The 113,912-nt window shown below is 39.7% G+C and overlaps 2 protein-coding genes across 7 annotated transcripts; one reads left to right on the top strand and one right to left on the bottom strand.

Annotated features, from left to right (window-relative positions):
• The first annotated feature begins 3,312 nt into the window (after nucleotides 1-3,312).
• On the top strand, nucleotides 3,313-10,200 carry MAP6D1 (MAP6 domain containing 1). Its single transcript, XM_063075603.1, has 3 exons — nucleotides 3,313-3,701; nucleotides 8,934-9,051; nucleotides 9,611-10,200. The coding sequence occupies exons 1-3, from the start codon at nucleotides 3,313-3,315 to the stop codon at nucleotides 9,689-9,691; spliced, it is 588 nt and encodes a 195-aa protein (XP_062931673.1). The 3' UTR covers nucleotides 9,692-10,200.
• A 3,287-nt stretch (nucleotides 10,201-13,487) lies between these two features.
• YEATS2 (YEATS domain containing 2) lies at nucleotides 13,488-110,826 on the bottom strand. Of its 6 annotated transcripts, none has more exons than XM_063101453.1 (31): nucleotides 110,679-110,826; nucleotides 98,067-98,185; nucleotides 92,841-92,938; nucleotides 92,257-92,349; nucleotides 88,799-89,044; nucleotides 87,199-87,314; nucleotides 79,149-79,310; nucleotides 71,394-71,505; nucleotides 67,794-67,838; nucleotides 65,240-65,420; nucleotides 63,928-64,170; nucleotides 62,248-62,406; nucleotides 60,807-60,910; nucleotides 59,182-59,289; nucleotides 58,504-58,686; nucleotides 49,230-49,488; nucleotides 47,658-47,819; nucleotides 45,879-46,078; nucleotides 44,743-44,901; nucleotides 37,174-37,350; nucleotides 34,766-34,949; nucleotides 29,241-29,369; nucleotides 28,609-28,707; nucleotides 24,078-24,180; nucleotides 22,850-22,923; nucleotides 21,215-21,294; nucleotides 20,318-20,519; nucleotides 18,518-18,744; nucleotides 17,368-17,442; nucleotides 16,559-16,632; nucleotides 13,488-15,203 (listed from the first exon to the last, which is right to left on the bottom strand). In XM_063101453.1, the coding sequence occupies exons 2-31, from the start codon at nucleotides 98,164-98,166 to the stop codon at nucleotides 15,095-15,097; spliced, it is 4,263 nt and encodes a 1,420-aa protein (XP_062957523.1). In that variant the 5' UTR covers nucleotides 98,167-98,185; nucleotides 110,679-110,826; the 3' UTR covers nucleotides 13,488-15,094. The 6 variants fall into 6 exon arrangements, with proteins under 6 accessions (XP_062957523.1, XP_062957525.1, XP_062957524.1 ...); XM_063101455.1 differs by having other exon boundaries at nucleotides 63,928-64,167; XM_063101454.1 differs by lacking the exon at nucleotides 110,679-110,826 and adding an exon at nucleotides 110,430-110,496.
• Between the last annotated feature and the right edge of the window lie 3,086 nt (nucleotides 110,827-113,912).

Here is a 113,912-nt window from a genome sequence, read left to right as displayed (position 1 = left end):
TTTCTTGAAAGGATTTACAGAAGAGTTTTTAGTCTTTTGGTGGCCTCAAAATATTGTACCAAATCTTGAGCCTTTGCACCGGGGAGGAGTGAAGGCCAGGATGTCAGCCTTGTCCAGGTCCTTTGCCTCAGGTCACGCACTGCGGACAACCTGAGTGGCAGGCTTTATGAGGAGTGGGAGTCGTGCCTAGCTCACAGGGTGGCTGAGAACTGATTGTGCCCATGTGCCCAGCACATTAGAACTTGTCCAGTATTTGGCAGTTCTTCATATCCTTTTTGCACCAAGGTGGACCTGACTCTTCTGTGAAGTACCAGTTATTCTTACCAGGCAAAGGAGTCCATTCTGATCAGTATCCCTACCAGGAGAGGGAATTTTCTTGATCCCACCCTCATTTTGCCAGTAAGGAAACAGGGCCAGTGGGGGGCACTGGCCAAGGTCACACAGCTTTGCTCTGACATTTCTATTTAGATACCAATAGCCCTCTGACAGTGAATGAGGCAAGAAGTGTTTTCCAGAGATGTGGACTTTCCAGAATGTGGACATTCCATATAGAGTCTGGAATTAAACATGTCTTGCCATGGGCAGACCAGGGAAAGAAACAGTGAAGACATATCTCTTTTGTCCCTGCTTTGTGACAGTTAGGGAAGGAGTGTTTAGAAGTCCTTGAAGCACTTCCCGGTTCATAAAATCCCTAGGTGCTCGAGCCTTTGGATAGCCACGTACTGTTTTCCCTGCCAGTCGCCTTGGGAGGTCAGAGCCTAGCCCTGGCTGCACAAGCCTTGCTGTCCACAGCTTTGCAAGTGGCCTCACTCTCCTAATTGCCCACTAGGGTATTTTACTTTCCCCATCTTGGCTTCACTGACACTTGATCACTGCCTCCCAGGCCACGTTCTCCCTGGCCTGGGCCTCTCAGGCTGTGCCGCCTCCTCCATTGGCTTAAGTGTGGAATCCTCAGAAATGTACTCTTGACTGCTGTCTCACCTCACCCCCTACACAATTCTTGAATGGGTGTACTTCCTGTGGCTTCAGTTATCACTTAGTATGCTTTCTGAGCTCTAGACCCACTGAGTATCTCCCTACTCGAATTCAGTGAATGTGTCTACTCTGACACATTTATGGTTCCAGGTGCTGGTACCCTACTGTGCAGGTGCTTCCAATACCACTCCTGGCTTAGAGCAATGTCACCAACCACTGAAGCCAGGAACCTAGGAGCCATTGTACATTTCCCTTTCACCTCTTATTTCTAGAATCCAACTGCTTCTCTACACTTCCACTGCCTGTGCCCTAATGTAGGCCCTCATCACTCCAGTCCCTGGACTGTTGAGACTTCTTCCAGCTGGTCTCTAAAGTGTCCTTGTCCTTCTCCAGATGGCTGCCATAATGCTAAAAACAGTTCAGTCATTTCCTGTTGTCACCTATGACAAACTCCTAAACTCAGTGTGGCTACCAGGGTCCTTCACGGTCTGGTCTCTTACCTCTGGCTGGGCCCTTAGCCTCTGTCCTGCATTCTCAGATGGCCCCACCTCCCTCCCTCTTCCACCCCTCTTACACTGTCCTGGCTTTATACAGTTCTAGTACACTTATTTCCAAGTCTGTCACCTGCCACACTAAGCCTCCTGAAGACACCCAGCATTATTCCTAGTGCATAGGAAGTGCTCTTTAACTGCTGTCTGATGAGTGATGAAATGAAGAGACCTGCTGTTTTGTTTCTGCAAGACAGTATATTAGTCACCAAGTTTCATCTGTCAGGGGCTGACCAGGGCCCTCGTGCGCACAGTTCAGACAAAGGTGGCTTGCTCTGTGCCTGGAGAGCTGGTGTGCAACCTTCCGGGTCTTCACAGTACACACAGCTCCTCTCTTGCTGCCTATTTGGCCATGGCCCAGCCTGCTCAGCTGAACTGTCACTTCAGGGCAGCTGCTATGTCACTTTGCTAGGACTTCAAGGTAAGACAGGCAACGTTTTGGGAGATGAATCTGTATTGTGACTGGCCAGGGCTGTACTGCAGTCCTTTCTGAGATGCAGACTGGATGCCTTCCAAGTATAGTCTTGCCAAGGAGCTCTGGGTAATTAATGCTGTTTCAATAGTGTTATTAGTCACTGATCTGCAATGGTTACTGAGGGCATGGGTGAAATATTCAGAAAGCCTTTTGAGGTTGGTCAGGGAGTTGTTTTTGATACCCTGTCCTGCATTAAACAGACTGACTTCTAGCCTGGAAAGTTACCCAAACTTAGCTCTGCATTAAAACCATAATGCACAGGAGGAAAAGGAACCTTGTAGCATAGTGGCAAAGATTTTGTGGAAGCTTTGTAAAGTAAAACCTTATGGCCATACTTTATAATTAGGGATTTAAAAAAAAAAAAAACTGGCTGGTTAGCTCAGAGTGCAGCCTTATAACACCAAGGTCATGGGTTCAGCTCCCCAGACTGGCCAGCTGCCAAAAAATAAAATTAGGGATTTTAGAACCTAGGAAATGGTCAATTGGAGGCTAATGCCAATTCTTAATGAAAACTGGATTAGTTGTCACAAATTTAGACTGGCATCATAAAGGCAAATAGTCGGTGACTCATAGGCTGATTCAAACACGTGTTCTCTGGGCCAGCCCGTGGCTCACTCGGGAGAGTGTGGTGCTGATAATACCAAGGCCACAGGTTCGGATCCTTACATAGGGATGGCCGGTTAGCTCACTTGGGCGAGCGTGGTGCTGACACCACCAGGTCAAGGGTTAAGATCCCCTTACCGGTCATCTTTAAAAAAAAACAACAACAAAAAATCAAACACATGTTCTCTGGGAAGCATGGCCCCAAGTCTCCACTATGATCCCCACATTGCTGCACCTCCCCTATGGATGCCTGCTGAGTCCCCGCGGTGCAGCCCAGCACCAGTGCAGCAGCCGCCAGGACCAAACATCCTCCCCGCCGGCTGACTAACCCTGACTGCTGTCTGAGGGCGATCAGCGAGCAATTGTCGCTTTCCAGCCATCCGGCCCTCGGCCTCTGCGATTTATTAAGATACCATTTAAGGAACTTTGCATTCAATTATGAAACATTTTTCAAGTTGGACACTTGTACATGACTGCAGGCGGCTCCAGGTTCCCCTGGCGACTGTGTAGTCTTCCCCGGTCCCTCCCTGCTGTTTGCCAGCCGGCGCCCCGCTCCAGCATTGCGCACCGAGGTCGGGTTACGCCGGGCTTCATCGAGTCCCCCCACCTCCCGGGATGCCCACCCCCGGGCCGGGGGGCGGCGCTGCGGCGGCGCGGGGCGGGCGGGGCGCGGGCGGCGCGGGCAGCGCGGCGGCGGGCGCCGGGGCCGGCATGGCGTGGCCCTGCATCAGCCGCCTGTGCTGCCTGGCGCGGCGCTGGAATCAGCTGGACCGCTCCGACGTGGCGGTGCCGCTGACCCTGCACAGCTACTCGGACCTCGAGAGTGAGGAGCCGGGCCCGGGCGGCGCCGCCTCGCGCAGGGGCGCGACCTCCTCGGGCGCCCGGGACCCGGGTCGGGACGTGCCGCTCACTCAGTACCAGCGAGACTTCGGCGTGTGGACCGCACCTGCCGGGCCCCGAGATGCGCCGCAGGGGCGCGGGCGAGGGGCGGCCGGCCGCAGGGGTAAGCTCTCCGCGCCCTCTGCGCCCGGCGCCCAGGGGGTCTACGTGCTCCCCATCGGCGACGCGGACGCGGCTGTAGCAGCGACCACCTCGTACAGGTACGGGCTGGGGCCGCGGGGGAGGAAGCAGAGGCCCCGAGCCAGGAGGTGAGGGCGGGTGGGAGAGAGCTGCAGGCGGCCTCAGAGGTCACGCCCTGGTCCCCTGGCGCTGGGGCGTCGCCTTCGTTGCTCCCCTCCTGACGAGGCGCTGGCCCCTCACTCCCAGCCTGCGCCTTCCTCGGGCAGCCTTGTGGGAAAGGCCTGCCCCCCACGGAGTTGAAAGCGGCTCCTCTTTAACTTCCGACGGGGGGGGGGGGCCCAGCCGGACTCCCCGAGCTCCCTCTGGTCAGTGCCCTCTGAGGGGGCTTTGCTGGTGAGGCCCGCGCTCATGGTTCCGAGTGGGTGGTCCCCTCAGGATACCACTGAGTGACAGGGCTGTTGACTTGGCTTCACTGTGAGGACAGGTCTGCAGGCCCTCCGCACCCCTACCCCAACTCTGCTCCTGGACAACTGAGGGCTTTCTTCCTCTTTTCTCTTATTACAAAAGTAATTCATACTGTAGAAAAATAGAAAATTACAGAAATTAAACAAATAATATAAATATCCCCCTAATCGCTCCCCGAACTGGTTGTTTTTTACCCTTAACGGACATATGCATATACATTTATATATTCATACACGGTTACATTCTCACTGCACACATTGTTTTCACCTGTTGTGTATGTCTGTCCATGTCACTAGAAGTTCTGCTACAACATGAATTGTAATAAATGTGCAGTATTTTATCCTATGGATATACATCTGTATCTCCAAATATTATTTATCTACTCCCTTATCATTGCATATTTAGGGTGTTTCTAATTTGGGGCTATTAAAAACACTACTGTTCCTTTGATTCAGCTCTTTCACTTGCAGGTATCCTTGAAGGTGGGGTGGGAGCTCAGGAGTATAAGGTACACGGAAACATGGTACAGCAGGAGAGGGGAGCAACCCCATTGTCCTGCTGATGGAGGGGACTGGTTCATTATAGCACTGCATAGCATGAGATACTGTGAGGCCCTGCTGTACTGACAACGGAAGATCTTATATACACGTCAAAAAAGCAAGGCGCAGAACAGCATGTATGCTACTATTTGTGATTTTAAAGGGGTATTAATATACACACATATGCTCATAAGCACAGGATACCTCTGCTGGAGGTATGAGAAAATGGTACCTTTGGGGAAAGGAACTTGTGGAGGAATGGATGTTGCCCAGGGTGGAAGACTTTTCACTCTATTCTTTTGAATCAATGTGTTTTTTTGTGTGTGTGGGTTTTTTTTTTTTTATTAACATGTTCATGTATTACCTATTTTTTTGTTAAGAAAAAAAGAGCTTTTGTGACAAACATCCTTGTAGCTACAACCTTTGCTTACATCATAATTTATTTGGGATAAATTCCTACCTGCAGAATGAAAAGGCTAAAAGGTGTGAACTTTTCCTCCCAATTATATTATTATTATTATTATTATTATTATTATTATTATTTTTTTTTTTTTTTGTCTTTTTCGTGACTGGCACTCAGCCAGTGAGTGCACCGGCCATTCCTATATAGGATCCGAATCCGCGGCGGGAGCGTCGCTGACGCTCCCAGCACCGCACTCTCCCAAGTGCGCCACGGGCTCAGCCCCAATTATATTATTTTTTAAAGCCAACTGTATCGAGGCATAATTTTCATATAGTAAAATTCATCCATTGTAAGTGTTCAGCTGGATGAGTTTTGACAAGTGTATCCACCTGGGTAACACCACCATTATCAAGACAACATAGAACATTCCCTCTCCCCAGAAGGCTCCTTTACAGGTCTGCACTTTTTAAGGAACTTGAGGGCAGATGGAGGTTGTGGGGTGGGTCTTGTATTCATTGACACGTGCTCAAGCTGAGCTGCTAAAACTTGAGTGGGACTGTTGGTGGCAGGACAGACATGAAACACAGAGCTCAGGCCCTAGCTGGGGCTGTGGACTGGCCTGACTGCCATCCGATGGGGACTTGAACCAGCTGGAAGGCCTGAATAATGAGAGGCCTGGAAGGCCAGAAGTCCTGGGTGTGCAGCGTTCCAATGGCTGATGTCCCAGGTGCCAGAACCAGGACAAGGGGTGGAGCTTGCCGGGAGATAGCTTCAGCTGTGATAAGGAAACACTTTCTCAGAACTGTCCCACTGTGGAGCGATCTGCCTTGTGTGGTGCTGAGCTCCAGCTCACAGGGGCTGTTCTGGCAAAGGCTGAGCTGTTAGAAGTGGTCCCTCAGCCATGTAGCACGTGGGGAGTTTGAATGTCCTGCTGGGTCCTCCCCACTCTGGTGACAGTGAAGGTACTAGTGATTACTTTCCTGCTTTAGCACATGCCAGACACTAGGCTCAGCACTTCCTGTGGACTAGCTCCCCAAGGCCTCTGTTCAGTGACTGCTGTCCCCACTCTACAGATGAGGAAGCTAAGTGGCTGGCAAAGGTCACAAAGCTCCGAATGGCAGAGAAGGGGGTGGAATTCGAGTCTGTCTTGCCTCAGAGACCAAATCTGTAGCCCCCACAGATTGTCATCCCCTAAGATGCTGCCTCACTTCCTGGTGTGTATGCCCGGGCAGGTCACTAGGCCTCACTGACCTTTCCCTCATCTGTAAAGCAGGGATAGCAAGAGCTTGGCTGCCCAGACCCCTACTCCCTTCCCCCACAACCCCTGCCCAACTTGGGCAGAAACACAGGATCACCGTTGAACTTGACTCCCTGAGTGCTGCACCAGTTGGCCTCTGGGACCTCCCACCTGCTAGCTCTAGGAACTGACGTGAACAACCTCATCCTGTCTTCTGTCTTGCAGGATGTACTTCATCTAATCAAAATGTTTAAAGAAATCCAGAAGGCAAAGAAAACGAACAGATCCAGGGACCCCAAAGATATTAGAGTAGATGCGTGGCCACTCCTGACCCAGGGCCCTTGAGTGAGTGCCCAGAGATCCCTAGGCCTCAACCTCTCCACCCCAGCAGGTCCTGCCTCGCCTGGCTTCTGGCCTCTATGTGAGAACTGACCTGCCTTGCTTGCCTGACCAGAAGGGCACAGCAGGTCCTGCCCACGGCCAGCCTGGGTGCCTCCAGCTGATGGGCTCCTCCCGATGCCTTCCCTCCAGGATTCTCTTTGAGCTGCTCAGCGCCTTGGGCCCAGGTTCTAGCTCCACCCACTTGTGGAAGACAAGTCCCTAGCTCCTTGGTCATTTCCCTCCTTCCTTCCTGGGTAGGTCAGTTAAAGGGCTACTATTAAAGCCCTACAAGACTTGACTCCCACGTTTCCAAATGCCCAACGAGAAGGCTCATAATAACCCTGCACATGGATCAGTAGCACCTTCACTTTTTAGCAGAAGAAACTGAGGCTCAGAGAAGTTAAGGAACTTGCCTGAAGGCACATTGGGCTCAGAATCCAGGCCTCCTGATCCTCAGTTTAGGGCTCTCTGCATTGCCCCAGGCAGCCCCTGCCCCTTGGTGAGAGGGATTGCAGCCCTTAGGGTCCGGCTGAGGCCCACAAGACACGCATGATACTGGAACATGCTTGCAACACTGCACGGGGTGCACAGTGGACACAGCTAGCCTGTGTTTTTTATTAGTCTTCTTAGCCTGAGCCATTAGTCAGCCTCCTTCCTCTCTTGCACAATCACCAGGTCATGCTGATGCCATCTTTGGTGTCCCTCCTTATGCCCGCGCTAGCCCCCTCTCTGACCTGGGCTCCTCTTCCAGCAGCCACTGGGATTGCTCTAGCCCATGGCTCTGGTCGCTTCCTGCTCTGGGACCCCCTGCAGCCACCTCAGGATAGAGGGTCAGACTGCCAGATCCAGGGCTCAGCTCAGGCATGAGAGGTAGTTTAGGGACAGAAGGGCACGCCCAGGGGAGGACCTGCCTCCCCAGGAGAAACAGAGCAGCAGATGGTTCAGACAGCTGGTCTTCAGAACCTCGTGGCTTCAGAAGCAAGAATGACCTGACAGGGCCCTGGCTCAGCTCTCCTCCCAGCACCCCTGAGCATCCCCGAGTGCTGAGTACGGACAGATACGGCTGCTCCCTGCCACGCGGCACCACGTGGCCTGCCCAGGGCCCCAGCTGTGCTGCTGCCAAGGAGAAAAGGCAGCTTTGTTGACCTCAGGGACTGAAGCCCAGCCAGAGCAGTGTCCAGCTGGGCTGCCATGGGACCAGGCAAAAGCAAGCTGGTGCATGTGTGTGTTGGCCCTGTCCAGCTGGACGCTTTCCCATAGAGCATCACCTCTGCCAGGTGCTCTTGTGGACATAGGACCTCTACCTGCCTGAGCTCACTGTCTAGCAGGGGAGCTGGCAGAATTTAAAGAAGTCTCTTTTGTTCAGAGAATGGAAGAATTGAGTCTTTTCATCAGGAGAAAGCTATTCCAAGGACATGGAGCTAGGCCACGCCAGCTATGTCACTTCCCTCCTGGGAGCAATGTCCCCCATGCGGACTACCCTACCTCTCTGCATGCTCACCAGAGCTCACAAATCTGCTCCCTCAATACGCAGGCTGTGCAAAAGCCAGGCTGTCCTGTAGTTTTCTGAGATGGTCACTCAATTCATTCTCTTTTGTATGAGTTACTAAGAGAAATGAAAAACTAAACGGAATACTGAGTCTTCATGTTTTCTTCTCAGTCACAGCCAGGTATGGAGGGCCTTTGCTGTGCTGGGTGCTGTCCAGACTGGCACCTCCTCTGGATATAAGTGGCCACCAGTGAGCTGGACTGGAGGCAACCAAACTTCATTGGGCCTCTGGGGCCCCTCAAAGTGGCCTGGCTTCTGGATGGGCAACTGTGGGAGAATTTCGGGGGGGCTTGGAGACAATGTAGGGAGCACTGGGGCTTGTCTGTCTCCAAGGCCCAGCATGTACCAGGAGCTGGCAGCTTTTGGATGAATGAGACCAGGTGCTGATGAGCCCTGCTCTGAGTCCGTTGCTCACCTGCACTGTGAGAATATTTCCGCTCCTACTTTGTTAGGTGATAGGGCGAGCCCAGTTGCCCTGGCGGAGCACTCAGAGGTGAGGGGCAAGGCAGCCCCAGGCCTGGTTTCTCCCGAGCTGGGCCTGTCCATCTGGAGAGAGAACTTGCTCTGCCAGTTCTTCTCAAGGGATATAAAGGACCACCTGGAGCTGAAGCAGTATCTCTGCAGTGGGCAGGGCTGTGACATTACAAGAAGCACAGGGCACAGAGCAGTGTCCTTTAAGGGGTCAGGGGAAGGGATGGCTGAAACAGTGCCAGGTTGTAACTGTGTTCTGTATTTCAGACAGGAATTCCAGGCTTGGACTGGAGTGAAGCCCTCAAGATCCACAAAGGCAAAACCAGCCAGAGTCATCACAACCCACACCTCTGAGTGGGACAGCAGCCCTGGGGCCAGCTTCCAGGTTAGCCTGCAGTGGGTGTTGCAGGGCCAGGGGGTGTGGTTACAGAAAGGCCTTTTTTCCAGGGTGGGGGTTAGGAATCAGATTTTGATGGTGTAAAATGGCATTATGGCCAGGGACAGCAGCACCCAACCAATCCTCCCGAACAAACAGAAAACCAAGTACTTTTTTGTCATTAGCCAGGCGGGTGCCCCTCTAGAGTTGGCTTCTCTGGTGAGCAGGGTGTCTCTGCCTCCTAAATCTCAACCTTACCGTTGACCACTGAGCACTAGTGACCAGCCCTTCCTAATACTCAAGCACTTGTGTGAGAGGGAAGGGAGGTGGGGACTGTTCAGCTTCCTGATTCCACCTAAAGGCAGCTTCAGGGAGCAGAACGGACAGTCCATGTGACACTGCTCACTGGGGTAAGTTTCCCCATCGGCCCCTCAGGTTAGTAGTCTCAACTCCTGGAGGATGAAAAGGATGGGGGGGGCATTTTTTTCCCAGGAGCTGGAGGTTGGGGGCAGGGGGTGGGGAGCTGAGGAAAAGGCCCACTGACGTGTGGCCACATTTCATTTACCAGGTCCCCGAGGTGAGGCAGAAGTTCACTCCGAACCCCTCAGCCATCTTTCAGGCATCGGCTACCCGGATTCTGAACGTGTGACTGTCTGTGCTGTGGAAATTGTGGCTGCTGAGAGGAGCACTGAATAGGCTCAGGACCACCACCGCCAGGGCCTGGGCGTGGGCGCAGCAGGGCCCTCTGCCGTCAGAAGGGCACAGCCACCTCAAAGCTGCCACTGGGGCTGCAGGCCTGGCGTGGAGCAGAGGCACAGGGACTCGGCACCACCCAGCTCAGCTCGGCCTCAGCCATCCTCTTCTTCCTCTAGAAGTTGTGGAAGGCCTCACGTGTTTTCAAGTGCCATTTGGCCTTCCTTCAGTTTTTATATCTGAAGAACTTGAGGCTCAATTCAGTTGTGAACTGAATAGGTCCATGGGGCTGAGGAGTATGGACATTGTCAGCTCCTTGAGTGAACCAATAATGTCCATTTGGGTGGTTTTCCCAGGATGCATGATAATTTATTCATTTTATAGTCGATGATACTCCAAAGTGATGTCCTTGGAACTTCTGCAAGTGGCCCCACGTTTAAATTGTAGAAATCCTAGGTTATTACCTGCACGTGACTCCTGGTGATGCTGAGTACCCAGGAAGAAGTTTCCAAAAGAAATGGAATATCAACCATAGGGCTTCAGTTTCAAAGACAGTTTCTTTATAGCCAAGGTGATCCTAATGCATTAACAAAACATTTCTTGGGATGGGTGAAGTATTGAATGAAGAATAACACTGACCCTTGTGGGAGGTTTCTAAAGACTGAACCCCACATTTTATTACTAATTTCAGTTTTTCCCCCTAACATGGGTGAATAGAAGGGCATTACCATATACACTGGCTAAGAATTTTGAGCATCTTAGGGAAAGTGGCATTTGCCTCATTCCTTGAAAGACCTTAAAATGTCTACACCAACCCTTACCCTCTCACATGTACAGTGACTGGGAGCTCACCGCCTGTTGAGGAGGGAGCTCATTGTCTTTGGAAAGCTTTCTCCTTTCTCTGTTAAGTTCTGGTCAGCATGGCTGTGTGGAGCAAACCTGGTCCTTTCTTTGCACAGCAGCCCTCTGAACATTTGCAGGGGTTTGCGTCCCTTCGTAAAGATTAGAGGCACAAGCATGGAGTTTTTTGTAAGGAAACCTAAGGATTTCCCCTTGATCTTTCTTCCTCTCCAGCCACAAGTGGCTCATATTCTGAGGAGCATCTAAGCCACAGGCGGTGGCACTCAGGTTTCAGAGCCACTGCGGACACAGGTGGGGCTGTGCTTCCAACTCAGGCTGCCCTGGCAGCGTCCCTCAGCGGTGCTGGCTCTGGCAGGCACAGCCCTCCCCCTCATGCCAGCAAAGGCAAGGCTCTGATGAATCACTAAAGGGAAGGACCAAAACCATATGCTTACACAAACGGTTCTATTATTTCATTGGTTTGCATGTGAGGTGTTTCTAAGAGACTGCCTGCTGGGCATTCTGTGGGAAATGAACAGATGAACTGTACAATCTCAGATTTTACTCAAATGCAAAAATGTACTGTTTCAATTTCTTAATATCTTTCTTAAATTATAAACATGAAAGCCTTCTCACACTTTTCCTTTTATCCTGTCTCTCGGTAATAAGGACTTTGATGTAGCATGCCTGTGCTAGCATGCTTTGGAGGCTTGTCAACCCTAAGCACTTCTCATTGTGGGCTGTAGTCTACACTGGTGTTATATGTAGCATTTCACAGAACGCATCGACCTTCCCTCTTTCACTTTACCCATCTCTCCAACCCTCACCCAGGAGCCTAGGATAAATGGCCTGCCTTTGAAGCTTGTCTTGGGCTCAGATACCATCAGTGTGAGCAATTTGAACTTCCGTTTTTTCATCTGTAGAGTGAGAACACTACCACCAACACCTTGCTGGTTTGCTAAGAGCATTTGTGTTTATGTGCAGAGTGCTTAGTACAGTAAATAGCCAACAAAGCACAGCTGTTAGAATTATTTTTTCCTGCCTAAACACCCCCTTCCCACCTCCCCAAGGAGCCAGCTCTGTTCCCATCTGTTGCCACTAACATTCTCCAACTTGCTGCCTGCCCTGTACTCACCGCCAGTCACCACCCCCTGCCCTCCGTCACACTGCATGGCTGGCAGTGCTCTTCCCTCCCCAGAGCCTGCCTGGGAAGCCCATTCATTCTTTTGCCATGAGGGACTGATCAGCTCTGCTGCTTCTGCCAGGACACACCTGACCTGCGCCTTCCTGGCAATGTGTTGCTGTGGTAACAGTTGAAGTCCCCACACCCTCCCTACCCCCTGCCTTCAGACAGGCCTGGCTTCTGGAAGGCAAACTGCATGGCCTGGGAACCTTTCTGCAGTGTACAATAGACAGCTTTTCACAAAAACCCTAACTCAACAGCCTTCCTTGTTAGGCTTCACTAATGATTACATCTGGGTTCAGAAGAAACTCGCACCCACTCACTCTAGGTCTGAGTTAGCCTAACATCATCTCAGGTAGTGACCCAAGAAGCAGCTAAGACCACAGTCTCAGCCATGTGGTCCCATCCCTTAGCTATCTTACACATGTGTATAATACACACAGATGAAGACAGGACATGCACTGGAATATTAACAGTGATTATCTTTGAGAATGGGGTCATGGGTAATTTTTACTTTTTTACATATTGGCAAAATTTCTAGAAAATAAGCATTTTTGTATTAATTCTGTAAAAGTTTTTGAAAATAAAAAGCAGTTCAATCTGCTAGCTACTTTCAGCCAAAAGCAAGTGTTTTACATTAATTATTCCAGAACCACAGTTACCACTGCAGTAGTTGCCTCAATGGGCTGGGGGGTGCACTGAGGCCCTTTAAACAAGTTGGGGGGCTCACAGCCATTCAGGCCAAGATCCCACCTCTCTCGTGCTCCATGCTGCAGAACCCCGGGACATTAGACCAAACTCTAAAAAGCAGCTTCAGAGAAAAGGTACCCCAGGGAGACAGAAGAACTTCCCCTTTGAACAGGGTCAAGACAAGGCCCGGAAGCTGACTCTGTTGGCCCCATTCACACAGGGCTCCTTCAGTCACTAACATGAAGCCCCCATTTAAGGCACTGCCTATGACATTGCTCTTTGCTCTGTGGCCCCTGTCAAACCCTGGCTCAGATAATTAACATTCAGGAAGATGAGCCTAAGCATGCCCCAATCCTCACTCCTCCAGACTATTCAACTCTCTCGATTTTGACCCTAAGTGAGGACTGGTCCCCAGAGAGCTACATACTTAGACTGTATCACAATGCCTCCCTATAGAAATTCCTGCCTTTACAGAACCAAAGCTTTCAAAGCCTTTTAGCTCTTATGTTTCTGCACTATTTGTTATTTTTTAGCCATGATAACAGATGGTCACAGCATAAGGACTGTCATAGGAAGAACTTCTTTCCTCCTCAGCACAGACCAGTTTTATCTTGCCAGATAAACCAGTATGTTTCTCTGTTAGATAACAGGAGCTGTTTCCCTCTTTGCCTTGGCTTTGAGGAAACTCCGAGCTCATTTGTGCAGTTTTCCTTTGTCCCAAGCTGTCAGAAATAATTATGTCCAGGGTCAACATGTACCTTCCAACATTTTTTATAAGGTTTTATGTAACTGTAATCCTTCATCTTGCATAGTTGCAAATTCTTTTTGGAAAGAAGTAGAAGAATACATTTAAACACACAAATAAAAATCTATACCTTTGCCCTCTTCTAGTGCTTTCTGACCTGATGCAAAAAGAACCCTCAGTGCTTCCAACTCAGAAAAACCCATCACAAATACTAAAAGATTTATTGTGGCATTTCTGTTACAATTATGTTACATATTATGATACAAATACATTTGAAACATTAACACACACACAGACTGTTAAATCATTTAATATTTCTTTTGCAAAGATCATTGTTAGGCTTTCCTACCTGTAATAAATGAATTTGTTTTCATTTGGATCAAATCATTCATCTGTAGATCTCACTCATAGTCCACTTGCTGAACGAGTCTATACACTTGCTTATCAACCTTACTTATATGTAGGTCATATAGAGTATTTGAGCCTTGGGTACTAAACTATTTCATTAAGCCAGAGCATACGCTATGCCTGACAGAACAGATTCCTTCTGCATTTGCAACCCTCAAATGCTGAATTAAAAAGACAGATTTTATCCAGTCACCTCCCTGCCCTGCCTTATTTTCCCGACTCAAGCATTTATGAGACCCATAAAAACATGAATTATGTTGCTTGGATAAGTTTGACTCAATTTTCAAATTTTTTTGAGCAGAGTAAAAGCAGGTTTCAAACTGAGAATAAGTCTTTCCTTGGCCTTCCACACCGGCCAGGTAGGAAGACTGGGTAGAGTACTGTCAGTGGAACTGGACGTCACGCGGTGGCCCTGCCAGCCTCCCTCCTTCTGCCTGCTCCTCCCTCCCACTGAGGGGCTTTGTTTGGGCACAATCTATTCTCACTGCTTCTGAGCACTGGCTTCCCTGTCTCTGGGTTGGGCAGTTATTTTTCCAACTTTAAGGCACTCATAGGTGTTTCTTTTAAAGACTTTTCTTCTTGAGGGGAAAAGCTCAACAGAGAAGAGCAGGATATTAAATCCATGGGTAGGACCAACAATCCCAGCACAGCCTGTCCAGGGGGCTGCGCCCGACTGGCCACCACCATGGATTCAGCAGCAGAAGCTCCTGCAGACCATGCAGCAGCTACCTGCTCGGCACACGGGTGTACAGCTGGTACGATTCTGCCAAGTGCCTGGGGTTTGTGGATGTTGTCTCTTACTAACATATTAAGTTTCCTGGGCCACAGTGAAACCTCCTCCTATGCTGAGATCTGTCCATCCCTGGACATTGCTTTGACACTGGTTGTAGTAATGCTCCTGTGCTCCGTGAAGAGAGAATCCTGCTCCGTCTGCAGCCTTGCAGGCCTTTGTGGTTTCACATGCATTACCTCTGCCTGCAGCTGACCCCTGGGCTAAGAGCACAGAGGCCAGGCAGGAGCAGAGAACCACTCGCTGAGTGCTGCCGCCCAATCCCTTGTCAGGGTGGCTGCTGGAGCTGCCTGGAACCCCAGCCCACGGGGCAGGTGGGATTGCTAGCCTGCCAGACTCATTTTCCATTTCCTGGGGAATCAGGCCCAAAGTGCCCCCCGAGTATACCCAGAAGAGAGAAGGTCCTGGCCCAACTCTGAGACCCCTTCATGGAGGCTTTATACAGAGTGGAGAAATGGCAGCTGACAAAGCATGCGTCCACCCTCAGCTTCACTCCAGAAACAGACTTCTGTCCTGAAAGGATTTCATCTGGAACTGAACACTCTGGCATTACACTGGTTTAGGCAGAGGCAATGGTTCAGCAGCCACGATACTCTGAGGCCCACAGAAAACCACCTCCTTCCCCAAACACGAGAGTCACCGCGGTTCCCATGCTCCGGATGCGCCTTCAAATCCCGCTTTTCTAGGGGCAGCTGCATTCTGTTCACTGATCCTCGTTCAGTACCCCCATGTGCTTGTTTGTGAGGAAGTCCAGGAAGGGAATGTTGCAAATGGCCTGATGAATATTACTCACAGAAATTTCTTTGGGAATCCTGGTCCAAAAAACAAAGGGTATTAGGTGTAATTCTCTTAAGTATATCTAATAATTTATTTACCCAAGGGACTATCCCCTGCACAGGCCTTATGGAAGGGGACAATGATGAGTGACAAGGCCTGGCTTAGGGCGACTGTGGGTTAGGGAGAGCAAGGTGCATACTCTCTATCTTCCCATTAATTCCTTGCAATTTTGGCAAGACATCTGGTCTACCCTCAGTCACAGACCTATTCAGGGATCAAATATGACTTCCCAGTCACAGGCATGAGAAAGATTTCAAGTTGGTTGAATGATTAAGAAAAAAGACTGAGAACTGAGGAAAGAGAAAAGCAGTAAAGTGGACAGAAGAACAGAATGATATGTTTGTAATTCAGTCATAGCAGACTGAAAACTGAGTCAAAGCACCACAGAACTCTGGCACCATACTTCCTGTCTCTGGAAAGATAGGAGATGGAGTCATGCCAGGCCAAGTGTGATGTTAAACGTTCTCATCCAAAGCACCCAAGTCGCATCATCTCCAGAATTCGGGCCACGGAGGTGAGCAGGGCCATGGAAGGCACTCGGCTCATCCTGGATCTCAAGCAGGAGAGTAAGTGGCATGACTGGAACTCACTGTCCCCTTCCTTTTTTCTAAAGACTTCTACGTTATCTGATGTAGTATATTCCTGTGAAATCTGACCTAATCTCTGACTTAGGCCTCTTCATGTCCTCAGGTACTTTTTTACAATTTTATAAATTTACGACAGCCTTTAGCATAATGGGATAAAATAACATTCGTTTCCTTTGAAGGAAAAGCAGGATGTGGCCTGACTACCATTTTATCTATCATTCTTTCAGGGCTGGGAAAAGAGTGAAATTCAGTGTCCCAATCAAAGATAATCAGAGCCAGCCAAGAGTGGTGGTGAGCCCATGGGCTTCAGAGCCACTGAGACCCGAGTCTGAATCCAGGTTCCATCACACACTTGCTGGGAAAGCCAGGAAAGATTATCCTTCAAAGGCTAGCTTCTGATTTCTAAAAAGAGAATAAAAGTTTTGCAATAAAAAATAGACTAGGTAATATATGTAATGCTTGCTATGTCTGACACGTAATGGACACTGTTTTTATCTTTAATTGTTATAAAGTGTAATGAAGCAGAGTCCTAGGTGTCTCTGACTGGGAAGACATAGACCTCTGGACAAGGCTGAGCTTTCACAACCAGGAGGTTCTCTCAAGATGACAGAGCAGACCCTTGAGTTTGTCTGGCTCTGAGGATGTCCCAAGCACTGACAACTCCATCGACTACCGGATTGCCCTTCATGGGCAATTAAACTGTTAGAAAACACCTACACCACCAACTTCAGAGACAACAGTACCTGTTGTGAGATGCTGTCTGGTATCCAATTGCCAAAGCCTGTCTCATGATATCACTCACGAGCTGTTCTGTAGCCTACAATGGAAGATGCTGTTATTCTCAAAAATGGTAGGAAAGGGTGCGTCTTCCCCATGATCTACTCCAAACTTTTGAAACAACTGCAACTAGGGATTAAAAAGTCCTTAAGGAAAAATGAAAGGTCTGAATACTAAACCACAAAAGATAGAGGACATGACTCTGAGAAATTATGAACTGGGGTAATTTTCATTAATCAGACAGTGTTTTAAGGAAAACAGGTGAGGGTCGCTGCTGAGGTATCCTCGTTACTAGAGGAGATCCACCAGGAAGGAACTGGTGAGCTAGGATCAGGCTGGGTAAAGGAGCTGTGGCTTTTTCATCCCCTTGCCCAGGGATGGGACAGCTGCAGCTGCTTCTCTGTTCTGACAGGCAGAGAAAACCCCAGGCTTAGTCCTTCCCATCTCCTAATGCAATGAGAGCACTGACTCTCACCCCAGAATACTTCTTAAAAACCACTTGAAATGGCACCAAAAAATCTGTTTAGAGTAACATTAGCACAAAAACTCTTATAGATGCTTCAAGACTCTGAGTTTAGTTCATTTAAAAATCAGAAGGAAAAAAACCACTTAAAGCTTAAGATGAGAAATTTTAAAATCTGTCATCCCTATTCCTTTTCTATCCATGTCCCTTGCTCAAAACAGCCTGGGATCCGCCCGTCCCGCCTGGCTGGCCCCTCAGTGCTGCAGGCCAGGGCAGCAGCTCGTGGCCCCTCTGCTGCTAGCAGGCACCCACCTTTAGGATCATGTCCTCTACCACCGATGCATACACGTTCCTGTGCAGCACCACAGGCTGCAGGGAGATCCCAATCTGCAAAAGCAGAAGAAAGCCATTAGTTCCTACTTCTACATTAAAAACAGCCTCTCTTGGGGCCAGCCAATGGCTCACTTGGGAGAGTGTGGTGTTGGTAACACCAAGGCCACGGGTTTGGATCCTATATAGGGATGGCCGGTTAGCTCACTTGGGAGAGCGTGGTGCTGACAACACCAAGGGTTAAGAACCCCTTACCGGTCATCTTTCAAAAAAAAAAAATAAATAAAAATAAAAATAAAAACAAAAACGGCCTCTCTCCAAACAAGCATACTTCCCTGACACCCAAAGAGATGCCTGGTCGGAAGAAAGGCTCTACAAGCATTCTGGACAAAACTCATAGGAAGAAATACAGAACAACTGGAAGAATATGTTGTCCTATTTTTTCATGTTTCTGACTGACTGTTTATAATGCTATTATTCTGGGGTTTTTTTAAACCAAAATCTGCATGGGAGAACATGGTTGGGACTGGACATGAATTCTGATAGTGAGATCGGCACTTAGGAAGGTCTGGAATCTGTCTGCAAGAGGTGGAGAAGCTGTACTGAGAAATTGCATCCTGCCCCATTTTCCATTTCATCCTGTGAGTGAAATCAAACACTGTCTATCACTTTGGCTCTTGAGCAGCTAGCAGATGTTAAAGAGCTGTGGCTTTACATCAGGGGTGGATAATTCTCTCCTGTACAACGTGGGTGGAGCGCACCACATCTACACCACAGGCAGGGCATGTGGGAGTTATAAAAACGTCAGGGAAAGATTACCTGCTGAAGTAGAACTTGGAAATGTCATGACTTGCCTTGTGAAGGAAAGGGTCTTCTCCTTAGAAAAGGAGATGAAAATTAACAAGCTGTCTATTTCTAGCCAGCTTTGCTTCAAGTCCTGCTCAACAGGCAACCTTTCCACATGCAATTAATTTTCTTGCCCGAGGGCTTTGATGTGAGAAGGTGGGAGCCCAGAGAGCACATCAGAGTCTATCAGGCAGAAAGGTCTGGAGTTTGAGTGTGTGAGACTGAACACCTGAGAATCTCACACCTGGTCTGTGACCTGTCACCGCCATAGGCCATAGCCCCCTACCTTCTGTGTGATGTCACCAATAAATGCAGACCCTGGTGTTGGTGGCAGGTAGACTTTTAGTTCTTCTTGTTTCTCTTCCTGCTCTTTTTTGATGTTTATCTTTAATGGCTCTGAGAGGTTGAGGACGTCCACCTCCTCCTCATTCTCTGGCTCTCTCTTCTGAAACTGCTGCAGCTCCTCCAGTTTTCGGCAGAGGTTGTCAGCAGAGGAGAATGACGACAAGCACTCTAAATGAGAGGCAATCAGTCTTACAACAGCCGTGGGGACAACAGGAGAGGACTTCCAATCCCGAGTAGTCCAATGGTCTGAGGAAGGGGGTAAGTATCAAGGGAGCTGACCTTCTTTCCCACTCTAGAATTCCATGGGTCTAGAATGGTGAGAACTAGTAAATCTTGAGGTAGAAAAGCACAAAGATGGGCATCTTGTATTATGTTATATGATGTTACTGCCATATAAGACAAAACAGTGCATAATTCTGACTTCTGCCACCAAAAACCAGGCAATCTCCCTACCCCCTCAGTATTAATGTCTACACTGATTTCTCTTTATCTTTTAACTCTGGAAAATTTGGAAATGCATAGTGAAGAAAATAAAAATCCCACATATTCTCACTGCTCAGAGAGAAGTACTGTTAACATTTAATGTATATGGTGCACCCAGTCTTTAATAAGGTGATTTATGCAAAGCCTAACAAAGAGTGTTTAGGACTTAAAGCCAGTTCTAGCACACCCCTTCCACTTCACGGATGAGCATGTGAGGTCCAGACCAGGTATGTGACGGGCTTACAGGCAGCCAGCAAGACAGTGGCAGAGCATCTAGCTCCTGGCCCTTTCACTTTTACTGACTGGACTCTAACAAATTAATCAGGCACATTAACAGAAAACCGAGTATATGTAAAGTACTATGGTTTGGATATAGCAGCAGTGAAGCACGGGGATAATCAATATAGTCTCTGCTCTCTGAAGGGCTCAGATATGCAAGTCAGGCAATCCCTCATGGTACTGATGTTCAGTACTGCAGGAGATCAGAGAAAGGAGAGGTCATCCTGCATCAGGCCTCTCAGGAAGCTTCACGGAGAAAATGGGACTTACGCCAAGTCTTAAAAAGACCCCACCTCTGTGTGCCAGGTTCCCTCAGACTGGGAGGTGAAGGTTCTGTTTTTCCACATAAATGGGGCTGGGGGGAGAAAATAACCCTTCTTATTCTTTAAGGTGAAACTCAAAATGCTTCTTTTCTCCAAATACCTTTTATGTCCTGTCTCCTAACCCTGCCACCACCCAGCAGCTCTCTGTTTCATTATCATTAAACACTCAGTTCATTTCATCTGCACATTATTAGCTGTTCACACATGCCTCTAACACCAGGTAGCATACTTTCTAGCTTGGTTTGGTGACAGCGTAACAGATAAGACAAAGGCCCCATCTTCATGGAAACAGGACAGACTTGTCTATAGGGAGTACCTAAGGTCACAAAGGAATAGGAAATCACTTCCATCTGGAGGAAAGGATATGGATTAGGAGTCTTCAAAGAAGAAACAATGCTGGGGAGGGACTCCTAAACAAACTGTGTGCCTGCTGGATGGCATGGGCCAGCACACTCCTGGCTGGGGTACGACACTTGCAATACTTGGGTATGTACAGTTCTGTAAGGATGGTACAGTCCTGGGAGGACATGGCATGAGGTAAACAAAGGCTCTTGCTCTCCACAGCAACTCTTCAAGTCCTCAGGTCCTTGACCTCTGCTGAAGGAAAGCACTGCAGACTGCTGGGGCTGAGGTGGTCAGGGCCACAGAAGGCTTACCTGGCTCACTGTCGATCTGGGTCAGCACATCCTCAATGGAGTCCCCATCATTTCTCAGGCTCTCAGGATCTGGTGGGGTGTAGCCATGGCAGCGACACCAGTGAGCAATGTGCTTGGTTTTGAGGGGAGTCAGGTGGTGAAATCTTGGATTCTTCTCCAGTATTTCTTGTAAGACCTTGCGCATCGTCATTGCTCTTTGCCACTTAAAAAAAACCAAAAAAACTTTTTTGAACCATAATCAAATACTTGAACTTAAAAGCTGCGTATTAAAACAAATCGTGCAGCTGTAAATCACCATGATAACTTGTTAGAAACATTTTTTTCCTAAGAAAAAAAATCTGTGTTACTCCCAGTTTAAAAAAAAAGAAAAAAAGTAATAGAACTTCCACTGCCTCTCATAGAGAAACTCCTAGGTTTGGCCTTTAAATCTCTTCACCCAATATCAACCTGTGATCTCCTACTTCCCTTCTTCCTCATCTTCCCCCAAACCAGCCGCTTTTGTTCCTAACATGCCTTTGCACATGCTACTTCCTGTTCTCCTATCCCCACTATATCTAATACAGCAGGTGCCACACTGTAAGCACTCAATAAATACTTGGATTCATTTTAATTTTAATATTTTGAAATTCATAAAAAATATTGAGAAAACATGAGGGATGTTTCTATCAATGCAGGGAAAAAAAGGCTTTTCAAAGGCCAGTTACAGGTCTTTGAAAAATGAGTCTATTTTAACTGAGGAAGATATTCCACCCCCAAATATTTTAACAAAATATGCTGCAAATGTTCTCACTACTCCATAGGACAAGGTTTATGGAGGTGGCCAGACTGCACAGGTGCTTCAGTTCTTTTCTCCCCACAGGCTCTCAGTGCACATCAAACAGGCAGACATGGGATTACCTCAGCGGCTCTCCTTTTTCCAATGTTCCAGCCATAATACTGCTCCACAGACTTTGCAGAAAAACAACTGGCATCTTCACCTAGAACGCACATACTCAGCAAACTCTGAATGGAGTGGTTATGATTCAAACCCAACCTTATTTGCTGGAGGCATGTCCGATTCCGACAGTTTCTCCAGCCCTCTCTATTGCATACACGCTCCTTACAGGCAAGTCCAGATAAGCATAATACAGAAGGGCTTCTCCTTAAAAGAGAAGGCCTCTCGTTGGTGTACACTCAAAACAACACTCGTCCTGGGGAAATTGACTTCTTTGGCAGAGAGAAGTAATCTACTGCTATGAAGCTATTATAAGTGGAAATGACACTCCACTAGGAGCCCTGGCCTTGCCATGAACTCTCTAAGTGGCCTTGAGCAACCTAAAGCACTTCTCTGGGCTTCAGTTTTTCTCATCTGTAAACAAGAAAGTTGGGAAAGATGGTTTCTGAACTGCCTTCTAGCTCTAATAGTCTATATTTGTATCTAAATTTAAAAAAGAGAGAGAAATTTTTGAGTCTTTTTCTGCTGTGCTGGGAAACTATCATGGAAAGTTTACTTTGAGCTCTTTCAAAATGATCACCTGAACTTCCACTGAGGAAAAAAAGAGATCATTTCTTTGATATTAAAGTTGGAAAAAATAAGCAGGGTGGTGTGTAAGGGCCTACCGTTTACATTTGCCCATGACTGCAAGGGACATGATAGCTGTGTCTGTGTCACGCCTTCCCTCTAAACGTTCATAGAGATCTCGCCCATGAGGATACACCTAGGTATCCACAGCTTGTCTGCCCCTCAGCAAGGGCTGTTGATTCTGTCAGAACGACTGGGGCCGAGAGCAAACAATTCCATCTTGCTAACAATGGGCAGTAACACAGCATTCACTTTTGGAAGTCCTGAAAATCGTGCACTTCCACAGAGTGAGTGATACTGAGTTTTAGAGGAAAGATTAATGGTCTTGGAGTCAAACAGAACTGGCTTTGTATCCTGCCTCACCACCACACATATCTTTTTGTTTTTTGGCAGCTGGCCAGTACGGGGATCCAAACCCCTGACCTTGGTGTTGTCAGCCCCACGCTCTCCCAAGTGAGCTAACCGGCCAGCCCACCCATAGCTATCTTGAGCAAGTTACTTAACCTTGCTTATTCTCAGCTTTCCCATCTGTAAAATGAAGACGGAACCACCTATCACATGAGAGGATGTGATTATGTAAGAGAGTAAAGGCAACAAGCCTGCACATGGTCCAGCGCACTGTAGGCAAATGCTACTTTCTTTCCTTACAAATAAACATTAATAGCTAAAAACCAATGCAGAGTTTTAATTATATACACCAACAACTTGTGATTTACATACAAAAATAAATATAAAAAATTCCTTCTACAGATCAAGCACAGTGAAAACAGTAAAAGTCTATCTGGATGACCAAGATATTGTGAATTCTAAAACACCTGCAAATGAGCTATTTCTCTAGCTAAAGCCTCATAAAATAATAACCGCCACATCAGTATTAACATATTAACATTATTAAATCACTAAGTGATTTAAATTACCTCAATATCCCTAGTTCACAGCTTAAAAAAAATGCTTCAGTAAAATTGTCTTACTTTTTGCAGTGATTAATGGAATCCTCTTTACTACTGCTGTTAAGAGTTGCTGGATAGTCTCTAAATGGTCTATCCTGAGAAGGATAAAAGAAAATTAGGGCAATAAATTAAATACATGTAGCAACTTCTACACACACACACACACACACACACACACACACACACACACACTCTCTCTCGCACGCGCGCGCTCCTTGACTTACAACGGGGTTACATCTGGATAAACCCATTGTGAGCTGAAAGTATTGCAAGTCAAAAGTGTGATTTGGCTTACTATATTTTCAATTTAAGATGGGTTTATCTGGACATAACCCTACCATAAGTCAAGGAGTGCAGTAAATGTGTACTGCTTTCACACCATTGTGAAGTCAAAAAATCCTAAGTCAAGGACTGTCTGTACACGTGTATTTACGTATACATTCCTCCTTTCCAAGGGAATATTAATTTAAAACCATTGTATAGGCATGTCTTTCTTTTCATAGACAGCCTTCTTTTTAAAGAAAGCATGTTCTACACTTAAAAAGAAAATGCTAAGACTAAATAAACAGGTGAGACCCCAGGAATGGCAAATTACGCAAATGTCATTTTATTTTATCTATAGTTTAAAATTAAATAGCAACATAATCTTTTTGCTCTGTCACTGCTGCTAGAGCAGAAAAGTTCTATCATACAAATGCCTATCTTAGGGTTATTACAGTTCATGCTTCCATCTATCATGTTAAAGTGGCTGAGTTTCTACTGTCTCCAGAAGTTTGAGCTACTTCAAAGTATGTGGTCAGCTGTGGGTTCCCGATTTAGAAATTAGAAAACCTCAGGAAGCATTTTTAGGAGAAGCAATGAGTGTGTATGGTCCACAAAGAGGCAGCTGTGTGAAGGTAGGCAGGTATGTGGATACCCAAGTCACAAAATGGTTACACCCCAGAGTGATTGCATCATAGCATTTTCACCCCCAAGGACTCAGTGGAGAAAGTATATGCTGGCAAGCTCAACTCAAGGGAAGTCTGTCATCCCATCGGAGCTTCTAAGGCTACAAATCAAGTGCCACCCTGAGTCCTGTCACTGTATAAAATGACGGCTCTTCAGCTGTGCGTAAAGGTTGTTCACTGCATGGGGACAATGTACACACACAACTCTATACACTCTCAGCTGTCACAGGCATGGTTTTGAAAAAGCAGCATCGTAAAAACACCCAAAGCAGAATTCCTTTAGAAAAGACTGGAATAATTACTTAATGACATAGTTCCCCAGTTCAGAACTTTCTTCTGTTTTCACCACTGTCTGACCCTCCTGAGAGAGGCAGCTTGGCCCGGCTGTTTCTGGTTCAGTCTTCACTGCAAGGGAAGAGCAACAAAGAGAGCTGTCAGGGGCCAGTGGTGGAGGGACACGTGCAGTCAGAAACAAAGCTCTTCCTGTGAAGCTCAGTGAGGAAACTGCCGCTCCAGCTGCTGCAAGAACCCAGCCAAGAGGCTGAGATGGCTCCTGTCATCACACGGCCTCAGACAAGGGAAGAACTGTTAGCTTGGGTCTCAGGGGGAGCAACTCCAGGCTCATGACAAGGTAGGGGCAGTAAAATGGCTTTTTAGATATTTCTCAAAGGGCCATCCTCTCTGCTATGTGAGATCCCTTGCACACTACCCCCTCCCAGCCCCCACTGAACAATGCCACTTTAAAATACAATGCTGGCTTTTTCTAATATTATGACCTTTTTGATATCATCTCTCCAGCTAAGTTGATCAACTTTCAACATTATCTTAGTGTTCTGAAATGCAAGGCAGAAAGCAAAAACTAGATCCACCGTGTTTGGAAATTTCCAAGCTGATAACAACAGGCTTTTAATATTACTAAATCAATTGATGGAAGATGGTCATTTCTCAGGTGCATGTGCCTTCCTTTCCTTTGACTGTCTCCGTCTATCAAAAAACCATGACCACACACTGACTGATTCTGCACCAGCTTCCCTGCCTCCACTCTTCTCCTGACAACTCATCTTGTACATCAGCCCCAAATCATTTTCCTGAAAGACCTTACTGTCATTCCCTGTTCAATAGTCTTCCCGTGTACCCGCCACTCAAATCAAACCGTATGTTTTTGACAGTTCCCCCTGACAAAGATATCCACCCTTTGCCCATTATGAACTTCAAATAACTGGAATCACACAATGCATACTCTTGTGTGTCAGCATCATTTTAGCTATTAAATGACAATGTAATGAGCACTCCTTTATGTCTTTTGGTAGACATATGCGCTCATTTCCAAAAAATGGATTTGCTGGAACATAGGGCAGAGGTTAACTGTGTTAGAAACTGCCAAACTGGTTTCCAAAGTGATTACATCAGTGTATAGTCCCACCAGCAGTGTGTGCAAATTCCATTCACATTCTTGTCAGCACTTGGTACTGTTAGTCCTTTCGGTTTGGTGATGCTGGTAAATCACTATGGTTTTAATCTGCATTTCCTTGATGACTAATGAGGCTGAACATTTTCCATAGCCTTATGAACTATTCTGATATCCTCTTCTGTGAAGTGCCTGTTCATGGTTTTCGCCCATTAAAAAAAATTAGTGTCAGTGTTATTCATATTAATTTTTAGGAGGTCTGTGTATTCTGGATATGTCTCCTTTGTTAGATATACATATTGCAAATGTGTGGGTCTGTGACTTGACTTCTTGCTCTTTTAATGTCCTCTGATGAAGTGAGGTTCCCGATGTTAATAAAGTCCAATTTATCACTTTTTTTCTTTTATGGTTAGTTTTCTTGTGTGTCCTGTATAAAACATCTTTTCTCAAGGTCATGAAGATACTCCTCATATTTTTTTTCTAGAAGCTTTTTTACTTTTTACATTTAGGTCTATGATCCAACCCAAATTAGCTTTTGTTGAAGGTATAAGGTAGGGGCCAAGATTCACTGTTTTCCCAAATGGGTATATCCAACGTACTCAGTGCTCTTTACTGAAAAGACCATCCTTTCCCTACTGGATTTGTCATAAATCAGGTTAGCATATATGGGTAGGTCTATTTCTGAGCTCTCTTTGCATTAGCCTATTCTGGAGCCAGTACCACATTATCTCAATTACTGTAGCTTTATAGTACAGTGATGTGCCACATATGATGTCTTGGTCAATGACATGCCTTATATATGACAGTCATCCCATGAGATTATAATGGACCTGAAAAATTCCTGTCTCCTAGAGACATCATAGCCCTTGTGTTAGAACTGCCTACACTACTCAGTACAATAGCATGCTGTACAGGTTTGTAGCCTAGGAGCAAAAGGCTATACCATTTAACCTAGGTGTGTGGTAGGCTATACCATCTAGGTTTGTGTGAGTACATTCTATAATGCTAACACAAACGATGAACTTGCCTAATGACACATGTCTCAGAACATATCCCTGTTGTTTTGCATGACTGTATATATATATCTGGTAGCCTAAGCCTTCCAGCTTTTTTGTTGTTTAAGACTGTCTCAACTCTTTTAGGCCTTTGCATTTCCATATACGTTTTAGACTTAGCCTGTCAATTTCTACACACACACACACACACACACACACACACACACACACACACACACACACACACACACACACACACACACACCACCCCTCTGCAGGTATTGTAACTGGAACTATATTGAATCTATGTCATTTTTGCTGTAGAACTGATAACACATCGAGTCTTTCAATAAATTAGTATTGGTATATCTTTCTATTTATTTAGGTGTTTTTAATTTCTCTCAGAAATGTTTAGTATATTGTTAGTATGTAAGATTTATCCATCTTTCCTTAGGTTTATTAACTGACATTTGGTAGTTTTAGTACAACTATACATGTTTTCTTTAAATTTCATTTTCTAATTGTTGTGGCTAGTATATAGAAATTCAAATAATTTTTCTATGTATATTGACTTGTATTGAGTGACCTTGCTAATTTCACAGTCAGCAATGCATATTCCTCCAATTCCTAGTAACTCCAAGACTAAGAAACAGAAGGAAGTCCTCGGAAAAAGCTCATATACTCCAGTTCTATAGGTTCAAGTATACTCACTTTAATCTGGTATTCAAGCAATTATGGAATTACATAATCATAGCCTTTTCAGGTTGGGACAGCTCTTCTACAAGAGAAGTAAGATTCCTACATCATAGCCCCAAACTAGAAACAACCCTAATGTCCATCAACAGGAGAAATGATAAACAAATTATGGTATATTCCCACGATGTAAAATGCTTCTCAGCAACAACATGGATGAATCTTGAAAACATTATGTTGAATGAATAAAACTAGACATAAAAAAAGGTATGTGTTTCTATTTATATAAAGTTCAAAAACAGAAACAATTAATCTATGGTAATAGAAATTGGAATAGTGGTTGCCTGCAGGGGTTGGGAATTGAATGGAAGGCCATGGGGTGATGGAAATTTCTATATCTTGAATGGGGTACTGGTTACATGGGTACATTTATCAGCTCATCAAATGGTATGCTCAGTACCTTTGCATTTACTGTACAACATTTTAGTTCAATTAAAATCAAAACAGAGATGCAACAGTCCAAGATTAACTGAATCACAATCTGTGTGAGGCAGGTCTATGACAGGTTCTTCCTACTGAGAAGTACTGGTCTGGACTGACACCGATTTTTAGATCAGACAGTGGCAAACTTTCCTATAAAGGGCTAATCAGTAAACATTTTAGGCTTTGTGGGTCATATAATCTCTGTAGGAACTACTGAACTCTGTGGTTGAGGGAGAAAGCCTGGGGAGATAATATGTAAACAAACAGACATTCCTATGAGCCAATAAAGCTTTACTCACAAAAACAGGCAGCGGGCAGCAGGCTGTAGTCTGCCAAACCCTGCTTTAGATGGTCATTTAGTAAGTTACAAATCCACTTCTTCCCAAGACTATTGTAAGAGATCTTGGCATGCCTGAAGAGCAGCCTGACTTGGTATCAAACAGATGTATTTCAAATTCCAATTTCACTGCTTTCTAGTTTTCTATCTAGACTTAATACCTCCAAACTTGTTTCTTCATCCACAAAATGGGCATAATAGCTACGGCAAAGTACTAGAATAAGAATCAGTGATATACATTCTTATTCTAGTACCTGGAATGGCGCTGGTACATCGTAGGCTCTTAACACATGGTAACTATTATTATCATTGGAGATATTATAGATGTCAAATGTGTGCTCTAATTCACTGCCATATCTGGATCTATTCTTGTGGTCAGGAGTGTCCCCCACTGCCAGCTTGCTAAAGTCTGGCTCCTACCTAAAGCTCTTTGACCTTAGCTATTCTCCCCAAATGAGTCCCTCTAATTGGTCTACTTCCCCAAACAAGCCTTCTGAGTCTGTCTCTACTGGCATACCCCTTGCCCTTTCCTCAGCTAAAAAAGCTCCACTCTTTTAAGTCCAGGTTATAATCCGTGCCCCATACAAAGTCCTGCCCCCTTGATTCCACACCCCCTAACAACCCTGATCAGACATCCTAGACTGCAATACTTTAGCAATCATTTCCACTTATTTTGCATTTATCAATCACTGCTTGCTGTCCACTCCAACTCTCTTCAACCTGATTATGAATTCCTGAACGGCAGAAATGATGCTTTATGTGTCTCTGTATTTCCCACAATGTCAAGTCTACTATATGAGCATTCAGTACATATTTGCCAACTGACTGATCCACACATACTAAAAATTCACAGGACTCAGATTAGAGTAATGTCCTGTGCACAACTCTGGGCAAAAATAGTGTGAGATCCTACATACCTTTTGCAACAGCTGCTGGAGCAGAGCTGGGGACAACTGGAGTTGGGGCAGCTATAGGCAGAATGGTAGGTGATTTGTTGGCAGAAAATGACTGAACCACTGAAGGGCAAGAAAGGAGGTGGGGGGATATAACAAATACAGAAATTATTTTTAATGAGGATGATCTAACTCCCAGGTGATAGCCCCATATTAGACTAACAGCACAAAGACGAATTCAGGACAACAGAAATGGTATGGTCCTTTTTTAATTCAGTGATCTTAGAGGCTGGACTGTTTGTTGTTAGTGCCACGTTAAGTGAGCTATATCCTCAACTGTGGAAATGGGGGCTTGTCACTAGACTAAGAAAATAAAAATCCAATTAACCTAAACCCTCATAAATGCTTAAAATGTTCCTCCTCCTTGACTCAACCTTAGAAATGGGCAACTACTTAGAAGCCAATGGCTCAGTTCAGTTTTACTTTCAGTCCCAGAGTTGGTGCCCTAGAGTTCATGGTGCCAGGGAGTTCCATGATAGCTAAAGGGCAGGCTGTACACGGGAAGAGCAGTTGCCTACTGATAGAAATTAAACTTCCCCCTCAACGTAGACCTGGAGACAACCACCATATGTCAGGCCCATGGGTGAAGGACTTACCTTTATTCACAGGCATCAGTATGGTCTGCATACCTCCTGATGTGTTTACACTGAGTGGTTTGAGCTGGCTGGGAATCGTCAGGACAGCCTGCTGGGGATTGGACTGACTGGAGTGAATCTTTAACAACCCTAAAATAAATCAGAAGATAAGGCCAAACTGAAGATCAGATGCCTCCTTAAAGCTTCCTGCCCTCTTTGCCACTCATATTTCCTCACAGGAGAAAGTTCCTAGGAAATTTACCCTGTCGGTAAATCAAGGGCTGTGAGCACGAGGCAGTGGGCGCTGCAGATTTCACAATGAAATACCGATGGAACAATGATGACTTATTTTTAAAGTGTCCTTGCCCCACAATCAGAAAGTAATACAGAAATTTTTTACAAAAACAGGACTAACAGAAAGCAGAAAAAGTCACCCCACACCCTACTGCAGATAGTTGGTATTAACGTTTTGAGATAGTTTTTTTCCATGTTTGTTTTCTATGACAATTTGTTTTTTACATAGCTGTGATGTGTACTAGATAAAATTGTGTATTTTAAGGTAGAAAATTGTCACTTTCCTACCTAAAAACCTATCCTGGGCCTGACTGCCCCAAGAATATTTCCAAAATTAGCTTCAAAGTGTTCAGGATCGATTTTAATCTGGTCCCAATTTATCTCCATCTCTTTCACACCATCCCTACATATCTAATACTTCAATCTGTCTAAGCACTATTCCTATCTCTGTGCAGCCCTTAGTTTTCAAACATCAGAAGTTCTCTCTCATTTTATTTTAAAGGTAATTTCCATACTCCTATTTCCATTACAAAACTACTCTAGGCATTCTGCAGGCCAGCAAAAAAATCACAAAGGGCCTTTATTGTGAAAGAGCACACAAGAGGGCCCACCCCGTGGCTCCCTCGGGAGAGTGCGGTGCTCCCGCCGTGGGTTCGGATCCTATATAGGGATGGCCGGTGCGCTCACTGGCTGAGCGCGGTGCGGACGACACCAAGCCAAGGGTTGCAATCCCCTTACTGGTCACAAAAAAAAAAAAAAAAAAAAAAAAAAGAGCACACAAGATGCAAATAATATAAACATATGTTATAACATAACTACTACTTAAAAAACAGCATCAGAGGCTAAAGATACTTTAAGGCACTGGAAAGAATTTGGTTTGAGCTAAGGAAAGGCATCACCTTAAAGACTTCATAGAACAAGGCCTTAAACAAGAAAATCTTTCTTGGGCTATTCCCAAGAAAGAGTTAAATCAGTCAAGTATTAAGTCAAGTACAATAATGACCTGGTGTTAATAGTTTTACAATTCTTATTTTTATCAAAATATTATATGCTGATCAGTTGAGAAGTAAAAAAGTACTAAAAGGCTCGTAACTAAAACCAGCCACCCTTTGCTTTACCTCCCTGTCCTCATCTAGTTCCCTAGTAGCTCACTTTTAACCCTTTTGCTTTTTTCTTTTAATATTTACCTCAGTATTTATTTATTTATTTATTTTTGGTTAACAGAACAGCAGTTTTGGTCTTTTACTTTTTTTATACCACTATGCGATGAATTCACAGGGCACGGGTTGCAGCAGCTCAGCTCCTTGCCACTGGTTCGTTCTCACAGTGTGCTCTCTGGGTGGAGCACACTGGCGCTTCAGGTGAACCCAGGTTCCTCTCTCTTCCTTCTCCTCCTCCTCATTGTTTTCCTTCACGTGTTTCAGGGAGCTGTCTCAGCTCTTACAGTGCTTCATATGCTCAATGTGCACGTTAATTCTCTCAGCAAGAACATCGCTCTTATTAACGTCTTTCTTTACAACAGTGCCAACAGCACGCTGGGCAACACTGTAGACTCTTCCAGTTTTGTCATGGCAACATCTGTGGGGAGTTCCTTTTTGAACGGTACCCATTCCCTTGATGTCTACAATATCACCTTTCTTGCAGATTCACATGTATGTGGTCAAAGGAACAACTCCGTGTTTTCAAAAAGCCCTCGAGAACATGTATTGGGTGCCTCTTCTCTTTCCCCTTGTGTTCGTCATTTTGGTGAATTGCCCCAGTGACTCATCCTCCTCAAGTCTGTCCCCCAACAGGGCCATGGCATCGCAGTCTGGCTCTCAGCCCCTGGGCCAGGCCTGACCCGGCGCAAGCTGCTCCCGGTCTACTACCTCAGTAGTCTTAAAAGAATGTATATATTGCAGGCCTTCATTCATCAATTTTTCATGTTACCTACTGACTTACTATTAGGGTAGATAAGCCTCTTTTAAGGCACTTACACTTTCTCTTCCCTATGCTCCAGTATACCCTGTTGATCCAAAGAAGTATACCAAGGGCTGACTAGTTAGCTCAGGTGGTTAGAGTGCAGTGTTACAACACCAAGGTTAAGGGTTCAGATCTTCATACCGGCCAGCTGCCAAAAAACCCAAAAACGAAAAACAAAGAAGTATACCATGATTACATTTTATTTTCTGGAGTTAACAACTTCCTCCTCTTTCATTTGCTTAGTTTTCTTTCAACATCTTACTAAGTCTTGCCACCTCCTTCAAGAACTCTGTAAAGCATCCCTTAATGCAAATCTCCCCAGTCAAATCTCCTACACAATTTACAGTCCCATTTTTAATAAGAGATATCCTTCTGCGAACTCTCTGATCTGCTCCAATTTGGACTGCTGCTTTCTAGGCCTGCCACAAACTTCTCATCTTGGGAATGTTCTTTTACTGTTACCCTGGGAATTCCCTTTACATTCCTTTTATGTTGAATCTTCTGTTTTCTTCTTCTTTCTTGGTTTATACCTCTTCACTCTGGTAAAACACATTTTAGTAATGTTGTTGGACAGAAGATTCAGACAAACAGAAATGCTTTTGGATAGAAAATACATTTGAAACTTTGTCAGAAAATATTTCTACCCTTACTCAGTAATGATCTAGACAGAAAGTAATTTTACCCTAGAATTTTGAAAAGCAGTATGCTGGCTTCTAACATCGCTATTGAGAAGCTCAAAGATAATGCAATTTCAGGAATGTTTTCTTTTTCTCCCTGCAACTTTTATGATCTTCTCTTTATCTGGGGTGTCTGGGTTTGGGCCATCTCTCATTCATTCAACTGGACACTGCACCTTTCAAACCTGGAAGTTCACGACCTTCATTTCTGGGAAAAATTCTTGTTTGATTTCCTGGATCATTTCCTTCCTGTTATTTTCTGTTTTCTTTCTGAAACTCCTTTTAGGCTGGATGTAGTTTCCTGACACATCATCAAATTTTCTTTCTTACTTCTTGGTCCATTCCCTGCTTCTATCTTGGGCTCCACAGTTTACTCTTAATGCTGCACCAAAGGTCTTTTTACAAAGGTAAAGCAGAGGATGGCACTCCTTAGCTTAAAACCGTTCAGTGGCTTCCCCTGGAGTAAGAGCTGGGAGTTCCTACCATGACCTGCAAAGGCCCTACATGCTCTGACCTCTTCTCCTAGTACACATTCCCTGGTTCACTCTGTTTTAATCCCAAAGGTAACCCTGTTTAAAATAGCTTATAATAAATTTAATTAAAAAATTGCTGGTTGCCAGTAGGAAATAGTTTGACCCTTTTATGAAAATGTTATACAGAAAGTTTCATCAGCAGCATCTCAGGAACCTAGAACTTAAAGCTGAGAGACTTCATTTACTGTATGCTAAGAACTTGATCAGAAAATGGGAGAGGGGAGGGCACTGATAATAATAATTCCTTCTATTTCCACAATTTCTACTCCAGTACCTAACGAAGAGTGTGAAATAAAATATTCAATTAGTGGAGTTAATAAGCACTCCTTAAAATAGAACACGGTCAATTTTAACTGGGAGGTGGGAATCAAGGGAAAAACATAGCAGACTTAATCTTCTGCTCTCTATCCAAAAAGCGAACAAGATTTGGTTTGAAGCCATGTATGAAATGTAGTAATAATAGTGAACGACAACATCATTTGCCATAGTCTCTTATGCAAAGGTAGTAAAGTGTGTGTGTGTGTATGTGTGTGTGTGTATGTGTATCTTAGTGACACTCAGTTTTGTTCTGTAGACCACGGCCAGCTGGTAAACTAGTTATCAATCTGTAACAAGATAATATAGAGATTAAGGGTGTTCAGAATTTAAGAGTTTGACATTGCTGTGACATTTTTATTATATTTTACGGAAGTATCAATTTATACATAATTGCAGAAAAACGAAAACAAAACTGGTACCAGTCCCCTGGCATCTGGGACATCATAATGTATAATCAAATACATGAATACTTCTGTGCCCAAACACATGAAGATTCACATTAAGTAGCAAAAATAGACTGACAATGGAGTTCTGATTTTGCCCTATTAGTTATGAATAATAAAATCTTCAGCTTTCACAGCTTTTTGGATTTTAGATTTTCACATAAGGGATAATGGACTAATGACAAAAATGATGACACTGATGATGATGATAACAGCAGTGATTATTTATATAATGGCCACTATTCGCCAGACAGTATCCTAAGCATTTATATATTAACTTTTTTAAGCCTCTCAACTTTATGAAGTAGGCATTATAATCAACCTCATTTTAGAGCTGAAAAATTAAAGCAAGGTTACTTCAAGTAAGGCAATCTGGCCTCCGGATTCATGCTCTATGTTACCTAAAGAAGTAAAAAGAATACTTTTCTGGGGCTGTTTAAAGTGTGGGAATAAGGATAGCATACATCTTAACCAGACCTCAAGCATATTACCCTAACACTACCCAATATAAAAACTAATGTTAAAAAAAAATTATGACTTGGAATCATCAAGGCTAATATATACTTTCTATGTTTTGGTTATGAAAGCAAAGAAATGTATGACCTGTTTTACTATAAGTTCCATTCAAAATTGATCATTAAAAAAAAGAAATAAGTACTTTAAAGAGAAAGCAAAGTCTCAACTCTCCACAAATTACATTATGAATACAGCTAAAATACCCAAGTGGCTAAGGTTTTATTGTATCACTTAAAAATTATTATTCAATCTATAAATTTATAAATTAACAATTTTTAAATGATAAATTTAAAGTCTTAGACTTAGGGCTGACCGCGTGGCACACTCGGGAGAGTGCGGGGCTGGGAGCGCAGACGCGCTCCCGTCGCGCAGGTTCGGATCCTACATAGGGATGGCCAGTGTGCTCACTGGCTGAGCACGGTGCGAGTGACACCAAGCCAAGGGTTGCGATCCCCTTATCGGTCACAAAAAGGACCAAAAAAAAAAAAAAAAAAAAAAAAGTCTTAGACTTAAAAATGTATATGTAAATTTTAAATATAATTTACTTAAAAAGCAGCTATATGGACATATTTCAAAATGTTCGTGGAAAAACAGAATTAAAATACAAATCTTTCCATGAACTTTTTGAAGTATCCTCGTATATTAATTAAATATATAAGTACATATTAGTATATATACTAACCTGGTTACTGGGTTAGTTACTTTTACTAATTTATTATACAAAATAATGCTTAAAACCTTCCAAAAATATTCTAGCTCAAAAGGAGAAATAGAGAGAGAAGTAATACCATGACACAACTGACCTGATACCGTGGCTTTCCCAGAGACGGGGTTTGGTGTGGATACCAAGGACGTGGCACTGACAACAGCAGGGGCAGCAGCCTTGCAGGTTCCCATGGTGGCTTGGCTCACACACACTTGCTGCTGCCCAGAAGTTTTCATTACAGAACTGACAGCTGATGATGAACCAGGAGATGTTCCTTCAGACTGATCACCCACAGAGTCAGAAATAAGGAAATTAAGAAGGAAGCAGTGTAACTTCTTTAGAACAAACACCGTCACATAGCATACTCAATAAATATCTATTACTTGCTATTACCTATCTAATAAATGTCATGCCATTTAAAAAAGAGTGCTTATCTGATTCAGTGGTTTCTGTACATTTGGATTTCACAGACCAGGAAAATTGAAAAATTTTAAAACGAGGGAATATCATAGGGGATTACTACATTAAAAAAATTAACACCTATTATATCACTTTACAAAAGGGTATTTCAACACCAAAAAAGTAGGAAAACATATTCTCAGAAAATGGAATAAAATGACCTTTATTAAAAACTCACTACAATCTTTTAAAGTGTCACTTCATTCAACAAACATCTACTACATGGCAGGCATAGTGTTAAATGCTAGGGCTCAGAGATAAAAGCCATCAAAAGGTGAAGAAGGTCACCAAAGTGTGAGGAATGCACTGGCAGGTACAAGGGCACCAATACAATTGGGAGGAAAGTTAATGCTTCTGCCCAGAGATGAAAAGGGAGGGTGCTAGAAAAAGCTTCAGGTAAAACATACAGTACTTTAGGGGAACTGTCAAGATTTGAAACAGAGAAAGGGAGAGAAGAAAGAGTATTTCTTGTCAAGGAGAGTATGTGGAAAGTCAGAGGCTGACAGAACATGGTATTCAAGGAGCTGCAAAGTAGAGTGGTACAACTAGTAAAGAGGCATGTGAGGAGAAGTAGTAGTTGCAGGAGATGAAGCTGGAGAAGTAAGGAAAGACAGATCATAAAAGTCCTTGAAGTTCCAAGATAATTCAGAGGGAAATGGTTTTTTCAACAAATGTCGCTAGACCAATTGGATATTTACATACAAAAGATTGATGTTTGGCCCCTACCTCATACCATACACAAAAATTAAATCAAAATGGGTCAAAGACCTAAGTGTAGGAGCTAAAACTATAGAATTCTTAGAAAGCACAAGCTTAAATTTTGTGACCTTGAATTAGGCAATGGTTTCTTAGATGTGACACTAAAAGAACAATGAAAGAAAAATAGGTAAATCAGGAGTTCGTCAAAATGTAAAATTTTTGTGGTTCAAAAGATACCACCAAGAAAGAACAGACAGCTCAGAGTGGGAGAAAATTTTTGCAAATCTGGTAAGATTTATATCTAGGATATATAAAGTGTTGCTACAATTCAATAATAAAAAGATAAATAATCCAACTAAAAAATGGGCAAAGGATGAAGACATTGCTCCAAAGATATACAAATGGCCGATACGTACCTGAAAAGATACCCAATATCATTAGCTATTAGAGAATTGCAAATCAAAACCACAAGATAGCAGTTCACACTCACTAAGATGGCTACATTATTATGCTAATGATAATTTAAAAAAACCAAAAAAAACAAAACAAAAAAAGACAAGAATAAGCACCAGCGAGGATGCAGAAACATTGGAACATTGCTGGTGGGAATCTAAAATGGTGCAGCCACTTGGGAAAACAGTTTGGCAGCTCCTCAAAATGTTAAACATATCTTTGTTTACCTATGATCCAGCAATTCCATTCCTAGGTATACAGCCAAGAAAAATGAAAACATGTTATACAAAAACTTGTACGTTAATGTTCACGGCAGCATTATTCATAATAGTTAAAAAGCAGAAAACCCCAAGGTCCATCAACTGATGAATGGACAATCAATACGTAGTATATATCCATAAAACTGAATATTACTCAGGCATAAAAAGGAATGGAGTACTGGTGCTCACTACAACATGGATGAATACTGAAAACCTCACACTAAGCAAAAGAAACCAAACACCAAAGGCCATATGTTGTGTGACTACATTTATATGAAATGTCCAGAACAGGCAAATCCATAGAAACAGGAAAGAGATCAGTGGTTGCCCAAGGCTGGGGGAAAGGGGAAATTTGGAGGTGACCGCCAATGGGTATGGGGCTTGTTTTTGGGATAATGATAATGTTCTGGGATTAGATGATAATAATAGTTGCACAGTTCTGTGACTATAATAAAAATATTGACTTCTACACTATAAAATGGTGAATTTTATGGTATGTGAATTATATTTCAACTAACAAAAAAAAGACATTTCAATTTAAAGAAGGTCCACTGGTGTGCCTGATGGATATATCTTCTTTATGTTTATAATATCATGTTGCATTATGATTTTCTATTGTCATGCTGATTCTCACCTGTTGTGCAGGACCATTTGCTGAGAGGGCCACAGCTGGGGAAGTGGCAGTTGTGATGACCCCTCCTGCTACTCTCAGCATTGTAGTTCCAGGTTTGGAGAGTTGTGAGGTGGCTGGCACAGACTTCAAGGTGCTATCGGATATTTTCATTAGAGATGCCTGTCCCCCAGGGGCTGCCTGCAGAAACAAAATGATAGAAGTAATAGTGCTGTCATAGTTAATAGGCACAATTTATTCCTTATCTATATGTAAGACACACCCCAAGAATTGGAGAACATCTAAGAAAGTCTTGCTAATCAAAACTATATAAAGTGACCTTCTTTTTTTTTTTTTTTTTCCGTGACCGGCGCTCAGCCAGGGAGTGCACCGCTCATCCTTATATAGGATCCGAACCCGCGGCGGCGGGAGCGTCGCCGCGCTGCTAGCGCAGCACGCTACCGAGTGCGCCACGGGCTCAGCCCTAAAGTGACCTTCTGACAAGTTCTAAATTTTAGGACCTGCTACCTACAAATAAATTTTCCTTAACATCTAATATAGAACAAATAAATGAATGCATTTACAGCAGTGTCTTCAAAGATACCAGGCCATTTGTCTTCAAAATAATTGAGTCCAAAGTGCTCTTAAATGTACATGTAATTTTTAAACATGAAAATCAAACCCAGACAGGTCCAGACTTAAATGGGTAAGTTAACGGTGCTCTAGACTAGATAAAGACTTAGCATTTTAGTACTGGAGAATTATTCACAATTTTTAGTCTCAGTGGTCTAAACCAAGGCTTAACAAACTTTTTTTGGTAAATCTGATGATTAAGGATTTTTGGCTATGCAGGCCATTGGATCTCTGTGGCATCACCTCAGCTCTACTATTATAGCATGAAATGGATGTGTCTGTGTTCCAATAGTTATTTACAAAAACAGAAAGCCTTGGGCATAGTTTGCTGACCCCTGGTCTAAATAACTGTTTACTACCCAACATGAATGCACTCCACAAGTAGATACCATTCATTTATCAGTTTCTGAGAGCTTACTATGTGCCAGGAGCCAGGAATGGCAGAAAGCACTTGTATGTATCTTATGTCATCCATATGTCATTTTATTCATTAACTATAAACATAGGGTAGATTTTAGTCCTGTCTTAGATAAGAGGAGATTAAACTCAGTGACTTTACCAGGGTCACATAGCAATTAACTGGAGAAGTCATAATTAGAATCCAGAAGTAACAGCTATGGCACAATTTGCAATGGAATTTTATGCAAATTAAAACCCCAATGAGATATCACTTCAAACTCACAAAAATGGCTAAAATTGGGCCGGCCCGTGGCTCACTCGGGAGAGTGCGGTGCTGATAACACCAAGGCCACGGGTTCGGATCTCATATAGGGATGGCCGGTTTGCTCACTGGGTGAGCGTGGTGCTGACAACACCAAGTCAAGGGTTAAGATCCCCTTACTGGTCATCTTTAAAAAAAAAAAAAAAAAAAAAAAAAGGCTAAAATTAAAAAGAATGATGATCTTCCCCATTAGTGAGGATGTGAGAGTCCAATGACACAATCACTTTACCAAACCATTTGTCAATTTCTTATAAACATATACTGTATTTAGCCTATGACCTAACTATTCCTCTGCACACAAAGATCTGAATAAGAATGTTTATAGCCCTTTTATTTATACACTGAAAAAATGAAAATTATCCAAACGTCCATCAACAGGAGAATAAAGTCATACAACAAAATACTCAAGAATAAAAAAGAATGAATTATCAATACACATATGGACAACTCTCAAAAACAGTACGTTGAATAGAAGCTAGACATAATAAGAGTACATACTATGTAATTCCTTTGATATAAAGTTCAAGAACAACCAAAAGCTATTCTATGGTGAAAAAAATAGAAAAATGATGATAGGGAAAAAATGGAAAGGGAAATGAGGGTAATGGTTTAGAGTGACAGAAATATTCTGCATCTTGATTGGGATATAGTTGCATGAATATACGTATGTCAAAACTCACTGAGCAGTAGACTTATGATCTGTGTATTATTTTATATAAATTATACCTTAATAATAAAAGAATGCAGGGCTAAAGGAAAAAATATTTAAAGCTTGAATTTTCTTTTTAAAAATTTTTATTGAATCTTAATTGATTATACATATTTTGGGGGTTCAACGTTGACATATGTTGATCAAATCAATATTACTAGCATATATATTGTTATAAATCGTACTTATGCTTTATGCCCCTTGTCCAATCTCTCCCCTCCCTGTTCCCCCTCTAATTACCCTAGATTCCTTCTCTCCTTCTGAAAGAGTTATAGTTACTCTGTCGATGTGTTGCCTGGATGATCTGTCCAATACTGAGAGGTGTGTTCAGGTCCCCAATATTATCGTAGAGCAGATGCTGCTTCTGTCACTCTGGAATGGGCTTTGAGGAGAGAAACAACTTCTTTTCTTTGGTCTCTGCTGGTGACTCTCGTGTCAATGCACTCCAGTGGCTGGCGGACCATCTGCATGGTGGTTGTGATGTCTAGCCGCTTTTGCAGCAACCACGGTTGTTGCGATGGCTGTGGTGGGCCACCCACAGGGACGTGATGTTTTTGGCACGCTCCTTGGCACTGGAGGTGTGCCTGGTTGTATGGAGGGGTCCAGTTCCCCGGATCCATGCCTCAGGACCTTGGGCAGGTCCTGAGGCGATGGAGGTGTGCCTGGTTGTGGGAGGGGAGGGGGTCCAGTCTGCGGCTCCATACTTCAGGACCTCAGGCAGGCCCCAAGGAGCTGGCGGTGTGCCTGGTTGTTGGGGGGTGGGGGTCCAGTCCCTGGCTCCATACCTCAGGTCCCTGGGTGGGCCCTAAGGCGCTGGCAGTGTGCCTGGGCCAGAGCTAATTTTTTGTCCTTTGCTTACCTCTAAAAATGGGGAACTTCCTGTGGCGACCAGCACTTGAGCTGTGTGGTTGAACTAAATTGCTGCTTTGCTGCTGTTTCCCTAGGGAAGGCTTTTTGTAGAGCTCAAGTTTTAATGGTTGACTTTATAGGTATTTCCAGCTCTCCAGAGACCCAGTGCACCTTGGTTGTGTAGAAACTCTGATCTGGGCCTGAGTCTTTTCATCAAACTGCACCCCGTGCAATTCTGCATTCCTGACCAGTCTCCTCTAAGTGATCCTTCGCTGATTGGGGGGCCAGTCAGCTGTCCTTGCTGTGCCCCAGTGTTCTCCAGGTGGGCCCATCTCCCCCACTGCTTGTGCTCCAAACACTTCCCATAGGATGGGACGGGCTCTGGTCCCTTGCGATGACTCACTGGCCTCTGAGTGGCTCCTTCTTTCAGTTGTTGTGGCTCCTCGCTCCTATGTGGGTCCATGGGCAACCTATTAGTGGTCTTGCTGGCCTGGGGGCTGCCTCCAAGCAACTTCAACTGAAGGGCACAGCTGCGGCTTTTGCCAGCTCCTGCTCTGTGCATTCAGCAGCTCCACCCTTAAACAGTTGGAGCGGTTTTTTCATTCTCTCGTTGTGGCTTCTCCCATCTTCATGCACTCCGTAGGTCTCTCCTCCTCTTCCCTTGAGGTCCAGTGGCCCTAGCTTGGCTGTTATTGCTTTTTTATAGTCGTAAATTAGTTGATTTGTGGGAGAGTGTGACACTGGGGACTGTCTATTACACCATCTTGACTGGAAACCTCCCAAAGCTTGAATTTTCTGGAGCATGCTTTTGGGTTGCAGCCATATGTTTAATATGAAAGTACTCTCGTGATGGTTAATTTTATGTCAACTTGAGTGCGCTAAGGGATGCCCAGATAGCTGGTACAATGTTACTTCAGGGTATTTCCAGAACAGGCTAGCATTTGAATTGGTAGACTGAGTAAAAAAGATCCACCCTCACCAGTGTGGGCAGGTATCATCCAATCTGTAAGGGCCCAAATAGAACAAAAAGGCAGATGAAGAGCAATTTTTCTCTCCCTCTCTTCTCAAGCTGGGATGTCTATCTTCTCCTGCCTTAGACTTTGGAGCTCCTGTTCTTGGGCCTTCAGACTCTAGGACTTATACCAGAAACCTTATCCCCATCCCTGGCAGTTCTCAGGCCTCCAACCTCAGACTGAATCACACCACCAGCATTCCTGGTTCTCCAGCTTGCAGACAGCTTGTCAAGGGACTTCATGGTCTCCATAATCACATGAGCCAATTCCTGTTAAGTCTCATCTTGTATATCTCTATATATCCTATTGGTTCTGTTTCTCTTGAGAACCCTGACTAATAAAACTGTCATTTATATAAAGATCTAAATAATCCATAATTTATTTTGATTTCTTTTTGATCTAAGAATTTAGGAGAGTATTTTAATATCAAGGTTTTTTTGGTTATTGCTGATTTGAGTTTTTTATTAAGAGAATGAGGCATATTCAATATGCTACTTTTGGAATATGTTAAGATTCTCTTTGTGGCCAAGTACATAATCAATTTGTTAATGCTCCATAGGCATAAAAGCAAAATGTGTATTCTGTGTTTGAAAGATACATAATTAAGCCTATTAATAGTGTTATTCTAATTTAAGTCCTTTGTAACAGGATGTATTCATTTGATCATCTAAATTCTGAGACAACTTAAAATCTTCAGCTATGACTGTAGTTTTATTCAAATCTCTTCATATTCTTAATAGTACCTGCACTTTATGTATGTTGCTGCCATACGGTTCAATGCATAAATATTTATGTCATTTCATCTTAATGTGGAACTTAATTTTGATCACTATATTTTTCTGTTCCAGTTTGAGAATGGCAGACTAGGCATATGCTGCAATATTCCTCCCAGCACCAAATCCAGAAAAATGATAGAAAAGACAAAAATATATAAATGCATTCTGTTGGTTGAGCTCAAAAACTAGTTGAGACACCCAATGACGGACAAGCAACTATGAAAACAAACAAGAGGCTACAGAAGACAGCCCTAACAAATGATAAAAGCCCTACATAGGACACACTGGGAGAATCTGCCACAGAAATGTGGAAACACTAAATCTGAAGACGGTAGAAGTGAAAGGCAAGAGACAGCCCCGTGGCAACCAAAAGGGGGACTAGTTGGTTACCATGACAAGAGCAGCCAGTTCTGTTTTGTTTCCAGTGCTCCCCATGCCCTGGCTCTGCCTCTTCCTTCTTCCTGTGTGTGATGTTGGCTTAAATTAAATGAAGAAAATTTGACACACACATATATAGTTGTAAAAGGGAAAACGATTTTAATAGCCCTTTCAAGTAGTGTTGTTATTCTTCCTTGATGACAGACCAGCTTAACAAGTGGAAGTTTCTTCAAGTTTAGGGGTATTATATAATCTGAAACCATATCAATTATGCTCTTCTACTACATTAAAATCCACTGGTCAGAGACTTCTGCTTCCACACAAGATGCAGACAGCCATAAAGCATGTTGCTCCTACTCTCACAAGAAAAGGCTGAATAAACTATAACATCATGTATATATTTCTGAATCATACTGTAGGGAGCTGAACTCTCAAGGTAACCAGACCTGAACTCTAAAGACAGCCAGTTCCTCCGAGGAGGGAGGGATGACAGTAATTGTCCCACCTCTGGCAGAACAGGGAGGAAATCACTCTAGTGGCTGCAACACAAGCAGGTAAGGAATGTGTTAAGATTTAAAAGAACTGCCTAAATTGAAGTGTGGAGCTTCATATCTGTTTGAAATAGCTAAGAACATCTCGCCAAAAGGAAATTAGTATTAAAGAACACCAAATACCAGTAATTTGAAAAGATAAAATTGATAAACTTCTGGCTAGATTGATAAAGAAAAAAAAAAAAAAGACACATAATCAAGACCAACATAAAGACTGAAAAAGGGAACATCACTAAAAATACTACAGATATTAAAGGGGTAATAAGGGAATATTATGAACAACTTTATGCCAGTAACTCAACTACTCAGTTAAATGGAGAAACTCCTTTAAAGATAGAAACCACCATGCTTCCCTCAAGAAGAAATAAATAACCTGAACAGCCTTGTAACTATTAAATAAATTGAAATTGCGGTTAAAAACCTCAGGAAACTCCAGGCCGATATGATTTTACTGCTGTATTCTACTAAATAGTTAAGGAAGAAATAATAACAATTTTATACAAACCCTTCCAAAAAAGAGGGAAAAGATTCCAATTCATTTCATGAGGCCAGAATTACCTTGATACCAAAACAGGCAGAAAACCAAAAACACACAAACAAAAAAATCAAAAACCAAACCAGAAAGAAATTACAAAGAAAATACTGACCAATATACTTTGCAAACATTCTGAACAAAATTTTATTAAATTAAATCCAACAAGGGCCGGCCCGTGGCTCACTCGGGAGAGTGCGGTGTTGAGAATACCAAGGCCCCGGGTTCGGATCCCATATAGGGATGGCCGGTTAGCTCGCTGGCTGAGCGTGGTGCTGACAACACCAAATCAAGGGTTAAGATCCCCTCACCAGTCATCTTTAAAAAAAAAAAAAAAAAAAAAAAAAATCCAACAATAATATTAACAAGGGGTAATACATGACAACCAAGTAGGGCTTATTCCAAGAATGCAGTGTTGGTTTAACAAATCAATGTAATCTTCCTTATTGACAAACTAAAAAAAAAACAAACCAATAAAACCCCCCATACAGTCATCTCAACAGACACAGAAAAAGCATGACAAAAATCTAATAATCATTCCATGTTTTGAGGAATGCTGGTCTCCACACAGTCACAGAAAATATACTGTTTGTTGATGAATGATGTCATACTATATATATCCTTCTGTACCTTTGTTTCATTTGGTAAGTTTTGGAGATCTAGCTATAGTATCTTCCTATAGATGATTATCATATCCCTCACCCAGTTAAAATACCCTGTCATTATTTTTTGGCATATACTAAAGAATGCTGCAGAAACATGCTCCAAACCCAGTACAGCACTCACTGTATGGATATTGTGGCTGGAATTGCCTGTTAAACACTATTTAGGGTCTCTTATATGAAATCCCTACAGAGAAATTTTACAGTGAAGTGCCAAGAAAATCTTTGTTTCTTCTAAGGAAATACTCTGTATTTTTTTTTCTCTTACAAATACCATGGTTTTTATAACTGACCATGCTTCTCATTTCGCTTTTGCTGTCAATTTTATATCTCATTATATTAACTGCACAGGATCTTACTGTCTGTATATCTGAATAACCCCTGACTTTGTTTTCTCATTCCACTTATACAAGAGTCCTTCAAAAAGTTCATGGAAAGACTCGTATTATCTTTTTTTTCATGGCTGGCCTGGCCTGAACAGGGATCCAAACCTTTGACCTTGGTGTTATCAGCACCACAGTCTCCCAAGTGAGCTAAAACCAGCCAGCCCAAGATTTGTATTATCTTTTAATTCTATTTTTCCACAAACTTTCTGAAGCACCCTTGTATTTTCCCAAACCTCAGGATTTATTCTTACTTCTCTATAGTATTTTATTGTTGATTTTCTTATGCAACCTTAATGTCTTTAAGGTTGGAAAGAGAGAAGCAGTAAACATGTAAATAAATGCCACAATCACCACGTATGTGGGGTGTGTGTGTGCGTATTTACCTGTGTAAACAAAGTGGTTTTCTGTCCAGAGATAACTTTTAATGTTTGTTGTCCTTGTGCAGAAGATGTGCTGACTCCCAGCGTTCCTTGGACCACCGACCCTGTAGTCAGCTGTTTCCCAGATGTCTGGGGTGACGGTTGGCCAACTAAAAATGTGCCCTAAGTTAGAAAAAAATATAAGGAACTAACCAGTAATTTGTTAATTCAAATGAACTGCTCTGATCCTATACATTGCAAGTCCTCATGTTATAAACTATAATACTCTCCCCTTCAATTGTGCAACTCAGTCAAAATAACTGAAGAGAACAGATCTGCTCTAAGTGTCACTGGCAATAGTCATCCCCACTTCTCAAAATTTTGCACAGTGGTACAGAGCAGGCTGGTGGAAACTCAGGTTTTGCAATCCAGTCCTCAAAGCTGGATTTAATCACTCAGACTAAAAACTATCCACCCTTAATAAGCATGTCTGGAACCAAAATTCTACTACCTTCCTTAGAGGAGAGCCGAGACTTCAGTGACAAGGGGAAAAAAGGCAGAAACTGTTCCTAATCAAATCTAACCTAACTCCAAATACCACAACTTGATACTCTGTCTTTGGTTACTCCCTTCTAAGAGCAATTTTTTTTTTTTTTTAAAAAGATGACCAGTAAGGGGATCTTAACCCTTGACTTGGTGTTGTCAGCACCATGCTCTCCCCAGTGAGATAACTGGCCATCCCTATATAGGGATCCGAACCTGTGGCCTTGGTGTTATCAGCACCACACTCTCCCAAGTGAGCCACGGGCCTGCCCCTTAAGAGCAAATTTTAAACTGTACATTAATACTGTTTATTATCTCATGGATTTGGGATATAATTAGCATAGTAGAAATCTTTCTTTGAGGCAGAAAGATCTGGGTTTAAACCCAAACTCTACCATTAGTTTAGCAGGGAGATCTTCAATAAGTTACTTAAGTATTTCTGAATCTCCATTTCCTTGTCTCATAGCAAAACAAACCCAAAATAATACAGATTTATAACACGGCTAAAATGTTAGTATTGACCCTTGATCCCAGAGGTGTAAAGGCAAATCAGTTATAATTAAAGGCAATTATCAAATCACTAAATGAATTTAAAGATCAGTCACAAATGACCAGACCTGGGGAGTTTGCTTGAGGATGTAAGATGTGTAAGTCAGGTGCTGGGATATCCCTCCAGGGCCAGTGGTGCTTTGAGATCCTCCTGTTCCACTGCCGCCACCTCCTCCACTGCCTCCACCACTGCCACTGCAGCCTCCACCACCTCCTCCTCCTGCACCACCACCACCGCTACTGCCAGCAGCTGAGCCGGACTGGAGGTCTGAAAATACAATGAATGACAGCAACATCACAACAAGTATCAAGCACAGGTTTAACAACAACAACAAAACAAATGAGCCTGGAGAGAAGCTTCCCTTGCAGCACCATGCCTTCTCCTTTCCTGTTCTCCTCCTCCTCTTCTGTAATCTACCTACTCTGCGACAAGAGTGAGGGGAGCTTCCTAGAGTCTGAAGATAAGGTTTGAAATCTACTTACTATCAACTGAATGGCAGCTGACTGTATTTCAGCTCTGAGTACGATGAAGAACTTATCTTTGACGAGTGTTTTGACTTAGTTGTAGGTGATCAAGAGAGCCTGATACTGACATTTTCTAGCCAAGTATTTTAATCAACACAGAATTTACTCAGGTGCTTCCAAACTTTCTGGCATCTGATTCAACATCAGTGGAATTGCTAAAATTTACAATTTGTGTAATTTTACAGTACTCTCTATTTTCTGTCTCCCCTGTCCTGGGAAAAATTTAAGACTTTCCTCACACTTACAATGACTTCAGGGTCCCACTTTCTTTTTTAGCATTTCAAAGCATATGGACTCTTTTTACTTCCCTTTGGTGAGATAATGTACACAACTACCTATATTACAAATATTCACTCAATTAATATTAGAGTTCAACTTCTTTCCCCACCTTAATTCTAGTGATTATTATTGGAACAGATTTCCTCCCAATGGTTTACTTTGACCCTGAGACTATCACAAAAATCAAAGTATCTCTCTGGATGACTTCTGGAATATGTACATTGTCCTGTTTTTTGACATACCACTGCTTAGGTATGAGGAAAAAATACCAGGCTGAGAAAGCAAAAATGACTCATCACAGTAAACAAAATGACAATTAGCTTACACACTGCATTTTGGCAAGGGTGGTTAATTTCTAATGAACCTGACTGCTGTACCATTCTACTTCTGATTCACAGGGAAACAGTTCCATTTACCCTTTCCTTTCAACACCACCCAAACTGTTTCTCTCTAAATAAAGCAAAAGTTTATGTAACTCTAGATGAAGTACCTAATCTCCTCGGGGCTTTAAGATGTACTCACTAAGGTTGAGACTGTACTTCTCCTTCCATCTCCACGCCTAGCAAATTTAAGAAGTACATCGAAATAATGGCAAGCAGAGACACTTGGTTTCAATTCTCTTCCTATCCCTTTTAAAATGAAAATAGACTTCCAGCTACTGGAAGTAGAGGGACCTTCCCTCAGGTATCACCAGACAACGTTCAGATACTGCTGAAAGGAAGAACTCTTCATTTACAGGTCATGAGGACAGCGGTCTCCCAACACAGCCTCAATATCCATAACTCTCTAGTGGCATTCGTCCCTGACCCCAAACTCTGAATACAGGAGCCCAAAATAATAGTGTCACCTCCTAAGACTATTATTTCAACTCAGTTCTAGTTGAATTATCTGTATGTTTTGAATCCATTTGGGCAATTGATACCACCAGAGTTACAGAAATGCTCTAAACCAGGTAAGAGCTGCCCCTCAGGAGGACGAGATGAACATACCCAGGGACCCAAGAACCAAATGATTTAATAACTTAACCAAATGATTTAACTAACTAGCGCTGTTGGTAGCTCGCAGGATGGCTCCTTGAGGGATCAAAAGCAGTTTTCCTTTTCCTGAAGGATTCTTGCTGTTGGTGGTAAGGTAGAGTTTAGTGCCAGGAGGCAAATTTGCCAAGTTGGCCAAATTAGTGGCTGGTAGCTGCAACGTGGCCATTACTAAAAGGGTAAAGGGAAAAAACAGAAGGAAAAACAGTAAGATAAACTGGAACTAAAGGCAACACTCTCTAAAATTAAAATATGAACTGATAAAGTACCTATTTAAAAACACAAACAGTAAACTTACAGCTTATTTCCTAGATGCACAACGCTTTAACAGCTGATACTCTTATATATCTTGCTAATTAAAAAGTAATTTACAAACCATAAGAGCCTGCCACAAACTAATTTATATCTGTATGTAAATATGTCCTGGTTTTGCCTAGAACAGTTCTAGTTTACACCTCTGTCCACTGTAATTATTAACAGTGACTCTTTTTACTCTCATTCACTCCTTCCTCCCAAACTCTTTTACCCTGCCCCCCAGGAATCCCTACTGATCATGACAGCCTCTGAAACCTCACCCTTTTTGTCGTGGATTAAACTAGTCAGTCCTAGCTAAGAGGATTGCTCTTTATCTTACCATCAGAGGGCCAGGACTGGGAGAAGAGCCTTTCTGTCCTTCAGTTTGGTTTTCAGACCACCCCTCACTCCTGAAAAAACCCCTGGCTCCTTTGAGGCATCTGCCTCGCTACACTACCTTATCCATCTGTTTTCTGCTGTCATTTACTGAACTCCCAGTCATCTCCACTCATCTGCTAAAGACTGACTCCTGATTCAAAGTCTTGCTCTCTATGCTAATGACTGTCATTCTCAGTGACACTGTAGATAACTTTTTTAATTCTCTGGCTTCCCAGCTGCTTGATCTTCTAAACTCCAAAGATCATTTCTTCCAATCCATCTCAAATACTCATTTTTAATGCCACAACATGAACTTTGTAATCACCAGCAACTGCACTTCTTCTGAAATCTTTATTTTGGATATCCGTTACTTTCTATCCTTCCAATTCACTGCAACAATTCTCTAGCCTCAGCAAGACCTTCAAAAATAAGTAAACATCTAATGTCTTAGGTATTTTCTTTTCATGACCTCACAGAAACAACACATCAGGGCCTAAAATATATTCAAGGTATTCAAACTTCTGTGTGGTAGAGAATGCATTTATCAGGTATCTCCAAATGTTGCTGGCAAATGACCATACCAAGATTTTAAGTCTGAAATACAACCCAAAGTGGGGATAAGGACAGATGAGAATTATTCATTAGACCTGAAAGCAGTATCAAGAAATACCCTCTATTTTTACTATTTTTGCATATATATATATATATATATATATGTGTGTGTGTATAAAATTTAAAGCAAACTACTTATAGACCTCTATGTAAAACATTCCATTAAAAACAATAACAAATGTTTTTGCACTTCTTATAGCATCAGTCTACTAGGCGTTCCTGGGCAGAATCAAATACTTTCAATAAAACTGCTTGTGAGGGGAGTTTTGGACACAAGATCCCCAATTAGTATATTACCTGAACCCTGGGATCCACTCTTCTGAGGGCCAGCAGCAGTGACCTGAGCCTTGGTTAAGGCCTGCACTGGCTGAGCAACAATGGTTCCTCCACCTCCACTCACAATTGCTTTGGCAACTCCTTGGGTCACAACTTGTTTTGGACCAACTGCTTTGGCAACAGAAGAGCTGGCCTTGGCTACAAGGATTTGGCCACCACTGATTGCTACAGCCTGTTTCATTGCTGACGGTAAAGTAGACCCAACTGGCACCCCAACAACCTGTTCAAAATAGAGGAGAGTGCAACAGTGTTTCTTTCAGTTCCTTCAAGAGCTCTTAGCACAAGTACGAAGAACAAAGGCAAAGAACAAAGAAAAAGCCTAGATATGATACATGGAGTCTAGCGGGGTCATCTAGGAATGCAGTATTCCTTACATTTTGAATATTATAATAATAAAGTGTTAAAGACTGTTGTCTTAACGTTGAGTAATTTTTATAACTTTCTTTGACCATAAAGTAATATGTGTTTTTTATAGAAAATTTGGGAAATAAAGAAGAAAAAAATTCTACTTATCCAGAAATAATCTCAACATTTTTAATGCATTTGCTTTCAGTTTTTTCTAATGTACATTTTAAAACACAGAATTGGGATCACGCTGTACATATAGTTTTGTAACTTTATTTAACACAATATTATAAGCATTTTCCAATGTTATTTTTCAAAAACATTTTTAGATGACCAAGTAGCAATATATTAGAGTAAGGAAGCTGGCTGGTTAGCTCAGCTGGTTAGAGCACAATGTTATAACACCAAGGTCAAGGGTTCAGATCCCCATATTGGCCAGCTACCCACCCCCCAAAAAGGATAGTACAGATGCTCATCAACTCACGATGAGGTTAAGTACTAATAAACCCATTGTAAATTGAAAATGTAATAAGTCAAGGAAAAAAACACATAGAATAGGTATACCACAATCTATGTAAACATTTCACTACTACTGGATATTTAGATAATTTTAAATGGCCAATAGGTATATGAAAAAAATGCTCAACATCACTGATCATAGGGGAAATGCAAATCAAAACCACTCTGAGATATCACTTCACCCCAATCAGACTGGCTATTATAAAGAAGACTGAAATAACAAATGCTGGCGAGGATGTGGAGAGAGAGGAACCCTCCTGCACTGTTGGTGGGACTGTAAATTAGTACAGCCATTATGGAGAATGGTATGGAGGTTCCTTAAACAACTACAGATAGAACTTCCAAATGATCCAGCAATCCCACTCCCAGGGATATATCCAGAGGACTGGAAAACATCAGGTTGAAGGCATACCTGCACTCCCATGTTTACTGCAGCTCTATTTATAATAACTAGGCTATGGAACCAACCTAAATGTCCATCAATGGATGACTGGATAAGGAAATTGTGTTATATATACACAATGGAATACTACTCAGCCATAAAAAAGAATGAAATTCTATCATTTGTAACAACATGGATGAGCCTGGAGAAAAACATCCTAAGTGAAACAACCCAGGTACAGAAAGAAAAAAATACTGCATGTTCTCACTCATAACTGGGAGCTGAATCCATAAATCAACAAATGAACAATAAAGAGAGACAGAAAGAAAGAAACAACAATCACAGTAATACGTTGAACTTTTAGAAAACTAGAGGTGGAAAAGGGGAGGGGAGGGGAGAGAGAGGGGGGATAATGAGGAATTGGTCAGTGGACACAAAGAATGACTGAGTGCTGTAATGATGAAAAGCTAACTACACTGATCTAACCACCACACATTCTACAGAATTATTGAAAATCAACATTGTACCCCACATGTATGTTTAACAAAAAACCCAAATAAACAAATAAATTAAAAAAACAAAAACAAATAAGTAAGTAAATCCATAATACCACCACTGGAAATAAACTTCACATTATAAAAAACACAATAAAAATTTTCATATATGAACTATACACTCCACTAGATACTTTCATTTATTTTATTTTTAAATTTTATTTATTTATTTATATTTATTTTTTACTGAATCATGATTGTACATATTTTTGGGATTCAATGCTGACATATGTTAATCAAATCAATATTACTAATATGTATATTGTTACAAATTATTCTTTATGCCCCTTGTCCAATCTCTCCCTATCCCCCTTCTCCCTCTACCTTCCCACCACAGAAAACCCTAGATTTCTTCTCTCCCTCTGAAAGAGTAATGGTTACTCTGTTGATTTGTTGCCTAGATGATCTGTCCAATGCTGAGAGGTGTGTTCAGGTCCCCCAATATTATTGCAGAGCAGATGCTTCTTCTGTCACTCTAGACTGGGCTTTGTGGAGAGACATCCTATTCTTTTCTCTGGTCTCTGCTGGTGACTCTCCTTGTATCAATGCACTCCAGTGGCTGGTGGACCATCTGTGTGGTGTTGTTGTGTGGCAGTTGTGATGTCTAGCTACTTTCGCGGCAGCAGTGGTTACTGTGGTGGCTGTGGTGGGCCACCCACACATGGAGGTGACATTTTTGGCACGTTCCTTGGCACTGGCAGTGTGCCTGGATGTGGGCAGGGGGTCCAGTCCCTGGCTCCATGGCCTGGGCCCCCGGACCTACACTCCACTAGATACTTTTAAATAGACCCTCTTCAGTAACCTCTCCTATATTATCCCCATCTGACACAATCATTTACTCTTTTTATCTAACTCCTAACAGTTTACATCATTTATTATTTCATATACCACGGCAACATCTCTTCCAACCAATTTTTTAAAAAAGTTATCTTTTTGTATATCTCTTCCTAATGTTTCCTCTCCTTGAAGGGAAACACTCAGTTAAAAAGGAAAAAGTTTAAGCGAGAAAAATATTTAACTGGATTTTTTTTAAAAAAGACCCCAGTACCCAAATAATGAAAGTTAAAAATATCTGGTTCTGAAAGTAAAGCGAACTCTTTCAAGTAAGAAAATACTATGGAGCTCTTTTAAAATGAAGTAAACAGGATGATAAGTTAGAAGAAACTATTTAATTTATGGCAAACTGGGGTAGCATTTCCCACTCCCTAGCTCTTTATATCATAAAAATAACCTCTCACCTGAAACTAAATGAAAAAACTTTAATAAGATTATATAAAATGCAAGCAATCTGCCTTCTAAAGGCAAAAAACAAAGTAGGAAGTACTTTTCTTTCACTCATCAGATTGGCAAAAGAAAAAAAAAAAAGGTTAAAAAGTCTTATAACACCAAGAATTGGCTAGAGATCTTAAGGAAATAGAAACTTTGGTTAACTGTTAGTGGAAAGGTAAATTTATATAACCATCCCAGAGAGGCACTAGCATACCTACTAAAATTAAAAATTTTGGGCCGGCCCCATGGCGCACTCGGGAGAGTGTAGCGCTTGGGAGCGCAGTGGTGCTCCCGCCGCGGGTTTGGATCCTATATAGGAGTGGCCGGTGCGCTCACTGGCTGAGCGCAGTGCAGACGACACCACACCAAGGGTTGCGATCCCCTTACCGGTCACAGAAAGACAAAAAAAAAAAAAAAAAATTCTCACAGCCCATGTAGTAGGAATTCTACTTTTAAGAATATATCTGCTATGGGTTGAATATCTGTCCCCTCTAAAGCTCATGTTCGAAGCCCGATCCCCAATGTGGCAGTGTGAAAGGCAGGGCTTTTAGACTGGATCATGAGAACCACGCTCTCATGAATGAATTAATCCATTCATGGAGTAATGGGTTAATGGTTTAATGAGTTATTGCGGGTGTGGACTGGTAGCTTTATAAGGAGAGCAAGAAAGTGCTCTTCTCCCTCCTTGCTATCCTGCATCACCACAAACTCCACGGAGTTCCCCCCAAGAAGGCCCTCACCAGATGTGCCCCCCGGACTTGAACTTCTCAGTCTCCAAAACTGTAGGAAATAAATTTTGTTTTCTTATAAATTACCCAGTTTCAAGTACTGTGTTATAAACAACTGAAAACTGACTAATACAATATCCTGAAGAAATTTTAGATATGTGCTCAAGGGAACATATACAAAAATGTCCAAAGTAGCATCATTTGTAGTTACAAATAATCGTTAGCAACCGTAATGCCTAAGGCATATAACACTCAATGTCTACAGATAGAGAAATGGATAAGCTGTGGTATAAGACAATGTAATATTATATACATTAGTAAAAATGAATGAACTAGAGCTATATATATATTAGCATAAACAGACTTTGAAAGAATATACACCCATATTGAGTGAAAAGGGAGTTGCAGAAAAACATAAGTATAAATACCTTTTATGTAAATGTTCAAAACACAAACAATATTACATGTTTTCTATGGCTATATATTTACATAATAAAAGTATGGATTGAAAGACTAGGCTTCAAATTCATGATAGTGTTGCTTCTGAGAACAAAGGAGACTTCAACTTTATTGGTCATGTTTTATTTTGAGAAAAAAAACCCTGAAGTAAATATGAATATATCATTTCAGGGTGGAGGGTATGTGGTTATTAATTATATTATTCTCTGTATTTCACTGAAATTTTAGAATGTTTCTAAATTAAACAACAGGATTATTTAGGAGGTAAAACAAAATTAAGCCATACGCAACTGATGAATAGGATGTTTTAATTAACTAGTTACTAAATCATACATGGGTTTCTTTTCAAAAACTGTGAATATAGTAAAAAACATTTGCCATGTGCTTGGACAACATGGCTGACATAAAGCAAATGGACTCCTAATCAACTATTATAAATTGGTATAACAAAGAGGAAAGTGTATAGGTTTCTGTAAGCAGACAAATGTGGTTTCCCAGTTTAGTTCTACCAGTTGGTAGCTGGATAAGTTATTTAACCTCTTTGAGCTTTAGCATTCACCTCCTCATGTATAAAATACAGATAAAATTTACCTCATAAAACCATGAAGCAAAATGAGAATAAGTTTATAAAATGCCTAGCTAACATAATAGCTGCTGCTGCTAAACACAACACTCATTATATTAACTGAAGAATGGGAATCCAAGAGGCTAATGTGAAGACCAGAAAAGAAGGGCCAAAGGACAAGCATTTGTTGCTGTCGTCAGCATCTGGCCAGAGCAGAGACCTTGATCTTAAACCCTAGATTCAGTTAGTCAAATAGAAACTAATCTTGAGTGAAATTACATAGCATCTGGGATCTGCTTTAAAATATTCCTGAAAGAGGAGTAAGATGAACAAAATGCTGGTGATTGTTGAAACTGGGTAACGGGCGCATGAGATTCATTATGCTATTCTACTTTTATGTATGTTTAAAGGAGGAGGGAAGGAAAGAAAGAAGAAACAAGAATAATAATTAAAAAAAACCAATGAAAAAAAAGCAAGTTAACCTAGAACAGAGATAAGAAATTCCCCCAGTTCTCCTAGCTTGGTGGAAATACCCCTTATTGTCTACATCTACATCTCTTCATTCTAACTATTTGAGCCTCATTCCGTGGGGGATGTGGAGAGTTTCTGCAGCCACAGACCTGGGCGAGGTCATCCCGCCAGAGATGTGGAAATACAGAAAAACTTCTTACTAATCAAGAACTTTTTTCTGCACTTATGAAAAAAAAAAAGTTTGCTAATGTAGAAAAACATTTTTGAGATGTGGGAGAAACTGCTAGTTGAATCCCAGTATCTATTCTTTCCTTCTGTCTTACAGCAGTTTTTAGCTGGGGGCACAGCAGCACGGAATAACAACTGTGTTTCCCAGCCCTCTTGCACCTCAGTGTGGCCTCCTGATTTCTGGCTAATGGGATGTGAGCAGAAGGATAAGTACAGCTTTGGGCTATGCCTCCTCTCAGCTTTCCCCCGACTCCTTTCTTGCTGGCAACAAGTGTAAAAATGGAGGTGAGAAATGAAGCACTTATCTTAGTTTACAAGCTGAAAACCAAATTTTGAGAATGGCTGATTCTTGATAATTGTGGAACCACCAAAACAGAACTGCCTACTGGTCCTTTAAGTGTAAGAGAAATAATCTTATGTAAGCCTCCGGTGTTTGGATTTCTCTGTTATTTAGTAGTTAAACTTTTTTCATAACTAAGATAGGAATCTTCACATTTCCTAAATGTCAAATTTAATAATCTATTTAATGAGCTAAATTACACTTAATCTATTTTCATGTTCTTAAACTAACAAAGAAAGCAAAGATCTTAAAGAAAACGATACACACTTACTGGACTTATTTCAATTTATTTCCCCAAATTTCATGCATCTGACTTGCTTTTCTCCTCTTGTGCCAACTGCTTCAAAGTTTCCAGGGTATGACACAGCCTCTCCAGGAGCCTAATAAAACCTGGTACCCCAAGTCAGCCACAGGAGGGTAGTCTTCACTAACTGAGTTTATCCACTATGTGCATACCACTTGCAAGATGAATGCCCTCTCCCCGCTCTGTTCTGGAAAACTGAAGAGAATGAGGAAGTTTGCATTCTACTAGGAAGAATGAAGAACTCTACGCATAGTTCATTATGGATACCACAAGGGAGGAAAGGCTCTTAAGGACATTATAACCGCCCCCCCGTTCATTTTTCTTTTTTTTACCAACACAACATTTCAGCCTAGAATCTGAACTCATCTCCCAACTCTTCCCATCCCACAACTTCTCCCTTAATTGAGAATTTCCTTCTAGCTTTACAAAGCAGACACCCTTTGTTCTGTATGTTATAAATACTTCTGCTTAATACATGCTCTGATTCAATGTTTTATTTCTGCTCTCCCTGTGTCCTGTACATATCATTGGCAAGTCAGAATTTACTTTAGCAACCTGAAGGGGAAGATTCTGTATAAGTGATTTTCCCTCCAGACACTCAAAAATACAGCCATTTACAATTAAGTGCACAATGATACTATTACCATGGTACTCGAGCATGTATACGAATGACGTTCACATTAGCTACTATTTATTGAGCACCTCCTCTGTGCTAGGTCCTTTCTATACAATTATCTCTAATTCTCCTACAACCCTGAAAGACAGGAGGTATTTATTCCCTTTACTAGATGAAAAAAAGAGGGTTCAGAGAGATTAAGTAACCTGCTCAGGCCACACAATTAATCAATGGCTGAGATCTGTCTGAGATTTGCAGCAAGCTCTGATTCTAAAGCTCTTGCTCTTTGTACTATACTGCACTGTTTCCTTCCCATATGAACCGATTTATTCCTCTGTTGTCCCTTTTCATGTCAATGGGAGAACTTCTCCCCACTTTCATGAGAAAAGATAATGTTTCTATTGTGCCGAAGATATATGGAAGGTAAAACAGTACCACTGTTTCCACCCTCCTGTTTTCTGGCACAGTTTCTACGAAAGCACTTCAACAATAATCAGGGACAGTCTGTACCTGCAGACAACTCCTTATCTCGAGTCTAAAGCATGTAGTAAACTTCCTGAATAAGCAGCAATGTCTCTTCTCATGTTCTGCTGCTTCTTTGCGGTTGCCCTTCAACCTTATTCAGGGCATTCTAGCACAAACCCATCTATTTTATTAGTCCTATATCACCGTTACGTAGGTGGCAATGTGACAAGACAGTACAGTTTTGTGGCATTACTGGTTTGGCAAAATGCAAAGCGGCAAAAAGTGGAGACTAACTTATCCCAGAGCTTCTGAGCATAAACAGCAACGATGGACTGAGTCAAAACCTAAATCAGTAAAACCATATATCCCTTGTGATGCATAACAGATTCTGAGAAACATATGGGACAAGTCTAAATAGGAAGTTAAGATGACAATAACAGTTCACTAAAGGATTCTAAAAAAGAATGTTTACCCCATAGCCCAAAATAACAGGCAGAGCATAGGAAGCAGCTGGGGATGCCTGTCTCAGTGATTCTGGCCATGGAAGCCCCAAGTCAAATATGACGTTATAGCTCCACGGTTCCTAAATTTGCCTAAGCACATGAATCAGCAGGGCAGCTTTCTAAAAATTCAGATTCCCGGAGCCCCCAAGAAGATTCTGACTCAGTAAGTTTGAGACAGGGGCCTAGATATCTATATTTTTTTAATCAGTAGATGATTTTTATAATCAGTTAAGTTTGAGAAAGTAGTTAATGGACTCTTAGAGATTTTAGAACCACCTATAATGCTATAAATTTTTATCTTAATCCTTATCTAGTTATATAAACTAACTAAAATGTCTAAAACTTTTTTCTATTTTATTTTAAAATTTATTAATTAATATTATTTTTTTACATTCTAAGATGTTGTACAGCAGTTGGAGGGAGAGGGGGAGAAGGGTAGGAGGAGTGAAATAGGACGGGAGAAGGAGGAAGGAAGGGGACATGGTCAAGGCCTGTGGCACCTCCCTTATTCCAGCAGGGGAGACCAGGGGGCTTCTAGTGGCAGCTCGGCCGTTGCTGGGCTAGATGCGGATGTCAGGGGGCCTTTTTTCTATTTTAAGGTATTCCTCTCAAAACAATTCACCTGCCCTGTACGAGACGGCTTTCAAGTTGAAAAACAAACACCCACATAACATTCTTAACAGCTCTAGAGTATACCTGCCAAAAAACTGAGATAATTTAACTCTGGATATTCTAAAACCATGCTTAGGTTAGAGATAATGGCTCACCGATTTCCATTAGTTCTGGAATAGGGAGTCTGGAGTTAGCAGACCTGGGTTCAAACCCTATCACTTACTAGCTGTATACTCTTGAGGAAGCTGCTTAACCTCTCAAAGCCAGTTTCTTCATTTGTAAAATGGGGATGAAAATACTCACCTTGTACAGTTGCACGAGGATGATAATGTATAACTACGAGCATGGCAAACACAAGTACTCAATAGATACTACTTCTAATTTATGTAGGAAAACATGGATCTATGTGCAATTTCACAGTTCTCCCAATATAATAATTCCCACATACCTCCAAATTATAAGGAAAATAAACTCTCTAAAGAGCCACATAACCTGGATATCAGAGGTGTAAACTGTAGCATTCTCCTCTCACAAATAAGGAAGTAAAACAGGAGACCCCTTTTAGATTTGAATCAAGTAGAAAGCTCTGTCCACAGGTAAGTCACCTTCACTGTCAGAGAGATAACAAAGTGTCCCCCTTTGCGTCTTGGACTATTCCTGGATCCTCTGTAAAACACACCTCTGCTCCCGTCAGTGATTACTACAGAAGGGGAAGGGTTTAATATAAACTGACTTGCTTTTCCAACTGGGCTTTCATATACAGGTTTTTATGGGATCGGTACCCTGTCACACTGAATCTTTTCAGCATTTGTCAATTATTCAGGCAAACAATGTGCATTTACATGTTGATCTCCCCATCCCTACCCAACACAAACCTTGGAGGGCTGAATCTTTGGTGACTGAGCAGTCCCTTCTCCAGCAGTTATGACCTGTTTTTGAGGGGACACAGCTATCATGTGACCCCCTTTCACAGTCACATACTGAGGGAGTGGTGACTGGGTGGCCGCTCCTGTTGTGGGCATGTGAGGGGATTCACCAGGTTCCTGTTTGATGATCACCTTGAAACAAACATGATAATGACACTGTATAAGCATCCTATGGAAAAAAGCTGATAATATCTGAATCTATTCTGTTCACAGGAATTAAAGAGTTAAGTTTGGTCTGTAAAGAATGATTCCACCAGAAGGATAAAAACACTGCTTAAATATAGTCCATAACAGCTATTAAAGGGACCAAAAGTAGGATCAGGACTTGATCGTGTGCTTCTGAAAACTCAACCTAGTCACTTGTTTTAGAGACTGTGGCAAAATGGAGAAGCAATCACACCGTTTGTGCTTTCTGAATTCCCATCCTGCTGAACTCCAGGGGCTGCCTTGTAGACATTACTAAATAATTGGAACCATGTCTTAGAACTAGGGTCTGGTCTTAGAGTTGTGATATACTGAACAGTAACATGCTGTAGGGGTACTGTCAATCAACTCCAACATGCCACAAAAAGAATTATGTAACAAGACCATATTAACTTGCAGGATAATGCCTTAACAAATACTCACTTTTGTGAAAGCTCCAAGTCCTCCAGTTATAGGTTTGGGGCTTTGAACCTTTGGGTGACTCCCAATTGGGCAAAGAGGTGGCATAGATGCAAACAAAGAATCCTCCTGCTGTGTGTGTAAAAATAGATACTGTACAATCAGGATAAGATGAGTGCTTTCAGATATTCTAGTTACTTTTATGTAATACAAACTTGTGACATTCTCAACACTCTCTTGTAACATAAACTACCAGAAGACAAAACAACAAAAGCCTAAAACTCTTTGGGGTCTTTCAAGCCTCTACTGCATTTTAAAATTTTGCTTCTTTTATATCCCTAGAGTCTAGGCGCTAAATAAATAAATAAATGAAAGAAACAGGCAGTTGCAATGTTTCAGTACATATGCTTTTAATAGTACTCACAACTTGACTTGTAAAATTTACTCAGTAAATGCCCGGAATACAAAGAAAAAATTTTCAGTAATGATTTAAAAAACAAAACAAAAACAACTTGAACAATTAGCATACACACAGCAAAAGTCAACTCTCAAATATACTGTATTTTGTCTTTAATTCTCAAAAATAAAATGCAAATCTCAGAGGCAATTTGACATAATTACATTTCAGGGGCAAGAAATAAAGTTAAGGACACTTCCTGACTATGTAATGAAAAGATCAACTAACATTAAAAACTAGACTGGCAGTGTACAGACATTCAAGGGAATTATTACAATTCATATAACATAGTGCTCACACGCTGCACAGAACTTAGAGAAAAACCTTGCCTTGGACCAAAAAACCATTCAATATCATCACTATTAAGTACAAAAATCATAAGAAATGCTGTGCTAGGCACTAGTCATGTAAGAGATGATCTCTGCATTCTCAGGGGTTCTGAGACAGCAGTTTACACCTCAGACTTTAGACTTAGGGAGCCATGACAAGTAAGCTGAATACCTAACCAAACAGCACAAGGGTGCCTTTGCTAAATGGTGAGCAGATATTTAGCACTTTGATCTGAACAAGTCAGATCATACTCGGAGTTCCAAATTTCAAAGGAGTACTTATCCTGAGGAAGGGAGGAAAAAAACTTTGTGGAGAGAAAAGAATTATTTTCAAATAACTAAAAGGCTAACACGTGAAAAACATAATATATTTACTTCATGGTGGTGCAAATATAGGAAAAGAGGAAAATGTTGTCACATGAATATTTTTATAATGAAACATTTTTAGCAAAGTTATCCAAATAAATAAAGCCAACTCCTTATCACAGTAACTTTTCAAATAGATACTGAGTGCTCATTGCTAGAAGTGTTGAGACACATTTTTTTTACTTAAAAAAAATTTTTTTTTAAATTTCTTATTTTTTGGCAACTGGTCAATATGAGGATCTGAACCCTTGACCTTGGTATTGTAACACAGTGCTCTAACCAACTGAGCTAACTGGCCAGCCCTCGAGATGCATTTTCTATACTAGAAAAAGATCAAGGTGAGGTAGTAAAGTCTGGAGTAAATGATCTTCAAGATATTGATCAGCTTGAAGATTCTACTTTTTGAAATTTGCATTATCAACTGACTCATTCTTGATGAGGCTGAACATACTGTCTTTAGAAACTAGCAAAGGGCAGTAATGCAACAAGAGCGTTACCTTGACAGAAGACGTTACAAAACTACTTCCATGAATTTTAGGAATAGGGGAACCTGTTCCTTGGGAGACCTGAGAAGCCGTAGACAGCTTGTTTGTAGGACTTCCTGATAAGCAAGGCAAATTTAAAAATAAAGTATAAACAAAGTAAAATTTACAAAATGTAATTTTAAAGCATTCTCCACATCATCCCTTCTTACCCACTATTTCTTTTTCATTTTTAAGGGTTGAAAACTCACAATCCTGAAATTATGGAAAAAACACTTAAGGACTCATTCCTATAAAGCTGATGACATGCTCAACCTAAAAAGCAATACAAAACTAGTAAGAGCATGTAGAATAATAAGTAAAATAAGTACATATTATATACTCTACTCCTTATATAAGAGATAATATAACAAAATGGTATCAGTTGTTTAACAAAAGTGCCAGAATGTACGCATGCAAGTGAATGCTAGCTCTTTCAAAGTAGTTTCACTAGAAGGTTATCCCTATTCCCAAATGCTGCCAACATTAAACATTTTATACCGCACTTGTGCAACTGCCTTTAGGGTCTGATAAAAATAAGTCACACAAAACCACAAAAATAAATTAACTTTTAAAAAGTCACAAAGTAAGTCAACAGTAAGTCAAGCCTAAAATGGTATTTAATCACCTGCTCCATTTACCAAACTTGCCTCCAAAGACTTTTGCCTGATTCCTAAAACTAAACACATTCAAAGGACACCTATTTGGCATCCTCCAGTATGTTCAAAAGGCTGTTAGGTAAGCCCTGAAAGCATATTTTTTTAAAGTAGTTCTACTATTATAATCATTGTTAAAGTGCTTAGCTTTAAAAAAAAAAAAAAAAAAAAAAAAAAACTACTATAAAATAATGTTAATGAAAGCACTACAAAAAAGCTTACAAGCAAGCACTATGTACCTGTATAGAATTATGACAACAAACATGGTGAATTCAAAGACTTCATATTCTCCCTATCAGGGTTCTCTTTATGTAAGTGCAGTTTTCAATCTCCCTTCCACAAGCAAAATATGACTTACTTGCAGAAAAGTAAATATCATTTTTTTGGTTGACTGGTGAGAAACGTGTGTGGCTCACAAAGCTTCTATTGTACTAAAAGCCGTATTTGGAAAAGTTAGTAACCACATTGCCTGTAGGCCCCAAATGAGTAAGTCTTCCAAATGAAAATAAAGTCAACTTTTTAAAAATAAAATTAATTATGGGTCACTTTTAATTTTTAGACTTTAAAAAGAAAACTTAATTCCTAAAAATGAAACTTTTACAAAGAATAAACCTTCCCTCAGAGAAACAGTATTAGGCTTTCTTTTATATATTTCCTCTTGTTTATGGACAAAGATTTCATTCTCCCATGACATGCCAGTATTTTGTCTTTATTAAAAGATCAAATATTTTGGATTGCATAAATATTGATCAAATACCCACCTGTACTTGGAGTGGTAGCTCCAACAACCTGCCCAGGTTTGTCCATGATAACATATGGATTACTAATAACAGAGCTGGCAGTGCCTTGCTTCACATGGACTGGAGTGGAAGTTGGGGTTCGAGGCAATGGTGATGGACTTGGTGTTGATATTGGGGAACCTTTATTAATTAAAAAGAGAAAAGAGAAACAAAATACATACTTCAGTTTGAAGACAAAGAAAGAGGAGTAGCGCCACCAGGACAAAGGTGACAGTTTAGGAAAAGAGACTGGGACTGTATGCTTTGGGCACTGAGTAGCAGCAGAAGCATAGCTGACACCATGGAGTAGTTAGTGTGTTTCACTCTCTGTATCCTTACCCATGGACCAGCAGCATCAGCCTCACTGGGGAACTTGTTAGAAACAGATTTTGAGGTTATACCCCAAACCTACTGAATAGAAATCTAAATTTTAACAAAATGCCTGGTATGCACATTAAAGTTCAAAAACCAATGCTTTTTACAACAATATGGAACTGCTGAATATTGACGTGATAAATCTCTTAATATCATAGGCAGGTGGTTATAATACTGGTTACACTTGAAGACATTGAAATTAGAGAAAAAAATTTGTTCAAGTGAATAGCTAGATTTAGGAACCTGACACTTTTTTTGGCAGCAGTGGCTGGCTGGTACAGGGATCAAACCTTGGTGTTATCAGCACCACGCTCTAACCTACTGAACTAACCAGCTAGCAGGCCTGATGTCTTGATGTGCAATTAATTTCAAATAGGAAAATGTGTAATTTACCTACCCAAGAAAAAAGTCTGTCAATACTATGTCATAGCCACAATCCAGAAAGATTCACGTCCCCACAGAACACTCTCAAAGGTTATCAATGTACGTTTAAACATTCTCAGCTTTCTTTTATTAATCAAATATGTTCATCCATGAATTTCTCTAAGCTTTAAACTAATTTATATGTTCAGCCTATTCACAAGTTCCGAAATGTTTCTAACTGATAGGTAAAATTATACATTCTTTCTCTTTCATCAGTTTCAAAGATTTAAATCATATTTCTACTTAGTTGTCTATTTTTAGCACCAAAGACTCCTTCCCCCAACCTCTCCACCCGATTTAGGTGCATATTGTACAGAAACTACTCCTACTGCCTGGATATTTTCAATTGCTCTTTCATGTCTTTTCTGACTTGAAAGAGCCAAACCATAAGGTGCATTCCTAATAAAAGTGTATCTAACATAAATATGAAACTGTCACAAGGCAATAGACAATCCAACTTTAGTGAAAAGGAAGCCTCTGAATTACCTACTGATAATACGAACGAATTTTCTAGTGTGGTTTGAGAGAGAATAAAAGGTATTTCAATTCCAAACTAATTCCAACCCTTAAAAGTAAACTCCAAGCCAAAATCTTTTCTGTAACTAGTCACTCAGATCGCCAAACTCAATTGCTACCTGAGTTTCAGCCATAAATCCTAGCAAACCTTTTACCTGTTCTGTTTCTAGAAGGCACAAATTTGACCACTTTGAGTTTTATTTCTTTCCCCCATTCAAAAACTGTTTTCATATGAATTCTTAGAAGAACTTAAGGAAGAAAAAGCCACAGTACTCTGTTCTGTTATTTCAATAATTCTAACATCCAGTCATCTTCGCACACATCATCTTCAATCCATCTTCTGCATACCTGAGACAATCTTGCAGCTCATAGTTATGGGCTGGAAGGATTTTCCAGGTGACTCAGGATTAGGAACCTGACTTTGTGGCATGATTTTGCAGCTTGATGCTATTGGCTGGAAAGCTGAATTGCCATGAGAACAAAAGGTAACTTTCTGGGATGTTGTCATTTTGGTGGGTGTTCTTTCCAATGAAGATGGCAAAGAATAAAATGCAGTGTGTTTCTCAGCTTCAGTGCTAGCTGGGAATCCTGCTTGAAACGAAACAGGCAAATGACAAGTCATCCATCACTCTGAAATAATAAAACCTTACCACTGTGGGAAAAGAATGAAAATGCCTTATTATTTCAACATCCATTTAAGCCATTTACTGGTAGTAAAATAAATATAATCAATTACCCTTTCACAGTTTTTTTTTGGGTGAAAAGTAAGTAGCATGTTTAGAATAACATTTAGTTAAAATTTTCCTTTCAAGAAATTACAGAACATATTAACTATAAGCCATATAGATTAGGAGACTTTTTTTTGCCCCCCACCTGGCCAGTATAGAGATTGAACCCTGGACCTCAACTGAGCTAATCAGCCAGCCCTAAATCATACATAACATAAAAAGAACACATGTTCATTATGTTCCTCCATTTTTAATAAATGAATCAAAAAACTGTTTAGAGGTGAGGAAAAACTCAAAAAGAAAGCATTCACTTAATCTAACATGTCCTATCTTATTAAATGCCCATAAAGAAGATGCAATTGAAATTAAAAAGGAAAAAAGTTGAGATTTTATAAAAGAACTGAAATTAACACAACACTAAAATATTGACTTAGGAAATTTTCACCATTTGGAATCATTTTTATACCTTATATGCTTATATATGTAAATATTTAAATACATATTTATACACTTATTAAATGAAAAAAATGCTATGATCAACATACATCTATTAACGAGTCTTTTATTTTATTTTCTTTAAGATTAGATATTTAATATTCAAGTTTCTTGTTCACACAATCTGAGGCTAAACCAGAAAGTCTTCCAGTAATATGTTAGAAGAAACCATTATCAAAGAATAAAAATCAAATGCTTTTTAGTGTCTTTTGCATTTTATAAAATGATGGTAGAACTTTATGGAAAAAATTTTTTCTGAGTAGAGATTTGGCTATTTTCATCATGGAACTGTGTGGTAGAGGCAGCACGTTTATTTACGGAAAATTTATTTTCCATACACTCTAGGACTCTGAAGGCAGAAGTTCAGTATCATATTACACAAACGAGAGAAAGTAATGCCCCAGAATGACTCCATACAAGGAAAAATGCTGTATTACCTTTCTCCACAGAGGTATCAGGAGCTGGCTCATGTGACTGCTTTATTGGTGAAGAAGCTTTCACTGGGGCTGGAATGGTCAAAGGCAAAGATGGAGGGGCATCAGAGATGTCTGACTCGGAGGACTGAGGATAAATGTAGTCTTCTCCAAGGGAATGCCGATGGAGTTCAACATCCACTACCTACACAATGGGGCAATAATTGGACTCATGAATCTGCCATCAATGTCACAGAAAGCTCAGGTTCAGTCCAAAAACAGTACTCTAATGACACTTCAAAGGCAATTTCAGTCTCAAGAACTAAAGGACTTATCTTAGAATGTAATCTAATCTGGCTTAACAGACATACCTCACTAAAACAAACCACAAATTGGGCCCTTTCCATTCTCTTTCTACTCCTTAGAACACTCTTCCTTCAAATCTTTGCATGGCTACCTTTCTTTCTCACCAGTAGGTCTCAATCGAATGTCACCTTCTCAGACACACCTTCCCTAACCACCCTAGCTTAAGCAACCTCTCTTTCCTCAAGCTACTCCCTTCTTCGTAGCACTTATTTGTAACTGAAATTATCTTCTGAGTTTACTGTCTCCCCTCCTCATTCCCAACAGCACCAAGAATACATAACTCCTTGAGGGTAAAAGCTATCTTGTCTACTTCTGTATTCCCAGCATTTGGACCAGTGCCTAGCATATTGCAGGTGGTCAATAAATATCCTCTGATAAAAATAACACAGCACATTTCTCTAGACAGAGTAAAATTTAACTAGTTGATTATAATAGCTACTGCTGATATTATATCATAAATACAAAAAAGGAGAAGGGGTAGAGAACAAAGTTGGAAGTACCATACTTCTCGATGTCACCACTTACTATAAAGCTACAGTTATCAAAAACAGTATAGTGTGGGCATAACGACAGACATATAGACCAACAGAACAGAATAAACCCTCACATATATGGTCAAATGATCTTTGACAAGGGTGCCATTCAATGAGATGGTCTTTTCAACAAATGGTGCTAGGAAAACTAGATATCTGCATGTGAAAGAATGCAGTTGAACCCTTACCTTACACCATATACAAAAATTAACTCTAAATGGATCAAAGACCTAAACATAAGAGCTAAAATAATAAAACTCTTAGAAGAAAGCATAGGAGAAAAAACTTCATGACACTGGATTTGGCAATGCTTTCTTGGTTATGACAACAAAAGCACAAGCAACGACAAAACAAAATACACAAATGGGACTAAATCAAACTTAAAAGCTTTTGTGCATCAAAGGACACAGTCAACAAAGTAAAAAGGCAGAAATTAACCACTGAATGGGAGGAAATATTTACAAATCATATATCTGATAAGGTGTTAAAATTCAGAATATAAAGATCTCCTACAATTCAACAACAAAAACAAATAACCTGATTAAAAAATGGGCAAAAGACTTGAATAGGAATTTCTCCAAAGAAGATATACAAACGGCCAATAAGCACTGGAAAAGATGCTCAACATCATTAATCATTGGGGAAATGCAAGTCAAAACCACGAGATACCACTTCACAACCATTGGGATAGCTACTATAAAAAAACAAAAACAAAATAAAACAAAAAACTCCAGAAAACAAGACGTGTTGGGGAAGACGTGGAGAAATTGGAACACTTGTACACTGTTGGTGAGAACATAAAATGGTGCGGCTGCCATGGAAAGAACTAAAAATAGAATTACCACATGACCCACCAATTCTACTTCCAGGTATATACCCCAAATAATTGAGAGCAGAAACTTGATCAGATATTTGTATACCCATGTTCACAGCATTATTTACGGTAGCCAAAAGGTGGAAAACAGCCCAAGCAGCCATTGATGGATGAGTGTATAAACAAAATACAATGTGGTATTTTTCAGCCTTAAAAAGGAAGGAAATTCTGACACATGCTACAATATGGATGAACCTTGAGGATATTATGCTAAGTGAACAGGCATATATTATATGATTCTACTTACATGAGGTATCTAGAGCAGTCAAATTCATGGAGACAGAAAGTAGAATGGTGGTTAGGGAGAAATTGGTAAAAGGCCACAAAAAATGTTTACATTCTGTAATGATAAAATTAAAAAGAAAAGAAAAGAAAGTAGGATGGTGGCTGCCAGGGGCTGGAAGGAGGAAAGAATGGGGTGTTTCTGTTTAATGGGTGCAGAGTTTCAGTTCTGCAAGATGAAAAAGAGCTCTGGAGATGGACTGTGGTGATGGCAGCACAACAACGTGAAGGTATGAGGGCACTTCAAAAAGCTCATGAAAAAACAGAACTAAAAGATAATACAAATCTGTCCATGAACTTTTTGAAGTACCCTTGTACTTAATTGAACTATACACTGAAAAACGATTAAGATGATAAATTTTATGTTATGTGTTTTTTAACCACAATTATAAAAACAAACAAAAAAAAATGGGGTGGGAGAGATCAGCTTTTTAAAAATCGAACACTCATTTTCTTCCTAATTAAAAATGAAAACCAATTTTTATCCTATTTGTTCCCAAATAATACTGTAGAAAAAACCTACCGTCTCTGCTCCAAGAGTCTGTAAGCCAGTGTAAGTTCTATCCAGCTATTGAAAGACAAAAGGGAGAGTCTTAAATTTGTTTGTACTTACTTATAAATCTTAGGATACAATGTTATCTAAAATCCCTTTCACCACAAGTCTTCATACCATAAAATCTACTTTTTCATAATGTAAACTACCAATTCATCACTTCAACAAAAATCCTCAATTTTCTGGGAGAAAAAAATTCAGTAAAATAAATAAAAACCTCAGACATATAGTAATTACATGTTTTAACATTAATTATACACTTTTAGAAAATTATTCTAAGGACAATCTAACAATGGAGGAAATTTTACACAAAAAAGATGTTTACTGCAGCATTATCTATAACCACAAACTAAAAACAATATAAATGTCTAGTAAGAGAGGAATGCTTAAGTCAATCATGGGCCATCAATTTATAAAGTATTATGCAGCCACTTACATGATGTTTACAAAGACTGTGTAAAAATATTTTAAATGACAGCTATAAAAATACACATGTAGTGTAACAACGCAACTATATATTTAGGGTATATTTACAAAGCTCTGAAAAAAAAATGAATGAAAATCTAGGCAGTACAGGCAACGCTAATTACTTGAAATCTTGGCATAAAGAACAATCCATTTTTAAACAAAGAAGTATAAACTGAGGGAATGTTAATAATATAAACAAAAGAGGTTACAATTACATAGAAAGAGGTTAAGTATCTTATTCCTGTTTTTAAATTTATACCCTACCATTTTAAAAAAAGGATTTGTGATAGCTTACCAATATAAACATTTTACAGTAAGATTAATAGGTAAAAAATGGTTAAGCTGGGAAGAAAGGAAAGGAAAAATAGAGGAAAAAAAAAAATAAGCCAGCAATAGGTTAGTAAATACAAGGTTTTAAAGGCTTGCAAAGAGGTAGACATCAAGTCTGGCTGAGTTCCTCACTAGCCAACACACAGAGAACAACTCAGCCAGTCATGAGATTTAGTGTTCATAAACACAGGATGGATTGATAGTAGTTCCACTGAAGAGATCTGGAGTTTTAAAATGTAAATGTCAGACAACAGTATGACTGCTAAAAAGATATAGTCAATTTTAAGTTACATCCATTTTCTTATCTTTCAGAGCACAGAAATAACAGTCTCTCTGTAACCTGCACTGGCATGTTTCATTCTAGGGACCAAATTGTAATAGGGACATTGATAAAACAGATCTGTTATCAAAACAGCAAGAGGATCTCAAAAATAAAGCATACAAGAAATGTTACAGGAATAGGTTTGGCCTGGAGAAGAAATGACTTGAGAGACATGAAGGCTGTCATCAAACATTTTTAGCGTTCTTATATGATAAAACAAAGTCTTGTTCTGTACTATTTCAGAAATCAAACAGGATGAATGGAAGCAAGATTTTTTTTTTCTAACAACCGCAGTTTTAGGTAAATTTTGAACAAACCTTCCAAAAGTCTATTTACTAAATGGGTCAATCTGTTATCTTGGGAGGTGCTGCGCACCATGGTGATGATTGGGGAGAGGTTAAATGATGACCCGTCAGAGATGCAGGATATGGAAACTTCACACATTTTAGGAACTTTAACAAAACTCTAACACTGAAAGTATTTAATACTTAATGTAACATTTACAGTATACAACATACATTGTTAAGTACTACAGAATTTCAGAATACAGAGTTTACTGTAGGCTTAAATAGCCAGGAAAAGTTACATAGTAACTTGAAGAATGGAAAGAATTCAAACAAGCATTCAAGGAGAGGAAGAGCACGAAAAAAAGACACATGGGAAGAAGGCCCAAGGCATTTCCAGGACATGAATAGACTGACACCATTGGAGTGGGATGTTCAAGCAGGGGATTAGTGCGGGATAATTTAGGGAAATATGTGGAGCCAACATGTGAAGAGCCCTGAATAGTAGCGGGGGGGAGGGAGATGGATTAAAGAAGCCAGTCAGGAGACAGTAGAATAATAGCCTAGCAATAGTCAGAGGACAGAGGGTAGAATGTAAAAAAGATTATGAAGACAGAATAATGGGCTGCAACTGAACAAATATTTACAACAAAGAGGGAAGAATCAAAGATGGCTCTGAGAGTTAACCCAGAAATGACAGGGAAAATGATACTCCAGTACAACTAAAAGTCACATGGCATCAACACGGGTGTCTAAGGTCTCAAGGCCAATACAGAACAAAATAGTAAAATTTTGTTTTCCAGAAAAACTGATAAGAAATACTTTACTGTCATTTTTAAGTACTGTCTCAAATAATCTTCCACCAGGAACTCTAAATGATATGCACAATATAATATGTAAGAACTATGTAAACAATTCCCTTTATTTTAGGGATTAGGGCTAAGCCCAGCCCAACATAAGATGGTATGTGCGATGCTTAAAATAAGATAAAAAGAAAAACAAAAACTATTTTAGACCTTCTTCTAAGTAATGGAACAGTATTCTACCCTTCTGAACAAAGTGGCTGTACGCTCTTTATTTGGTTTCAGCTCTTCTCTGAGGTCAGAAGACAATCTATTCTTACAGCAATCTCTAGAAAATAACTTCAACATTAAGTTAAGCACTGCCATCTATCATCAATGGAAGGCAAGTTTCGGCATAACTTAAGGTTGAAAGAGGTGCATTTGTAGAACAAAGGAAAAAAATGAAAAAGGAATTCTACAGATGTACTCAGCTTTATTTAGCTCAATTTTGGGAACCATTAATGGGAACAACGTAATAAACCAAAAAGTAGGGGTGCTTTGGAAGATGTACAGTATTAGAATTACATCACAGAATATGTATATGAAACCTACAATAAAGAGGGTTTACGCAGGCATTAAGAAATAGTCTGTCTTCCAATTACAAAAGTTAAATGTTTGTTATATAAAATTGCAAAAATATTTTAAAAAACAAAAAAGGGAAGGGGAAATTGCCCACAATGTCATTATTTCAATTACTCCAATATTTTGGTATATTTCTTCAGTATTTTTTCTACCTCGTGGTTGACCTCACATGCATGCAGTTTTATACTCTGCTTTTCACTTATTATCATAGTGGTTTTCCACATATACAGAAAATATTTCATAAAAAATAATTTGTAATGTCTGCATAATAAACCACAGGAATATACCAGTGAAGTATTTCAAGTGTTACAACCTTATTTAGTACTTTTTAATTTCCAAAACCTGTTTACTTCTATCTTTATCCTTATGAGATAAACATATCCTTTAAACAGACAAGGATTATTATTTGCCTTATTTTATAGAAAAGTAAATAGATTTTTTAAAAAAGATTGCAATAACAGCCCCAAGCCTCAACATTAATGGTGAGGTCTGATAGATTCAAGTCTTCTGATTACCTGACCAGTGAGTTCATTTTTCTAAAGAACATACATTGTGCTGTAAAGTGACTCCTCCTTAACCTTCAGAGAACAAAGAAGTGTTGTAGAAATAAGCATAATACCACTCAAAAAAATCATCCTCCTTCCACTATCCATGGCCACTTCTCTCAGAAGACCTAACACTACCACTTCAAATAGCTGGTAAACAGATTTCACTTCTGGGAAGCAACGTTTTGTTACAATACCTTCAGATTATGTATGATATCTATCCGCTTGTTCTGGCTGTCCTTAAAGTGAACTTGAACTCTGACAGGAAACTCACCCCAGCCTCTTCTGGTCAGGTGAAAAGGAGGCTCTCTAGAGAAAAGCAGATAGTAACACATTCATCCATGTTCGTTCTCTCATCCTAGAGAGAGAAAGTTTTCTCATAATGGATAAATTAGAAATTCATGTCATTCTGAAAATCATTCAGGTTTCCTCATTTGAAGCTAAATCAACAAACTGAATTTTGCTAAAATGCTAAATTATAAAAGAAAAATTCAACTCAAACTTTCAACTACTGAATGCTTAAAGCTAAGACACTTAGACCATATAATCTAATGTCATTTTCATAGATGAGAACTAAGGCGATTTGATGAATGTCACACTATAGAGCCAGAATCCTTAGTTGGCATTTGACAGACACAGGCTGTGAGGTATATGTTCCTTAATCCAGTTCCTCATATTTATTCCTCTACTGAGGCAAAAACAAAATAAATCATGAAAATGCTCAATCTAAAAGTGACGATTCATTTGAAAATGTCTGCTAAGAGGACTTAAAAGAAAGATCATAAATTATGATCATTATCATCTTCCCTAAGTAGTGACTATGATTTTAATGGGCAGAGGGGAATATATGTGAATGCTACCTGGACTGGAGAATTCTTGCCACAATGTAATCTGTGAATGGGGAAAAAGGGAAATTGATAGAACCGGAATGGCAAACTTATTAATTGGTGATGGGGACATGAGGGTTCATTACACTCTTTACTTTTACATGTTTGAAATTTTCCATAATAAAAATTTTATAAATTTAATTGAGAGATCTTTAAGTACTCAAAACAATATGGTTTGTTAATGGGGAAGAGAGAGAAAAACTTTAAAATGAAAATGTTTGCTATGAATCCCTGGCTTAGAATTACTATAATGAGAGAAGATGCCAAACTTGCAGGGAGATAGGAACTTTCAACAGGATGTGCTTTTGGAAAACTAAGAAAAGACATGTATTCAGTATGGGCAGAGTCCAAGAACACAACCTGAGAAGAATCTAACAGATGTGACTTAAGCATAGAGCCAGGAACTATCAGCAGAGCCCAAGACAGGAAAAAACCCTGAGTATGAGAGTAGCCTAGAAAGCAGAGAAATGAACAAATAAATATGTTATAAACCAGAGAGAAAAGGAAGGAAAGGAAACTAGATTACTCTGGGCAGAAGAAACCAGCTGAATACCAGCTGAGGTAAGAGAAGTAGTCATGATGTCGGTATAGATTTAGGCTTGGGGTCAATGAGAAGGTAGACTTGAGACAGCAGTTTGAAAAGGGATCTAAGGCCAGAGATAAAGTGGGGCCTAGAGAGACAAGGTGGAATTAAGATGAGTAATTAATAGAAATTCTATTGATGGTATGTTTGGTCACTTAAATTTCAGTAAAGCTAAATGGATGGTCTGAACTCATTTTGCAATGTCTCAATTACACTGCTTGCATACTGAATTTCTCTCACAATGAATATAATAAATGAAATATGTTCCTCAATTTATTACTAAAGGCTAACCTTTAGTGAACAGACAGGAAGGGCTGCTGCCAGGGAAGACACAGACAAATAGCATAAATCCAGGAAAAAGAAACAATGCTTTCTAATAGGAAATTCCTTCATAGCCACATTTTTGGAACCAAAAAAGGAATCTAAGACCTACCAACAGAAAAGACATTATCTATGGAAATTTTATACTTCAAAAGATATGTTATTTCACCCAAAAAAAATGACTGTCTCCCCTAAACGGACTTCTATATTTCTAGATTCCATACAGAAGATGAAATATATCAATAACCAAGAAGGAAAAACCACAAGAATACAGGGCTTTAAAAACAAACCAAAAAAGCCTTTATCAGAAATACAGAATGGAGTATCACTCCTTGCTCAACTACTAATTAATTTAAATGGCTAACCAGTCTTTCAGAATTATGCCTAGTGACCCAGAACTCACTACTTAATGAGACTCTTCATTACATTTCTGTATAGCTCTGTTATAAAAATATTTCCTCTACCCTCTGCATGTTAGTTCTAGATATGCCATTTGGAATCACAAAGAATAAATTCCTCCTCCACATGAAAGAGCTAAAACATTCCAGAGTCTTTTCAGGATGAATATCTCTGTTCCTCACAGCAGTAGCAGTAGCAGCAGCAGCAAACACTTACAGTGTTTCCTATGACCCAACCACTGTTCCAAGCCCTTTATAGCTATTAACTTATCTAATGTTTACCACCGCACTGTGAAATATCCCCTCTGAGACACAGTGAGGCTGAATAACTAACTTGACAAGGTTACATGGCAAATAAGTGGTGGAAAAAGGATTAAAACTCAAACAATAGATTCCACGGGCCATGCATTAGCCACTGTGCTTGTCCATGTCCCCTTCCACTCTCCAGATGCACAAGAGTATGGCTAGATATTGTCAGACTGCTACAGGACATGGCAAGTTTACCTGACTTCTAAAAAAGCAACCTAAAATTGCATTACCATGCTAAGTAATTTTGTTTTTACTTTTTGGTTTTTACTTTTCTAATGTGGCTACTAGAAAATTTAAAACTACACATATGGCTTGTCATATATTGGACAGTGCTGCTCTAGAGGGTTCCTACATTTGAGCTAAATGAAACAGATGCAAAAATGTTTTGAAGAGGCTCACTAGGATGTTTTCTGGGCATCTAGCCCACTCTAGTCTCACATGCATCCATGGCAAAAATACTCCACTAGACTTCTCAAAGGCACAGGCCATGTGTTCTTCATCTTTGCAATCCCTGTATCAAGCCTGTATCAACATATTTATTGACTGTCTTGTGCCTAAAAGCAAAGTCTATGATTACAGCTTTTAGGAAGCTGGCTAAGGGTGGTCATGGCAGTTGAACCAAATATGAAAAAGATGCTTCTACAGGAGCACAATCTACTTATTCTCTTTATCAGGTAATGGGCTGTGATGAGGAGATTCAGGGTGGGTGAGAAACATGTCTGTGCTTTGATACAGAAGTAAGACTAACCCCAAATTCCAAGGCAGCTGGAAAAGCCCTCCCCTGTTCATCAAATTACTTTAGATACCTGACAGAAGAAATATCTTAAGAGTCCTGCAAAGAACATAAAGAGTTATAATTAAAGCTAGGACACATGTCAATAGTACTATCCTACTTTATATTGGTTACATTATTATATCTGGAGTTTTAAGTTCAATTCTAAAAATAATATTTTAAGAGGAATATAGATAAATTGGAGTGTGTCAGGGAATACAACCTGAACAGCATAGGAACACAAATCAAAGTCAGATAACTGTCAACTGAAACAAATGTAGACTTGCATCCTGGAGAAGATGGGAAGAGACCCAATAGCTTGCTTTCAAATATCTCAACAACTGCTACATGGAAAAGGGATTATAATGATTCTGTGTGGTGTCACTAGGGATATGAAAGTTTATTGTTTAGAAGTTAGAAGAAGTTAGATCTCTGCTTAATATGATTAAAAACTTCCAAACAAACACAGACACAAATGGAATGGCTCAACTCTTTAATTCAATAATTCATTCAACGTCAAAAATGAAATGAGCACTTCCTACCTGATAGGAACTATGCTAAACCCTGGGGATATTAAGACAAGTAAGACAAGGTCCCAAACATCAAGAAGCTCTAAGTCTAGAAAGGGAGACATCTACATAAATTAGTAAATGTAAGAAAAAACTTATATATGAGGGTACATCAAAAAGTTTATACAGGGCTAGCTGGTTAGCACAGTTGGTTAGAGCTGTGTTGTAACACCAAGGTCAAGGGTTTGGATCTCCATACCAGCCAGCTGCCACTGCCCCCCCGCCAAAAGCTCATGAAAAGAGCTGTACTATCTTTTAATTCTATTTTTCCATGAACTTTTTGAAGTACGCTTTTACATTACTTGCTATAAAAACAGAGGTGCCGTTGATCACAGCAAATGATTTCTCCAGCAGTTTTAAACAACAGAAGCACATAAGCAAGGATCTCTTTTAAATACAATTTAAAAGTCATAATGCTGTTAGTAAAATATGACTTGATATTGAGAAAGGTATGTGGTAATGGTGGAGTCTTGGGGCTGTGAAAAACTAACTGCTCAGTTATGTGACAGCAGCCAATCTACACAATACTGTCAGAGTGGCATTAATCAGGCTAAAATAATTGTCAGCAGCTAATTCAATGTAAAATCTAATAAATTTCAAGAAATAAAGTTCATTATTATTAGCAGAAGATACCTCAGACATATATGACGAAAGAGAAATGTGAAAAGGAGCTGCCAGCATTAGCTTTTCTTTGTTTTTCCTCAGACTGTTATAACATATCCTGATATGTGATTTGCCAAACCTTTACTTTCAGATCAGTAAAGATTTCTTTGTAAATATAATCTCATATATTACTGCATATTTTTCGCAGTTTACAGGACATCAGTATATTTTACAAATTCCAATTCTTAGTGTGAGAACAGAAAAATACAACATGCATTGGTTTGCATCATTAAGTATTAAGGGATTTATGTAATGAGTTTTTAAGTCTTTTTTTTTGTTAATCAGTTGTTTATCAATAAAAATGATTAATATATTTTAACTGACTCACATTATTTATATTAAATAAAATGTTCTCCTAAGACAATGCACTTTAATTTTTATAAGGGAAATTCTAATTGATCTGGATACTCAAAAATGTATCCTTTTCATTATTTACATTTTTATGTATCACTTTTTAAACTTGTCTATTTCTTACCAAACTCACTAATATATCTTTATCAAAACACTGTGCTCATTTGGAGTTAGGATATCTAAACTCAGAAAATATTGTCATTCTACAAGTTAAAACCACCAAAATTGAAATAAACAACCATTCACTATAATTTAACAGGAAGAAAACAGGACAAGAAAGGATTCACTACAGAAGTAACATCTGAATTATGTCTTTTTTTTTTTGTATTAAAAGATGACTGGTAAGGGGATCCTAACCCTTGACTTGGTGTTGTCAGCACCACGCTCTCCCAAGTGAGCTAACCGGCCATCCCTATATAGGGATCTGAACCCATGGCCTTGGTGTTACTAGCACCACACTCTCCCAAGTGAGCCAGGGGCCGGCCCCTTGAGTTATGTCTTGAAGGATGAAAGGACAGACGTTCAGAAAGATGGCCACATACTGTGTGTGTGTACACATGTGTGTGTATAAAGACAGACTACAGGAAGGAAGACCGTATTCCAGGCAGAGAAAACAAGTCTAGGTCACTAGTGCTTTTGTAGGAGAGGCTGATCTGAGCTAGCTATAATGATATTTCTGAAAGGTATTTCATGCATCAGGTATACATTTAAACCAAATCACAGACAAGGTCTTTTCAACACCAATGTGTGAGAGCCTAAGAATAAAACTGCAGAGTCACAAAAAATGATTACATTGTGTAATGCTGAATATACTAATTATCCTGATTTGAGCATCACATATTGCACACAGGTATTGATATTCAATGCTGTACTCCACAGATATGTACAATCAACTATGTTTCAATAAGAAAAAGAATAAAACTGCTCCATTATTAAACTGTACTATTAGAATAAACAGGGTATTAACAATTTTCTGAGGCTCTATCCAGTGAAATATGTCAAGACAATGAAGGAAGTTTTATAAATTAACAAAACAAAAAATTTCAGAGCCGGCCTGTGGCTCACTTGGGAGAGTGTGGTGCTGATGACACCAAGGCCACATGTTTGGATCCTATATAGCGATGGCTGGTTAGCTCCCTGGCTGAGTGTGGTGCTGACAACACCAAGTCAAGGGTTAAGATACCCTTACCGGTCATCTTTTAAAAAGAAAAAAAAGAAAAAAAATTCATTTGCATTAGAAAATGACAACACTGATTCTCTTGGATAGACAGGAGAAGGATTCAATATCATTAAAAAATGTGAAAATTAATAATTATTTCAGCAAACTTCTAATCTGTAACTTGACAATTTGATTGTAAAACAATCTGGAAAAACATACGAGAGTAATTCAGAAAGTGTGGAAAAACTGGGGGCTGGTCACTTAGCTCAGTTTGTTACAGCATGGTGTTGTCAGCACCACACTCTCCCGAGTGAGCTAACCGGTCAGCCCTACAGTGAGTGCAGTGTTATAACACCAAGGTCAAGGGTTCGGATCCCCGTACCAACCAGCCACCAAAAACCAAAAAACAAACAAGTAAGTGTATGGAAAAATGGAATAAAAAGGTAATATAAACTTTTCCATGAACTTTTTTGAAGACACCTTTATATACTCAAGAATGGTCAAGAAAAGTTTTTTGAATATTAATGAGGGGAATATACTCTATCAGATATCAGAATTTATTATAAAGCAAAACAATTAAAATAGTATAATACTGTTACAGGAATAAATACTATTAATAGAGTATAGAACTGGGTCCATGCTTATGTAGGAATTTAGGGTGTATTAGATGTAGGAAAAGGAGATATCAACTAAGTGGGATAATTATTACCCATATGAAGAATATAAACATACTGTACCACCTATAAAAGGATTCTCCTTCCTAAGGATTCCACTTTCTGACCAGCACCCCTATCTTTCCAGCTCCATTCCTAATCGAACTATTCTTTGACTACACTGGGACTTCCATTTCTTGCCCACACAAATTTTCACTATCACTGCTCTTATGTAGTTCACTTCTCTCCTTACTCAGCTTAGATTCTGTGGTACATCACTACAATAACCTAATCATTAAAGTGAAGAAATCAATGAAGCAAGAGACCAAGATTTTGGATGAACTGTCCATATGCATTCCAAGTCCTAATGACGGCAAGGGTACTGGCAGAGAGAAAATCAGTAAAGAGGGGAGTGATGTCAGAAATTAGTAGGTAACTGCAACAAAGGAAGAGCAGCAGTCACACGGGGTTTCAGAGGAGTTGAGCTTTTTTAGGGAGAAGGGGGAAAGGTGGTCTAGAAGCCACAAATATGATCAAGGAAGACACCAATCCCACCCCCCGACAATGGTGTAAGACACGTGGGAGAAAAAAATGGCTGCCACATGAAAGGGCTACAGAAGAAACAAAGTTCTTGGGAAAGTCATGTTTTGTTTAAGAGTCGGGAGTAAAGGGAAAATTCTGAACAAAGCAGAGGATACAGATTTCACTGACAATAACCCACAACCACTTCCACAGTACATTTATACAATGAATGTGTATATGATGGGTAACATCATATGAAGATGTGAAGAATACATATAAATAATAAAAGCAAATTTCACAATAGTATATATATTACCATTTCATCTTTGTGAAATAACTACACTAGGTTAGTATATACATAGAAAAAAATATCATTAGGGGTTACTTATGAGAGGGTAAGATCATGAGGAACTTTCAACATTAAATATTTCTGTAATGTTAGAATCTTATTTTTAATTCTGTTATATGCTGATATTCATAAAAAAACAGTAACATTTTTATATGCATCTGTATGTATATAAACAAGGTTAGCTGTTTCCAGAGGGTAGCAAAATCAGCATATACAATTAATATGGTAACAATCTGACAGTGAGACAGTAATCTGCAAGAGGGAACCACAGCTAAAACTATTTTGTGACTAAGAGCCAATGATGAGTAAATTATTAATAATACAGGAATTTCTAGGGACTGTTCTGAAGTTAAATTACTTTTCTTCCACTTCAATAAATCTGTACTTCTTAGGTTCAATAATTCAAGTGTGCTTACCTAACTTCCACAAGGTCATTTGGTTTATAGCTGGGATGAAGGAAGAACCAAACTTTCTTGACAAAATGATTAATGCTGGGTTCTCTACGGGACCCTCGGACATATACCATCCACTTATGGGTTGACTGGTCATTTTCTTCCCTCTTATCTGGAGGTATATACCTAGAGGAGGAAAAAAAAAAAAAAAAAAGAAACTTGAATTCTTTTTTCCTTCAAAAATGTAACAATTAACTTCTACTTAAAACAAGATTAAAATTTCAGCAATATTTAACAGATCTATCACCTAACCAAAGTATTTGCAGTTAAACATTTTTTCTTTCTAAAACAATTTTTGGTCTAAAGGCCTTTTCTTAAAGTTTGTTTTCTTATTACTAGTCTGCAATTAAAGGAAAAAAAAATCAAGTTTGTTTTCCCATCCAAGTGGGTAGCTGAGGTGGAAATAAATGGCATGTTTTTATTCCTGGGTTAGAGAACCTCTGGCTTTTGAGTTGATTTCATTCAGGTTTCAGGGTGCTAGAACTCTGGGCCCTTCTGGTGCCTACTCAGTGCTGGTGAGAAGGCTGCATCTGGTTTCCTGCCTTTTTAAAGCCCAAATAAGCCATTCCCTAAGTCCTGGCCATGGTAAAACTATCATCTTTAGCCCTCCCCTTTATGGGTCCTGTCTTTATTTTAATGGATGTGGCTCCCTTCTTAAGATTCTGGTGGGAAGTATGACCATGGCCTTCTACACGTTCATCTATGCCTTTGGTTATCCTTAGTAATGCTGGGAGCCACACTGCCGAACTTAGTTTTTCAGGAATGTTCTTGTCCAGTCTCGGCCTTTTGCTCTTCCATATATAAGAACCAGCCTATGAACTTCATAAACCCTGTTGGGATTTTAATTACAACACCTACAGATAAGTTTGGGGAGAAGTGACATCTTTCTAACATAGAGCCTTCCTATGTGTGAGCGTGGTATACTGCTTTAGTTACTTAGTTCTCCTTTCATGTCTTCAATAAAGTTTGTATAAGTCTTCATGAAGGGCTAGCATGTCTTTTATTTGATTATGTCATATTTTTATTGATATAGTAAATATATCTTTTTAGAAATCATGTTTTCTAAGTTTGTGGCTGTCACACAAAAACAACTGACTTCTGTGTATTGATTCTGCATTCAATAACCTTACTAAGCTCTCTTATTAATCCTAAAACTTTATCAAAAATTATTTTAGATTTTTCTATGTAGACAATCATATAATCTGTTAATCATATCAACAACTTGTTTCATATCAACATTTTGTTTCTTCTTTTCTAATCCTTGTATTTTTCTTATCTGATTACATTAGTCAGTATCTCCAAGTGCCATGTTCAATAGTAGTAGTAATACCAGGCATCTCTTGTCTTGTTCCTGATCCTAAAGAAAAGGATTTTACTAATTGAGTATCCTTTAACCAAAATGCTTGGGACTAGCAGGGCTTCAGATTTCAAATTTTTTCAGATTTTGGAATATTTGCATATACATAATGATATATCTTGGGGAGGGGACCCAAGTCTGAACACAAAATTCATTTATTTTTCATATACACCTTATACACATAGCCTGAAGGTAATTTTATATTGTATTTTTAATACTTTTGTGCATGAAACAAATTTTGTGTACATTGAAACATCAGAAAGCAAAAAAGTACCACTATCTCAGTCACCTACGAGGACAATTTGTAGTTGTTTAGAATCACCATCATTCCTGATTCTGAATTTACATGTTACCAGGCTGGCCAGTTAGTTCAGATGGTTAGAGTGCAGTGCTGATAATATGGATGTCAAAGGTTCAAATCCCTATACTGGTGAGCCATCAAAATAAAACAAAAGAATTTATATGCTACTGAAAAGAAATCATTTTCTTACACTTATTCATACATATGTACTTAACAGTAAAAAATATGACATACTATTAATATAGCAAAAAAGTGTGTTCAGGGTAACTAAGCAGCACAGTAGTATCATCAGAATACCTGCATCAGCTGTTAAACGACAGCAACAACAAACTGCAGGTTTTCAGTCTCCACCTACAATGCTGTTTTTATTAAAAGGTTTCTGTGCACTGTATTTTATTTTATATGAAAATAAACATCAGAAGCAGCTGAGGGACTAGGAAGTGGGTCCTCTAGGGATAAAGAGGCATTCTGCTGAGTGGCTTTTAAAAATGTTCCTCCAGAGTCACCTGCCTCATCAACAACAGTTTTGGTCTTAGAAGTCTCTCTCTCGATTTTATAAAATGACATGATGTCTTGTTCTGTTATGAATGCATACTAGAAAGTCCTTCAGTAGTCCATCACACATTTTCACCATGTTGTCCACCAAAGGCACGTTTTCTGCAGTTAACGTCATCATCTTCATCATCACTATTATCACGATAGATCACTTTGATTCAGAGCCATCTCAACTATTTACCATTGGTCAATGAATGGAAAACTGAAGCCTCATTACTGATGTAAAAAAGTCTTCAATATCCACTTCATCCAGCTTACTGACGGACTCTGAAGGTATATTTTTTGCATATGTGAGTGCTCAGCCATTTTTTTCTCACTTGGCATTCAAAACTCTTCAGTTACCACCTTGTTCATTATCATCACTGAACATAGTAACAGGCCAGAGGCTGTGCCAGGCATGCACAACTGTGCCAAGAGTTGGCAACAGCATAAACAGCATCTTTCATGCTAAACTCCTTAACAAAACCCACACCTATGCCTTTGTTCACTGCTGCTAGCATGCTGTTCGGGAAAGTACTTTTTCCAGCTCTCCTGCAGTAAGCTTGAACTTCTGGTACAAAATGTTTGTGAAACCAATCAGAAAAGATGTCCCTGGTGATCCATGACTTTTTGTTAGCAAAATAACAGACTGGTAAAAAATTCACTCCTTGAAAACAGAAAGGACACAAGCTTCTGCCTATCACAGCAGGTTTATACTTACACATTCCTGCCGCATTAGCACATCCCAGCACAGTTAGTCTGTCCTTGGCATCCTTAATTCCTACAGGGGATGTCTCATCAGCAGTTGTCAGTGTCTTTCTGCAGCAATGACACCAAAACAGTGATGTTTCATCAGCATTATAGACTTATAGTTCAGGCTATTAGATTTTCATCAGCAATATAACTCTGGCAAACTTGTCAATGGATTTCTCTGCTGCTTCATGATCAGCAGATACTTTATAACCACAAATCTTTAAAAATTTAATGCCATGTCTTCTCTTAAATTTCTGCAACCAGCCTGTTGAATGTTCACAGTTCTCTTCAATCTTCAGTTCACTGTGATGGATCTTTGCTTGTTTCATGATCAGCATGACATTAGGTGGCATGTGTTCACTTCAACGGTGATGGACCCACTCTTTCAATACACAATTGAGACCTTTATTTTTGGCTTTATGCAGTGTTTTTCTATTTTTCATTCACTTCTGTTCATCACTTTCAGCGTAGAACTTCAACAGTTTACCCCTCCATTTCTTCAGGTCATATACGATGGTCATTCCAACACCATACTCTTCTATATGACGTTTCACACTTAGACTGCTGTCCAGTTTCTCCAACAGCTGAACTTTCTGTGCCATAGGAGGGTCTTTTTTTCCCTTGGGGACACTGAATAAACTGTGTTGTGCACCTGTGTTTTGACTGCAACCTGTTACGTGAGGTCAGGTGTGGAATTGTCCACTTGCTGCATCATGCTCACACTCAATAGGTTTCAGATTTTGCAACATTTAGGATTTCAGATTTTCAGATTAGGGATACTCAGCCTATAACAGTTTACCATTGAGGGCTGGCTGGTCAACTCAGTTGGTTAGAGTGTGGTGCTGATAACAGCAAGATCAAGGATTCGATCCCTATACCAGCCAGCCACCAAAAAAAAAAGTTTACCATTGAGTATGATATTTGCTGTAGGTTTTTTTGAAAATATTCTTTATCTGAGTTAACTAAGTTCCCAGTTTGCCAAGATGCAACATCATAAATAGACACTGGGTTTTGTCGAATCCTGTTTCTCCATCTTTTGAGGTAATCATGTTTTTCCTCCTTTAATCTGCTAATGCCATTAATTATATTTATCAATTTCCTAATGTTAATTGAAACTTGTATTTCTTGGTCACGAAGTATTATCTTTTCTATACGGTTAATTAATTCAGATTGCTGATTATTTTGTTCAGTATTTTTGCATCCATATTTATCAGTGTGAATGTCCTATGATTTTCCCTTTCTTGTAAACTCCATCTGGTTTTTACTAACAAAGTTAAACTACCCTCATAAGTTGACAAGTGTTGTCTCTTTTTCTCCAGAAGATTTTACATACAACAGGAATTATCTATGCACTCAGCCTGTAAACCAATCTAGGCCTGGTGGTTTAGTTTTGTGGTGGAAATGTTTAAAAATCAACAACAAATCTTAAGTAGTTCTAAGGCTATTCAAGGTCTTTCTTTTCTTGAGTCATTTTGATTGTTATATTTTTCTAGGAATTATCCATTTCATTTAAAATTTAAAATGTATTGGCATAAAGATGTTAATAATTTCTTCGTGTCTTTAATAGTTCTAATTTGTGCCTTCTCTTTTTTCTTTGACTAGTTTCACCAGGTTTGTATATGCTGTTTTTTTTTTTCCTTTCTAATTTCTTTGCTTTCCTCACTGCATTTATCTTGTCTATTTAAGAGAGATACTCAGATCATTAATTTTTAAGTTTTTAATCCACTGCAGTCATTTAAGACTATAAATTTCCCCCTAAGTTTCCCTTAAGAGTTATCCTGTAAGTTTCGATTTTATTATCTAGTTCTAAATATTTTAATGTGATTTTTCACTGACTTATGAGTTGTTTGGAAATGTGTTTTCAATTTCCAGGCATATAGAGAAATCTTCAAGTTATCCTCATATTATTGATTTCTGCACTTTACTGCACTATGGTCAGAAAAAATAGTCCATATGATACAAGTCCTTTGATATTGGTTGAGTTTGCTTTATGGCTCACTGCATAGTTAATTTTCACAAATGTCTCTTGTGTACTTAAAAGTTTCAATTGTTAGGTGTAATGTTCTATATGTGTACATTAGATCAAGCTTTGTTAATTGATGTTAAAATTGTTTATCTTCTGATGCATATTTTCCTTGATTTATCAATTACTGAGAGAGGTATATAAAATCTCTCAGTATGGTAGTGCATTTGGCAATTTCTCCTTATGATTCTGTCAATTTTGGTTTAGATATTTTAAGACGACATTGTCAGGAGCACAGAAGTTTAAAATTTTTGTGTTTTATTGGTGAATAGAAACTTCTATCATTACTTAGCAACTGTCTTTACCTCTATCAATTCTTTTGGTCTAGTTTGCTTTTTTTTTGGCAGCAGCTTGCTGGTATGGGGATCTGCAACATTAATGGTGTTATCAACACTGTACTTTAAACAGATGAGTTAGCTGGCCAGCTCTACTGGTTTTCTTTTGGTGTGTTTATATGCACAGTATATCTTTTTCTATTTGCTTACCTTCAATTTTTCTGTATTTAGATGTATCTCTGATAAACAACAGAGCTGAATCTTAGATTATTTTACCTCAATCCAACAATTTCTACCTTTCAACTAGACAGTTAAATCCATGTACACATTTTTATGATTGCTGGTATATTTAGATTTGTTGTTACTAAATTATTTTACACTACTTGTTTTTTCACTTCTTCACATCCTTTCTACCCTTGATACTCTTCTTTTAGAATCAGGTTTTTTTTTCTGCTTTTCCTTTTTTTCATCCAATTTTCCCCCCTTACTAGTTTGAAAGTTTAAATCCCTATGTCTATACTTTTGGTGATTATCTTAGCTACTTTAACATTCATAACAAAGTATAAAATTAATCAACATTTTTAGCCTCTTCTAGAAAAAAATAATGACTTTAGAATACTCTCACGTTATCACTCCTTCTCTTCTTAAATCCATGGTTAACCAGTATTTCAGTTCTAGCTGGTCTTTTTTGGGGGCCTAACTGGCCAGTATGGGGATCTGAATCTAGCTGGTCTTTTTTAAAAAAAACCTCAAACCTATGTATTAGACATAATGATTAAAAAAAAAAAATCAATGACCCAATCTTCTTGTGGCCTAGTGGTCCTACTGGATTTCCAGGCTTGGCCTGGAAATTATGGGCTGACCTTCTCACACCATCATTGAGACCCTAACTCTGATACTTTACATGGACTATTAGCCCCCCCAGCTGAATGCATGCTAACTCTAAAATAATCTATAAAACAGAAATCTGGCTAACTGCCTTATTCTTATTTTATGCTTCTGTTTAAATGCCACTACATAAGCATTTTTGCTTTTATTATCCTAAGATTTTAATGTACTTCCTGTTGTTTGTTATTAGTGGCCCATTAACCAGGGCTTGGAAGTTTTGTTTTTATTTTCCTATTTGATTTACCCCTATATAACTACTGTTATATTGAATCCTTTATTTTCAGTAATTGAATATAAATTTTCATAAATATACCTATTCATCAATCATATATTTACTAAACATCAAGTATTATAAGGTACAAAACCAAACATGACATAGTTTCTACCCAGTCTGATTTGGAAAAAAAATATCAAAACAGGAAATACCATATAATATGATGAAAATTACAAGAAGAGAGCATAGAAGAAACACACCTAACGAAGGAGGGGATCCAGCAAATAAAACTTCACGAAGAAATTAGTTAAAATTGCTATGGTTTTAAATCTTGGCCACTGTGATCAATTTTTCTCCATCAGCTTAATTTAATCCCTTCCATATATTTACATCTGGGCCAAATTTTTACATAGCATAACATTATTATGTTATGAGAAGATTTATAATGTCTTTATCCAGCCCTAGACACTGACAAAAATGATGCCACTCCCACAAGACAGCATGGGGTCCTACTGTCAAAGAGATAGCTCTTTATCATAGAGGAATTCTGCCTTCAAGACCTACTCTGCAACCTTTTGTTAGAAATTAAAAACATTTCAGTTCAGGCAACCAAATCAATATTTTTAGGAATTACCTAAGATCCCTAATGATAAAAGTAGGTCAGAAGAAGTCAAAAGTTCCTCCAAACTTATACACACTTACATGCTCAATTAAATACATTTGTGTAAGAGATCATGTCTTAGGTATTTTTCTCAAGCATAATTTTATTCTAAGTCAAAGATTGACAGACATGCTAAGACACAGTCTCAAGTCTCCGGACATTGGTTTACTTTTGAAACAATTAAGACCTTGGGAAAAACATTCCCAGAGGCTTTTTCCTAATATATTGCTAAGATAATAGGAGTATTTATGCCAAAGTACCAAAAAAAAAAAGTATGACTGAAAATGAGACTTTTATGTATTTTGTTCTCATGTCCCAATGACTTCTTAGATTCGAATCTCTTTTGCTTACCATATAGAGTCAGTAAAAAGACCTAAAATTAGGTTTTGAAGAAAAAAACAGTCAAAGAAACCATCACATTTAAATCTTTCCATTTCAAAAAAGAAAACAAAGAATAGTAAATAGGTTCCCAGGAAGAAGATCTGATTTCAGCTTTGGCAGTGCCAATTACAAACAAATGTCAGATTCAAGATTGTATATGTGGCAGAAAAGTGAAGATTTGAAAGTTAGAATAGAGGGCATATTCCGAGCATTTACCATTCTCATTGGCTTTCAAATACCTAATAATTAACATCTTTTACATACTACACATAAAAGTTTAAGAGGTTACACTATATTGCTTTCTCTCTAGTGACATTGTGGAATGAACACCTTCCCCTTACTTATCATTTGTGGATATTGTACAAGGCAAAATGGCACTGTACAGAGAGGCAGTTCAGGAGAAAATAATATTCAAATGAAAAACAGAAGACAGATTCAAATTGTGACTCTGCTTACTCATAAGCAAGATTACCCTAAGAAAGTCTCTGGAGTGTGGTTTACTTTTGAAACAACTAAGAGCTTGGGAAAAAGAATCCCTGAGAACTCTTCCTACTATAATGCTATAATAATAAAAGTATTAATGCCAAACATAAATGATGACCGAAAATGAGACAATCAGATACTCACTTGGACACGTTGCCCACTACTATTGTTTTCTTTACAAAAAGACGTGAAGTCTCATCTCCTGCAAGATCAGCATTCCGCTGCTCTGTTTTATGGGAGCCAGTAACACTAGAAGTGTTCTGAAAGAAATCATAATCAATACTCATTTTCATTCTGAATAATTTTCAATAGGACAGAAATCACAAAATTATAAAAGGTATGAATGGAATAACTAAGAATTTTTTTTAATTACAAAATTCTCTGGCTTTGTGACACCTCTCAAAACGTGAAAAAATAATTTACTACAAAAATTGCATTAATTTATATAAAAAGTATAATTTTTATAATTTGTATAATTAATTCCGTGTTTTTAAAAGTCATATACATCTACTTTGCATATGTAAATAGGATGTGTAAGGATGCACAAGAAACTATTATAATGGTTACCTCTGGCAAATGGGAATGGAGAAAGGGGTCAATGGAATTTACTTTCTTTTCAACCTTCTGTAGGACTCAAAAATTTTTAATGAGATGTAATAATATAAATGCAATGGTTAATTAAAAGTTTGACTACTGAGAAAGACTGCCAGGCTTCAAATCTTGGCTCTTCCATTTACTAATGTGTAATTGGGTAATTACTTAACTTCTCTGTTTTAATCTCCTCATCTATAAAATAAGGATAATAGTGCTTACCTCACATGATTGTTTTATAGAGTTCTTAGAAAAGTGCCTACTACACAGAAAGTGCTAAATGTTTGTAATATAAATACATACATAAATGACCATGTATTACACAAAAGATGTTATTAACTTTCTAAATCCCATGACTAGTATGACCTAATTTTTTTTAATTAAAAAGAAAAACATATGCAATATTTGCCCAGAAATAATACTGGAAACATTAAAAGCTGTGATTTTTGTGGAGCAGCATTATGAATGACTTTTCTATTCTTTTTTACTCTTCTGTGTTTTACAATTTTCAACAATAAACACATAAGAATTTACAATCAGAAAAATAAATAAAAATTTATTTTTATCAAAAATAAATCCTTGATGTCCAAGTATGTGGAAAGCAACCTGAAATTTTCTATCACAGAACACGTAGCTGAGAAAAACAATCAGTTTAATCCAATAATGACTCTAAAGCCAAATATTATATAACCAGTTGGCAGGATCAAGAGCAATAGATAGTTTTCAGTTCTATTTATTATTTGTCACATTTCCTTCAGCTACTAAAGCATCTTAGAATACAAAATTTCACATAGGAAACTGCTTAAGAGCCATTGCTCTTGAGAGAATAAACATGACAGAGTGGAAAGACCTTGGGATAGGTCATAGAATTGCCAACTCCCAAAGGTTTCTTTCATATCTAAGTGAATGGCATCCAGGAACTGTGCTATACATAGGAGCCCTAAGCTCTAAAATTAGAAAGATCTAAGTTTAATTCTCAGTTCTGATACTTTCAGGCAAATATAACTTCAACCTCATCAAGACTGTTTCCCCATTTTAAAAGGAAAGCAACCTATTTCCGAGAGTTCCTGTGAAAGTCAAATGAGATAATACATGCACGCTTAATACACTATTTCCTTTCTCCTTTAGCTCCCTCCCATCCATCCTACTGTACCCTTCCAGTATTTCGGCTTGGTCTCTGTTCCATGTTGTTTGACAGTCTTTCCTCTATATCCATATTACTGCTATTATCTTTGTCAGATAAGAAGTCATTGTGTTGAGATAAAGAGTCACTTTCTGAATGATTGGCTGACGGTGTTTCTGATCTTTGATTGGCAGGAGATGATGACCTAGACGGTGATTCCAAAAACTTCTTGATAGCAGGATGATTAAAAACCATTGTATCACATGTCTTTGATCCCTACAAAACATGAAAGCAAAGCAAGTGAACAAACTTTTAATCAAATCTACCAAAGGAGGCAAAAATTTGACCTCTCCAAAATCCTTATCTATTACAGGGTCATGCTTAAAATCCTTTGAAATATCCCCACACCCATAAAATAAAGTCCAAAGTCCTTAACCCACAAAACAAAAACTAGAATGATAAATAATTATGCAAAGGTTCTAACATTAAAAGCTAGAGATCTTCTGAAGGTAAATGAGAAATAAAGATAAATATATAGTAACGTATGGAAAATAAAAATTTTTTAATCTTTTTTTCCCTTAATTTTAATATTTACTTGTACATAATTGTGGGGTACAATGTGTTGTTTCAATATGCACTTAGTTTTGTATCCATTAGTCCACCTCTTCTCCACTTTCCACCCACCCCAAAAATAACATTTGACTTTAAAAAACTGTTTCATACTGCTTTACATAAACACATTAATGGCCCTAAATAAAATACCCCTGTAAGAAATATAAAAATTTTAAAAAGCATATACATAAGATGGACCACACATAGGAGTAAAACGTAATACAGAATGTTTTTAAATGATTAATACCAATGTAGCTTGCCTTCAGTCCAATAAAGAAGCCTAGGGTATTTTTCTATATCTTAGTTACCTGCATACATAACACAGCATGTTCTGTTATTGTGTGATATGCTGTAGGAAGCCTAGCTTTCAAAAACCGTGTTATTAAAATAATTGTTTTAGTGAGAAAAAAGGAGCCAGAGACTAGTGCTTCAGAGTCAAAGCAACAAAGTTGTTGAATTTCAATAACAAAGGCTTTTCAGAGGTATAAATGTGTTTTGCTACTGTAAACTAAAAATAACTGAATGACTGATCACAATAGACAAAAGCCTGCCTAAATATCTTTGAATAAATACTAATCAGAAAATAACAGGATAAAATCAGTACATTTCTAGACCATCAAATAGCACAGATCAGAACTGCTAATGGTTTTAAAAAAAAAAAAGAAAGAAAAAGGCAACAAAATATTAAATGAATAAGCAGCATTTCAAACAGAGTTGCTACCTATAGTCGTATGTCATGCAGATGCTAGCCTGTGATGTCCATCTTGTTGAATCCAATAGTGAGCCATATACCAGATGACATTAGAATCTGTGCTGGGTTGAACAGAGTACCACCAAAATTCATGTAATTCATGTCCACCCAGAATCCGTAAATCTGACTTTATTCAGAAATAGGGTCTTTGCAGATGTAATCAAGTTAAGACAAAGTCATACCAGATTAGGGAAGGCCCTAATCCAAAGACTAGTATCTTTGGACACAGAGAAATACAGAGAAGACATACACAGAGGGAAAAATACCCATGTGAAAATAGAGGCAGAAATAAGAGTGATGCAGCTGTAAGCCAAGGGACCCCAAGGATCACCAGCAACCACCAGAAGCTAGGAAGAGGCCAGAATTCTTCCCCAAGCCTCCAAAGGGAGCATCACCCTGCTGACACCATAATTTTAGATTTCTAGCCTCCATAATTGTGAGTTAATAAATCCCTGCTGTTTTAAGCCAGCAAGTTTGTGGTAATTTGTTATGGTAGCCCTAGAAAACAAATACAGATTCTAATGTGTATCAAGGAAACTCTTGTAGTAAAAGAGTTTTTACTGCCTAACATCTAAGATTAAACTCAAATAATGCTGTAGCTTCTAGAAGACAATGTTCGGGGTAGCACCAATAACAGGTACAACAGATAACACAAGAGCCTAAGCATGACTGGTACCCCTAGAGGTCACCCTCCAGCCATTCCCCCATTCCCACAGAGCCAGTACTATCCAAGAGAATTACCTGAGAATAATTCTAACTGCAAAAACTTACAAAAAAGAAATTTAAAAAACCCAAACAAAAGTTATGCTAAAATTATCAAAAATGTCAAACAAGAAGAAATGCTTCTGTTTTAGTTCAGTCCTATCCCCATGCCCGAATTTTGACAGATTACTGGGGTAAAAGAATGAGATACTTATTTTCCATTTGTTTATCAAAAGCAAAATTAGGAAAAAAACTTTCCTTTATAATTATAGCGATCTAGTGGTAATCAAATTAAACAAGTGGTCAAATTTAGTATCACTTGCAGGACAACCTGATATTATGTGCCGGCCAATGTGATACACCACGAAGTACACTGCATCACCTATGAAGTATTCTTGCCAAAAATATTTAACTTGAATCTAATCGGGCTTTTAGACTTGACTTCCACTTTACAGGAAAACAGAGGGGGATGAAGAAATAACCCAAGGAAAAAAAAATCCAAAATGTTGATTCTACTCTATCCTGTTCTATTCATTATTCCATGAGATAAATGGCCTGGTCTCTTCAAAAAGTCAGTATCATGGAGCAAGAAAGGTGGGAGGACTGTTGTAGATTAAAAAGAAACTAGAGAAACAAAACAACCAAATGCTACCCATAACTTTGATTGGACCAAGGTTCAATCGACCCATAACCTTGTTTGAAAAAAAACAGCTTTAAAAGACTATGGGGATAGGGGCTAGCCCGTGGCTCACTTGGGAGAATGTGGTGCTGATGACACCAAGGCCATGAGTTTGGATCCCTATATAGGGATGGCTGGTTAGCTCACTTGGGAGAGCGTGGTGCTGACAACACCAAGTCAAGGATTAAGATCCCCTGACCGGTCATCTTTAAAAAAAAAAAGACTATGAGGACAACTGGGGAAATTTCAATATGGATTAATTATTAAATAATATTAGGAAACCATTCTCTTAAGTATTATGATTACAAAGAATGCCCTTTAAATCTTCTGACACTAAAAATTGCTATTCATTAGAGTAAAAGTGAGAGAAAATACAATCATCTATAATTTACTCCAAAGCAGACCATAATCAAATGAGAAACTGGGGCACGTTGTAATGGGGTCTCACTCATCTTTGTATCTGCAAAGCCTAGCATAATGCTAATAATTAGTAGGAGAAGGATTAAGCAAAAAGGAAAATATGCTACTTAGGATTAATGATGCAGAGAGGTATGACTCAAGGACTATGGTTGAACATAATGCCTAATAAGTCTATGTATATTCCCAGGAAGGTAGGCTAGGCTTCTTGAATTCTAAAGGTCAGTATAAGAAATGTTTCAAAAGCAGGGATTACACGTTGACATTACCTCTCTTCAGAAACAAATTTGGGTGGCTGGAAAATGACTGAATATGAGGAATACTTACCTCAGAAACTTTTAGAAGACCCGCAGAAGCATAGTAGTTTGCTACAATGCAGGCACGAAGTTTATCCATCATCCTTCTCGCTTCAATCAGTCGCTAAAAACAAACGGTAACTTATTATTTTAAAACATGGCAATCCAAAAGAGATGTACCCATGATTCAAAAAATAAGTAATACATCATGACAAAAAAAAAAAAGAGCTCATCTTCTCTAATAATCAAAGAAAAACGAATAAAAATGACATTTCCCACCTATTAGACTGGCAAAGACCTAAAATAGTGACAAAAAAGTGTTGCAAGGTTATATAAATATATAAATATGTATAAATATGTATATTTATATGTATATTAAGAAATATACACAAAGATATTGAGCACAAGAGCAAAAAGGAATTATCTTTTGGGATGAAATTTCAGATTTTTAAAAATCTTCTCTGCAATTTCACTTTTTAAAAAATAATATTTTACCTTCATATAAGAAAACTACTTTTAACACAACAGCAAGAGGGCAAAAGCAAACCATGACTCTATCTCAATATATTTTTTTTCAATAGTTCTGGTGTTTTTTCAAATTTATCATCATTATACCTGGTCAATAACTTCAATTTCATGTTCTTTATTCTTCATTTCAAGAGCAAACTGTTCCTTGATAATAGTCTCAATCTTCTGCACAGCAGCATCTCGAGCTGCACAAAGAACATATAATACATCCAAGGCTTAATTAATCAGTGGCTGTCTTGATTTAAGCCAGCAAGCAACAAAAAGAAACCTAAGAAATAAGTGGAGAAATCTAGTGGATATCACCTCAATCAAGCAATGAAAAAATAAAATCACTAATATTAAAGCAAAGTGACTTCATGTGCTTTCTGATATGATACACTAAGAAGACCACAACATCACTCTGTGGTATTCCTGCCAAAAAATGCTGAATCTACTTAAAAGGAAACATCAGACAAACCCAAACTGAAGGACATTCTACAAAATAACTAGCCTGTATTATTCCAATATTAAAGTCAAGAAAGACAAGGAGGGCTGGCTGCTTAGCTCAGTAGGTTAGATCATGGTTTTGATTAACACCAAGGTCAACAGTTTGGGTCCCCTCACGAGACAGAATCACCCTCACCAAAAAAAAGAAAGACAAGGAAAGATTGAGGAGACTGAAAGAGACTAAAGACATATGACAACTAAATGCCCTGTGTGACCTGAATTAACTCCTGCAGAGAAAAATTAGCTATAAAATAGGAAACTAGGCAACTGATAAAACTTGAACATGGACCACAGATTACATAACATAATGTGACAATGTTAAAATTTCATGCTTTCGATAATTGTACTGTGGTTGCATAAGAGAATGTCTTTAGGAAATACACAAAATTGTTTACAGGTGGCCAATTTATTTTCTTCAATGATCTACAAAGAAAAATAATGTGCTTATCTATATGCATACATGTATGCATGTACATGTACCTGCCTGTGGGGGCAGGGAGAAGAATGATAAACGAAATGAGGCAAAATGTAAAAAATTAGTGAGTTACTCTGGATAAGACATGGATGGTCTCTGCAATTTTTCTGTTTAAAATTATTTCAAAATAAAATCCCCAAAAAGAAAAAAAAAAAATACCCATGAAGATTCTGAGAGAAACATTTGGTGACCTCTGAAAAACCATAGCCCCAAAGAGAAAGAAAGAATTAGCTGGAGAGAAAGCTAGTCTGTGACACTAGCATGGTTCATAAGAAGGCAGAAGTTTCGTTCTGCAGAGAAGTGCCTAGCAAGCAACTCAGCAGTTTATGATCACAACTTCCTGAAGGAACAAGCAAAGAAAGAATTCAAATGGAAAGAAAATGCCTCTGAAGGCAATATAATTCAGATGATGACTACTCAAAGCAATATGCAACTCAAGAGAGTTAAAAATATCAAAATATGGAATATGACTTGATACAAGAGAACAAAAGAAAGAACAGCCAAAGATTTTGCAAAAATAATCCTATGTTTATAATATGAAAAAACAGCACTCATGCTTTGGAGTATATGAGAAATTACAGAGAATATTATGGCCCTTTGACAATGCCTGTGTCATTTTCTCCCCATAAAATATGCCATTAGATTGGCCATTTAAAATTAGTAATGATGACTTCCGGTCAAGATGGTGGAATAGACAGCCCCAGCATCCCTCCCACAAATCAACCAATTTACAACTATAAAAATGTAACATCAGCCAAGCTGGGGCCTCTGGAGCTCAGGGGAAGAGGAGGAGAGACCTATGGAACTCATGAAGGTGGGAGAAACCATGATGAGAGAAAGAAAAAAACTGCTCTCAGTGTTTTGGGCTGCAGCTGCTTTAATGCTGGAGCACATGGAGCAGAAGCTGGCAGAAGACACAGCTGTGCCCTTTAGATGGAGTTACTTGGAGGCGGAAGGGGAGAAGAGGACTTCGGTGGCACCCAGGACAGCAAGACCACTAATAGGGTTCCCGTGGACACACACAGGAGGAGCCAGAACAGCTGAAAAAGGGGAGCCATTCAGAGGTCGGTGAGTCATTGCAAAGGACCAGCACTGGGCCTTTCCCATGGGAAGTGTTTGGAGCATGGGTGGTGGGGGAGATGGGCCCATCAGGGGAACACTGGGACAAAGCAAGGACAGCCGATCCGCCCCCCAATCAGTGCAGGACCACTCAGAGGAGACTGGTCGGGAATGCAGAATAGCATGGGGTGCAGTTCAATGAAAAAACTCAGGCCCAGATCAGAGTTTCTACACAACCCAGGTGCACCGAGTATCTGGAGATCCGGAAGTACCTATAAGGTCAACCATTAAATGCTGAGCTGCACAAAAAGCCTTCCCTAGGGAAACAGCAGCAAAGCAGCAATTTACCTCAACCACACAGCTAAAGCACTGGTTCCCACAAGAAGCTCCCCTGGTTAGAAGCAAGCAAAGGACAAAAACTTAGTTCCAGCCCAGGCACACCACAAATGCCTTGGGGCCCACCAGGGGACATGAGGTATGGAGCCAGGGGAAGGACCCCCACCCACAACCGCTCACACTGCCAGCACCTCAGGGACTGGACCCGTTTCCTACAAGCAGGCACACCGTGACAGCACATCAGGGCCCTGCCCTGGGGCCTGGGGCATGGAGAAGGGGACTGAACCTCCCTTCCACATCCAGGCACATAGTGCCAGCATCTTGGACCCCATGCTGGGACCTGGGGCATGGAGAAGGGGACTGGACCCACCTCCCACAACCAGGCACACCTCACCAGCACCTCGGGTCCTGCCTAGGGACCTGAGGAATGGAGAAGGGGACTGGACCCCCCCCACAACCAGGCACACCGCACCACTGCCTCAGGGACCACGCTGGGACCCAGGGCATGGAGAAGGGGACCAGACCCACCTCCCACAACCAGGCACACTGCGCCAGCACCTCAGGGCCCACTCAGGGACCTGGGGTATGGATCTGGGGACCGGACCCTCCCACAACCGGGCACACCTCGCCAGCACCTTGGGGCCTGCCTGGAGATCCGGATCAAGGAGGAGGGGACTGGACCTCCCTCCCTCTACCAGGCACACCATGCCAGTGCCTCAGGACCCACTCGGGGTCCCGGGGCAGGAAACCAGGGATCGGACACTCTCCACAACCAGGCACACTGCCAGTACCATGGAGCAGACCAAAAACATCTCCTCCATGTGGGTGGCCCACCACAGCCATCATGACAACCATGGCTGCCGCAAAGGTGGCTGATGCCACAACCACCACGCAGATGGTCCGCCAGCCACTGGAGTGAGTTGACACAAGGAGAATCACCAGCAGAGATAAAGAAAGGAGGAGAATGTCTATCTCCACAGAGCCCATTTCATAGTGACTGAAGAGACATCTGCTGTATGATAGTATTGGGGGACCTGATCACACCTCTCAGCATTGGACAGATCATCTGGGCATCAAATCAACGGCGTAATCATTATTCTTTCAGAAGGAGAGAAGAAATCTAGGGTGATTGGGGGGGGGGAGTAAAAGAGGCATGCGGAAGGATTGGACAAGGGGCACAAAGAATAAGGACTTGTAACAATATATATGCTAGTAATATTGATTTGATCAACATATCTCAATGTTCAACCCCCAAAATATGTATAATCAATTTTGATTCAATAAAAATTAAAAACAAACAAAAAATAAAAAATAAAATTAATGATACAAGCATTCTTGTGGATATGTCTATATAGAGGCAAATGACTGATATTTCTCATAGTTAAGGAAAAGAATATTTCCTAGTATTACTAGTTTATACACACACACACACACACACACACACACACACACACACACACACACACACACACAAAAGGCATATATAAATCTTATGTATATCAAGCAGATACTTTTAGTAAATGCTGATAGACACCACAATCACTGAGGACTATTTTATCATAAACTCCTCAGAAAGAAACACTTTTAAATTCCCTTTTTTGTGGAACAAGTAAAAACAGAAATAAAACACAAAACAAAATACATTTTAAAAATATATTGCTTATAATATAAGCAAAGGGAAGCAACCCACCAAATCCACTTTGAGAAAAATTCTGGGAAAAAAAAGATTAGGATTAGGTAGAGTATGGACACCAAGAAGAAGAACAGCAAAATGCCACTCAATAACAAACAAATTGCCCCTGCCTGAATGGGGGTTCTTCAGAACTTACATTAAATTTAAAGTTACAGTGTTACTAAAACAATAAATTTTCCATATTCTTGTTTTTATTTAAAAAATTAAAAAAGTTATACCATGTGAAGCTTTAGAGAAATGGGTTTAAATTACATGATACTTTCATATTTATTTGGCTTGTTATTGAAAGAAAACAACATTTCCTCATTAATAAAATTACAACTGAATGAAGGGTCCAGTGAAATGTTTTCATTATTTGGGATTAGATTTGATCATTTTCCTTCCACATAGACATTTGGGAGGTCTGGATGACTTGATGGCTCTTACAGAGACAGGACTTTTCTTCATCACTTAAACTATAGAGATCCTAATCTTTGTGGAGCTGCAACGTTTTAGCTATGGCTTTAATGCCTTCTTTACTCTGCTAAAAGTATTAACTTATGCAGATAAAAAAATTAATACATTTCAGTGATGACTTCTTTTAAAATGCAAATTTAGCAATTTTTTTTAGAATGCATAATATGTTCTGTGTAACTGTATACACATAGTTGATGATTTGCTCTGCAACTAATTACATGATGTTGGGCAAGTAATTTAATGCCTCTGAACCTTAATTTACCCACCATCAGCTAAGTGCAAGGGTTGAACTAGATCAATGTTTCCCAAATTTCCATCATTCATATACCACCTTCAAGATATCTAACACAATTGAGAACCATTTAACACAATTAAATAATATTTTAAAATAATTTTAGCTTTACCCTAAGCAATAATAGCCATGAAACTACAAGTTTGATGAGATCATTCTTTCTTCTATACACATTAAAATAACATGTAACTATTAAAATAAAAACCTTAATCCATGTACTACCTATAATCATTTCACATGATTATGCCACATTGTAGTACACGTAGAATTTATGATTATACCTAACACATAATGATAGCTAAAACTCGTAGTCTTTCTCATTATTGATGCTTTCATTGTCTACCTAACCATGTTCCTGCCAGATCTTCTTCCACTTCTTTATGTCATTATACTACTAAACACTTCAAATTATACACAACAGTGGAAACTCATTTCATTTTAGCTCGCATAAATCTTAAAGTGGAGGCATATGTGAACAAAGAAACAAATCATTTTCTAAGGCAGGTCAATTTCTACCTGAATTCTCAATTGCTTTATGCCGTTTATTTGGAAGGGCCACAGATACATCCTCGTAATCAGGGTCAGTTTCTTTGATTGTTCGCTTGATTCCAGACATGATGACACTCAGTTCTTCACTGTGAAGCAATAATAAGTTAATTAACAAATAACTCTGCATGATACTAGTCCTTATAAATATATGTATACACAAAACAAAGGGAATAAATAAATATTACGTAATACCAGTACTTGTAAATCTGTGTGTATGTATGTACATATCCCTTTTAAAGCCAAAAGTATAAGTTAAACTTCCAAGGTTTAAAAAAATTCATCATCACAGTCATCTGTTAAAAAGCATGGGTTTTCCTTTTAAGAGAAAAATCCTTTAACAAGATACTTGAATAAGTTTACGGAAAGATTCATATTATCCTTGAATTTTATTTTTCCACAAACTCTTTGAAGCACCCTCTTAGTACATTGTTTAGACCTTTCCAACGAAGCCTGGCTTTCATACAAAGGCCCTAAAAAGGAAAGGAAAGAAAGCAAACTTTGATAAAAACGCAGTAGGCCCACACAGTGTCTTGGGATTCACAATGCACTAAGCATATTACAAAACAGTTAAGTTAGGGGCGTATAAGATCATTTACTATACAAATCATGTCTCTGGCACTTTACACAGTGCCTACTACATAGTAGGTACTCAATAAATGATATTATTGTTACTGATATTATTACTCCTAATAAACACAAACTGCACCGACTTCATTAAACTAAGTAACAAGTTTGCAATATGGTAAACAAGTCATAAGTATATAAGTATTTGAATAAAACAATCTCAAAAATCCTCTAGATCTGCACTATCCCAATATATTAGCCATATGTGGCTATTTAAAGTTAAATTAACTAAAATGAAACTTAAAATTAGTTATTTTTTTCTATATTTCAATTTTCCACATTTTATAACAAGTCACATTTCAAGTGCTCGTAGCTACTACATTGGACAATGCAGATATAGAATATTTATATCACTGCAAAAAGTTCTATTGGATAGCACTCCTCCTTCCAAACTGTTTCACTGAGCACTTATTAATATTTCATGAGTCAGTTTAGGAAATACAGCACTGTCTAGAACAGCACTATCCAACGGAAATAAAACATGAGCCACATACGGAATTTAAAATTTTCTAGCAGCCACATTTATAATTTTAAAGAGAAATGGGTGAAATTAATTTAATAAAATATTTTGTCGATCCAATATATCCAAAATATTATTATCCTAACTTGTAATTAATATAAACAACCTAGCAATTAGGGTTTACATTCTTGTATTTTTTTACTAAGTCTTTAAAATCTGCACATCTTGAGACTAGCCACATTTCAAAGGCTCACTTACCACCTGCAGCAGTTTCCCTTATTGGGTAATGTGGATCACTGATTTACAGATAAGAAAACAGGTCCAGATGTTTCCCCTTACAGTGTTAATCTATGACACAGAAGAGAGCAGAACAGCTCCCTGATTTCCAAACCTCTGCTCTACCACTAAAGGATATTATTTACATAACCAAAGGCAGAAATACACAACATGCCTTTAAAACATTTATAAAATGTTTTAAAATTGAATTAATAAAAATAAAATGTTGACTCAAAGTTATTTCTGTTTATCTTGTTCTAACTTCGTATTCAATGTTAAAACAGACAGAAAAAGTAAAAATCCCTCAGCTCTTAGTTCTTTTCGTTCACTCATCTCAGAGATAAACTCACTTGAGTCAGCTGGGAGAAAGACTCACTACGTAATGATAAATACGTAAATCCTGGATCTGAGACAACATTTTTTCCTTACTGTTATCGTGCGTAATATCGCTAAGCTTAACAATATTCTAAAATCCCCTACCATTTATAAGCATCCTGAATCAAGCCATTTAATGTTTGTTTGTAATCATTAGTTACCTGCTATCATTTAAGATATAAATGAGTCTTTATTTTAAGAGAGGCCCAGAATCAAAAGTAAGAGTAAAGTCTGTTTCTTCAGCCTTCTCCATTTGGTCTGCAATTAGTTTTAGAAAATCTGAGAAAATCTTGAGCAGTTATTCAAGGAACACATTCTTAGAAATCAATAAATCTCATTTCTTCTTCCTTGATGCAGATAGGAATAAAAAAAAAAATCTCCTACTTGCAAATAAAAATAGAATCAGAGGTAAGATACTTCTCAGCAGAGCTCCAATTCTGTCCTCACACCATACCATTTCCTCAGTGGCCACCCATCTTCTACAGTTTGCCAAATGTCTCATGAGGAGGGTATGTGTAAAGAAGAGTCCACATCCAGTACCATCTTCACTTCTCCATCCTATGGACTTCATAATCTGCATATTCTTCTCCCACCTCCCAAGTGATCTTAAGAATAACAGTGGCCACTCCCCTGGAAGGCTGAGGATTCTTGAAGAAATTAGTATTTTGCTTTATCCTCACTTAAGGGATAAAGCAAAACTCTCTTTCGACTTTTGCTCTAAAACTGGGTGACCAGATGGGGAAAAGAAAGAAAGAATTTGGTGTGGAGAGGGAAGTAAGCAGGAAACCACGAATGAGTTAACTTGTGCTGCCAAGGTAATTTGTTTTTCATGCAGCCCTTGGAATAAAGCTTTTCCTGTCATCTTTGGGCATATATTTGAGCTTTCAATAAACATGTTTAGGAAGATTTAGCTCTGTACCAAGCATTTTTTAATAATTCAGGTCTGCTTCTGTCTAGAAAGAACAACACTAAAGTATACACATGCCACATTCAAGCAAATGCTAGCTAAGGCTAGGCCCATCTGCTCGGACATACTCTCCTCATGACGCAATAAATAAGTGAATGGAATGTATAACTAATGACCCATGATAATATTAAGTTTTGGACTCTTCTTGTGTGACTTAGATTTACGAAAAGGAAATGAGAGTTGTTAGAAACTGTCAATTCAACTTTGAAACATAATGTCCTCTTTAGGTTTTAAATCAGTTGAAACAGAAAGAATACTGAGATGGTAATGAGAACTGTTTAAAAAAAATCTGTTACCATTTACAATATATCTGTGAGAAAAGGTATTTTCCCATACTATGGAACCAACACCAAATACAAAAATAAATGTAATGCTGGGGCTAAAATAAAACTGTCATCCATTCTTCCAATTTAAAAAAAATTTTTTTTTTAATTGAAGCATAATTGTTAAGTGTTGACTATCAGTATTTATGTACAGTATGTGATGATCTAATTTAAAATTTTTTTTTTTTTTTTTTTTTTTGTCCTTTTTCGTGACCAGCACTCAGCCAGTGAGTGCACCGGCCAGTTCTATATAGGATCCGAACCTGCGGCGGGAGCGTCGCAGCGCTCCCAGCGCTGCACTCTACCAAGTGCGCCACAGGCTCGGCCCTAATTTAAAATTTTTATCCCATCAAAACAGCCTCATTTTAAAAAGTAAATGCTGAAATTTAAACTTAGGGCGCCGGCCCGTGGCTCACTTGGGAGAGTGTGGTGCTAACACCAAGGCCACGGGTTCGGATCCCTATATAGGGATGGCCGGTTAGCTCACTTGGGAGAGCGTGGTGCTGACAACAAGTATATGCTACTGATTTAAACTTATACATGTTCAATAACACAAGCAAGTCTGAGTTTTTGACAAAGACAAAAAACAAGATCTTTTAATGTTCTGTGCTTTGCAATAAACCTTAAGAGAAAAATAATTTGAAAAAGAAAATTGCTTAATTAAAAACATAAAAATTATTTAACATAGTCACTTGAAATGCTTATTAAAAGGTCTTAGTTCTCATGCCAGGGAAGACCTAGAACCCTGTCCTAGAAACCTAAGTTCCATGTTTGCAAACACCACATCATGTAAGATGTGGCCAATTCTTGAGGAGGAAGGAGTAAAATCTAATAAATAAGGCCCTTGAAAGATGTGCCATATACTGCAAGAGGTATCGTCTTGATAATTTGATGATCCTCAGCATGTGAATCTCAGAAACACTGCAGTATGTGCTCTCACTCAAGACTTTTCCCATCTGGTTCAAAAGTGGGGAGAAGGGTGGCATAATCATTTTCCATCTGCTTCACTACAGACAGACATTCCTAAGATGCTGGTAGTAATTGTATAGTTCTTTGGCCCTATCCTTCCTAAATTCTTCACTTCAAACAAAATATTTTCCCCTTTGTAAACAACTAGTGCTCCTTTATTAAATATCTGAATGAGAGAATCTATAATCCATTCTCCTTTTGCCAAAAAGACATTTCAAAAATGTTTACAAAAACTGAAACAGGAAAATGGACAAATTGTGGTATATTCAATAAATGCCTAATCCAAGCACCAACACGCACAAATCTCAAAATCATATGGTAAGCAAAAGAAGCCAGACTCAGCGTACATACTGAATGATTCCAGTTATATAAAGTTCTCAAAAAAATTAATCTATAATGAAAGAAATGAGAATAACAGCTGGGGGCGCTGGTGGTGGAAATTGATCAGGAGGAGGAATGAAGAATTTCTTTCTGGGGTGAAAGAAATATTTTATATCTTAATAAGCGTTTAGGTTGTATGGGTATATGCAATCATGAAAACTCATCCAACTGTGCACTTGAATTCTGTGTATTTCACTATATGTGAACTATACTTCAATTTAGAAAAGGACTACAAAAATATTTTGTGATCATGTCATAACCTGCTTGAAACCTTCTCATGGCTTCCCATAATACTTAGAACAAATTCACATTTCTTAACATGACCTACAAGACCTTACATGAACTGGGCCCTGCCTCCCTCTCCATCTTTAATCTTTAAGATCCAGACACTTGGTTTTCTTTTTTTTCTGTTTCTCAAGTACACTTCAATTTTTCCTTTGAGCTTTTGGGCTTCTGGTTCCTTCTGCCTGCAATGCTCTTCTCCTGGGTTAGCTTTACCAGATCGCAGCTCAAACGTCCACCTTATCAGAGAAGGCCTTCCCTGACCACCCTATCCAACACAGCTCTCCTCACCTTCCTCCTTCAAAGTTCCTGGAAGCACTCAGTAAATTATTTGCAGAATAACAAATGAAGGGTTAACTAAAGTACTTGCCAAAATACAAATACCCACAGGGAACATAACTACTAGCTTACACTAGCTTTCATCATTCTTTCATAGAAATCTGTTCTTTGGTATCACTACATCTTTAAAGGCACTATAACTAAATGTTTTAAATACAGGAATGTGCAAAGTTATTACAAAGACACATGCAAACAAAAAGACAGCAGGCATAGCAATAGCAGTAACAGAATAATTCAAGGCAAAAAATATTTAATATGATAAAAATTATGTCACCATTAAAAGACACAATCACAAAGATATAAACAATATACCAAATAACATAGTATCAAAATACACACACAAAAAAACCAAAACTGGAAATACAAGGAGAATTTAAGAAAATCATAATCATGGAAGAATTTTAACACAATTCCCTCAAAAATTTAAAACATCAGGACAGGGGCCGGCCCGTGGCTCACTCGGGCGAGTGTGGTGCTGATAACACCAAGGCCATGGGTTCCGATCCCATATAGGGATGGCCGTTTCGCTCACTGGCTGAGCGTGGTGCTGACAACACCAAGTCAAGGGTTAAGATCCCCTTACCGGTCATCTTTAAAAAAAAAAAAAAAAAAAAAAAATCAGAGCAACCGATAAAAAAGATTACATTGATAATGTAATTAACAAGCCAGATTTAACAGATAAATACAACTCTGAACCCAACAGAGAAAAATCCATTTAAAACATCTATTAAAATTCAGGAAGCTGGCCAGTTAGTTCAGTTGGTAGAATGTGGTGCTAATAACACCAAGGTTTGGAGTTTGATCCCTGTACCAGCCAGCAAGAAAAAAAAAGGATGACTGAAAAAATAGTCTTAAAAAAAAAAAATTCATTAAATTTAAATCATATACTATAATAGGAATGAAGAAAGTTTCAATTATTGAAAAATGTGAAATGTGATAGCCATATTCTCTTATCCTAATAAGATTAAATAAAATTAAACATTAAATTATTAACTCACTATAATATGGAAAATAAGATACCCTTCTAATAACTCATAGCTCAAAGAGGAAATCAAAACAAAAATAACAAGACTATTTAAAAATTGACAACAATGAGAACACAATTTATCCAAACCTATGGAAATGTGGTCAAGTCACCCTCATAGGAATATGGCAAACCAGTTTTCACTTGCGAATACAGATATAAATCCAATCCAGCAGGGTATTAAAAGAATAATACATCATAACTGGAAGGTTTTATTGCCAGCAATAGAAAAAGAAATAAGCAGATTGAACAAAAAGGCTAAATCCTGAACAGTAGGGGTGAGATGAAGAAGGAAAGTGATTTGCACTGCCCATGTCGAAAGTTGGACCTTTAGGAACATTTTAATGAAACTGACTTACAGTAATCCAAATATATATGATCCATTTCATGAATTATATTTTGCAAACTAAAAGTAGCAGCAGCTTTTACTTCAACACCATCTAGGCTTCCCAAAGACTGTTCAATGTACACTCCAAGAATATATATCCATTTTAATATTACACTGAGAAAAATCCTTAGGCATATACAAGTCCTATTGAAAGAATCAAAATGTATATTTCAATGTCACTTAAAAAATTTTCATCTATTTGAGAATTATTCATAGGACTATCATCTCCCATTGACAAAGAAAACTGAAAATAAACACACCTAATCTTTTCCCCCACATTATGCTTACTTTACAATACAAGCAATCTGAAGTAATCTATTATAGGAAAGACTCAGACTAAGGGAAATCTAGGAGAGAGAAAATTCTGTTCTGATTTTCACAACAGTTGGTACTGACAAAAACTCTAATTATTCTAAGCCAGGTCTTATACACAAAATCTTCTGAATATGTTCCCATTTATTGGCCAACATGATCACTATTTCTTCAACCCTATCTTACATGAGAACAAAAACAGGTTTTTTAAGTAAAAATAATCACAATTTTACACTGGACCAGAGCGGTGGGAAGCTGAGAGAGGTCCAGTCATTAGCATCAAACTGATGATGGCCATTCCCAACATGATATATAAAGTGCTAAACAAAATAGGAAAACTAGTCTCCAGCCCTAGCAGCCTGAACATGCCTGATCATCTCTGCTCTCCGAAGCCAAAATGGGAAAACTAGACAGCTGAGCTCAAAAAAAGTGTTTCATTATGTATCATATATTTCAAGGTCAAAAATACCTATTTTCCTATTATAAATAAAATTGCTTAAAACTATACAATTTGTTAATAATGTCAGCCCCAGGGTCTATTTAGGCCAGTACTCTGTCTCCAACCTTGCAAACTAACACATAAAAACATTTAGGATAAAATAGCTATTCTAAATTATCCATGCCAGGGCCAGCCCATGGCTCACTCGGGAGAGTGTGGTGCTGATAACACCAAGGCCACGGGTTTGGATCCCTATATAGGGATGGCTGGTTAGCTCACTGGGTGAGCATGGTGCTGACAACACCAAGTCAAGGGTTAAGATCCCCTTACCGGTCATCTTTTAAAATAAATAAATAAATAAAATAAATTATCCATGCCACTGTCTCTATCCATTAATGCAACAACTGGAGAGCTGACCTTACGTAACTTTTATCTTCCTTTACTCCACCAATTCAACATACTTTCTTCTGGAAGAATGGGCCATATTTAAGGGTTATAAGGGTTTTGAGACATAACCTTCTAGTGACTTCCTAGGAGTCATGTGCTGTCAAAGATCATTGCAATTGCACTGGAACAAATCTGTGTTTTCTTATAGCAAAATTGATTATATTACGGTAAAACTGCAATGCAGCCATTAAAAGGAATGTGCTGATATGGAAATCCTCTAAAATAAATTGTAAAGCCTAAAACACCAAGGTGCAGAATGCTGTGTATATTTTGATTCCTTCTGTGTGAACTGGGGGAGAGAGAAGAGAGGCAAAAGAAGTGCTCATGTATGCTTATGTAGGTTTTGTTGGAAAGATCAAAAACAATAAGTAATAATTGCCTCTGGGTAGTGGATCTGCTTTCCATTTTATTCCTGACTACCATGTTTGAATTTTCTAACCATATACACATGTTATTTTGGGGAAGAAAACGCCAAAAGGACTAATCTGGGAAATAGATTATATGCGGGTACTTCAAAAAGCTTGTGGGAAACAGACTTAAAAGATAATACGAATCTTTCTACAAACTTTCTAAAGTATCCTCAAGATGTCCATTTGTCTTTCTGTTTTCTTCCTACTTCTCTGAATATTAAACAAAAAAACAAAAAACTACAGAGACAGTGGAACTGGAACTCTCATACATTGCTGGTGAGAATAAAATAATACAACCACTTTGGAAAAAGAGTTTGGTAGTTTCTTAAAAAGTTAAGCATACTCCTACCATGCGACCCAGCCATTCCACTCCTAGGTATTTACCTAAGAGAAATAAAAGTATATGTCTATACAAAGACTTGTACATAAATGTTCACAGCTGCTTTCCTTGCAACAGTCAAAAACGGGAAATACCCAAATGTTCACCCAAATACAGGTGAATGGATAAACAAATTGTGATCTACCCATACAATAAAATACTATTCATTAATAAAAAGGCATGAACTACTGATACACGCGACAACATGAATTTATCTAAAAATAACGATGCTGAGTGAAAGAAGCCAGCTTAAAAAAAAAATGTACATACAATATAAAATGCAAACTAGTCTAGAGTGACAAAAAGCTGGAACAGTGTTTGCTTCAGGGGAAGGGGCAAGGATAGGGAGGATTTGGAAAAAGGGCATGAGGAAACTTTTGGGGGTGATGGATACATTTACTATCTTGATTGTGGTGATGGTTTCACAGGTATATAAATATGTCAAAACTTATCAAATTGTACATATACATGCAGTTTGTGGTATGCCAATTGTACTTCATTAAAGCTGTTTAAAAACACACACTAAATGTAGTCTGCCAAAAAAAAAAAAGTGTAAAGAGCACACAATGACAATCCTCATACAATGCTGGTTAGAATATAAAATGGTGTAGCTACTGTGGAAAACAGTTTGATGGCTCCTCAAAAAGTTAAACACATAATTACACATGACCTACAATTCCACCTAGGTGGATATCCAAGAGAAATGAAAACACATGTCCATGCCAAAAATTGTACATGAATATTCTTAACAGTATTATTCACAATAGCAAAAAAAGTGGAAACAACCCAAACGTCCACCTATTGAGGAATGGATAAAGAAAATGTGGTAGAGTCCTACAGTGGAATATTATTAAGCAATAAGAAAAAATGAAGTATTGACACATGCTATAACACGGATGAACCTTGAAAATATTGTGCTAAGTAAAAAAAGCCAGATACAAAAGGCCATGTGTGTATGATTCTATTCACATGAAATGTTTAGAAACAGGCAAATCCAGATACAGAAAGTGGCTACCAGGGGATGAGGGGAGAGCTAGGACTGATTGTTAATGAGTGGGGGGTTTCTGTCTGGAGTAATACAAACGTTATGGAATTAGACAGTGGTGATGGTTGTGCAACCTTGTGAATATACCAAAAACCACTGAATTCTACACTTTTAAAACAGTGAATTTTAAGTTATGTGAATTATATATCAATTTAAAAAAGTAAACCCACACTCTTAAGTAAACTAACTCTTAAAAACAAAATGCATAGCAATCACCAGTATATCCACAACTGTGAATAAAAACATTACAAATAAATTTGAAGCATGCCACCACCCCCCCAGTCTTCCCACATTCTCCTCACACTCAGCCTTCCTTACTAGCACATAACAAGTACCCCCTCCACAGCTCACTTTTCAGATAAGAAGCATAAACAATCTCTGCCTAGAACTATTTCTTCTGCCTCTCCAGGGCTACAGTCATCAAAGTTCACATGCCCGAACATCTCACAATTATCTTCCAATGGGTTCATATTTCACCTCTATCTTCTCCACTTACTGAAATGCTCTTCATCCTCCAAGAATCAAACTAGATTCCAACTCACCCTTGAAGTGAACTCCAGCCTTCAAAAGCCTCTTTTTTTTTTTTTAATTCCCAAAGAACAGATAACATGGAAACAATCCGCTTCATAAGTCTTGCCTTCTCTGAGGGTAAAAGTGCACCAACCCCCACCATTTATTGGGCAGCAGTGTAGAAAACAGACTGAAAGGGGGGCAGGATTAAAGGCAGGGAGGTAGGGGCCAATTTAAGGAAGTGGCAAAGATTCAAATAAAAATCTGTATTTGAATGAGAAGAGAGGAGGACCAAGTATTTCTGAGAATCTATCCTAAGGAAGCACTGTCAAGACAGGGCGACGTACATCATCTGTGGGCTGTGGTCGCAGACCTACAACCTAAATGCTAGTTTTCCTCTTCCTATAACTTTTATAATAAAAAATAGTCCATAGCAAACTGTAGTGCATCTATTAAATGAATATGAAGGCATTGAAAACTGTATGAAAAACATATGGGGAAAATTCTGCAAGCTATATGTCAAGCCACATATTTTTAATATGTAAAGAACTTTTGACAATCAACTAGAAAACAAACAAAAAGATGGACAGAGAACAGGAAAAGAAATTCAAAAATGGCCAATAAATGTGAAAAAATATTCAAACATACTAGTAAACAAGAAATGAAAAAAAACACAAGACACCATTTTTCTTCTATCAAATTTAGTTTTGGGACAGATAGAAATAAGGTACCTTAAAGAAGGAAAACTTTTTTCTGTCTCAAATCACATTCATTGTCCTCACTTCCTCAATCCTATTCATCACACACAGTATTCTAATCTGGTTTCCAATTCCTACTTCTAGAACTGTGGACAGTAATGCTGATGACCAAAACCAATAACCTCCAGGTTGCCAAATCCAACTGACAATCTTATTAAACATCTCAGAAGCACGGATAACAGGACCAATTCTCCATCTTCCAGAAACCTACCTCTCTCAGTTTCCATGACAGCAGTCTCCTAACTGGCTGGCTGTTTCTCTGTGTCCTTTGCTCAATCTTCTTCCTCTATGAGACCTAGAAGTATTTCAGTGCCTGAGCCCTTTTCAATTCTCTAACCACACTCTTTCCCTAAGTGATCTCACACAGTCTCATACCTTTGAATATCATCTGTGTACTGATCATTCCCAAATTTTTATATTTAGCTCTAGCCTCTCTCTTCCCTGAGTTCCAGACCTGTACATCCAACTGCTGCCTCCACATACTGACTTCATAACTAATAAGCATCTCAAATTTAATACGTCCAAAACAGAACTCATGATTTTTCCCACCTCAAAGTTCTCTTCCATTCTTCTAAGTACATGGCATCACCATCTACTCAAGTACTCAAAACAAAAGTCCAGTCCTCCCCAATCCATTTCCAAGTCCTGTTCATTCTACCTCCAACATATTTTTAAATTTTTTACTCTTCCCCATCTTCACTACCATGGGCCTCGTCCAAGCTATGGCAAACAGCATCCTAACTGATCTCCCAGCTTCCACTCTTGTCCTCTTCCTCCACACAGCAGTAAGATCATGCTACTCACCTACTTAAAACATTTACAGGCTTCCTATAAAAAATAAACTCCTAATCAGGGCATCATCTGCCTCTATCTTTGAAAGAGTATACACAACCAAAAATATACACCCACTGGTAATATCTCTAGTCAGGAAAACTACAGGTACTTTTTCTCGTTTTGTTTGTATTTTTAAATTTTTCTAGGATGAATACTTGCTACTTACTAAGAAAGGGGAAATAACATTGCTGAATACATATAATATTACATCACATTTTTTACACGTTCATGAGAAAAGGGAATGGAAAACATGGGTCAATTCTGTAACTGTCAAGAAACATGCTTACATGAAAATACTAGCAAACATATTCCAAAACTTTAAGAATGTTGTGCCAAGGCTGTGGGATTATTGGTGACATTTCTCCTCTTCTACCTACCATGTTTTAACACAATTACATTCATAATAGGAAAAAAAAACAGGTTATGTTATAAGCCTCACCGTCTTGGGCAATCCGGCCACAACCCACCAAGCCAGCCTTTCTCACATCCAAGCTCCCACTCCAACCCCGCACGGTCCCGCACACTGGTCCCTGGCTTATCCTACCTTTCTAAATCCCACCCATCCTTCACGAGGGAGGAGGCGGTAGGGATGGCGACAGGTTGGAGGGACATTCCGGGATTCTTCTGGTAAATCCACAACTTGCTGGGGACAAATCTTGTCTCCAATGCCATCAGCAGGCCACCAAGCTTCACATCCTGAAAGCTCCGGCCACTGTGGCCCCAACATCCCCCCATCCCCTCAGAGAGCGCGGCGCCTCCTTGAAAAGGACCACCCCCCCTCCACTCACATCCGAATTCCGGGTTCCCGATTCTGAGGCTCCTCGACAAACACCCAGGATCCAGCCTGCTCCTGGGATTCTCTCCTCTCTGCAGTCACCAGCTACCCCCGCTCCCCTCTGCCGGGGGACTCGCCGCCTCGGGCGACCGGAGGGGTGGGGGAGGGGCGCGCACGTGCCCGCGCCGCCCCCGCCCAGACAATGCCCGGGAGAGCGGGGCGCGCGCCCGGCCGGTCCCATCCTGCTCCCGCCAACACTCACCCTTTCTCTGGGTCTCCGGCGGCAGGACGGGCCCCGCAGGGCTCCGCAAGAGTGCCCGGGGAGGTGAGGGAGCGGGCGAAGCCCCGCGGAGCCGCCCCACCACGAGGCCCCGGCGACCCCGCAGCTCGCGGAAGCACACTGCTCGGCAGAGCCGAACCGCGCGGCCCGCCCCGCACGTCAGCAGCAGGGGCGGGGCAGGGAGCGCGCGGCCACAGGGGTGGCAGCGGCGGCGCGCGCGGCCCCGGGGCGGAGCTGGCGGGGGCGGGGCGGGGCGGGGCCCGAGTTTGACAGAATATTCATTCTACCTGCATTTATGAGCGTCCATAGGAAAAACAATAGTAACTGTGAGTTTTGTGTGTGCCATCTTGTGTCAACCTCTGTAAAAGCAGATTAACAATATTTGTTCAACAAAATTTTATTGCATTTCTGTTCTGTGTTCTGGCACTGTGTTCCAAGCACTATGTTAGGCACTAAGGATATATAAATGAATAGAGTTCCTACCCTTGTGAAATTTAGAGTCTAATTATTATTTGACAGGGAAATAAACTAATATGAAATGTCAAGAACGGTTCCCTTGAGCCTTATGATAAGACTCAAAGAGAAAACAGGAATTGGGGAGATAAAAATAAATTTCAAGGAGAAAGAGGTAAGGTAAGAGGTCAGGATGAATGTGTTGCTGTTCCTCCACCCATGGGGTCTAATTCTGAGGCAGAGGCATAGAAATATACACCTAAGTGCTGAGGAAGCTAGAAGCCCTCTTCCCTTGGTCGAAGTTGAAGGCTGTCCAATTCTGGGAAATATCTCACACTGAGCAGGGCTCAGGAGCTGACAGTGGCATTGGGAGGGAGAAGAGTCTGAGATAATGCTGGTGGGTCTACACAGCTTGCAAATGGTGTGCCAGAAATCCATACTTTTCTGATGCTCCTATAGGACATGCAGAAAGTAGCATGGTTGAGAGACATGGGCTGGCCAAGGGGCACTGTGCCAAGGCCAGGTGATACTAAGCAGAGGCTTTGTGGTGGACTGGTAGGCAGGGAATAGCTGGAAAATGTAGCTAAGACCCCAAAGATGTGCAGAGCTGAAACACTCCTAAGTCAGCTGAAGAGAGGAGCAGGGATGGAGGAGTGGTGGTAAACAATGAGACAACAGACTCTGAAGGCACTAAAGTAACAGGTCATGAGCCTGCCAGCCAACCATCCCAACAACTGATGCCAGCAGGGCAGTGGTGACCAGCAGTGACCAGCAATATGGCAACAGAAGACAGTGAGGACCAAGGCTACAGCTCACAACTCTGCACACAGATCAGAGACCCCTCCCATCACTTCCTTGAGTCATCCCCTTGATCCCATAGGCCATCTTGGGAAGTCGAGAAGGAGGGGAAAGTTCTGATAAGACTGTAACTGTGGACTTCTGGTCAAGATGGCAGAATAGACGGTCCCTAGCATCACTCTCTCCCACAAATCAACCTATTTAAACTATAAAAACATAACATCAAGTGCATATGGTACAGGGAGACGTCCAGCAGGGGAGGCAGAAGCTCTGCGGAGACCACATGCCCTGCGGGCCGCCGTTGCACGATCCGGCAGATAGGCTTCACTGCCACCACCTGGCTCTATTCCCAGCCCAGCCCAGCCCAGTGAGCACAGAGTGGGGAGACATCTGGCAAGGGAGGTGGAGGCTCCACAGAAACCACAAACCCTGTGGGGCTGCCACTGCGTGATCCAGCAGGTAGGCTTCACCGCAGGCACCCGGCTCCATTCCCAGCCCCGCCTAGTGTGCTAGGAGAAAGGAGACATCCAGCAGGGGAGGCGGGAACTCCACGGGGACCACACTGCTGCCGCGTGATCCAACAGCCCGGCCCAATGCATACAGAGCACAGAGACGTCCAGCAAGGGAGATAGAAGCTCCGTAGAGTCCACACACCCTGTGGGGTGGCCGACACCACGCGATCCAGCAGCAGGTAGGCTTCACCGCCGCCACCCGGCTCCATCCCAAGCCTGGCCTAGCATGCACAGAGCAGGGAGACATCCTGCAGGGGAAGGGGAAGCTCTGCAGAGACCACACACCCTGCGGTACCACCCCGTGATCCAGTAGCCCGGCAGAGTCCATGCTGACCAGAGAGGTGGCTCCCTGGAGAAGCCCAAGACCTGAGGCAACCACACACGCAAGGCACCAGTGGCCAACTGAGCAGTCACTGAGGTAGCCATACCAAATTGGCAACCACAGCAACATCTTAGTCAGTCCATAGTGTCAAACCTGTGGACTGTGAAACCCCCTGCCACAATGAATAAACATAAAAAAAATACCAGAAATACAAAAAATCAAGAAAGTACACCACCAAAGGATAATAACTCTCAAGCTCTAGATCCTATAGAACAAGAAGCCTTTGAAATGACTGACAAAGAATTTCAAGTGATAATTCTAAGGAAACTGAATGAGATACAAGAAAACTCAGCTAGATATCATGATGAAATGAGGAAAAGTATAAAGGACCTGAAAGAGGAAATGTACAAGGAAATCAATGTCCTGAAAAAAAATGGAGCAGAACTCGCCGAACTGAAGAAGTTATTCAGCGAAATAAAAAACACAATGGAGAGTTTAACCAGCAGGCTTGCAGAAGTTGAAGAGAGAACCTCTGAACTTGAAGATGGGCTGTTTGAAATGACACAAGAAGCCAAAAAAAAAAAAAAAAAAAAAAGAAAAAGAAAGAAAAGAAAAGAAAAGAAAAAAGTATCAAAGGCATTGAAGAAAATCTGAGAGAGATATCAGACAACCTTAAGCACTCAAATATCCGAGTCACGGGTATTCCAGAAGGGGAGGAAAATGGAGATTGCATTGAAAACATATTTAACAAAATAGTGGCAGAAAATTTCCCAGGTATAGGAAAAATCACAGATCTTCAGATCCATGAAGCTCAAAGATCTCCAAATGTATTCAACCCAAAAAGGTCTTCTCCAAGATCTGTTGTAGTCAAATTGGCAAAACTCAAAGACAAAGAGAGAATCTTAAAAGCTGCAAGAGAGAAGCGTCAAATCACCTATAAGGGAGCCCCAATCAGACTAACATCAGACTTTTCATCACAAACCCTAAAAGCTAGAAAGGAATGGGATGATATATTCAAAATACTAAAAGACAAAGATTGTCAGCCAAGAATATTCTACCCTGCAAGGCTATCCTTCCGAAATGAAGGGCAAATAGTATATTTCTCAGAGAAACAAAAACTGCATGAGTTCA

This window comes from Cynocephalus volans, chromosome 1 (assembly GCF_027409185.1).
Source record: "Cynocephalus volans isolate mCynVol1 chromosome 1, mCynVol1.pri, whole genome shotgun sequence".
Classification (NCBI taxonomy): domain Eukaryota; kingdom Metazoa; phylum Chordata; class Mammalia; order Dermoptera; family Cynocephalidae; genus Cynocephalus; species Cynocephalus volans.
This window is presented reverse-complemented; position numbering and strand designations above follow the sequence as displayed.

Coding starts and splice junctions, on each gene's coding strand:
- MAP6D1 (XM_063075603.1), top strand. CDS start 3,313: ATGGCGTGGCCCTGCATCAGCCGCCTGTGCTGCCTGGCGCGGCGCTGG. Junction 3,702..8,933: donor GCAGCGACCACCTCGTACAG/GTACGGGCTGGG, acceptor TCTGTATTTCAG/ACAGGAATTCCAGGCTTGGA. Junction 9,052..9,610: donor GCCCTGGGGCCAGCTTCCAG/GTTAGCCTGCAG, acceptor TTCATTTACCAG/GTCCCCGAGGTGAGGCAGAA.
- YEATS2 (XM_063101453.1), bottom strand. CDS start 98,166: ATGTCTGGAATCAAGCGAACAATCAAAGAAACTGACCCTGATTACGAG. Junction 87,315..88,798: donor CAAGCCGAAATACTGGAAGG/GTACAGTAGGAT, acceptor GATTTCTTTCAG/AACACTTCTAGTGTTACTGG. Junction 46,079..47,657: donor GCGAGCTACCAACAGCGCTA/GTTAGTTAAATC, acceptor TTGTATTTTCAG/ACCTCCAGTCCGGCTCAGCT.